Here is a 122,253-nt window from a genome sequence, read left to right as displayed (position 1 = left end):
CACGTGGTGTTAAAAAAAAAAAACCGTCATTTCTCAGCAAACATCAGGAATGGGTTTTTTTTCCCTCTTTTCTTTTCAAAGAAAATAGAAACAATCGCCACCAAGATCTCTCTCTCTCTCACACACACACACACACACACACACACACACAAAGAGGGTGATGATCTCAACCCTCAGCCCGCCCCCCACCCCCACCCCGTGTTCCCTCCAAGAATCAAACCTTCTTTTTAGGGAGAGATTGAATTTGGGTTCGCCCTTGTCAAGAGGCCTGGCGACTCCCGGGCTTGGGCTACGAATTGGACAAAGCCAGCGCTGCTAATTGTCGCCGCTGGATGGGTTGTTTTTGGGGGGACTCTTTGCACACGGCTTCCCTTTCCAAGCGATCGTACAAAAGGAAAGTTTGATTTTGTTCTCAGCAAGGGGTCCCTGAATTTATGTTCGCTTCTCCATGCAAATGATATGCGGTGGGACCCTTCGCAATTACTTTTAAAATGCATCCGAGGCAGACACTCAGCGGAGAGAGACCGCCCTTCTCTCTGCCTGGGTGAAAATTAAACTCTAAAGTACCGGGCTGAAATTTTCAAGTCAGGGGCGCGGGATTGGATCAAATCACATAAACTGCAAAAAAAGCAAGTCTAATGGCGCATAATTGGTTCTGTAATAGCATTACACCAGGATAATAGCCCGTTACGGCCCCCTGCACTATTAAGTGCTTCCCTGGCGGAAAGCCTTTATGATATTAAAGGGGGAATATAATGATATTTTGGTTATTAAATGCGTGTAATTAATTTATGCACCACTGAAAATAAAGTTGGTATTATGGCCCACTCAAGATGCATCAGAAGATGCAAGTCAGACAACTGTTGATAAGTTCTGATGTCTATGTTCCGTCTAGACTGCTGATTTTATTTTGGGACGATGGCTTCTTGGACAGACTGCGTAAATTGAATATTTTATAAACATTCTAATGCTGCGTTCGTTCGGGAGCCTTGGCGAGGCGGTGGGGTCGGGTCTCTGCCCGGCCCGGTTTCTAGCTTCGATCTTAAAGACACAACGCATTGAAAAACAAAAGGCCTGGAGGGCCCACGCGTGGACAACCGCCCCAGGCGAGCAACTGGAGGGCTGAGAGTTGGACACTCCGTGGGGGGAGGGAGAAAAAAACTCCCCGAAGAAAACGAGGCACCGCTCCGGCCCAGGCAAGTTAAGGCTGGTTTCCGTGAAAGGCCCTTCCTGCGCTCAGCCGCCCAAGGGCGCGGGATCGGCCCAGGCCCCAAGCTCCGAAACGGCAGGATGATTCTGAGCCGAGACCCCAGGCATCGGCTCTCCGCCAGGGCCACTGACTGCGCGAGTCCCGCGGCCAGCGCGGGAGAGGAACGCCCGCAGATCCGGGAAGCGGATTTGGTGGCAGGCCACGGCCAGCGGGGCAGCCCCGAGAGCGGGCCCTATTTCTAGTTGAGGGCTGCAACCTGGGGGGCGGACCCCGGCCAAGAGGCGGGCGGGCGGGCGGGCGGGCGCCGTCACTTCTTTCTCCGTCTTGCTCTCGGTTCCAGAGCCCGGAGGTCCCCTTGAGCTCCCGAGTCTACCCTAAGTCCCCTCGGATTCCGTCCTGCCCCAGGCTACAGCTCCCCGCCCGGCCGGCCGGCCCGTGCGCTCCCGAGCCTGGAGTCTGGACAGGGACGGGAGCAGGGTGCGGTGCGGTGCGTGCGGTGCGGTGCGTGCTGGCTCCCACCTCAAGCTCCAGGCACAAACTGGGCATCTCGGTGTGCGGGAACCCCAGGCGCCAGCCGCGCGCGGCACTGGGCGCGGCGTTGGCCCCAGAAACCAATGGAGTCCAAGCCTGGGGCTCGAGTCCCCTCACTGCCATCGATCGATGCACAGAGCTTTTTTTTTCTAGCCCAGGGCCCCAAGATATCTACCCGGGACCCGCCGGGGCTGTCCCGCTCTGCGTCAGCCCTCGTAGCGCGTCCCCCATCAGGACCCTGGACAGCGGCGCCGGCGTCTCCTCCTCCCCCCCCCCCCCCCCCCACACACACACACCCCAGCTCCAGATTGGGGCCGGGAATGAAGCGGGCGCCAGGGCCGGTCTGAGGGTCCCCTCCCGGCCGGATCCCAGGCATTCGCGGTGGGGGGAAGGGGACGACCCCACTCTTCTCCGGATCCAAATCACTGAAGTTGTTTCGAACGCGAGTTCAGGCCTGGCGGCCGGAGCCCCAGTCTCCCGCGCGCCGCGGGGCTCCGCGCCGCCCGGCCCCGGCCCTCCCCGCGTCCCCCGACGCCGGCCCGGCCTCCTCCCTGGCTGGCAAGCCCGCCCAGTGCCAGGAAAGCACCCACCTCTCGAAGGGCTCCCAGCCAGCCCGGGACCCCCCGGCCTCGCCTCTCCCGACGTCTACCTCCCAGAGCCGCTCGTCTGGACTCCTTCCTGCTGGCCAAACAGCGAATACACAAACAACCAAACAAACAGCGAACCAAGAGCAAACTTTGATGACGCGAACTCCTTTGCTCCCGGTGGTCGCTGATGCCTGGGGGTGGGGGGGGTGGGGGCTGGAGAAGGTGAGCTAATTGATATTTGCTAAGTTCGCCCTCCGCCCCTCCCCCCAAAGGGCGTTAGAAACGAAACGGTTCTTTTTCCTTAATTCGTGTGCAGTAAAAATATATTTTGCAATTAACCAAATTCGCCGATCTGTCCCGCTTGGACACTCTGATAATTTACAACCTAAAAGTGTACTTTCTTTATCTAAAGACCAAGGTGACTGCTTTTAATTTTCTCTAACCTTTTTACACTCGGTGTTCACCAGACTCATAACGTTAATTGGCTTCATACACGGATCATCAGTTTAATGAAGAAATAAATCCTGTGTTGCTTTATGTTTTAACAGTGATTGCTTTAATGAGGAATGTGACGTGTTCCAAAATCAAAGCTGCAGGAGACATTAGAAGGGGCTCGGGTGAAGACAGAAAGGCTTATTTAAAGTTAAAATACACTGAGTCATATTTCATCAGATTCTCCTATGGGGAGGGGGGCTCACAGCCCCCCACTCAGGGGGCTTCCGGCCTCTGCACAGAGACTGTGGTCCTGCAGGCTTCCCCTTTCAGTTACTTAATTCCCAGCAGCTATAGAGATGCTTTCCATATAAGCGTTTCCTGGTTACTAAATAGAGTATGCCACCTTACCTCCTGTCCAGCAGGGCAGAGAGAAGCCGGAACAGAAAACTTTCAAGGTGATTGGTGTTTAAAAATAAATAAATAATAACGGAATAAATAGAGTAGCATGTACACTTCAAGACTTGTATGCAAATGTACTGCAAACGCAGCTCCCTTTTCCCCCAGAAACATCCTTAGTGCTGAAAACTGAAACCCTAATTCTTCAAGGGCAGAAACTTGTGCTTAGGTCAAGGGGGTACCCCAGGCCCTGGTCCCTTGCAAATATCTATAGGAGAAATGCTGAGCTCCCACCCAGGTCATGAGGGCCTTACATCTCTGTATCAATTAATTGCAGAGTAAATCTACTTTCTCTAATGGGTGTTTGATTTTTTTTTCTAATTTTAAGCTGTTCTATGAAGAGAGAAAAGTAAAAGAAACTTGTCCTCACAAAAATGCTGAGAACAGCAATAACACACCGGAAATGGGAACAGTCCATGCAAACCTTCCATTGTTCACAGTTGAATTATGAGTCATTTTAAATTGATTCCTAAAAAGAATCCCAAGTCTGTAGAAAATGTAGGGTTTTAAAACTCTCGACCAAAAGTTCTCGCACCACACACAGTATTTTCTTCTTGTTGCTTGCTCTCATTAGGGAATATTGATATTTGCTAAAGGAAAGTATTCTGGAGATACCTGACAGACAGACAGATGATAGTGTATTTTTAAAATTATTTTAAGTAATTGTCCAAAGGGGTTTCAATTCAACATCAGCTTACAAATACAATGCCTCTTGACCCCCATTTTGCTTTTCCTCTCTTCTCTCTCAATTCCACACACCCCCTTAAGTTACCTGGTTGGAGACCTTTTCAGCGCCCCCCCCCCCCCACGAACATATGTAAGACTTGACAACTCATTTGTACTCAGCATGGGTTTTCCTGACTTCTCTTCGAAGACTTTGCTTAGCAAAAGCAATTTCAGTAAGCACGGCTCAAATTTATAACAGTGTGGGTAAAGCAGATAAAATTATTCCATTAACGGAGTGAGGGAGCAAAATAAACCACATTGAATTCCTAATTATGTGTTTTGGAAGGGTGCGAACGTTTTATGGGTGTTTTGTTTTGTTTTGCTGCTGTTTTGATGTTCATTTCTAAATGAGCAGGATTCTCAACTCCAGCTCTTGTGACCACACAACTCTCTTGGGACAAAGCATACACCATGTGCATGTGACATGCTCTCTACTTATTGGCAAATTAGCTAAACATGATGCAATGTTAAAAGACCAAAAATAAAAGTGCAGCCTACTGAAATTCCGGGTGACTAGAAAACAAGTATATACAAAGAGATAGATATGCATTTGATTGTTGGTGGTGATGGTGGTGGTGGTGGTAGTGTGTATGTGTGTGTGTCTGTCTGTCTGTCTTTCTGTGTGTATCTGTCTGTGTGTCTGTCTGTGTTTCTGTCTGTTTGTCTGTCTGTCTGTCTGTGTGTCTGTCTGTATGCTGGTCCTTGGGCTTAAACTCAGGGCCTAGGTACTATCCCTGAACTTTTATACTCAAAGCTGGTGCTCTACTACTTGAGCCACCATTCTACTTCTGTCTTGTTAGTGATTGATTGGAGATAAGAGTTTCTCAGGCTTTTCTGCCTGTGCTGGCTTCAAATGGAAATCCTCAGCTCTCAGCCTCCTGCATAGCTAGGGTGACAGGCATGAGCTACAGACATCTGGTTTGAAATTTATTATGTTGGAATTTCCCTATAATTCACAAGTTTTACTGTTTCGTAAAAGTAACCAGCCAACTTCACCTGCAAGCCAAGTTCCAGTAACTTCACTTTGTCATTGTCTGGTATCCACAGGATAACATGGATTCCATGAGGTTCTCCAGGATCTTGCAGCTCAGCTTGGGCTTTTGGCCTTGTCCTTGCTCAAGCTTATGAGCATCACAAGGAAAGCAAGCAGCATGAAAGGGGATCCACCAGAGCAGGAGCATGGCACTTCCTGTCTCGTGTGCTTCCTGAGTCATTTTGAGAGGGAGCCAAAGTCGATTCCTTTATCAAGTGCTAGTGGGAAGATCAAAAGATCTACAGTATTCTAGCTGTGCACCAGTAGCTCATACCTGTAATCCTAGCTACTCAGGAAGCTGAGCTTTGGGGGTCCCATTTTGAAGTCAACCTGGGCAAGAAAAGACTATGAGACTTCTTTCTCCAATTAACCAGCAAAAAACCAGAAGTGGAGAACCATCTTTGAGAAAAAGAGGAGGGGGAGGAAAAGGAGGAGGACGAGGAGGAGGAGGAGGAGGACGAGGAGGATAAAAGAGACTTTATCCAGACCCCCAGTTCAAGCCCCAGTCATAGCATAAAAAAAAATCTACAATATTCTTAGGGCATTCAAACTATTCTGCATGGTACCATAATGTCAGGTATATATCACTTGATGTTTATGCAAAGAGAGAACTTTAATGTCCACTCTGCAGTCTGAGCAGTAATGATAACACCATGGTAGGTTCATCTATCTTAACAAAGATGGCCAGGTAGGGCTGCATATTGATCGTAGACGGTACTGTGCGTGCATTGATGCTGGGGATGTATGGAAATTCTTTAGTTCTGTGTGATCTTTATTTTTGTATTAAAGTGCTCTAAAAACTAAAGGTTACTAGAAAACAAAGAAAAAACATTTCTAAAAGCCAATGCTAAACAAATGTTCAGCCCTGAACACCATAACATATGATTACATTATTGTTATTATTATTATGATTGCTTTGCTGTTATAGTGCTAACCACTATTATACTTAGAAACCATCATCTGTGTCTCAGTTTCCTCTGGGCTTTCTTGGTGAAATGCTACCTGAGCTCCTTTGGTCTCCTGTTGTTGCCAAAGTGGCCACACCCATGGGATAATTCTCCTCGGGTTCCTCCTACCACCCTTTTGCCTGTCAGGTTATGTTTTCTTTCTTCTCTTTTTCTACTTCTCACACTTAAATGCCTCATTCATTGAGCTTTACTTGGCACAATTATTTGGCTTATAAAAAAAATACAAAGCAAGGGCCTTTGAGCTGGCTTACAGGTATTGTATTTGCCCAGTAGAAATTTGAATCAATTCCCTTTAACCTGGGCATATGGCTATCACTTGGCCCCAGGCCTCAGCATTCCCTGTGACTTTCCTCCAGCACAGCTGGAGGTCGCACTGGGCTGCGAAGCAGCACCATGTGCCCTGGCACACAATCTATGCCAGTTCATCGTAACTCTAGACGTGTCAAATGTTAGGATGGGAAGGGAGTGTGTTGGGGGAGGGTCAACTGAGGAAGAAGAGTGACACCGATTTGAGCTTGTGACTCGAGAAGCCAGTCCCCAGAGGCTCTGATGAGGAAAGAAGACAGGGAATCAGGGAGAAAGGTTGCTGGGATCATTGGAGAAGCACCCAGAAGGTGCCAGAGGCCCTGGGTGGAGACCCTTCTTAAGAACTTCTGGAAGGGCAGTGTTCAGATAAACCCCACCTCAGCTGGAAAGCCTCCAACTTCCTGGACCCCTCTATAATAGCTCCAGATGGAGAAGAGTTCACAAACACCATTTCCCAGTCCTCAAAGTTTGCAGCAGAGCAAAAGAGTTTTTCCAGGACTCAACGCCCACCCTCACTTCCTGCCTTCCTGCTGTGGGCCCAGGGAGACCATCCCAAGCCTGACCACACTGGTCCTGGCTGTGTTCTGCAGGTGCTCAGACAGGGGTCAGCTTCTGACATCCCACCCACCAGAGAAGCTCTGATCGCTCCGCCGGAGCAGAACCTCTTCCTACGCATCGAGTCGCTGAAGTCTTACTGAGTATTATTAAGACATAATAATGACTTGCTAATAGGAAAACAAAATCAATCCAAGGAAATTTCAAATCCAATGCAGCCAAAAATAGATTTTAAGTCTCTACATCTGAATTATCATGCCAATAATCCACCACCCACTCACCCCCCAAAAACCAATAACCTTCAAGGTCAACACCTAGGTGTACAGCATTTCCCCAGAACACCTGGAGAAGGGAGCTGTAGACTGTACAGCACAATGAATGGCTGGAAGATCTGGTGAGCGACAGAAGCGGAGATGGCACCCACCCTTCCAACGCAAACCCTCTCCTCCTCGAAGCTCCTCTCAGTAACCAGACATGTTTTCCCTGAAACAATCATAGTCGATTGCCCACGCTAAGTGCTCAATAAATGTGCAGGATTTAATTGCAATTACGATTGAATGAATGAAATAAGTTTGCTACATGAATGATTAGTAAACACAATAAAGCCTTCCCGTTGCTAATAGACTTGAGTTATGTAAACAGCCACAGTGGCAGGGCAGAGATTCTCAATCAGGAGGACTTGGGGTCAAATCGAGCTTCTTAAGACTCCTCCATTTCTGTATCCAGCACAGAGATGAATGGGGTATTCTCCCAACTGCATAAACTCCTTCCTCTCCGTCCCCACCCTACCCCACCCCACCCCACACCACACACACACACACACACACAGAGTAGGTGCTTTATAATTGTCATTTTTCTGTAATACTCTCACAACCCTGGAATTTCCAACCTTCCCTCTTCCCACCCAATCAGCCACTTCCACCCAACACACACACACACACACACACACACACACACACACACACACACACACACACACACACACACACATTAGGAGTTGTAGGACTGTTATCTTTCTGTAATAGTCTTGCAACTCTGGAATTTCCCACCCTCCCTCTCCCCCCTGATCAGTCACTCCCACTCATGGTGAGGACCCCATTTCCAGGACGCGCTCCACTCCTTACCTGGCACCCCCACACTTCTCTGCTCTGCTGCTTCTGTGTGTTCTGTCTTGCTGACATGACTTACCTCACCTGCCCCATCGTGACCAGCCCAGTGTAGTCCCAGGGGTGGACTCTGCCCCTCCCCCCTCCCAGCAGCCTCAGCCTCACCCACAGCAGCTTCCCAGATTGCAGTTGGAGCCTCAGAGAAGCATGGATGGAATGAGGTTGACTGGTGCCTAGGCCAGGGATGTCCCACTCTTAGCTCTATCCCAGGGGCCCACAGCCCTGACTGGCTCAACATGGCACCGCCTGAGCATGCTTCACCTCCTGTACGGACATTCGTTTCACAGACACCCTGGCCTGTGAACAAACAAAACTCGAAAAATCTTAAGAAGCTGGAATGAGCCACGTGGGCGCTGGTGGCTCACACCTGGAATCCTAGCACTCAGAAGGCTGAGGTGTGAATATTGTGCTTCAAAACCAGCCTGGGCAGACAAATCTGAGAAACTCTAATTTCCAAGTAACCAGCAAAAAGGCCATGTGGAGGTATGGCTCAAGTGGTAGAGCACCAATCTTGAGTGGAAAAGGCCAAATGAGAGAGTGAGGCCCTGAGTTCCAGTTCCAATACCAGGATGCATATAAATGAAAGAAGTTGGCATATTGGAAGGATTTCCCATGGCCATTATATAGAGCTTGCCGGAGCCAGCCTCTCAGAGATGGCAGTGGGTCCCAGAGTGCACACCAGACCGGATGCCATTTATCTAACACTGCCCTGCAGCTTGGCATCCAGGTGGTGCCCGCTGCCAGAGGGCCCCTCTAGTATCTTCTTTCTCTGCCTCCCTGAGTGGGAGATCAGGTCCATCCTGGGACCAACCATCATCTTCACCTCCACCTCTCCTTCTTTTAGTAGATGTTTGCTATGAACCACACTGGTCCCACTGTAGGCTGAGGCAAGAGGACAAAACAGTAAGATAATGAGGACATACTATACGGATGAGATTTGGTTAGTATTAGTGCCCACTTCGATTGTGCGGTCTGTAAAGGTGAGCAGAAGGTCTGCTTGGGCTCAACCATGTACCTGAATATAGTAGGCGTGCAGCAAGCATTTGTAGGTGCATCAATGAAAATGATATGGTCAGCCAGACTGGTGGTTCATGCCTGTCATCTTAGCTACTCAGGAAGCTGAGATCTGAGGATCAAGGGTCAAAGCCATCCTGGGTGGGAAAAGTCCATGAGGCCCTTATCTCCAATCAAGTACCGAAACCAAGCCAGAAGTGGAGCTGTGGCTCAATGGGTAGAGTGCTAGCCTTGAGAAGAAAAAAAAAAAGGCTCAAGGGCAGCACCCAGGCCCCGAGTTAAAGCTCCAGAATTGGCACCAAAAATAAAATAAAATAAAATAAGGTCTGTGGCCAGAAGTCACAGAAGACAGAGGCACCACAGACAGGGAACAAAGTGTCTGCCTGCCATGCCACCCTGTGTCCTTCACTCTCCAGAACAAAAGTCAGCACTAACATCAGCCAGTGTGTTCGAGAGGACAAGCCATTGCCTCTTCCTCCCCGTGTCTCCCCTGTGCCCTGCTGAGCACTTTGCAGGGTTTGCAGAACACGGGGCCACTAGGTCCTTTCTTATAAGAAAGGCATTTCCCTTATCTGCACCCCACTGTGCCCTCAAACAATTCCAGTTGCTCTCCTGTCCGCATCTGTAGCCAAACTGTTAAGAGAGTCTGCTGCCTCTCCAACCCTGCTGTCACCCTTTGGAGCATCATTCTTCCATCTGCAAAGATGAGAAACTAGTCTCAGGTAGGGAGATGTCCTTTATGAAATGGGAAAACACTTTGAGACCACAATGGCCATAAACAAAACCAGGCAGCTGAGGGTGGTGATGAGGACAGCACTTTACTTCTGCATTTCTGTCCTGTCCTTAGTCTAGAAATGCCCCTTCCTCTGTCCTTTCCCTTCCTTCCTCCCTCGCCTCTTCTCTTCCCTCCCTCTCCCTTCTCCTTTTCCTTTTCTCTCTTCTCCTCTTCCCTGCTTCTCTCTCCCTTCCTTTTCCTTTCCCCCTTCTCTTCCCTCCCTCTCTTCCTTTCCCCACCACTCTGCTTCCCTCTCCCTTTTCTCTTCTCTCTGTCTTCTTCCTCTTTCTTCCTCCTCCTCCCCTTCCTCTCTTCCTCTCTTTTTTCACCTCCTCCCCCTCCTCTCCTCTTTTTCTTCCCCTGCCTTTCCATTTTTCTTCTAGGCTAGATTCTGCCACTTGAGCCACATCTGTATTTTTTGCTTTTTGCTGGTTAATTGGGAATAAGAATTTTCGTGGACTTTGAACCACAATCCTTAGATCTTGGCCTCCTGAGTAGCAAAGCTTACAGGTGTGAGCCACCAGCACCTGGTTCACTCATGATTTTTAAAGGAAAAACGGGGGTGATATCACTGCCTGCTTTTGTAAAATTGTTACACATAGCAATACATCATAAATCTCTTTCTGTGTTATTAAATTTCCTTGCTGTGCACCAGCAGCTCATGCCTGTAATCCCAGCTACCCAGGAGGCTGAGATCTAAGGATCATGATTGATTTGAAGTCACTCTGGGCAGGAAAGTCTTGAGATCCCTATCTTCAGCCAACAACCAAAAACCCAGAAGAGGAGTTGTGCCTCAAATGGTGGAGCATTAGCCTTGAGCACAAAGGCTCAAGGACAGTGCCTAGGCCCTGAGTTCGAGCTCCAGAAATGGCACACACACACACACACACACACACAGAGCAAATATTCTTTCTATGAGTAGGCAGGATGTATGCCTGGTAGCGTCTGTTTTAAAGACCTACAAAAATAGCTTAAGTAACATAGTTATTTTCCTCCAAGATGGGTATGCAGAGTTCTGCCACAAGAGGACCCTATGCCACACTTTAATTTGATTTCTCTACCATCTCTAAGGTGCAGCACTTCCCCTCAACATAGTCCAAGAGTCTCCTCCCTCCACTGGCAGACTCCCCCACACCCCCAGATGGAAAGGGGTAGCATAAGGAACACCCATCCTGAAGAGCCATGCCCCTCCAGGACCGGAGGCTGCCTGTTGTGGCCTCTGTTGCTGCCGGCAGCTCTGGCCACACCCAGCTGTTAGGGAGGCTTAGAAGCCAATTTTATCTCGGCATTTCGATGTAGGATATATATACAAAGGGACTTCTATTGTGGAAGAAAACAAAATAGATACTGAAGACAGCTGTCAGCCTCTGCCACAATTGTGTTTTATTTTGGAAACTTACCAGGGACACGGATATATCCATTATTATGTTCACAAATTTTCAGTCAAGGAATGATCTGATCAAAAAAGAAGTATATCTGAGACTCCTCAGAATCACACCACTTCCCACTGATACTGAAAACCTGAAATATCTGGATGAGCTCCATTGTCTTTAGGGTCTCCAAGAGCGACCCCACATGCACAGAGGGAGAAGCAACGGTCATTGGACAGCCTACGGGCCATATCAGTCTCCAGGCCTAATCAGAGTCTTCATGCAGCCTGCAGGAGCTCTCCATGCATCCCTTTATCTCTCTGACTGGATGCCCATGCTGGCAGGCACTTCTGGGGCCCAAATCCATGGTTCTTGTACAAGTCTTCCAGAGGCCAGGGTGTGATGCCCAGGGGCCCACGTGCACAACTGCTCAAGGCCATGATGATGAGATGTCCAGGGGCCCACTCATGGGACTGCCCAGGCCCAAGGTGGTGAGATCTCCAACCACTGGACATCCCAGATGTACCCAGGACTGCTCAGGGCTGTGGGGAGGGGTGCATAGCCCCTATGGGGGGGCCTCTGCCCTGATTGCCCAGCCAGGCTCCTTTACGGCTCTCTTAATCCCTAAGACATCCAGCTGAAAGCCACAGCAAGGTAAATATTTTTCTCTTTGGCTTTCCTTCAGTATCTTTTCTCTCCTCATTCTCTGTGTGTGTGTGTGTGTGTGTGTGTGTGTGTGTGCATGTGTGTGTGTGTGTGTGTGTGTGTGTGCGCGCGCACCAGTCCTTGGCCTTGAACTCAGGGCCTTGGAGCTCTCTCTGAGCTTCTTTTGCTCAAGGCTAGTGCTCTATCACTTGAGCCACAGCTTCACTTCTGGCTTTTTGGTGGTTAATTGAAGATAAGAATCTAGGATTACAGGCTTGACCCACTGGCGCCTGGCTATATCCCCACTCCTTGAACAGGTGTGTGGCCATGGATTGCTAACTGGAGGGCATAACCCTGTCCATCCATTGTAGCACAGCATGGGCCAGGAAGGGACCCAGGGATGGCAGGCAGGTGTCAGATGCTGGTACGGAGGAGTGGGCAGGCCAAATGGCAGCCCCAAGCACCCAGTGCTTGCATCGAGAAGCTGTTTGGGGACAGGAGTCAGAAGCAGGAAACTCAAGGTCAAAAGACTCTAGGCTGGGGGTTAGACAAATGTGGAAAGCCAGGTGCAGGTGGCTCATGCATGTAACCCTAGCTACTCAGGAGGCCAAGATCTGAAGACCACAATGCAAAACCAGCCCCAGGCAGGAAAGCCCTTGAGACTCTTATTTTCAATTAACCTGCACCACCACCCCCCCAAAAAAGGATATGGAAGCAGGCTTGAGGTCAGAGAGAAAGGCAATGTCAAAAGACTCAAGAATCAATGTCAAAAGTCAAAGGTCGGGGCTGGGAAGGTGGCTCAGTGGTAGAGTGCTTGCCTTGCATGCATGAGGCCCTGGGTTCGATTCCTCAGCACCACATAAGCAAAAAGAAAAAAGCCAGAAGTGGTGCTGTGGCTCAAGTGGTAGAGTGCTAGCTTTGAGCTGAAGAGCTGAGGGACAGCGCCCAGGCCCAGAGTTCAGGCCCATGACCGGACCCAAAAAAAAAAAAAAAAGTCAAAGGTCAAAGAAATCAAGCTCCGGACTGACCTCTCCCAGGCAGGGTGCCACACTGGGTCTCCCCAGCACACCCCCAGCCTAAAGGGGCTGTCGCCAGCAGATGAGGTTCTGCCTATAGCGAGATTCTATAATGTCTTTCTGGATCACTAGATAAACTCCATAGCATGTAGAGTCAGAGCAGCAACTAATATGTCAGAGGGAGGACAGGGGACACAGAGGAAGGTAATAATCCAGACGATCCTGTCTCTGGGAAGTGGAGGTAGTGTGGGGGAAGAGAGGGGTCCCTACACCCCCAGGATTTCCCAGGCCCCACGCCTTTCAAATGGGACTGAGGAAAAAGTACCCGGAGCAATTTCCCAACGTCAAGGAATCCCCAAACCTCCAATCAGCCCCTTCCACTCCAGCCACTGCCAAGGACTGCCACCAGGTGGCGCCAAACTGCAAAGGGAGTAAACAGCTCCTTTTCCTCAACTGTGGAGGAGAGATGGGAAGCCAGCCTATGCAACCTTTAGTCTCTACCCCACTCTCTTGCCAGGCTCCTGGTTCCCTTCTAGGCCCCCAAACAGAGCAAGAACTCAGTAGATGTGCATGGGTCTTCCAGTTGGAGAATATGTGCAGGGAGGATGAGTGGGTGAACTGATGAATGGGCAGGTGAATAGGGCTCGCTATTCCTCCCAAGAAAGCGTGGCACCCCTTCTTCTGGTTAGTGTAAATGAGGCTAACGATACACCCTTCAAGAGCAGGCTTCAAAGTCTTTATTGCACAAAGACAGGTGCCAGGACTGTCCTGTCTGCCAGAGTGTGGAGAACAAAGAGGTCACCAAGGTGACTTCACACTGCATCCGGGTCCCTGACGCCATTAGAAAGTCCTTTCTGTGTTCAGTTCTAAACCCTACCTTGCCCACTTTGTTTTTGCTGGTACCTCAGGACCTCACTCTCTTGCTTGGCTATTTTGCTCATGGCTACTGCTCTACCACGTGAGCTACATCCCCCTTCAGCTTTGTTTCACTATGGTATTTTTATTATCTTGGAGTCATTATACAAAGTGCTCACCATAATAACATCAGCTGATGAGTACAATGCATCTTGCTCAAGGTCGCGCCTTTCATCCTTCTCTAGCTTTCCGCTAGATTTTTAGAGACAAGAGTCTCTCAGCTTCATCTGCTTGGGCTGGCTTCAAACCAAGATCCTCAGATCTCTGCCTCCAGAGTAGCCAGGGCTAGAAGCAGGAGCCACTAGCGTCCCACTCCGTGCTGCATGTTTTGCTGGCACATGCTGTGGGTCGCTCTCCCTGCGGGCATGTCAGCCCCACGTACCCCAAGGTCTATGACAGGGCCTGGTGCACATGATAACCCCCACTCCTTCCAACTGGTTTTGCCCCTTGCCAGGCAGGTTCTGGGTCTCTCAGCTGCTGCCAGCTGCGTAAATAAGGTGAGAGGACCATGGAGACCCCAAGGCCACAGTGGCGCTCAGCTCTGCAAAGCCCCCACCCTCCACTCACCGTGGACACTGGGACTGGGCCTGAGCGCATGAAAATTTGGAGGGGCTCGAAAAACAGGGGATTTATAGGGCCCTTGATTTTGGCCAGGGCTTGGGGTGGTTTTTGAATCTCTCTCCCTAGGCCTAAGGGGCCCAGACAAGTCCCCGGGGCTGCCCTGGGCACCTTGGCGGTGAGTGGCTGTGGGATCTCAGGCTGGCTAGGAATCTGTCCTCAGTGTGCACTGCTGCCCACATCAGAGAAGAATTCCTGGCAGCTGTGTGTTCCCTGCAGACTAAGGAGCCTTCTCTGGGGTGAAATGGAAGGTCACTGGTGGCTTGGAGCTGCGGGACCTGCAGGCCAGAGCCTCAGAGGGCCACTTGGCTTTTCAGACCCCCCCAAGCTCCACAGAAGGTGAGTTTGTCAGCCAAACTTATGAATCTGTGGAGGGTCAGAGCTGGGGCGAGGACCAGGCTTCCTGCCCCGTCCCCCGCCCCCCCCAGCCCCGCCTCGCCCAATCACCTAAGGAAACACTGAGGCAGGCTGAATCCACTGCAGGCCCAGGAGTTGTGCCCTTGATGGGAGACAGAATGTCCCAGATAGGACATGTGACTGCTGGGAAGGGACAGCCAAGCCAGGGGAGGGGTGGAGCCCACTCCTACTCTATCAGGACCCAAGAGAGCCTGCGCACAGGACCTGCTCACCCCTGCTGCACCACCCTGTCCCCCGACCCTGGCCCATGGAAAAATTCCCACCCAACCTTCTAGATCAGCCAATCGTATTGCTGTGTACAGTGTTGGCTTAGCAAGCACAGGCCCTCAGACCACACCCACTACCATCACCACAACTTGTACCTACATAATATGTTCATATTCACATGACTGCATAATGTTACAATTGTCACTATGTCAACATGTGCATTTATGTAGTCATTAATATTTCAATGACCATATTAACAAATATAGTAATAAAATTAATATAATTATTATAATGAACATAATTCATATAAAATTAGCAATTTATATATAAATATGTATTCTATATAATATAGAGAGATTTTTAAAAATCTATATTATATGCATGAGTATATATAAACAAATGTGATATAGTTAGTAGATTAACTATTCAATAACTAATATATTAATAACTAATATATTAATAAATATGCAATATGAATTATATACTTATAAGACTTAATACATTAATCACATAATTATGATTGTATTACATTAAAATATATCTATATAATATATAGTATATATTTACATATATATGTAAAAATTTATGTAGTACATTATATATACTATATATACTTACATATTATATATAACATATAGTATACATCATATATTATACATAATGTTTTATTATATAATATATATTGTATATAAGCTTATAGTATATGTTTATATAAATCTTTATATATACCATATATAATATAGCATATTTTCATATACTATATATATGAATAATAAAAGTAATATTCTAATATCATGCACACATACAGAACTAGTCTTCTGAGTATGATTTCCCACTGAAACAGGAGCCCAGTTGGTGAAGGTTCTATAAACATGGAATGACTTTAGAAGAAAGGGCGGAGGGTGGAAGGGACACAGTCCCTAGAGAAATGGCTGACTTCAGCACAGGCAGGTAAGTACTCCCAGAGCCAGGGCCAGCCATAGTGACAGGTCCAAAGCCTGCAAGAGCCGGCTCACCACAGCCCCAGCCAAAGTTGGGTAATATCCGAACCTCAAAATAAAGGATGATACTAATGGATGATAATCCACCAAATACAACAGCATTTTCCAAGCCCCCTGTGCTATAAATAAATAAACAACAGCGCTGGCTCTTGTTTTTCCCGTGAATGCCAATAATACACCGAGAAGGAAAGACGAAGCCAGAAGACCCTTTGGCAGCCATCGTGGCCATAATGCATTCAGGCAAAAAAGAAGAAAAAATAAAACTTATCAATGAAGGTTAAAAGAGCAAGCAGAAGTCAGAGCCAGAGCGAGATGTGTGTGTCATCTCAAATGATTTCCCTAAAAGTCACTCAGTCAGAGGGACACAAGCAGCTGCCGGTAATGGAGCCTAGAGGAGTCTGAAGGAACCAGGGGTGAAGGTGGGCTCAGCAGGGCCACCATGGATGGAGATCCCCTGAGGCACCTAGGAAGAACCAATCCAAGGTGGCCAACACATTCAAACCCAACTGCAAGGTTATACTAGCCAGCCCCAAACAGAGGTGCTCTGAACACTGCGAACTGAAGGCCTGAAGGCGAAGATGGACCACTGGCCACAGGCCCAGGACCCAGGCAGTGTGCGGTTCTGCACCGATGGCAGAGGATGGAACTGCTGCTGCTGACACTGGGGTGCAGCGGTGTCTCCAGTGAACTGTGTCAGTGTGAAGTGTTGGAACTTGGTAACAGCCACAGCTAAGAGGTCATCCTCGTGTCTGAGAAAACCATGCTGAAATATGCATCAACAAAGGGGGGGCGGTGTCTACAACGTATTTCCCAAGATTCAGGGGAAAAAGTGTGTGTGTGTGTGTGTGTGTGTGTGTGTGTGTGTGTGTGTGGACAGAGAGAAAAAGAGGAAAGGGGGAGGGTAAAAGAAAAAACAAGAAGGAAGAAGGAAAAGAGAAGTGGGGAATTGGAGAATTGGAGGGCACAGGAGGAGGAGGGAAAGAGCAGAGAGGGCAGGGGGAGAGGAGGGGACAAAAGTACCTAATTAGTCCATTTTGATCAAGGACACCTCTCTGCAATTCTCATAATGTTGCTTAAGTTTAAGGTTCTTTGAAAATGAAGATGACTTTTAAAAAAAAGGGAGGGGGGCGCTGGGAATGTGGCTTAGTGGTAGAATGCTTGCCTAGCATGCATAAAGCCCTGGTTCGATTCCTTAGTACCACATAAACAAACAAACAAAAAAGCTGGAAGTGGAGCTGTGGCTCAAGTGGGAGAGTGCTAGGCTTGAGCCAAAGAAGCTCAGGGACAGTGCTCAGGCCCTGAGTTCAAGCCCCAAGACTGGGGGGTGGGGGGGATAGTGGCCCGAGAACTGGAACACAGAGCCTGGGTGCTGTCCCTGAGGTTTTTCAATCAAGGTTATCACTCTACCATTTGAGCCACAGATCCACTTTCAGATTTTGGTGATTAATTGAGAGTTAAGAGTCTCATGGACTTTCTTCCATGTAGGATCCTCAGATCTCAGACTCCTGAGTAGCTAGGATTACAGGCATGAGCCACCAGAACCCAGCTTGAAGATAACATTTTTAAATGAGCAGCATTTATATGTACTGGCCCAGATACTTGTTTTGGGCACACCAAGAAGAGTGATAAAAGGTGAGGAGAGACAAGGCCTCTCTTACCTGTGCAGGTATCTGTCCAGCCTGATTGCTCTACCCTGATGGGGGAGCCAGGTAGGCCAGGCTTTGGCCTGTGGGTAGGAGAAGGCACTGCCCAGGACCACTGTCTGACACTATGGTGTGAACCACACTGCTCTCCCCACCCCAACCCACTCTGGCTGGTGTTTGAGTGACATCAAACACCAGCCAATCATCAGTGGTCAGAGGTAGGTCACTACGCAGGAGAATACTCCCTCTGTATGGAAATTTCAGCATTTTTCCTGCCAGGAAAAGGCTGGAAACTGGTGTTGAGAGAATTTGATCTAGGTGTATAGACCACAATATTGTATGATTGCTGGCTCATCAGCAAACCATATACAAACAGTAAAATCTGAGAAATATTCATAGGAAAAAGTCTGAGAGGCAATATGCGTGGGAGGTAACGGCAGCCCTCCAGGCATCTTCATCCATTCTTCAGAGCTTCCACAATTTCCCTGGGTTTTATCCTCACTGCCTAGGGGATACAATCCATGCTGAGCCTCCTATGCTTAGACTGCTGCCACATTCCACCAGGGGCTTCCTTGTTCGTGCTGTTCTCCTTTACAAAGCATCTTCTCTTGGTAACGTTGTGTCTCCCCAGACTAGCCCAGCCCCTCACTGGGACGACACTGGCCTACAGCAAGGGCCCACACAATGGGAAGTGCCATGCTGCACTATGTCCCTACAATCTTACAATCCTGTCAGACCTGCCCCTTGTCTGTCTCAGTCTTTCATTTCTGTCGCTGTCTCTGTCTCTGTATCTCTTTCTCATTTCTCTGTCTCTGTCTCATGCTTGGCTTTTTCACTCAAGGCTGGTACCACCTGAGCCACACCTCCATTTCTATCCTTTTTGGAGGGGGCTGGTAAATTGGAGTTGAGAGTCTCATGGATACGTATGCTTAAGCTAGCTTTGAACCTCAATCCTCAGATCTCAACCTCCTGAGTAGCTAGGCATAAGCCGGTGGCAATGGCCCACACCATCTTTTGAAGGCCTGTTCAGAGCTGTGTTTCCTGCACACCCTGCCACGGGGCGGGGAGGGAGGGGGGAAGGGCTTCATTTGATTCACCCTGAGAGATGGATGAGTCATATGTATCATTGATACCAACAAACACAAATGAAAGAAGAGTGAGGACAAGAGGGGAGCAAGGAAAGGACTCAGGCTTGCTAAACCCAGACAACCTGTTTTTTGCCACTCTTAGGGCCACTTTCAAAAACCCTTGCCACGTCACCATGAGGAACTGGCCCCAGAGCTCAAACAGGCACCCGTCCTGGCTCTATTCCCTCAGGCCAAGACCCTTCCCTCAGCCCAGCCTGGAGGCCGGGGAAAGTGAGGCTCGTGCACTGCAGACGCCTCAAGGGTGGAAGAGCAGGTGGACCCTCACTGCCGGAGGCCAAGATACCCACATCAACTTTTTTGCTAATACTGGTTTTAATTACTTGGTCAAGGAGTAGCTCAATATCTGTATTGTATACTTACAAATTTGCCTTTTTATAATTAATAAGTCATTTGTGGCGGTTACATTGAGACTATATAAATATGCTCCAGACTTAACATCCATTAGTGGTTCTTCCATTTTTACTATGATAGATGCCAAATGGTTTTATTTTTCCCGAACTCCATCATTCTTTCGACATTTATTAGTTGGCATTCTATAGTAGCAAAGAATTTTTCCTTCTCCTCTGTCTATTTATTTCCCATCTACCCACTGGAGAGCCACAAGGATTTTTGTTTTATTTAATAATTATAATCCAAGCCAGGTGTCAGTGGCTTATACCTGTAGTCCTAGCTACTCAGGAGGCTGAGATCTGAGGATCACAGTTCAAAGCCAGCCCAGGCAGGAACATCTGTGAGTCTTATCTCAACAAACCACCAGAAAACTGGAAGTGGTGCTGTGGCTCAAAGGTAGAGCACTTGCCTTGAGCTGACCAGCTCGGGGCAGGCCCAGAGTTCAAGACCCACAACCGACCAAAAAAAAATTATAATCCATTACTGCCATTTTTATTTGGATGTCTAGAGTGTCCCAAATTTGGCCAATGAATGACATTTCAAGTTTATACTTGTATTTATTATGATGTAGCTCTGATAATCTGTTGATATTACTTTCTATCCCTCCCTCCTTCCTTCTTTCTTTCTCTCACTTCTTTCTTCCCTTCTTTCTACCTTGGGGTATAATTTTTGTGTGCATGCTGGTACTGGGGCTTGAAATCAGTTACTCATACTTTTTCTTGACTTGTTTTCTGTACCACTTAAACGACAGCTCCACAGCTTTTTGCTGGTTAATTGGAGATGAGTCTCTTGGACTTTTATGCTGGCTTTGAACTATGATCTTCAGATTTCAGCCTCCAGAGTAGCTTAGGAATACAGCCACTAACCCCTGGTTGGATTTTAAAATATTTTGACTGATTTAATTATGATCCTCTAATTCACATACTCATGGTATAATAACCATATCAGGGTTATTAATCTATCATCTTAAATATTGATCATCTTTTGCTGGTGAGAACATTCAAAATTGCCTATTCTGCTGGGCAGTGATGACTCACACACCTATAACCCTTGTATTCAGGAGGCTGAGATCTGAGGATCATGATTTAAAGCCAGCCTGGGCAGGAAAGTCTGTGAAACTCTTATCTCCAATGAACCAGAATAAACCCAGAAGTGGAGCCCTGGCTCAAGAGGCAGAGCATCAGCCTTGAGTGAAAAAACTAAGAGACAGTGTACATGTCCTGAGTTTAAGTACTAGCACCAAAAAATGGTCTATTCTATTTTGAAATATATGCAATCCACTGTTGTTAACTATATACACCTAACTATGCAATAGAACAGAGCTATTTCATGTCCTACTGTGACATCATATTGATGACTTTAATATGTCAATGTATTGACATCGTGTACATTGATCGACTTCTCTTCATTTTCCTTCCTCCTACCTCCCACAACTTCTGTTAAGCATTCTACCCTCAAACCCTATGAGATACAAACAACTTTCTTTCTGCTTCTAGATTATTTCACTTAATGTAATGATCCTCAGTTCCATCCATATTGTCACATAGGACAGAGTTTCATTCTTTTTCATGGCTGAATAATATTCCATTGTACAGATCACATTTTCTTTACTCATTATCCACTAATACACAGTCTTGGATGCTGTGGATAATACTGCAGTAAACATGGATATGGCTTTAGCATAATAATTTTATTTCATTTGGATATAGACTTGGTAGTGAAATAGCTAGACTATATAATATGAAGGAAGAGCCATACTGTGTTAGTTTATATAACTCATACTTTAACGTATAATTTTATGTGTTCCTTATCCTCTGTCTCACCAGCATTCATTGCTTTTTTTAAAATGTTAAACTTTCTGAAACATCTCACTGTGGCTTTTTTTTCCATTTTATTTTACTTTTATTTTGTGCCCATCCTGGGTCTTGAACTCATAACCTAGGTGCTGTCCTTGAGCTTTTTTTGCTCATGGGGCACCCTACCACTTGAGCCACAGCTACTTCCAGCTTTTTGTTATTATAGTATTCTTTTTTTTTCTTTTTGCTTATGTGGTGCTGAGGAATCGAACCCAGGGCCTCAGGCATGCAAGGCAAGCGCTTTACCACTGAGCCACCTTCCCAGCCCACTTCCAGCTTTTTGGTGGTTAGTTGCAGATAAGCATCTCACGAACGCTCCTGCCAGGATGGCTTTGAACCACAATTCTCAGATCTCAGCCTTCGGAGTAGCTGATTATAGGCATGAGCAACCAGCACCTGGTTTTTTTTTAAAAAAAAAATCTATCTTTTAAGTACTTGTACAAATGGGGTTCAAGTAACATGTCAGTTTACTGTGGTTTTGATTTGTATTTCCTTGAAGATTGATGTTGAGTAGTTCTTCATATATTTATTGGCCATTTATATGTATTCTTTTGAGAAATGTCTATTCAGGTCTTTGACCTACTTTTTGGATTAGAGTATTTGCTTTTTGCTGTTGAATTGTGTGAGTTCTGTCTCTATTCTGGAGAGCAATCTGCAAATGTTTTTTTCTGAGTCACAATGTTGTTTCCCTTGCTTTGCAACACTTTCCAGTTTGATGAAATCCTATTGAATAATTTCTCTATTTCATGCTTGCTCTGTGTGTGTGTGTGTGTGTGTGTACTGGCCCTGAGTTCAAACCCCTGAGCTTGGTTTTGTGTGTGTGTGTGTGTGTGTGTGTGTGTGTGTGTGTTTTCTCAAGACTAGTGCTCTACCACTTGAACCACAGCTTCACTGCTAGGTCTTTCTGGGTAGTTAGAGATAAGTGTCTCATGGACTTTTCTGCTCAGGTTGACCTTGAACTGCAATCCTTAGATTTCAGCCTCCCAAGTAGTTAGGACTACTGGTGTGACCCATCAGTGATTGGCTATTTTGTGCTTCTATTGCCTGCATTTTTAGAGTTTTATCAAGAAAAAAAAAAATCCTTCTCCAGATCATTATCCTGAAACATTTTGTTCTGTTTTCTTCTAATACTTTTGTGGTTTCTAGTCTTGCATTTAGGTCTTGAATCCACTATTGGTTTTGTGCATTGTATGATAGGGGCTTTGGTTTCATGCTTCTATATGCAGATATTAATTTTTCCAGCCCCAAATACTAAAGAAAACCTTTGGTTGGGTGCCAATGGCTAATATTTGTAATCTCAGCTACTCAGGAGGCTAAGCTCTGAGGGAAGGAGGGAGTCAGGGGATGTATGGCTGGGAGAAATAAAAGAATCCCTTAGAACAACAAAGCCATTTTTGTCTTTTTTTTTTGTCTGTTGTGGGGCTTGAACTCTGGGCCTGGGTGCTGTCCCTCAGCTCTTCAGCTCAAAGCTAGCACTCTACCACTTGAGCCACAGAGCCACTTCTGGTTTTCTGGTGGTTAATTGGAGATGAGTCTCACAGAGTTTCCTGCCCAGGCTGCCTTTGAACCGCAGTCCTCAGATCTCAGCCTCCTGAGTAGCTAGGATTACAGGTGTGAGCTACCAGTACCTGGCTTGTCTTCTTAGTTTTTGAGGGGATGCCACTAAGGTTTGAAAACAGGACTTTGCACTTGCTTAGGCTATACCTCCAGCTCCCTCCCATTTTTTGTTCTCCCTCCCTCCCTTCCTTCCTCCCTTCCTCCTTCCTTTCCTTTTTTCTTCAGGAGAAGGGAGGGAGAAAGGTATCTGGTTCCTTTTCTGCATTTGTAGATCATTTTTCAGAGTGTTTGCTAACTTCTCTGGGCTTCAGTAATCATCATTGAACACCAAGACTGCAGTTTGGGCACCCTTAAGATGTCCAGAGCATTTCAGGGGGCTGGCCGGGCCAGGGTCCAGCCCAGCCTCTGGTGGATAGATTCCCTGTACTGCTTAACAGTGAAGCCAAAGGGAGTCTGAGAGGGGAGAGCCTCCTCTCAGGGCCTCCATGTTTATTCTGCTCCTGTAGAGAGAGGCTGGAGTGGAGGCTGGAGGGCCCTGCCCCAGCCCTGGAAGGAAAAAAAGACAGGGGAGGGACTACATCTTAGTTTGGAGGAAAACAAAAAAAAAAAAAAAAATTTCGAGAACACTCATCCCCAGGGCTTTGCTCTCGCACTAATTTGGGTCCAATGACCCTCTAATCTGGCCTTGTTATAGACAAGAGAGAAGTGGTTCTCCAGACAAGGGTCTCACACAGCCACCTGTCACCCACCTGAGAACTACTGAAAACACACATTCCTGCCCTAACCCAGGCCTCAGGACTCAGAACTTTGACATGAGGCTTGTCATTGAAAAGATGTTTGTTTTTTTAATTTATGATGCTAGGAAACTAGCTATCTCTATGTAATTCATGAAGGTCCTTATGAGTGTGTATTGACCTTGCTTCTTAAATAAGGAAACTCAAACATGGACACTAAGTTTATCATATTTAAATGTCTAAGCCAGGCACTAGTGATTCATATTTGTAATCCTAGCTACTTGAAAGCTGCGATCTGAAGATCTCTGCCTGATAGAGCAGAAACGTCTGTGAGACTCTTCTCAGTTAACTACTAAAAAGTCAGAAGTAGAGCTGTGGCTCAAATATTAGAGCACTAGTCTTGAGCAAAAAAATCTCAGGGACTATGCCTAAGTGCTGAGTTCAAGCCCCAAGACTAGTGCAAATTTTTTTTCTAAACTCAAGTGATGTCACAATTTCATGGATGTTCTAATCTTCCCTTATTTATTTATTTGGTAATGGGGCTTGAACTGTGGGCCTGGGCACTGTCCCTGAGCTCTTCAATTCAAGGCAAATGCTCACTTGAGCCACAGGGCCACTTCCGGTTTTCTGGTGGTTAATTAGAGTTAAGAGTCTTACAGACTTTCCTGCCCAGGCTGGTTTTGAACCTCAATCCTCAGATCTCAGCCTCCTGAATAGCTAGGATTATAGGCATGAGTCACTAGCACCCGCTCATCTTCCCATATTTCTTACATACGTTTTTAAAAGGCCGTTAAGCAAAATTAAAAACCTGTAACAAGCCTAGAGCCCAATAGGAAGTGTGTAAGACCTTTATGAACAATGTTATTAAAATTTTACCTGACTATAATGGACTTAAATAAAATGAGGCCTATCATCATACTAATGGGGACAATTTAATTATAAACAAGTCTATTATACTCAAATTAATGGAAAAACTAATGCAACCCTGATCAAAAGAACCATACCATTTTAGTAGAACTTCATAAGCTGCTTCAATTTGTTTGGAACAAAAATATACAAGAATAAGACACAGAAGAGGGGAAGAGAAGGTCAGGGACTATACCACAAACAACACCACACAATGCAAAACCAAATGGCGGAGGGGGTCATAGAAGATGGCGACGGGGCAGTAGGGAAACGCCACAGCTCTCTCCAACCAAAAAGAGAGTTCGAGTTCCAACCTTTAATCTCCCCAAGAGACCGACAACAACAAAAAGACGAACACTCAGAGAAAAACCAGAGGTGGAAAATAACAAAAAAAGAAAGAGAGGAAAAGAAGAATTTCAGAACAGAGAAGAGCGAAGACCCCTCCCCCAACCTTTACTGGCCGCGCGGCAGTGCGCCAAGCCGCCGGCCAGCCGGCCCGGCGGGGGCTGCCGGAGCCACAGAGACACAGGGGGCTGCTTGCAGATCACCAGGTACCGGATTGCAGAACAGCGGATCGCCAGGAACAGAGAAACCTACCAGCCGGGAGTCTCCAGGAGGATCCCACCCCACCCATCACTCTCCACCGGAGCGGAGAGGCTCCATCCTGCCAAAGCCGCCCGGCACCAGCAGCGCCACAAAGGGACCTGTCGCGATCGCAACGACCCGGCGGGGGGCCGCCCAACCCAGCCCGCAACCACCCCAACTGAACTCGGACTGCAACAACAACTGACGGACTGCAACAACAACTGACGACCTACAGGGTGAGTACCCATCAGGGGACAGGGAATCCATCAAGGGAGACCAGAGCTGGAGGGAATCCCCAGACCCTGACCTAGACTCCCTACCCCAACACCCGGACCACAGGACCCACTAAAACTGGGAACTGTTCGAGAGCCCCACCAGCCGGTGGAGCACACTCTGCTGGCCAGGCCAGAGCAAGAGCGCCCCGGGAAGGGAGCTTAAATGCTCAAGCCAGGAACAGTGCCCCTGGGTCAAGACTACCAACAGTAGAAGAAATTTGAACTGTGTCCTCCAGGCTGCATAACCAAGGTGGTATACACATTAGCACAGGCCTAACGAGCGCGCTCCAGGCTGGGGCCGGAACCAGGCCAGGGGACCGGCGCCTGAACAAAGCAAAAAGGGTCAGAAGTGGGGCTGTGGCTCAAATGGTAGGGTGCCAGCCCTGAGCTGAAGAGCTGAGGGACAGCACCCAAACCTAGAGTTCAAGCCCACAACCAGCCCAAAACAAACAAAAACACATCAGGAGCCCATAGCAGACTCCAGTATTTGGGAGAGTGCATCCAGAGCATCTGATCTTCCCAAGAGCACCCGCAGGAGCAAACACAAGCAGTCTAGGCTGCTCAACCCTTCCAAAGGCGGGAATTGCTACAGCAGAGAGCTGAGAATCCTAAGTGAATAGCAGCTGGAAATAGGCTCCCAACAGAATCCAGATCAGACACAGACTCTCTCTACCAATAGAGAATCAGCAACCAAGCAAAGACAGACACACCAAAACAAGATTGAAGAGCAGTCTCCTGAACCCCCATGCGAAAATCACAGAGAAAAATCACAAGGTTTACCACTACCCAGGACAGCAAGCTCACCTCAAAAGCCAGCAGCCACGCAGGGGAGAGCCCCAGTGGGAGCAAAGCAGGAATGGAAGACAAAAACTACATCCAAGGGTTGCTGGAGGCAATGACTCAAGAAATAAAGCGAGAAATGGATCAGAAATTGAAAGAGCACAAGGATGAACTATCAAAAGATATACAGGATATCAAACAAAAATTGGATGCAAAAATAGAAGCTGCACAAACCTCAGTAAGAAGTGAGATAAACGCCAAATTAGAGGTAATGCATACTGATATCACCTCATTGAGAGGTGAGATCAGTACTCTGAGAACCAACATTGAATCCATAAAGGGATCCATTTCCATCATGCAAACCACAATAGAAGCCACGGTCAACAGAGTGAATGAAATGGAAGGTAGAGTGTCAGATACAGAAGACAGAATACACCAACTGGACCAAAAAGTGACAGATATGGAAAAATCACTCAAATTAAACCAAAGGGAAATTCAAGAGCAAGCAGATAATGCTAAAAAATTTAACCTTCGCATAATCGGAGTGGACGAAGGTGAGGAATTCCAGAGCAAGGGAATGCAACACCTATTTAACAAGATAGTCAATGAAAATTTTCCCCACCTCAAAAACGACCATCTTAACTACATCACAAAAGCTTATCGAACACCCAACAAGCAAGATCCCAGGAGAAACACTTCTAGGCACATAATAGTAACAATGATGGATCTGAATAATAAGGAAACAATCCTGCATGCAGCAAAAATGAAGAAGGAGCTATACTACAACGGGAAAAAAATTAGAATCACTGCAGATCTCTCCACACAAACAATGAATGCAAGAAAAGCCTGGGAAAGCACCATACGAGCCCTGAGAGCCAATAACTGCCAACCCAGACTGATATACCCGGCAAAGCTAGCATTCACATTCGATGGAGAACTGAAAACTTTTAATAGCAAAGAAAAACTAAATGAATACATAAACATTAAGCCAGCATTACAAAGAATTCTAAGAGGGGGGACACAACCTGAAGAAAGCAACCAGGAACTGGGACCTGCCCCAAACAGGCATTACTCAAAGTCTAACTGAGCAAGCACAGGAGGAAAGGAAAGAAGAAAAACTTAGGAAAACGGAATGGCAGGGACAACAATGCATCTCTCTATACTTTCTCTTAATATAAATGGGCTGAATTCGCCAATTAAAAGAAAACGAACTGAGGACTGGATCAGAAAACAAGACCCATCCATCTGTTGCCTTCAGGAGACCCACCTCTCAGCCAAACATACAAACAAACTCAGAGTGAAGGGGTGGAAAAGGATCTACCAATCAAATTCCCCCAATAAGAAAGCAGGTGTAGCTATCCTGATATCTGACAAAATAAACTTTTCATTAAAATCAGTACAGAAAGACAAGGACGGACATTACATATTAATAAAGGGAACAATCCAAGAGGAGGATATAACCATCATCAACTTATATGCCCCAAATATCGGTGCACCCAGATATGTTAAACAAATGCTCTCAAACTTACAGAATAAAATAGATCCCAATACGATAATACTAGGAGACTTTAACACGCCACTCTCACCAAAGGACAGGTCTACCAACCAGAGGATTGGCAAAGAAGCTACCGAATTAAGTGAGGCCATACTTCAAGCGGAATTAACTGACATCTACCGAGTATTTCACCCTAAAACAACACAGTACACATTCTTCTCAGCAGCTCATGGAACTTTCTCCAAAATAGACCATATCATAGTTCATTCAAGGAACTTAAGCAAATACAAAGGGATCGACATAATCCCCTGTATCCTATCTGACCACAGTGGAATCAAGCTAGCTCTCAATAACAAAGCATACCGCAGAAATTTCTCTAATACATGGAAATTGAACAGCACACTCCTTAACAAGGCCTGGGTAACAGAAGAGATCAGAGAAGAAATAAAGCATTTCCTAGAACTCAATGAAAATGAAAACACCTCACAAAGAAACTTGTGGGACACAGCAAAAGCAGTCCTGAGGGGCAAATTTATTGCCCTCAGTGCCCACATCAAGAGAATGGAGACAGACCAAGTAAATAATCTCATGTTGCAACTAAAACAGCTAGAAAAACAAGAAAAAATGGGACCTAAAGCTACTAGACGAAGCCAGATAACCAAATTGAGAGCAGAGATTAACCAATTAGAAAATCAGAAAACCATAACCAAAATAAACCAAACAAAAAGCTGGTTCTTTGAAAAAATAAACAAAATTGATGGCCCGTTGGCAAGATTAATTAAAAAAAGAAGAGAGGAAACCCATATTAATAGGATTAGGGATGCCACGGGAAACATCACAACACGTACCCAAGATATCCAAACAATTCTAACAGACTACTTTCAAAAGCTATACTCTCTAAAGGAAGAAAATCTGGCGGAAATGGATGCATTTTTAGAGAAATACAAGTTACCCAAACTGAGCAAAGAAGAAGTTAACCAATTAAATAAGCCAATATCCTATAATGAGATACAGGAAGCTATCAAAAGTCTTCCAACAAAAAAAAGCCCAGGACCAGATGGATTCACAGCAGAATTCTATAAGACCTTTAAAGAAGAACTAATACCCATACTCCTCAAGCTCTTCAGAGAAACAGAGAAGGAGGGAGCTATCCCAAACTCATTCTACGAAGCCAATATCACACTCATCCCCAAACCAGGCAAAGACCCAACCAAAAAGGAGAATTACAGGCCAATCTCCTTGATGAACACAGATGCAAAGATCCTTAACAAGATTCTAGCTAACAGAATCCAGAAACACATAAAAAAAATAATACACTATGATCAGGTAGGCTTCATCCCAGAGACACAGGGATGGTTTAACATACGTAAGTCAATAAATGTAATCCAGCATATCAACAGAGCCAAGGTCAAGAATCACATGATTATCGCCACAGATGCAGAAAAGGCCTTTGATAAAATTCAACATTCATTCATGCTAAAAGCTCTGGAGAAAATAGGAATAGAAGGAACATTTCTAAAAACAATAAAAGCCATTTATGACAGACCAATAGCCAATATTATACTTAATGGGGAAAAGCTACAACCAATCCTCCTAAAAACAGGAACAAGGCAAGGATGTCCACTGTCTCCACTCCTCTTCAACATAGTCCTAGAACCCTTAGCCAGGGCAATAAGGCAAGAAAAAGACATTAAAGGGATCCGCATAGGGAAAGAAGAAGTGAAACTATCCCTTTTTGCAGACGACATGATACTATACCTCCACGATCCCAAAAACTCCATCCCCAAACTTTTAGAAATCATAAGTCACTTCGGCAAAATAGCAGGATACAAAATAAACCCACAAAAATCAGTTGCCTTCCTATACACTGATAACGCACAGGAAGAGAGGGAAATAAAGGGAGCAACCCCATTCACAATAACCTCCCAAAAAATAAAATATTTAGGAATTAACCTAACCAAAGATGTAAAAGAACTATTTAATGAGAACTATAAAAAGTTAAAGAAAGAAATTGCAGAAGACACTAGGAAATGGAAAGACCTCCCATGCTCCTGGATAGGCCGACTTAATATAGTAAAGATGGTGATACTTCCAAAATTAATATACAAATTCAATGCAATTCCTATTAAAATCCCAATGACGTACATCACTGAAATACAGAAAACAGTCCAAAAATTTATATGGAACAACAAAAGACCTAGAATAGCCAAAACAATTCTAGGGGATAAAGACAATATGGGAGGGCTATCCATGCCGAACTTCAAACTCTACTACAGAGCTATAATCACAAAGACAGCATGGTACTGGCACAAAAACAGACCCGAAGACCAATGGAACAGAATAGAAGATCCAGATATAAATCCACAGGCCTACAGCCAGCTGATATTCGACAAAGGAGCCAAAGACATACAATGGAAGAAACACAGCCTCTTCAACCGCTGGTGCTGGGAAAACTGGGCAGCCACATGCAGAAAACTAAAAGTGGACCCCAGCCTATCACCATGCACCAACATCAACTCAAAATGGATTAAAGACCTTAACATTAAACCTGAATCTCTGAAACTACTGCAGGACAGAGTAGGAGAGACACTTGAACTAATAGGCACAGGAAGGAACTTCCTGAACAGAGTCCCAGGGTCACAACAAGTTGGAGAGAGACTCGACAAATGGGACTACCTTAAAATAAAAAGCTTCTGCACAGCTAAATCTATCGCAACTAAGCTAGAAAGACAACCAACTAATTGGGAAAAAATATTTACCAGCAATATATCAGACAAGGGGTTAACATCCTGTATATACAGGGAACTCAAGAAACTAATCCCTCCCAAACCTAACAAACCAATTACTAAATGGGCAAGGGAACTAAAGAGGGACTTCTCAAATGAAGAAATAAAAATGGCAAAGAAACACATGAGGAAATGTTCATCATCCCTGGTGGTGAAGGAAATGCAAATAAAGACAACCCTGAGATACCACCTTACCCCAGTCAGAATGTCCCACATCCACAAATCAGCCAACGACAAATGCTGGAGGGGATGTGGAGAAAGAGGAACCCTATTACACTGCTGGTGGGAATGTACACTTATACAACCATTTGGAAAGCAGTCTGGAGGGTCCTTAGAAAGCTAAAGATTGACCTCCCTTACGACCCAGTCATACCACTTCTAGGCATCTACCCTGAACAACAGGAACCAATATACAAGGACACGTGCACCTCCATGTTTATTGCAGCACTGTTCGCAATAGCTAGGATATGGAAACAACCTAGGTGCCCCACCACAGATGAATGGATCCAAAAATTGTGGTATCTATACACAATGGAATATTATGCAGCCATTAGAAATGACAAAATAATGGCATTTGCAGGGAAATGGATGGAGCTAGAAGGAATCATGTTGAGCGAGGTAAGCCAAGAACGAAGAGACAAACGGTACATGGTCTCCCTCATAAGTGGATGCTAAATCCAAAAGGTTAGTGATACGACAAAACTAACAGGACTTAAGAAACAAAGAACTCCCGCTCATCTGGTTGAACCACTACTAAATATCCTCATGCTGCTGATCACAAATATGGTATATAACATGTGAACACTGTTATATATTACAGACTGTGGTAGACAATTTGCTCCAGGGAAGTTAGAATGAACTTGTGACTTTGAAATTATGTAATCATTTAATCACAATCAAAAAAAAAAAAAAAAAAAAAGAACCTCGGGGAAGGGAGGGAGGGAGGGGATGGTAGGGGGAAAACAATGGAGGGGGTAACAATGTTCAAGAGGAAGTGTACTCATAACCTCACTCATGTAACTGTGACCCTCTGTATAGTAGCTTTACAATAAAAAAAAAAAAAAAAAAAAAAAAAAAAAACCAAATGGCAAACATGCAGTGTCTGAAAAACAGACGCTCGGTCCTATGGCAATCACCCAGCACAGCACAGGGTGAGGTAAAACTTGGATTTCAAGTTGGCAGGGGAAAAAATGGTCTACTGACCAAGAGTGAGAGCATTTCTATCTGGGGGCAGCAAGCCCCAAAAGGAAATACCCCTAAAAAATTAGGCAAGTATGGATATAGAGAAATGTTTGGTTTTGTAAATAGGAAAATTCAAGTTAAAACAAGACCATTTTTTTCACCAGGTTGGTCTGAAAGAACCAATGAAGACCAACAGTACCTGCTGTTGGTCAGTGTGGACAAATGAGTCCCTTAATGGGTTGTGAATTGGAGGAAACAATTTTACTGCCTCCATGAAACCTAGCAATCGGGTGAAAGAAGGAATGCATAAAATGTTAAAGTCAGAGGATGGCATCGTCCTATTTATGTGAATTATATATAAAAAACAAACTTGCAGTTAGAATCATCTCCAAGAGCAAATAGTTTTAGCAAGTCATTAACTTAGTTCCCTTTTAGTAAGAATCAATGGCAGGTGGGTCAAGACCGGCAAGGCAGCCTTCCCCATCCCCAACTTGCGATTTCTAGAACAACCCAGGGCCCACTGAGGCCCCACTGGCATCTGAGCCAGCAAGAACAAGGGGAGAAGCATGAAGGGGAGTGTATAGCCCAAGTTCTTTAAAGCCCAGTCATTGACCAAAATTGTGTCATATGGACACCACTAACTGCCACAGAGGGTGGGAAGTAGTTAGCTGAGCAGCTATGAGTCCAAGTAAAATTCAGGGATTCTACCAAAAGAAAGGATAACAAAATGGATTATGAAAGCTAGGCATCAGAGGCTCACACTAGTAATCCTAGTTACTCAGGAGGCTGAGATCTGAGGATTGACATTTGAGGCCAGCCCAGGCAGGAAAATCCATGAGGTTTGAATCCCAATAATCTACCACAAAGCTGGATGTGGCACAGTGGCTCAACTGGTAGAGCACTAGCCTTGAGCAAAACAAACACATGGACTGAGCCCAGCCTGTGAGTTCAAGACCCAGTACCTGGGGGGGAGGGGGGGGCGGGGGGGGGGGGGTTGGCGGGAGGAAGAGGAGAGAGAAAGAGAGATGGGGGGTAAATAGATTATGGTAATAATCTGTGTTGTATGCTGTGTAAACACCAAGGAAACAGGCTAGAAGAACATGTGCCACACTGAGCCCCAGCTCTGGAACAAGAGCAAGGGCTGGTGGGGGAAATAAAAAGTTAAGAGCATTACTAGAAAAAATTTTAAGTGATAGTATACTAACATAGTAACAAGGGAAATTTAAAAAAAAACTTGACAACATTTTAAAACTATTTTTAATGATATAACATTAAATTATTAAATACAGTGGATCTATTTACACTGAAACGAAGTGTTGAATGTTAAATTAAATTAAATGTTGTCTCTGTGGACAAGGTACTATATATTATAAAACCCTTTTATTTAGAGATCTACATTCTCCGATCTCCACTCTGAGACACACCTGCCCAGGGTCATGGCAGGCCAGTGACATCATAACTTACACTGTAGGTACGTGACCCAAGGGATGCACACTGGTGAACCGTATCAGCACATCACCCTGAGAACAAGGGGAATGTGATGTTCTTACACAAAAACAAAAATCAAGAGCTCCCCAGAAACAAACCAGTCATGACTTTTAACTTCCTTCCAAGCAAAGCCCACACATTTAGGACTTACCTGTTGAAAATCTCTATGATCTTTAGATGATGATGATGATGATGATGGAAAAGTAAAAAAATAATATCACCCCCCATATATATATACTAAAAACAGAGGGAGGGAAGGGAAACCTACAATCCAGAAAATCCTGATGGGAACCATGACTGGGGCAGGATTGCTCTATGGAAGAGAGGAACCCTTGGCTGAAACTATTTAACAAAATCTAAGATCAGAGAAAGCCAAGCCTGTGTCTTCTCTGGTTTGGGTCATAGGAAAGAGCGAATGGTTGATCTGGACACAGATGAAAGGGTTAAGCACAAGCCAGTTGTCACAACTGGGCATAAAAGGGCAGGCAAGCACACCACAGAGAAGTGAGAGGTAAAAATCACAAGCCAGAGCGCACATGTGCAGGAAAAAGACCACCTGTGAAGCCTACAAGAAGATTCTAAGGAAAGCAAGACCCAAGAGATGAGACAATACAACAACTGAGAGAGGGAAACAAGAAAAAGGAGTTTGAGAAAAGTTAACAGGCTCAAGGTCACATCATGACAACAGCACAAATACATGAACTGACTAGTCTGGGAAGCAGAGAAACTAACACAGCTGGGCAGGGGCTCACCCAGGAGGGCCGCATTCCTAAGACAGTCAGCAGTGCCCTTGGCCAAGCACCTCAGCAACCAGACAGCGCTCACCAGGTGAAAGAAACAGGACTTCATGCTGTCACTTCCTGTACTGAGGGCACAGCTAGCTGTTGCGCATGCTGTTTTTGCATGTGTGTGCATACAGCTGCATCCAAATGGGTGTGTGTGTGTGAGATTTTATTGCTTTTTTGTCGGTCATGGGGCTTGAACTCAGCCTGGGCGCTGTCCCTCAGCTCTTCAGGTCAAGGCTAGCACTCTATCATTGGCCCTAACACCACTTCCGGCTTTTTTTTGCTTATGTGGAGCTGAGGAATCAAACCCAGGGCCTCATGCATGCAAGGCAAGCACTCTACCACTGAGCCACCTTCCCAACACTTGCCTGGGTATTTTTATACTAACACATTTTATTCTAAAACCAACTGTTTCTTGGGAAAAATACACTTCACATTAATAAACAAGTATAGTTAAGTACACTGAGGATATTATAACTTGTCACCAATGTACATCTTACAATTTATCAAGCCATTTTGCACTGTCCTAGGAAAAAAGTTTGCCAGCTGGGGGTGTAGTGTGCTTGTATGAATGTACAAGGTCCTAGGTTCCAGACCCAGCACCACAAACAAAACAAAACAATAAATAATCTGCCAATTTAAGAGGACATTAAAAAGATTGTTTAAAGGCAATTCATATGATTTGAGAGAGAACAAATCTTTTTGTATGCATTGCAAATGAAAATAAACATTTAGAAGTTAGGCATCAAAACATTACATTGCTGCTATGAGATACCAATAAACTAATTTAGTGGACAGGCCAGACTAAATCTAAGACATGTTTCTAGCACCAGTACAAAGGACTGTGATTTCTGTCCCAGACTTTGAAGTGAGCAGTAACGTGGTCCCTACAGCATCTTTTGTATAAAGGAAGCAATGTGTTCCAAGAGGTAACTATTAGGTCCCTGATTTCAGAACATAATTCCTAGAGCCAAGAAAAAAAGTCAACCTAATCTTAACTATCTTCTTATTTAGTTAGCATTATTAAAACTTTTCATTTTGGGGGGAAGAGTTTCTTCTTCCTTCAAGTGTTCATTTTGAGGTAGAAGCCATTTAAAGTAAACATCAAGTGCTGAGAACGCCTGTCGTCAAATGTGTGATCACTCATCATGGGATGGATGTCCAGAAACGCCATTTGAGAAGCAAACTACAAGCCGAGGGAGCAGTGTGCTCAGCAGTACTCCGGCTTCAGTTTCCAAATCCCTTCTCCACCAGAAGTTCTATGAAAAGTGCACAGATTTCTCAATAGCTCTCGGAAGACACAAGACTGTGAGGTGGACAGCTTGGATTCGAACTCTTGCAGTATCTCTTGAGTGCTAGCCTGGCCGTCCACATGAGCCTGAAAAGCAATGAAGTTCCTCATCTCTACCAGTAGATCGTCATGTTCTGTGGAAGTGGGCAGTGGGGCAGAAGTCTCTGGAAGGAGTCCACTGTCACTCTCTAAGCGCTCTGGCAGAATCAGATGGTTTCTTGCTCTCATCCTGGCCAAGAGTAAGGAAGAAGCAGGGGCTCTGGAGGAAGACTCTGCCTCTTCTGCTTTGCCACTGAAGTGCTCCAGGGCACCATCTTTTCCCTCCTTCTTCAATGTGCTGTCCTAGAAAAGAAGATCACTGCATTGATAGACTGATTCGATCCCCCAAAGGGAGCAGGAGGTAATATAACCCAGGTGCCCAGCAGGCAGGTCATGCAATGCAGATAGCTGAGTCCAGCCAGGCTGAACGCATCATAAACAAAGAAACAGAAAGGACGGCCAAATAGATGTTCCCTGAAGCCTCCTTTGAGCGTGAGAACAGAGGGAGGCCGAGGGAGGGCTGATCTCTGAAGGCAAGTGGAAAGGACTCAAACTCTGGCTACCAAAAGCACAGAAGATGGGAAATCAGAAAGCTTTGCCACACCTAAGTGTGTTTGGGTCAATTTGAAATTGGAGTTCAGGCCTGAGCTTTTTTAAGTTTTATCATAAACTCATCCTTAATCAGAAAGAGAGAGTGCTAGATGGTGGGAAGGGACAGGGGTCCCAAAGAAGGGCTGGGAGCATGCAGGGAGCTGCAGATCAGGGAGAGACACTGGGCACTCTGCCCTGGCAGCTTGTCCATTATGGACAACATTCATGATTGTTCTCTGGACCTTCCTTCTAGAGGGTGGCTGTCTCTGGAACTGCCAGGTAGACTACGTTCACACTGGCACTCCTGTCCTTATGCCAAGTTTCTAAGAGCACACCGAAACTCCTATAGATTTTGTGCTTTAGGAAGTTAACTAGGCCTTTAGAGTCAAATGAAGGCACATTTAAGTCAGACTTGACAAGAGAAATATGAGTTACCACTATGCCAGCAATAACCATTTTCTTTATATGAAAGATCTAATGTAAGCCAGGTGGTAGTAGCTCATGACTATAACCCTACCTACTTAGGAGGCTGAGCTCTGGGGATCATGGTTTGACTCCAGCCCAAGCAGGAAAGTCTGTGAGACTCTGATCTCTAACAACCAAAAAGCTGAAAGTGGAGCTGTGGCTCAAATGGAAGAATGCTAGCCTTGAGCAAAGAAACTCAGGGATAGCACAGTGGCCAGGCCCTGAATTAAAGCCCCAGGAACGTATACCCCTCCCCCCAACACACACCATGCCACACAAAGATCTAATGAAGTTTCCTGGCTGCTCCACCAGAAAAGCCTCACACATGCAAAACACAATACCTGGCATTTTTGTGTTGGAGATGCTGAAGAAGGAGACTGCACAGTTAACTTAGAGTTCCTTTTCTGACCAAATCTGCTCCTAAGAAAAAGGATCACAATAGATACAATGCTGTGAATCAGAGACCAAAGTCCTCTTTGAACAATTAAACAGTTCCAACTTTGTGGCAAAGCTTTCAGAGCCTCAGGGCCACGGGCTTCTTCTCTATTGCCTTTGCTTGGTCCTCTCTGCTCTCCAGGAAGTAAGGGCCACCACCTCTTGAAGGGAGGCGGCCCACCCACTGCAGTCGCTGAGTCTCTGCCGACTGCTTCAAATGGCTGCTCCTCTTATTGAGTTTGGTCTCTCTCACTGTTTTTAATCACCTCTGACAAAATGGGTACCATTTCCCCTTGCCCCCTCCAAATACTGGGCTCTGGAAAATCGGGATGACAGTCAGGGAGAGGATAAAATAAGAACACTATTTCCTCTCCTCATCCAGTCTGGCCCATTTGATGGCTCTCTGAGGGCTTTTTATTATGACTGACTTTAGGCTAGCTTGGCAAGCTGGGAGGGTTCCCTTACTTTATTCCTGCAGGTGCACCAGAAGTCCCCCTGTGGCCGGTCCAGGTAGGAACACCAGATGCAGCCCCCAGACACCGCTGACGTGAGAGCTTCAGGGCTTTCAGAGCCTCCTGGGCCACTCGGCTGGCTTCCGCCTCCACCAGCACATAGTCTGGGCTGGCCCCATCCACAATGGCATCGTGCTTCACCACGCTGTGCACGCCCACTGCCAAGAACAAGGAAACAGTGACTGTGATGCCTGTTTGTACCCTGGACACTGTTTTCATCTGGCACAGGCCAGTGTCGTGGGAGACAAATCAGGAACATTTTTAGCTGCCATTTTCAGATGGTTGTTATGACCTAGGACCTTCACAAATGCTATATCCATTCAGTGCTGCCCAATGAGGGAAAGCTATTAATTATTCCTGCTTTAAAATCATTTCAGGAAAGTACTTGCGTTCCAATTTCAATATTTAACCTCTTCCCTGCTACCAGGAACAAAGGCAAAGGTCTCCTAAGAAACTCAGTGAAAGGGACTATATAAACCAGAATTACAGAATTTTCAAAAATCAATCACAAAAATGCTATATATAAGAATCACTGGGCTGGTAATGTGGCTTAGTGGTAGAGTGCGTGCCCAGCATGCATGAAGCCCTGGGTTTAATTCCTCAGTACCACATAAACAGAAAAAGCCAGAAGTGTTAGCGTGCTAGCCTTGAGCACAAAGAAGCTCTGGGACAGTGCCAGGCCTTGAGTTCAAACCCCAGGACTGGCAAAAAAAAAAAAAAAAAATCACTAAGATACTTGACACAGGAATCAGTGGAAATTATACATCTTTATACATCATTATAGAAAGAAACAAAATTCCAAAACACCAAAATACATCAAAAAATGCAAGGAATAAAGGAAAAAGGAAAAATTAATGATGTAGAGAATCATGAATCCAATTTAAAAAAACTCTTAGCTTGCTGAAAAAAGATATAATAAATAACTCACTAAGCATAAGAAAGGAAAACAAAAATAAATTTACAGAATTATAAATGTGAAGAATGGAACAATTATCTTGGAACGGAGCAAACTTTAAAAAATCATTATGAGTACTTTGTACACGTGTGAAAATTTGAAAACTAGAAAAAATTGATAATTATCTAGGAAATGATAAAAATTTGTAATAAAATCAATGATAAGCATAATACTAAGAAAACTAGAGACCGATATCATTTATGAACATCAATGAGGTATATATAAGTATGATAATAGCAAATACAATCAAACAGCAATGTAAGAAATCATACATTATAGCTTAGGTAAGAGTAATTCTAGGAATTCAAGGCTGGTTCAATACAAGGAAATCCATTATTTAATAACCCTTACTATATTGATTTCAACATCATCTGCAGATATTTCATAGATGCTGGGAATGTCTCTGACAAAACTCAACATCCAGATCTGATGAAAACACTCAGAATCTTGGGAATTGATCAGTATGAAATAAAATATACAATAAAACATCTTCGCCTTACATCAGGCTAGTGGGCAAACACTAGAGGCTATTTTCACTAAGAAAAAGAAAATTAAGGTGTCTGTTATCTCCAAAACTATTGTTATTTTGCAGAGGTAAGGACTCAACTCAGGGCCTTGCACTTGCCAGGTGCTCTTCCACTGAGCTAAATCTTCAAGTGCTCTTCCACTGAACTATGTCTCCAACCCCTCTAATACTATTTTGAGAGTTGTTTTGTTCTGTTCTGGTGCAAGGGATGGAACCCAGGACCTCATGCATGCTAAGTATGGTCTCTTCCTACTTTTGAGGCTTTTAATGGTCAAACAGCTAGAAAATCCCAGAGAATCAATGATAAAACTTAAAATAATTCAGAAAAGAATAAAGCATAAAATTTACATACAGAAACCTATAACTGGGCACACAAATGGAAGGAAAAAAGGCAAGCAAATCAAGTTATTATAGTCAATGTACATTATGTAAAAGTTGAACTATTTACCTTCAAAAGTAGAGAGGGATGGGGAAAGATGAGAGAGAAGGATAGAGGGTTGACCCTGATCAAGATGTATTATAACCTGCCTTCTGGAAAAGAACCCCTTTGTACAATAATCATCATCACCACCATCACCATCATCTCATCATCATGAAACCTATAACCTTATTCACTAGTCAACTAAAGGATACAGTGGTAGGGAAAACTTCAAATGCAGCAACAAAAATATGAAACACGAAGACATGTCAACGTTCCTGGGAAGGTAAGATATGCTTCCATACAAGTGGAAGGCCTTCATTGCCTTTGACTGGAGGAATTCACTCACCAGTCTCCTTGAGCTAATTTCTACACTTACTGCAATCTCAGTTTTCTTTTCTTGTACAAAGCTACACACTGATACTAAAATCTATATGGGAAAATGAACCTTCATGAACTTCTGGGAAATCCCTGGAAAGGCAGGGGGGCTTTGGTAGGAACAGACTCATCAGAGTTCATCACAAAGTCTATAAATAAGACAGTTACATAGGAAAACGGACTGTTTGGTAGAGGAAGCTTCCCAAGTCACCAGAGAACAGATTTTCGGGAGTTACTTGCTCCAAATGGATCAGAGATCTAAGTGTGGAAAATAATATCACATAAGTGGTACATACAATCATACATGAAACCATGGTAAATTATCAAAGTGTAGGAAAAGCTTTCTAACTATAACTCATGATGAGACTGATATACTTGTTACTATTATTTGTGTGTGTGTGTGAGAAAGTGTGTGTAACACAGTCTTAGGGCATGAACTCAGGGCCTGTGCACTGTTCCTGAGCTTTTTTGCTCAAAGCTATTGCTCTAGCATTTGAACTATAGCTCTACTTCTGGCTTTTTTGGTGGTTAACTGGAAGTAAGAGTCTCAAGGACTTTCCTGCCTGTGCTGGCTTGGAACTGTGATCCTCAGATCTCAACCCCATGAGTTGCAAGAATTATAGGCATGAGTCACTGGTTCCATGGCTTTAATATTTTTAAAATAATCTTTTCATGAAAAAAACAATAAGAACAACAAGACAAACTTTGAGAAAATATTTGAAACATATATATAAAATAAGTACAAAAAATAGGGATAATAACTCTCTAAAAACAAAGGGAAGGCAGGTGTTAGTGCTCCCACCTGTAATCCTAGCTACTCAGGAGATTGAGAGGATTGTGGTTTGACCCAGCCTAGGCAGAAAAGTTCACCAGGCCCTATCATGAAAATAACAACAACAAAAAAAAAACAGTCTGGAGATGTGGCGTAAGTGGTAGAGCCCCAGTGAACAAGCAAAGCCAAGTGAGTGTGAGGCTCTGAGTTCAAACCCCAGTACTGTCAGTAATTATTTATATAAATAAGTAAATAGAAACAAATCTTCAAAACTTACCTGACTTTTTGAAAAGCTTTTGTAAAACATAATCATCGCTGTTTTGTTCTGTGGCCTGACTTTCCTGCTCAGAGTCTTGCTTGTGGTACCGCTTTTTCCTCACCAGATGTGGAATGCGAGTTCCCTCAAATTTGGCATCTCTACGGCACTTTGCCTTCATGGGTTTCCCTGGTGTCTCTTCACCTGCCATATCTTGATGTTTTGTTTTTGACTTGTGCTTATGAAAATGACTTTCCACTCGTCCGTTCTCCCAAAGAGGTTCTGTCTTCAGCCGACAACTCTCTCCTTCACAGGATGGCCCTTCCTTCTCGGAAGTACTTCCCCCACCAGAGGGCCCAGGTGTCCTGCCAACTCTGACAGAATCTGAGCAGTCACCGCTTGCACTGGCCACTGTCAGCCCCTTGGGTCCAGACTCCATGCCTGCCTCTCCACTGTCCCCAGCACTGCTACTGCCACCCAGGTGCAGGGCGCCTTTCAAAAGGCCGCTCTCATTACATGTTACTACTCCTGCGGCCTTAGGCTCCTCCTCAGTCAGTGTGGCCCCCTTGACAGATATGTTAGAATCTGGAAACTTGGTGCATTTTGGAATGGTGTGGTCTGTTCGGAAGGCTGGTGTGGCCTTTCTTTTTAAACAGCGAGAGGGCGTCTTCACATCTGATCCAGTTCCTATGAAGGGGAAAAAACTCAGCTCATGTTACTCTGCATGATTTTTTTTTTTTTTGGTGCCCATTCTGGGGTATGAACTCAGGGCCAGGGTTCTGTCCCAGAACTTTTTTACTCAAGGATAGTGCTCTATTACTTGAGCCATAGCTCTACTTGGGGCTTATTTGGTGGTTAATTGGAGATAAGAGACTTTCCTGTCTAGGCTGGCTTCGAATTGAGATCCTCAGATCTGTCTTCTGAGCAGCTAGGATTTCAGGTGTGAGCCACTGGTGCCTGGCTCCCTGCACATTGTTATATAATCAATTACTCTAAATTAAACAACTTTATGTAATACCTGCAAAAATTGCACTTGTTTCGGTGCTCTGGCTTACATCGGGGCTAGTCAGAGTAAACAGCTCATAAAGATCATTGGATTTGAAAAACCGCCTTTGTTTTGGGTCTTTTAGCACTCGGTTTGTCAGAAATTGCTTGAAGATTTGTCTAAAAAGATAAAAGCAATACTGGTGTGAAACAAAGCCTGGCTGAACCTCAAAATTCCAGTTATGAAACAATATGAGAGTGATGGTCATTCAGCTCTTCAAGTGGCCTTGAAATTTACTATGCAATGCATTATTGGTCATAAGGAATTTAAATTAGGAATCATACATTGTTATTTTTACCCAATGAGCCTTTTTCATTTCCAAGATTCATCATATTTCACATATGTATAGGACTCACTGGCTGAGCAGCCAGGTTCATGCTGCACAGTTAATGGAGGCTTCCTTGCTCTTGCCTGGGTTTTTCAATGCCCTCACTCTGAATGGTGCCTCCAGTTCCACCTGCTGGACCATGCTCTGCTAAAGCCCCACACCATCATCCCTCTTACATGGTATCTCCATGGAAAAATATATCTCTTCCAGCTAAAAGTTTCCTCTCATGGGAGTCAATTCATCCCCAACCTTCTCCAACAGGCCCTTAAAGGACAGATCACTCCAGCAGTGGCCCAGGGCTGATGGAGGAGTTGCACATAGGACAAGCAGGAAGTCAATAGTGAGAAAGAAAAGCTAGCAATGTCTAGACTTAGCTGCTGAAGTTACCATTGCCTGAAATACCTGCACCATGGCAGAGAAAGTCAGTGAAGGAACAAGTATCCTGCGCCACCTTTGCTCTAAGGGGCATCTATCTGAACCATGTGACACCACACTGGGGGACAACTGCCTCATATGTGCAAATGTTAATATGCCAGCTTCAACTTCATCACTTTCCTCCTCCTTTTCTTCCTTCCCCCCTCTCTTTCTCCTTCTCTGTTTATCTTTCTCTCTCTCTCTCAGGTACTGGGTTTGAACTCAGGGTTTCATGCTTGCTCAGCTGGCACACTACCACTTAAGTCACTCCTCCAGCCCACCTCTCTCCTGCTTAATTGGAGATTAAGTCTCTTGGACTTTTCTGCCCAATTGGCATCAAACTGCAATCCTCTTACTCTCAGCCTCCTAGTAGCTGGGATTACAGGTTTAAGATACCAGTGCCTGGTGACTTCACAGTTTTTCTAAAAGGAAGTGGTATGCCATATATGGCAGATAGGAAGAGCTCTCTGAGGTCACAATATGAAGACCTTATTTACCAGGCTGAAAGGCATTTTTGAAAAACTCACTTTAGGCCACCAAAAGCTGATTTTGATAGCAAAGAAAAGAATACAAATTAAAAAAAAAAACTATGTCCCTTAAATTACAGTAACTATTATCCTAAGATGAAAACATTTTAAAAACAACTCCCTGCACCACACTCTGGGTGTGTCATCAGGGCTGGCAGAGTGTGCACTGACCGGTGGTAGATCTTTTCCTCAATGGTTCCGGCCATCAGAAGCCTGTACACAGTCACCTGCTTCTTCTGGCCTATCCTCCACGCTCGCTCCCGGGCCTGCAGTGGAGACAGACTTCTCAACAAGGGCCTGCCCAGAGCAAGGACCCAACAAAAGAAACAGAGTCAGCACCGTCTTTAGCACGCAGAGTGAGAATTCTCGCTAAGGACAATTACACTTAAAGTCTACTAAGGGAAATAAACCAGTTGTCAAAAACAGAATAAAGTATCTTGTTTGCGGGGTGGGGGGGGGGGGTGGGGGGGGGGAGGGTGGGGGGGGGGAAGAGATCCTAACTTTGCATTGCAGGTGCTCCTTTCACCCCACATCTATGAGGAAGATGCTGGATAAACAGCTTGTGACTCTGAAGGTTGTTCTTCATGTGCAAGAACAGGAATGGACCAAAATGGAGACTGTTCTTGGAAGCCAACTAGCACATCCAAGGATGATCATGGTGCCAGGCATAAACTGTATTTCTACTAACGCATTTTTGCTGGGAGGAGATAGACAGACCTGTGTGTCCGTGCTAGGGTTCCAGTCAGGGTCGTAGATGATGACTCTGTTGGCCCCGGTCAGGTTGACTCCCAGGCCACCCACCCTCGTGGTTAGAAGAAACACAAAGATGGATGTATCCTACAGGCAAAATCAGCAACAAGGTGAACAAACCTGCAGCCCACGAAGGCTCCATATCTCTGCCTCTACAGGCCCTACCTATGGCATCTAGTTGCCAACATCCACAACCTAGAGACCTCTAGTGAATCAAGATCCCACCCCACAGCTTTTGTGTGTGGTGTGTGTATATATGTAAGTGAGAGCCTGGGCCTGGGTGCTGTCCCTGAGCTTTTTGGCTCAAGGCTAGTTCTTCACCACTTAAGTCAGATTCCACTTCTGGCTTTTTGGTGGTTCATTGGAGATAAGCGTCTCAGACTTTTCTGCCTGAGCTGGCTTCAACCTGGATCTTCAGATCTCAGCCTCCCTATATAGCTAGGATTACAGGTGTGAGCCACTGGCATCCTGCTACATCTGCTTTTAATATTCATTTTATTAACAACATTTAAAAAGTAGGTTTTTAATGAGGAAAACACACATATATACACATACTCCCTTCAACAAGACCCTCCCCAGTGCAAAGGCTATACTCACACACCTAACAATCCTGAATTGCATAGAAGCTAAATGCAAAAGACGCTATTAACCCCTGCCCAGCCCTAAAGGTTGAGAACACACTCACCCCCCGCCCCCACTGTCAGCAGCATCATTCACCTCTGTTATACTCCCTTGTTACCTCATTATATTTTGCAATCAGAGGCTGCCGTGAAGCTATGGTGGTACTCCCATCCATTTTGAGATAGGAGTAATTCCGGGCTCTCAGGAACACTTCAAGGATGTGTAACATCTGTTGGAAGATGGGGAGAATAGTTCACAAATCAAATCTCCCCTGGTGAGTGCTTATCCACTTGTGTTAATCCCACAAAGACCTATAATGAATGGACTGCCAGCTTTACAGTAGACACAACTGCTGTAAGAGTACATTGGTAAGTTCTTTATAGTTCAGTTCTTATAACTTTTCTAAGTAGCCCGAGATCAGACTCAAGTTCATCTAGACAACAGGTGTGATTAATTTCCAGCCAGGGTACCAGTGGCTTATATCTTTAGCTATCTACTCGGGAGGCTGAGATCTGGAGCATCATGGTTCAAGGCTAGAATGAGTAGAAAATTTCTCTAGACACTGTCTCCAAATCACTACCAAAAACCAGTCCTGGAGGTATCGTTCAAGTTGTAGAGTGTCAGTTGAGCAAGCACAAGGCCTTGAGTTCAAATCCCAGTATTGTCTCCACCCAAAAAAAGCCAACTTTTAGATTACATCTCTAGAAAAGATCCAGTCTCTCAAAGAGACTATCTTTGGAGATATAATTTTGGATTTTGATATAAGACATAACACTGGTATACCTTTTTCTCACTGGTGATCCTAAGTCCTAAGAACCAACTTGGTTTTGCATATGGTTTGCACTCACCTGCCTTGACTGAGAAAACAGCAGCACTCGCTGACCCTGCTTGTGCCATATTTTCAACAAAGACTCAACCACAATCATTTTCCCAGAACGTTTCCAGTATCCAAACTGATTTTCTTCTAGTTCCTCATCTGGATGACCTCTGAGATTCTTGGGACCTCCAGAAAAGAGATCAGGGTGGTTGCAGATTTTTCTTAGGGCTACAAGTCCAGAGAAAATCTGTGGTATAAAGGAATTTAAGTGTGCTCAGGTTACCTCATAGAAAACAGGAAGGGAGGAAGGCTATTCAGTATGTGACAGGATTCAAAAGTCATTCTGCGCCAGCCTCTTAGCTTCTTCTCTAATCCCAGAATTCCTAGGAGCTGTGTTTCAGCTGGTGATCTGGAATAGTCCACAAAGGCTCTTATGTTGAAGGCTTTGTCCTCAACTCAGCAACCTTCAGATGTGGCACTTTGAGGAAGTAACTGGATCATGAGGGCTCAGGTTTTATCAGTGGATGATCCTATCCATTGACAGGTTCATAATTCGATGGGCTACCAGAAGGTCACAGAAGCTTAGGAGGTGGAACCTACTTTAAGCATAGTCCTTGAATGGGTCCTTGTTCTTGGCCCCTCCCTCTTCTTCCTTACTCTCTCTCTCCATGAAGCCAGCAGTTATGCTCTACTATTTGCTTCCTTATCATGTCTGCCTTACCATAGCCCAGAAACAAGAGAATCAAGTGACAGTGACTAAAACTTTTGAAGCCATGAGTCAAAATAAACTTTTCCTCCTTTAAGTTGATTTTGTTACAATGGAAATCTGAGTTAACATAAGCTGTAAAAAACTAAGTTCCACTTATGTTCAGAGTAACTTTTCTGGAAACAACAATTCTTCTAAAAAATATGATATTTTAAGTAGTTGTTCAAAGGGACATCAAGTCAACAATGTCACATTGAACAACAAGTCTATTAGACTGAACACATCTACAAGGGTCCAGTTACTGACCATTCATTTTCCCTCACTAAAAAAAAAAACTGCCATGCAGTTCAGAGCATTTCAAACGTGATATATAAATCTGAACTCTCCTCAAATCAACATATCAAAAAACCAAGCCAATCTAAATTTGGGGATATCAGTCACATGACTTATCAGATGCATCTAAATAGTACATTTGCAAGTACCTCATTACAAGTTTTAAAGCCTAATTGTGCATCAAAGTTCACACTGTTACTGAAGCAGAAAACAAATCTAAACAACCAATGCACAAGTGAGAAAGATGTAAAGATGATCCACAGACATACAGCAGAAAAGCAAAGGAGGCTGGGGTACATGCTCGCTGCTAAACCCACCCAAGGCAACTGCTCCAGACATCAGCTAAATCAAGAATGGGGTTCTCCTCAGCTTCCAGAATGTGACTCAAATCAAACCCAATGACATGTAAGCTCAAATAGAAAGAGAGAATGCATTAACCCAATAATAAAAGGCTAATATGAATTTTAGGGAGTAAACAATAGTCACACAGTAAATGATTAAAAAGACACTGTGAGCCAAGTGCCAGTGGCTCATGCCTGTAATCCTACCTACTCAGGAAACTGAGATCTGAGGATTGCGGTTCAAAGCCAGCCCAGGCAGAAAAGTCCATTGGACTCTTATTCCAATTAACCATGAGAAAACCAGAAGTGGAGCTGTGACTTTACTGGTAGAGTGCTAGACTTGAGCAAAAAGGAGCTCAGGGACAGCACCCAGGCTTGAAGTTCAAGTCCCAGGAACAGAAGAAAAAAAAATCTGAGAAAAATCAGTAACACTAACAAAAGAAGAGCCACCTGTCAACCTGCAGTCCAGCCCAGTAGCAGAGAGCCGCATGAGACTCCTGAGTGCAGGAAGCTCAGGCTGAACTGAGATGCACCGCAAATGCACAATCAAATCCAAAATTAGAGCCAGGCCCCAAAATGGTCAAATACATCAATCATGCTTACATATCAATCAATCAATGATTATATAAAAAAATATTTTAGATATATTAGGCTAAATGTGAAAGCAAGGGACACATTGTCCAAAGAGAAATATACTCTTTACCTGACTCATGTAACTTTAACTCCTCTGTATACCACCTTTATAATAACAATAAAAATTTTAAAAAGCCAAGATCAAAATTAATTTTACTTTTTACTTTTCAAGGTAACCAGGAAAACTCTAAGCTGAGAGAGTGGATTGTATACTCTATCTACTGAACAGTATGAGCCAGACCACCCATCTTACAGAAGTGAAGGAGGGGTTCGGGAGAGCTGAAGAAATTGGCATGATTTAGAATTTTCCTATGGATACGTGGGACATGAAACAAGAAACCAGATGGAAGCACCTGGACCTGAAAGCACAGGATCTGACATCAAGAACACAGTGTGTGTTTGTCTCAAAGTATGGGAGTGGGCTAGGAGCGGCTTGAGCCTACAGTGCACTCAGCTCTTCCTCCAGCAAGACAGGACAAGGACTGTGGCTGCAGACCTCAGTATGGTCTGACACAATGGACTGGACTCCCAAGGCTGGTTTTGACCGCACACATGGAAACAGCTCTGCCCAGAATGCAGGCAAGGAGACTGGGTCTCCCTAGCCTTAGGAATCTTATCAAATCAGTAAGGCACAATTCACAGGGTAAGATACTAATGCACAAAAAAGGTACAAGTTTCACTGAAGGTATAGAGGAGATGCTATTCACAAGCCTATCACATATGCTTATTTAACACAGACGCCAGAGGCTGATTACAGCCCACAACTAACAAAGCTGTTAGAGAACAGTGTGCGGAAACGTTCTTCCTCCATGCACCTGCTCAACCCACTAGGCTGGTGTGTCCCTTTACCAGACCAGTGCTGGATTCAAGTGCACCATTCCACATGGAGACAAAAGAGGAGTGTTCTTAAATTTATTGTGTGTTCTCTAACTTTTGGAAGGAATTCGGGTTCAAGGTTCTCACCAAGTGTTTTCAAGAGGATCACAGGAAACTGTTGACCCAGTGGTAGCATATGTCATTTAAACAAAATCCGGATGCCGAGGTCTGGCACACATTCCTCAACTCATCCACGATGCTCCCACCAGCTGTGTGGTCCCACAGCATGTTCTCATCAAGGCCTGAGGACACTCTACAGTGGAAGGGGCCAATCTCCACCACATTCAGATCAGTTATATGATGGGTTTTCTCTGAGAGGATACTGCTAACCTCCACATTCTAGACAGTAGTAGAAAGAACTTTTGAAGCATTGAAAGGAACAGAATGACATAAGTAAACTATTTTCCCACCTTGGGGAAAAGCAGAATTAGCATCAGAGATATCTGAACTAGAATTATATCCAGCTTCCAATATGACAATGGTCCACCAATATTTATGGGGTACAGGGCTCATCTGAGAAGTAGATGAAACATTCTGAGAGAATGATTATTTTCATCAAAATTTTAGGTAAATCCCAGCAATGCACCTCACACCCACCTATGAGGTAAGACCCTGGGTTCTAGCTCCATAGCTTCAGGTTGCTACCTGAAGCTACCTGAAGCTTCTCTACTCCTAAGGTCTCTACATTGTAGCGAGGACTCCACTTGCACCCCATAGACCATACACAGTTAAACTGAGAAGACATGACAAGGTAGACCTGGAACATCCAAGACATTAACCAGTCTCCTTCCATCTAGTGTCTCCCTTGAGCTATAGGTCATTTCCATACATTCTACTCATTTATAGTTGCAGTTCATCTTCTATTCTTTGGCTGACCTGCATGTCTCCATTGAGAATCCCATAAACTTCTTTGGAGTCAATGAAATTCTGGTAGACTTCATGTTGCTCATCAGTAAGACGGCAAAATAAGACCTATGGGGTGTGGAGGGAGAGACATAATAATCTTTTAACAAATATTAGAATCAAGTAATTAAAAAGCCAGACATAGGTACCTTGTATTAAGACCACATATGATAGGACCTCTTTTTTCCCCTGTTCTGTATCCATCTACCACGTAAGAATCCCCTTGGCTTCCTGCTCAGGACCAAGGTGCAAAGGCCACCTTTCATCTTTTCTTCACTATACAGAACTCAGACTGCCCCTCCTGCTCCACTTGGTGCCTGCACTCTGCTGACACACCTGGCAGGACCTTTCTCACCTGGGACTCCCCCATCTCTGAGTTCACCTATTTACCAGACTGATAGCAACCCATCCCTTCCCAGCCACCTATGCCATTGTGTTCACTGACTTTCTATCTCTCAAACTCCTCTTTCCCCAAGGCCACCCTTGCCAGGCATGCTTTGACTTCTTCCATAGGCAGCCATAGTCCCATAGGATGCTCTTTCAACTATTCCTGTGCCCTTTTCAACCAACTACACCTTTCCAATGAATAACAAACTCAGATCTACATTTCCAACTGCCTTCTCCATTGCATCATGGTCAGTGTCCCATGGCAGCCTGCCCCATCAAAGCCTCCCTGTGCATATCCTGCATAGCATCTTCTGAAAGTGAAAGGAATGCTTTGCCAACATTCTTTGCCCTTCCCAAGACACTTACCCACCAGACAGCTTTGTCTCAGCATCTACTCAACAATGATCAAATAGGGCTGGATACACTAGTTAGCAGTTGCCTTACTGGGTGCCAGTTGTTCACACTAAAATCTTAGTTACTCAGGAGGCTGAGATCTAGAGGATTATGGTTCTGGGCCCAAATTAAAAGAAAAGTCCTTGAGACTCCATCTCAAAATAATCTGCAAAAAAGCAAGCAGCATGGCTCAGGTGGTAGAGTGCTAGCTGAGCAAGTACGCAGAGCAAGCACAAAGCCCTAAATTCTGAAAAAAAAAAAAAAAAAAAAAGGAAAAGAAAACCAAAATAGAAGTTTGAGAATCCATATGATTCTCTAGTCCCTACTACCTGAAATGCCTCTACTGCATCTGAATTTGCTTTATTCTCCAAGGAAGAGAGTTCAGTCAAGGTCAAAGGTCAAAGGCAGCCTTCAACTTCTGCACAGGAGCTGAATGAGCTCTCACCCTTCTCAGGACAGTCCCTCCTTTAGAGGGAGACAGAAGAGGGAACAATCCGTGCCATACTTCCTCACTTGCAGGCACTTCTGAAGCCAAAACCTGGGGCAGGTCTGGGGGGCACACCAGTGATGCCTCTGAAACTGCTCCCAATGTGCTACTATCAACTTTAGAGTTGTCAAACACACTCGATTCTTTCCAGGACGGCCCTGTTATCCTTTGTTTGATGGCCACCGCCTCTGCTTCTCTTACCCCAGCTCTGCCTGTCTATGGAGCCTCTGCCAGTCTTCCCAGATGGCTCCTCTTTCCACTTATTGTTTGTCTCTTTTTGTGCTCCATGTAATCCTCAGGCAAACCCAACCTTCAGAATGTTCCCCAGCTTATAAGTCTTATCGACAAGTCTAAGCTAGAGCCCTCTTTGGGGAGTTAGACCCATCTGTGGCCTTGTGTGCGTGTGGATATGGAATAGGTACTCCCCACACATCCTAAATGAAACCTGACTGCGGTGCTCCAAGCTGGCTGTCCTTTGGAAGCCTCAATGACAGCAGATCCATCCAGTATCTAAAGTAGAAGTGTGGTCATCTCTGAGCCCTGTGGCTCTGTCCTTCCAGCCCCAACCTCATTGTGGTGCAGGCTACAACTTTTCTCTGAGGACTTTATATTATAGAGTACGGCTATCATTCTGCGCCTACTTTCCTTCTCTCCCCAGAACTTTCATATGCAGCCTGAGTAGTCTTTCCAAAATATGAAGCTGAGGGTTTACAATTCTTAATTTAGCAAACTTACATTTTGGTCCTTTAAATACAATAACAACAAAGAAAAGCTTTGCCTCTCAAATGCATGATTAGTTGAAGAAAATTTCACAGATGCTTAGCATCTACCAATCATTGTGGCAGCTGTCATAAAGATATACAAAGTCCAGATAAAATATCAAGCAAGAGTTAAAAGTTAAACCTCAGTACCAAGTATGAGTGTGCATGTACAAGCACATACACAAACACAAACAAAAGAATGAATGAATGTGAGCTCCATGTTAATATGAAACTTCACTTTATTCACTGCTATGTCTCAGTGCCTAGAGTCATGAGTGGCATGAGGCTGGCACCTAATGTGTAGCAGGAATGAATGGGGGGGTTATGGAAAATGAAGACATTTAGGAAGAATAGTTATAGGAATCCATGTGTTAACAGACCAGACCAAAGGCTTCAGATTCCAGGCAAGAGCAGATGCCACAACAAATACACCTGACACATAAAGTGTATAAACAGTGCCAGGACAACTACCATAGGTATGGTTAATCCAGGCAGAAAAATCACCCTGTGCTTGAGAAATGGCTATTTATCTCTTGGATTTACAGACCTGTTCATTTTTATCAGGCAAAGAAAGGCTCATCTTGACATCTGACTTCATTCTCCGCAGCAGGTATGGGTTTATAGTGTCCCGTAAGACACATGCACACTTATAGGCAGTCTTAACCTGTAAGAAAAGAAAAAGGAGGGAACTGGCTCAAGGAATGCATTTGTTTTTACCTCTCCAGTTAAAAAGTAAAAGAAGGACCAAGTGCTGTACAAACGGATTTGAAAATTATTTGGTAGTCAGGTGTTGGTGGCTTACATTTGTAATCCTAGCTATTTGGGAAGCTGAGATTGTTGGAATCATGGCTCAAGGTCAGCCTAGGCAGCAAAAAGTTCTCAATACATCTTTCTAACAGAAAGCTGGATGCAGTAGTGTATGCCAGTGATTCTGGCTACCAATTTAACACAGATAGGCTCAATCAGGAAATGAGGCTTTATCTCAGAAATAAGAGGAAAAATCAGGGCTACAGGCATGGCACAGCAATAAGAGTGCCTGCTTAGCAAGCGTGAGGTCCAGTTCAAGTGCCTAGTACCATCAGAACCAGAAAATGGCTTGGAATGACTCACATAAGTTCTGTACGCTTGGGGACAGCAGCTTTCATACTAACATCATCAGTGAAAAAATTTATCTCATTAACTAAAATGTACAACAGAAGAAAACTCAGTAATTCTGTGCCCCATTCTTTTTATACTTGCTTTAATGATTACACAGTTAGACCCTAAAGTAGAGATTTATTTGGTTTTGACTACCCTTGAGGGGAAAAAAAACACTTTGAAACAAATCTCTCTTCATAATCTTATATTCTCCAAAAGCTACAAAGGACTACAAATCTGCAAGACTGAAGATCAAAAGCCAAGTGTGGGGGAAGCAGCAGCCAGGGGAGCCACCAGCTAATAAGCAGAGATTACTGCCCACTAGAGACTCAGAGAGTAAGTTCAAGAGGAGCCCTATGCTCCTAGAAATGAAAGGCCACTCAGCCTAAAGTGGAGCATATGGCTCCATAATGGACACCACACAGAAGAGGGGTATTAACTGCAAGCAGAAAAACAAAGGAAAAAAACACTCCTCTCACAATTCACTTAAAGCAAACAAAGACTTCAATACATTATTGATAATGCCTTCAATAATCTAAAAGACCTTTAACAACTTAGCAAATTACTGTTTCATAGAACAAGAGAAAAAAATCCAAACAAAATTTAAATGTAAGAAAGTCAACTCTAAAGTGAATGATAAAGCTTAGCTATAAAACAAACAAAATTTCAATAAAAAAATTGACATGTTTGCCAGGCAGAGAAAATCCCAGCTACTTGGGAGGCAGAGACAGGAGGATGATGATTTGAGGCCATCCCAGGCAAAAGTTGGTGAGATCCTATCTCAAAAAAAACTTGGGTGTGCTGGAAAACACCTGTAATCCTAGCCAGACATAAGGTAGAGGTAGGAAAATCATAATTCAACGCTAGCCCAACCAAAAAGCATCAGACAGGAAAAAAGATAAATAACAACAAACTAAATCAAAAGGCTGACAATAGGTCAAATCGTAGATTATTTGCCTAATAAACCTAAGGAGTTCAATCCCTAGTACCATCAGAAAAAAAAAAAAAAAAAAAACACTAGCATGTAAAAAGAACATTATAAAAGAACCTACAATCAAGAGTTTCAGGCTAGATTGGGTTATATATTGAGATCCTGTCTATAAAAACAAAAACATCCTTCAAATCTAATACCTGTATCTGAAGCTGTGTGTGCAGATGTATGATAAGCTAGTATAAACAGCTGGGATGACATAAAAACAACAACTTTCTAGCTGGGCACCAGTGGCTCACGCCTGTAATCCTAGCTACTCAGGAGGCTAAGATCTGAGGATCCCGGTTCAAAGCCAGCCCAGGCAGGAAAGTCCATGAGACTATTATCTCCAATAAATCACTCAGAAAATCAGAAGTGGCCCTGTGGCTCAAGTGGTAAAGCATGTGCCTTGAGCTGAAGAGAGGAGGGACAGCACCCAGGCCCAGAGTTCAAGAACCACTACTGACAAAAACAAACAAACAAAAAACAACTTTCTATTACATTATATGGCCCCTTAAATGTCTTATTTGGACATTGATAAAAATTTCCTTTAAGATGGTGATGAAGTACATACAACTGGTGATGCAGAGACAATTACATTTCACAATTAAACAATACTTTTCGTGTTTCCATCCCCTACCCCCAACTCTGCCCACACCTGTATGCTGCTGGCTAAGGACAATGGTAAACTAAACCAGAGCCAGGCCTGGGGAGTGGCCATCTCCCAGCTCCTGCTCCTTTCAGTGTGGACCCCAAGATGTCCTTATATTTGATTCCTGTCTGGCTCCCAGGTCTTGTCTCTGTTAGTTCAAGCATTAGGCAGGAAACCAATTGTATTTCTCTTACTCACTCCCAATTCCTTCCCTGGTGCTGTGGAACCCAGATTCCTGGCTGTGAGCACCCATGCTTCTTCCTACTCCCAAAGTAGAGGTGGTCATACACCAGCTCTGCCTGTCAGAGAAGAGTGACTACATCCAAGCCATCAAAACACAGGAAGAATCTCAATATTGAGGAGGATTAAGAAATCTTCCTGTATGGTTCTTTTCAAAAGTTCTGAAATCAGAGCCATTACTGTAGGCTGTGCTTCTCTACCTTCATCCTCCTCAGCCCATCAGCTCTGGCTTAGATATCAGATCATGAGGCCTTTCATGAGCCCACAAGTTCTGTTGTGAATACCTCCCCTGGTTACAGTCCTTGTTACTCTATTCTGAAGCCATTCACCAGTTTCCCACTTTCTTGCCCCCTCCCACTGGGCTATGCTTCAAGAAAAGCCTCTACCTGCCAGTTGCCTCCCATCATGTTTGCTATAGACTGACACAATAATGATCTGGGATTCAATAGCATAGGGCCTATATAGCTTAAACATAAGGAAGCAAATAAGAAGAATGCCCTACTCTCAAGACCCTTCTGTCTAGATAAGGAAAAACCTAAGTACAGTGGTCTTCCCTTACCTAGTTTTGCTTTTTGTAGTTTTAGTACTGAGGGTCAACTGCAGTCTAAAGGATTAAATGGAAAGTTATAGAAATAAGCATTCATGAGTTTAAATTATGTGTTGTTATAATGTGATTTTTAAAAAGTTGCACATGGACTGGGATGTAGCTCAGTGGCAAAATACTTGCCTAGCAAGTGCAATGTCCTGGGTTTGATCCCCAGTACCAAAAAAGAAAAGACAAAAAAAAAAGTTAAAAAAACAAAAAGATTCACTGCTCAATTGGTACTAAATTACATGTTGTCCAACAGTGTACTCATAAACTGACATGTTCAAGTCAAGCCCTTTTGTACTACTAAAAAAATTAAAAAAAATAAAAACTCAAATTAAAAAAAATTATATGCTATCCAGAATAGATGTGTTCTTTTCCATGAGACCTTACTGTTCCTGTTAGCACATGATATCATTTTTTAAAAAATCTCTTGCCTGAGAGAAATATCCCAACTAAAACTGTTTCAGTTCTGTCATGCAAAGGGTTTCATTTTAGGGATTCCCACCAAATAAATATTTTGCATAGTATTTTTTTTTTTTTTCAGTCATGGGCTTGAACTCTGGGCCTGGGCGCTATCCCTCAGCTCTTCAGCTCAAGGCTAGCATCTACCACTGGAGCCACTGCCCACTTCCAGTTTTTTGAGTGGTTTATTGGAGATAAGAGTCTCATGGACTTTCTTGCCTGGGTTGGCTTTGAATCGTGAACCTCAGATCTCAGCCTCCTAAGTAGCTAGGATTACAGGTGTGAGCCACCGGTGCCCAGCACGTAGTATTTTTAAAAAAGAGAAAATCACTTTAAAAATACGGAAAAATATGATCTAACAAGCAGAAATAATTTCTTGACTTTTATGAAACTGTAATGTAATATTCTGGCCATTTTATTTATACGCTGAATGAGGATAATGTTCAGTGGGAACATTCTAAATACTGACATACCAAGGCATTACCAGTAACAGCATTACCAGTGACCAAATTACCTGGACAGGAGAAGCATTGGAATATCCTCCCATTGTGATGGGAACAGAGAACTGTTCCATGAACACAGGTAGTGTGCCCAACTTGCCAGGGAAGACAAAGTCAAAGAGCGACCATAGCTCTCGGAGGTTATTCTGCATTGGTGAGCCAGACAGAATGATCCGATGGGGTGTACGGAACTATTTTAGAAAATAAAACATCTTTTAATTCAATTCACCTTTTAACAGATGACCCTCAGACACTCGCCCATGGTACTGTTATCTAACACATTTACTTGTTATTTCAGCTCTCATAGCATTTTGGCCCACTGTAAAACACATACACTTTATGTAATTATAATTCTTTAGATACATCTTGATGGAAACCTGGAGAACTTTTTTTTATTACTATTCTATTAGGGATTAGAGGTAGATTGATTACATTCTTGCAACTTACTCTTACAGGAGACATTAAGTAATTTGAACAGTCAAAATTTTTTAAATAGGATTAAAGGTAAGCATAAAGAAATAAGACACAGTAAGTGTGCTACAAAAAGCAGATAACTGGTTCTAAATTAAACACTATTATACACCTGAAAATGACCCAGTTACCAGAAGTCATACCTGTTTGCAAGCGAGGGTGACAGCAGCATTTGGGTTTCGAATTTTGTGTCCTTCATCTAAGATCACATAGTGCCAGTCATACCTGCTAATGGCATCTTGCATTAGTCGAATGTAGGAGTAAGAAGTGATCAAAATTCCATGGCAATGAGCAATATCTCGAACTAGCTTCTCCTAAAAGCACAAGAAAATAGTAAAGTCAATTTTAAATAAGTAAGCATGATTTAAAAGGACACTATTTCTTTTTTTTTTTTTTTTTGTTCCGGTCGTGGGGCCTGAACTCTGGGCCTGGGCACTGTCCCTCAGCTCTTTAGCTCAAGGCTAGCGCTCTACCACTTTGAGCCACAGCACCACTTCCAGCTTTTCTCCTTTTGCATATGTGGTGCTGAGGAATCGAACCCAGGGCCTCATGCATGCAAGGCAAGCGCTCTACCACTGAGCCACCTTCCCAGCCCTAAAAGGACACTATTTCAATCATGAGAATCTAAAGCACTTAAGAAATGTATGGTTGCAGAGCTAGCTTCTGGGCTTGACAAACAGGCTTCAGACAGGCAAAGGTTCTGAAATAATCTGCTGGAGCTGGCTACAGTGCACCCAGTGCAGATGGGGATTCTGCAGGAGATTCAGGCACTCATCACAGACAGGATGCTAACAGCAAAATTTACACCAAGGACAGCATGACCGCCACTGACCCCTATTTTACACATGGAGATGATGGCCTGGACTTGGTAACAGATATACCAAGCTATGTAGCTGGTGAGAGGTCAAGGGGGGATTTCCCAAGTAGGATAAGCCCAGGGCAAAGCTGAAACTCTGAAGCACAGGCTGTACTGCCTCTTACTATATTACAAAAGAAAACCTTGAAAAGGGACAAGTATGTGTGATGGACACACCATTTTCTTAACCACTAACACATGGTAATGAAGTTAAACACTAAACACTTTTAAGTAGAAGTAAAATTGTTAGGAAAGTGTCTGAAGTATATAAAGGAGATATATTTTCAAGTGTTACTATCTATAATGACTATCTGGCTTAATAGAATTTGGGAGTAAAATCAGAGGATATTAGGAAATTAAGTACTGTTGGATCTTGAATGGTGAGAGCAAATGTGTTACAATACATTTGTAAAACTAAAGCCTGGTTGAGTTACTGATTAATAGCTGCTACTTCTGTGGAGACGCAGAAAAGAAAGGCAGCTATCACATTCTGATAGAGGAAAAGGAAAATGCAAGCTCCATAAAACATGATAAAGTGAAAATAAAGCTGCACACTTTAGACATCAGACACACATCAGACACATGACACTGCAAGAGAAAACGCTGCCTACCAGATAAAGAAGGTAAAAATCTAGATCTGAGTTTAAAAAGACCCAAACCACACTGGCACAGAGGTGAACCAGAGGACTTATCAAAGACACACATCTAGGAAATGCTTTATAACAAAGAGCAGAATAAGCTGGCAATAAGTATCAGAAAAACAAAAATGGATAGGAAGAGTGATACTTTGTATTTTGAAGGAAAGGTATTAGTATGCCACAGCCTTTACCTATACTGTAACAAACACACAGCACAGCTCTAGGAGCTGTCTGGACTAAGAATACCTGGAGACACGGCCAATGCCTCGTTCACAAAGAAAAAGTAAAGTCAACCAAGTTAGGGTTGCATCATGGCTCAGTGGTAGGGAACCTGCCAATGAGCAAAGGTATAAGATACTGACTTTGAGTTCCAGTCTCATATGGGGGGTGGGGGTAGGGGTGGAACAGACAACAAAATTTAAAAAATTAAACAAGTAGGATAGAAGGGACTGAAGTATCAGTGTTAGCTCTTTTCCACAGCTACCTACAGAGCCTTCGGCTGTACAAAAGCAGACTCATTCTGACAAAGAACCACTCAGAAAAGCTCAGATAAAGATATAGTTAACAGGCTAAAAAAAGAAAATGACAGAGTTAATAAGACAAACACAAAAATTAATGAATCACAAAGAAGACAATTGGTAGGATTCATTCAGCAAATGAGTAAGCAAATAAATAACTTTAAAAAAGCAAATGATTATTCTTTAAAAAACTCTAAAAAAAAATCCTAAGACTAAGTTAGCTTTATATACCTCCTCACTGATGGAGAGAATACAAAACCACTAACTAACCCTATGTGACTGAAAATGTGAAAATTTTCACAGAATACAATATAATTAGACAAAGAAATTACCAGCCAGGCACAGGTGGTTCACACCTGTAATCCTAGCTACTCAGGAAGCTTCCATTTGGGGATTGTGGTTCAAAGCCAGACCAGGCATGAAAGTCTTTGAGACTGATCTCCAGTTCACCACCAAAAAAAAACAAAACAAAAATGGAGCTGTAGCTCAAGCAGTAGGGCACTAGCCTTGAGTGAAAAAGTCTAAGTGACTGCACCCAGGCTCTTAATTCAAGTCTTAGTACTAGCATATGCATGTGTCCCAAGAAAAATGACACGTGAAAAAGACAATCATGAAGAACTTAGATGCTACACTCTTAATGCTTCACAGCTACTAAACCCCAAGGATTTCATGACACCACAGAAATAGACCTAGTTAAACTCCCCATACATGGAAGAAAGAGTTCCAGATCACTGTTGTAAGGGGAGCAAAACTGGGTTTTCACAGCTCACAGAGGAGCATGTAACTTCCGAACTAGAACCATTACCTTAAGGAGTCATTACTATATAGATAATACATAGCAATATGTTACTATATAGATAATACTTAGCACTATGTAAATCTAAGGCCTACCATAGGAATATAAGAACAGTTAAATATGAGAAAGCCTACTAACATTATATAATCACAACCACCTGATGTAACTGTACAGAAATTAAAATCTTCAAAAATGATTTGATTAATATCATCTTAAAGAACTAGGATTAAAGTACTTTTTAAAGCCAGGCTTCTGGAAGGGTGAGGCAGGAAGATTTTTAGTTCATGGTCAGCAAGACAAAAGACCTTGTCTCAAAACTGAATATATATATATATATATATACACACATGTACACATACACATTCTAAATATATATATTCGACATAGTATAAGAGAATACAAAGAGGGATGAGATTTTTTTTTTCAATACTTGGGTTTGAACACAGGGCTCTGTGCTTTCTAGGCTGATGCTCTGCCCTTGAGCCACATATCCCTCTCCCCTTCTTGCTACTGTTATTTTTAGGATCCATTCTTACTATTTGGCTGGGCCAGTCTGGATTGCCATCCTATTTACACACCCAGCGTACCCGGGATGACAGGGATGCACCAACACACCACGTTTTTTTTCTGTTGAGCGTCTCTCAAACTCCCCAGTCCCCTGCTAGCAGAGAACTGTGATCCTCCTGATCTCAGCTTCCAATTTAATTGTGATGACAGGTATGCGTTGCCACACCCAGCTATAAACTTTTTGCCCCACTGGCCTCGACACACAGTCCTCCCAATATTCACCTCCTAAGTAGAAAGAATTATCAGAATGAGCTACCAACGCCTAGCTGAGAAAATTTTGGAGAGGAAAATAAAAGGGGAAATTGTCAGGTGTCCCACTACATTTTTACATAAAACTACTTTATAGACTCACTACAATGCTTAGTACTTACTAACTACTCTTTTGCCACCTTCCCACTTACTATCAAATTGAAGGCTACCTAGCTTTCCCTACCTCTTAGCTCTAACTTGAGTACAATGTACCAGTCAATACCTTGGGGTCCTCAGCCTTTCAAACACACCAAGAGACCCCACTCCCCCAACTATACTGCTATGTCCAGAGCTGCTGGAGGAGCAGAGTACTGCTGAAAGAGGCATCTTCCACACCCCAGCTTCTCTCAGGTGTGCCACAACTGTGAGACACACCACAGCTGATTCCACACTTTTCCCACACCTACAGTTCCTATCATGGGCTGGAAGCTAGCTCAAGCATCAAGTCCAGTGTTTGTTCCCCAGTACCAAAAAACAAACAAACAAACAAACAAAAAACCCTTTCAATTTCCCACCTTGATTCTGGGCAATCAGTGCCCTATGGCTGGCTTTCCCAGCAGGAGGGCAGGAGTTGCCAGAAGCCATGACAGAAGGTGGGGCACAAGGCAGCAGCAAACTGAGCCATGGGAATGCTCCATGGCCGAGGCCACTGCACACACAGCTGTGTAGGCTCAGAAAAACAACTACAGCTGTCTAGAGCTTAAAACACAGCAGAAGCAAAATTACCATTCACATTTCTAGAACATTCCCCGTGCACACAAATCCTGCAAGTGTTGGCCCACTGCTCATGAATCTCAGGACTCCCATCTGCTGGATGCAGATTCCACCATGGCCATCCCATGAGCCTCTAAGAGGCACAACCCTGACCAGTACTGGACATCACTTGGTGGAGCCTGAAGCTTTACCACAGTTGAACAAATAAGATGCCAGAATATATGCCACTGAAGCAATGTGTAGCTTCTTTTAATTGTGAAAGAATTAAAGTTATTTAATTTACAGTGTTAGACATAGATTCAAAACTCCTACTATATTCAGAAAGGTGTATTTCAGTTAATAAGAATTAAGTTGCTTTTATAGAAAGAATATGCCAAAAAACAAACTTGTTTTAAAATGTCCCTACTGAAAATATAATCTCTATTTTGCCATAGGGTAAAGACACAGCTAAGACTTTTTATCTGATTCAATCTCCGATTCTATAACTGACTGGGCTAGAGTTGCAATAATGGTGAAATGTTGAATATTATGGACGTCTCTATCCAAACACTTAAGACAAATCATCTCGGGCGGTTTCAAATTAAAAGCTTGTAAAATATGTAACCTCTCCTAGTTTTTGCAATTAATAGGGTACATCTGCAATTAGCCTGACTTACTGAATGCAATGCTGTTGTCATTAAAAGATGTCTGTGGAAGTGCTGCTGTTATTATGGAGGCTCAGGAGACCAATCCCTCCTAGAGGGCAAACAGTGGACTGGTAGAAAACAACAGCCATAAATCACACTGTCAGGCAGCGGGGAGAGCGGGGAAGCACAGGCACATGAAGGCCATTCACTGTAAACACAGCACGGCAGCTTCCCAGGCAGGACTTACTGCACCTGTAATTAATTAAAATTTCCTTCAAGCTAAATCTTTAATAAACAAGGATTTGTGCTGACAATGAAGAAAAAAAGGGGGGCTCCAGCAACATAATTTTACAATATAGCTCCGAGAATAAGCCGGGCATCTATCATTTCTTCTATCAAGTATACACTAACTTTAAAGCTAGCAGGAAATAAAACACTTCACGTGTTACAACTGTGTACTTGGAACAGCTCTCCAATATTTAGACCCTCTTTCCATTTTTTACTTGACTCCATCCCTTTAAAAAGCCAAGTCTTTTGGCCCTAGCAATTCAGAAAGTGGGCATTTTGAAGAATACACAATGGCAATTTCATGTGGTCATGAGCATTACTGATAACCAGAATGTATACCGAATCAATCTACAATGTCTCATTCAGCATCTAGGCCTGTGATATGCTTTGCTCCTAACAAGACAAGAAATAGTGCTATAACCTTTAAATGCCCATGTTACTGTTACAACAAAACTCTTCAGCACACACATTAATCCAATGAACATTCCCCAAATTACTTTTAAATTCCCATTGTCAGGTCATCAAACCAGGCAAAGAGAAGCCCAGACTTATCCAAGGTCCCAAAATTATAAAATGTCAAATCTGAGGCTCCAACTCTAGGTGGTGACTACAAAACCTGTGCTTTTAAAACTGTAGGCAAGGGCTGCTTTCCCCACTCCTATACCATTGAATGACAGGAACTGAATGAGACAAAATGCTTTGAGTTAGCTAAACTATTCTGCAGAATTGATTCTACACAGTAGAAAAAGATGGCAGAGATAAAGTCACAAACACTTCAGAACACAAGCAGTTTACCATTACACATTTCCTAACTAATTGGAAGAAAAAACTTAATCACTAAGAAACTTGACAACACACACTTTGATGCCACTACCCACTGTTACCAAGTGTTACACAACTGCCCTTTTCCATTGAGTTTTGATACATACTTTCTGTCCCTGAAGGTAAAAGTTGGCACTTCAAGATTATAAACATCATATCCATGTTTTAAGAGTCCTAAGAATATCAAGTACCTAAAATATCATGTTATCTAACAAATATTAATCAACTCACATAGAAGTTTTTCCATGCTAGTAAAAAGATGACAAATTATATGAGAAAAAGAAAACCTTAGACCCCCCTATTAAATGAGATTTCACCTAAAAAAATCACAGGAGTTTCAGAAGCCTAAAAACTTTTATAAGAGTTAATCATTTGGCTGAAACTATTCCATACATCTTTTTTTTTTTTTTTTTTTTAGTTACTAGGTATACATTTTACAACTCCCAATTATGCTGCCTATTAAAGAAACTATTAACAAAAATAACTGGGCAAATGGGGAGAGAAGTGGGAAGGTAAAAGGCAATTTGAGGAAGAAGAAAATATGTACACTATTAAGAAATTGTGTGATCATTTGAAATCTACAGAATACCAACAAACAATGGCAATAAAAAAAAAACAAGACAGAAGGGTTTTATACAGTCAAGTCAGGACACTTGCAAGGATTTAATCTGGGCAGAAAAACCACCTATTTCTCAATGTAAAATCACTTTCTAAAAAAAAAAAATCACAGCACTTAACTCTAGCTCATTGATTATCTCAACTCAGTTTGCTTTCCATTTATCCTTTATAATCCTATGCAAGTTCCATTGTTTTTTAACCTTAAAACCTAGTATAAGCAAGACACCTCCGCTTATTTGGGTTACCAAATAATAGATATTCTTGATCCACTTGTACCATAAATTTTTGCTCACACAAGACAATGAGTACATGGAATGTGGAAGAAAGGAAGCAGTGTGGGCCATGGTACAGACATTGGAAATGAGAACCTTCTGAGTATTTCTCTAAGTGAGGTGAGACTTCTGAGGCCCTTACAGATAGCACTGCTTTTCTGGGGTGCAGGGACACTCAGGAGTGTAAAAGACTAAGTGACAAGCTGCCAATTCTTGTCAGTAACATAACCTGAAAACCTATAGTAAAACCATGACTTTTATTTATTCAGCAAATGCCTACACCCTTGGGATGCAAAATGAACTTATGCACATAGTCACAATCAGGATGGCAAGACAGAAGAGAAGGGAAAAAAGAAAACTGAGTATTTCAGATGTGGGATTAGAGATGTTAATCTTGCTATTACTTTGTATCAACATTCCTAAAATTGTAAACCATCAACTTTCCTAAAACTTTCAGTTAACTGTTATGTAAGCCATGTGACTTATGATCCCCTCCACACAATCAGATTACTCCTCATGTCCAGCTGTGCTATGCCAGACAACAAACATGCCTTAATTTATTTGAAAATACAGAAATTATGTCAGTAATTCTAAGTGTATAATTTTAAATGACTAAAGGGAACAGGAACACAGACAGGAGAAATACATGGCTCAAAGGAAAAACTATATTTAAAATGGAGGGCTTTCATACAAAATGAATGAGGAATATTCAAGTACTGTAACATTACCTTTTTGTAAGTGTAGGAGCCGGTTTCATGCAGAATTGCCACTCTGAATGGAGGCCACCACGTGTGGAATTCTTTCACCCATTGATGCATCACTGTTGTTGGACAGACAATTACGGTGGGGCCCAACCCCTCGAACCTGCACCCAAAGGTTCAAGACATAACCATGAAAGACAGCAAAGAATAACCAACTGCCTAAAACAAAAATTTTTAGTAGCTCAAAAAAGAAAATCCAAGCTACAGAAGTTTACTGGTATTTTCTTTAAAGAATAAAAACATCAAAGGGCTGGGCATGGTGGCATATGTCTGTAATCTCAGGTAATAGGGAAGTAAAGGTAGGAAGATGATGGTTTGAAGACAATGCAGGCAAAAAGGTAGCAAGACCCTATTGTAAAAACAAGCTGAGTGTGGTTGTTTATACCTAGAACTCCACCTACTCACAAAAGGAGGATCATAGTCTGAGACTGGCTTAAGCAAAAGTATGAGACTTCATCTGCACAACAAAGTAGAAGTAAAAAGACTAGGGACATGGTTCAAGTGGCAAGCTCAGGCCTTGAGTTCAATCCTTCCTACAGCCAAAAATTAAAAGGATACTGAGGTAATCCATAGTAAGTAAAATCTACATGATTCCAGTCATCAATTTGTGAAGGCAGGAGTTAAGAGAAAACACCAATCCATAAAAGTTACCACCTATAATAAAGGAAAATCTAACAAATCTAACAAAAACACTTTATTGTTTTGTTTGTTTGTTTTTTGTCAGTCATGGGGCTTGAACTTGGGGCCTGGGCGTTGTCCCTCAGCTCTTCAGCTCAAGGTGAGCACTCTACCACTTGAGCCACAGCACTACTTCTGGCTTTTTCTGCTTATGTGGTGCTGAGGAATCGAACCCAAGGCCTTGTGCATGCGAGGCAAGCACACTACCCCTGAGCTACCTTACCAGCCCCTCTTGTACTATTTAAAATTAGTCATGTTCCTACACAATCTACCCTAACTTAGCTAAAGGAATACAGCAGCATCTCGGTATCTCTGAAGCTTCACACTCTGAGTTTTCAGCCCACAGAGCTTCAGTGTATTTCACCATGCTGGGAAGTAAGCAGGGCAGAGATAGTTTAGGGTCTCAGAAGGCTGGGGTACCCATGGTGACATTCACACCAGTAGCATTCTCCCTGGGATGCTACACTGCTGGAGTGGACCACACTGGCTTCACCTTGCTGGCAGTCACACTGACCCAGCCATCCCAACATGCCAGGATGAGCACTGTACTACTGCTTATGGAAATGGTGGATACGACCTGAATGTTCAGTTCAGGGACAAGGGAAGGGCTGAGCAAATCATGTCACTAGCCCAGCACAGGCTCATGGTCAGGAGTACTGCCTGGGTCACAGCCCCAGCTCTGCATGCACTAACTGCATGATGTCAACACACTACTAAACCTCTCCAAGCCTCAGTCTCTCATGTTCAAATGGGAGTAATGACAGTGCTGAGCATAGGTACCAAGTAGATCAAGAAGTGAACATCAGCAAGTACTCAGAATGTTGTCCTATAGTAAATACTGTCAGAGTTTATTGAATAGTCTTGAGGAATACTTAATAGTCCAAGATAATGCTACCAATAATAAAAGTAAAATTATTTATGGAATCATTCCCATCCTTGACACTTAGGTAGCCAAGAGCCGGGTGGAGGTCACTGTGGTGTGACCCTCTCTCTACTTCCTCACAGAAGCCATGTGCAGCAGGCTTGGCTCTCCCCTCCCACCTCCTTATGGGGCCCTGACCACTGGTATAGCCTTGATGAAGGACTCCCATTCCTCTAAAGACTCAGTGCAGAGTATGCCATTATAACCCCTCCTAATCCACCAACATTGACCTGGTAGGACCGACTAATCTAGGAAGAACTTACACTGGAGAAAACAAGCCTCCCTCCTTCCTCATTTTCTCCCGTGGTCCCTCTAGGGCTAGGGGCCAGGTGCTGGCCAGGCTGGGCTGAGGCCTATCATGTAAGCTACAAGGAAGACAGAGATAAGAGACTGTGGTCTAATACCATCTCCAAGTAAAAACTTAAGATCCTAGCCAAAAAATAGCTATAGCAAAAAAAGGGGTAGAGGTATGGCTTAAGTGATGGAGCACCTGCCTAGAAAAACAAGGCCCTGAGTTCACTCCAGGAAAAAAAAAAAAAGGGTAAAATATAAGTTAAACAAACTGCAGCCATGAGAGTGACACCACACTCAATATACAAGCATTCAATGCTGCAGAAGGTGACTGTCAGAGGTCCATGGCCACCTGGCCTGCCTTGCCTCCCTTACTGGGAGCACAGTCACCAACAATGAAACAAAAAGCACACAATCACTCCACAGTTCACACTTCCCACAATTTCACTAATCCCCACTGTTTCAACTCTCCATACCACCAGGGATGCTAACCTGGCTCCAGCCAGATGTCTTTTCTAAGCTCCAAACTGCCCTCCTGGATAACTGCACATGGAGACATCCCCACAGCAACCCCTCCCACCCACCCTCTCGAATCAACACACAGAACTGTCACCTCTTTTCCAGGGGCCCAAATTCAACATCCAGGCTGCATTCCTTGATTAGCCCCCATCTTGACCATGAGCCACCTGCATCAAGTTTTGTGTCACTTCCACCTCCTAAATCATTCTCCCTTTCCAGCTCTAGTCACAAGCACCACTCATCTAGGTTATGGCAGCATCTCGCGTAATTCTGAAAGTAAAATATGAATGTCTCATCCCCTCACATCAAGGCCTCCAACAGCTGTCCACTGTTCTTGGGACAGCCTATACCCCTTGGTCTGGCCTATAAAACCACGAGGATATGGCCTCTGCTCACCCAACTCATCTCTTCTATCTATCTACTGCCACCAGCCTACCCCTGCCACAGGAGCCAGTCAGTACTCCACCAGCCTGAGCTGCACAGGGTGCACATTCTGGCTTCTCAACCTTTGCTTGCTCCTTCTTTCCTTTTTCTCTCTCCCAGCTACCTTCTACTCATCCTTTACCCCAGCTTCTTTGCTAGAGCCTTCCCGGTTCCTTTGTTTCCAGACAAGCTGCCAACTCTTCCTAAGGTATGACTCCACACATACTGTCCCTGTGCAATGTGCCTTCTTCCTAGGCAATGGAAGAAAAAAGCAGGGACATTCTCTTCTTGGAATGATCTCACGACACAACCCACAGCAGGTAAGGAATGAACATGAAAACATTTTTTGGTACTCGTCCTGGGGCTTGAATCCAGAGCCTGGGCACTGTAAATGTTGTTTGAAGCTAGTACTCTACCATTCGAGCCACAGCTCTACTTCAGGTTTGGGGTAGCTAATTGGAGATAAGAGTCTTACAGACTTTTCCTGCCTGGGCTGGCTTTGAACCCTGATCCTCAGGTCTTAACCACCTGAGTAGCTAAGATTACAGACAGCAACTAGTGACTATCAAAAACATCTTTTTAAGTTGATGAAAAATACATCCACACATGAAAGAGTATTTTTTGAGTTGGGGGATCATATGTAATCTTCACTTTTTTTTTTTTTTGGTAAGTGATTCCTAAACTTTTTTTTTTCTTTTTGCTAAATGATTCCTAAGCTTAAAACAATGTTTATAAATGACTCAAAGTAAACCTCATAGTGCTTGAAATGCTAAAACTCAAAATGTACAAAAATAAAAATAGTTGTTCTGCCTAAAAGTGAGTTTTGGTCAAGCCCTACCTAAAAGGATGTTTAAGCCATGAAATGTCTCTGTCACTCATGAGTCCCCCTGACTTCTGTTACACAGTCAATGCCTTTGGCTGGGAAACAAGGGCTGGACCAGCAGTCAGAGGCCACAACAGACTCAACACTTCCTACAAAATTTCCAAGCCATGTTGTTACCAAAGGCAGGGCCCAGACAGGTGTCCCTGAAGCTCTCTGGGGAGAGCAGACTCTGCCCTGGCCCCTGGCCCCTTCCACGATGGCAATCCTTTTTAAAAGGATTAAATGCACCAGCTTCTTTATATCTTCCAAGGGGAATAAAAGAGAGTTATCATCAATATGCACTTAGCAGGGATTAGGGACCAACCAATCAAAAGCTGTGTAAAATATTTAAAACAAGCTCACATCACATAAGCATTAATCCATACATATGCCTTTATAGGCTGTACAGCAGTTTTTCTTTTATAATATACAAACCACAACATTTGGTAGCACACTGTCATTTAATGCTACTATTTTCTTCTGGATGAACATCTATCTGGCAGTATTATGCCCTTTAATTTCTGCCATTCTCCCTCTAGTAGAAGAGTGACAAGGTATTCATGCTCAGAGCCTGTTCCTTCCTGTTCCACAGAAGGGGCAATCAAACCACTAACATTCTTGTCAACTGAATTACCCGTTTCCAACCCAGTACCAGTGAGCTGAGCAAAAGAAATGGCTAAATGTACCAGAGTGATTAAGATCAACCACCAAACAGACTACAGCTCCTTTCATCTTTGCTCAAAATTGATTACATAATGAATTTAGCACATGTCAATAGCTTCGCAGTCAAATAGCTTAACCTACAAGGTGGAAACCTGCTAGTTTTAACCTAGAATTTAGTAGAAATTACAATGTATATTTACCCTTGAAATTTTATTAACTTTTTAGGATACTTACTCTTCAGTATAAAATAAATAATAACTAAGACACTAGACTAGTCATTGAAATTTGAAAGATAAATAATTTACCTCCTTTCCATTATAAAATTCAGGATACCCATCATAAAAGAACACAAAAAAATCAACACCAGTGGCTTATGACTATAATACGAGCTGCTCAGGAAGCTGAGATCTGAGGACCCCAGTTAAAAGGCAGCTCAGGCAGACAAATCCAAGAATCAGCAAAAAGCAAGAAGTGGATACATGCCTCAAGTGGCAGAGAGCCAGCCATGAGTGAAAAAACTAAGCAAGAGTACAAGGCCCAGTTCATATCCCAGAACCCATAGCCCCTGCCACAAAAAAAAATAAAAATAAAAAGAATGACAAAGGGAAAAGACACTGTGTTCATATCCATTATGAACCAGGAATATAACAGTAGATGTACATTTTTATTAACCATGTGTTTTTCAATCTTCTAAAAACCAACAGACATATAACAAGCACTAATCTAAATAACAATAACCAAACTTATTTGCAATGAAGTTATCCAAAGACTTGCAGAGTTCCTTCCAGTGCTCAAGACTTTAACATTGTAACACCAAGATTATCTCAGATTAGGACACCAACTGTAGCCTATGAGGATTCAGAGGAAATACACACAGCCAGTGATGCAATGGCAGCTCAAGGACTATTTTCTTTAGGACAGAACATAGAGAACTCCAAGTCCACCCAGGTAGAGGATGACATGTTACAAAACTTAGGGAAATGGTACCCTATTTACGTAGGCATGTTAAATGGAAGGGAAGCAAGCTCCTCAGTTCACAATTCATAGAGTACTGTTGTTTGGCTTATATATGGCTACATTTCGGGAAACCCTTTTTTCCAACTCTATTTTAATAAAGATGACCTTAGGGGAAACTGGGAGAAAGTGAAGAAAGAGGTGACATTGTCAAAAAAAAAAAAAAAAAAGAAATGCACCCATTACTTGACTTATGAAAAGGTAAACCCTCTGTACAACACCTTAATAATAAAAATGAAATATTAAAAATAAAAAATAAAGACAATCTGGGCACAAGACCAATGTGGCACACTACAGCATTATGGAAAAGAGGATATAGGCATTGATAGTTAATTGATTACAGCTGATGCTCATTATTAGCCCAACGTCTCTCCCAGCAGGATCATTACCATTCCAGAGAGAATACATTTTAATTTTTAGATCAAAACTACCCTGCAGGGATGACTTTAGGTTTCCTAGGCCTAAAGTATTAATCTCTACACAAATTTTCATGATAACAGGTATTGTTTGAAGAGAAACAGTACTGGAAACCATTTGAAAATTCCAGTTATGAAAGCAGCCTAACCTGTGGCCAAACTAACCAAAGAGATGTTACATGAGTAACAATCTTAGGTAATAAAACTTAAAGGAGGTTAACAGGTGAGACATGCCTATAATCCTAGTCAGTCAGGAACTGAGATCTGAGGATCATGATGAGAAGCCAGCCCAGTGGACAAATCCTTGTTTCTTTTCTCCAATTAACCAGCAAAATAAGCCAGAATTGGAGACATGACTCCAGTTGCAAAAAAGCAAGAAGAGAAGAAAAGTGAAGAGGAAAGGAAGAGACCTTACATGCTTATTTTTTCAACTCTCAATTTTCCGTTAGGCTGGATTATGTTCACATTCCCTGGTAAAATGTAATATTTGAGTGGAGGTCATTTTTTTCCCCCAGTCCTGGGGCTTGAACTCAGGGCCTGGGCACTGTCCTTGAGCTGCTTTTGCTGAAGACTAACACTCTACCACTTGAGCCACAGTGCCACTTCCTAAAATGTAATATTTGAAAAAAATCTTCTGCTCCAGTACAACTTCAATATTCAATTTCAATATTTTTATCTAGATTTCCATGAAGCCAATTTATAGCTTAAATAAGGAAATGCTCACAGTTCTTTATTTCAAGATCTAGAATTTTGTGCTATTACAATGAACAGATTATATACTGATTTGTTAAATGCACATTATTTTGTAATATCAAAGCCATGATAAATTAAATTTCTAAGAAAAATAAAGACTAAAATGCAAAGATACTTTTCTATATATTATATATATAATATATTGATATATACAGTGTGTATGTGTGTGTGTGTGTGTGTCTGTGTATGTGTAGTGTAAAGATCAGGAAGGGAACCAAAGTAGAGTGAGCAGATAAATAACTTCATTCAAAAAAAGAGCTATCTATAAATGCTATCTGCACACTGACTGTAAGGGAAATTAGGGGGAATGACTTCTTCAAAGCTCAACTTTCCCCATGAATAGACTTTGTACTTACTGTAATGCTCACCTGGTCGCCTGCCAGAACAAATATTTTAATGTAAAATTTAATAAATGGAATGAAAGGTATTATGTCTACTTTAAAATTCCATATTGTGTAAACTATTGATATTAACATAATTGAGTTTGTAAACAATCCATTTGCAGGAGCTAACCTTAGACATTGTATTGACCCAAAATATCTAGTGGGGCTCATCTGCAAAATGAAGCATCAATGCCTGGAATTCATTAAAAGTGTTACATGTTTAATTTCTCCTGCCCTACAGCTCCACTGTCTCGTAAAATTTTTCCTTTGATGTCCTCCACTAAAAGAATTAAAGGAATATTGTAATTGAAATGTCATCAATAATTCACAAGACCCTCCTCCACAGCAATACATCTGATGAAATATTAATTGAGCTCCACAGACTGACAGTCTGCAGAGGAGCACTTGCCTGTAATTTGAACCACGAGTCCTGATCTTGCTGTAGCTCAGACCTGCCAAGAAGGCAATTATCTGGATGGTCTTGCCCAATCCCATTTCATCTCCCAGAATTCCTCCTGCCTGCTGGCAGTGCAATTCCCACAGCCACCTAACACCTGTCTGCTGGTACCTACAACAACAAACACCAACAAGAAAAAAGAAAATGGCAAGCAGTGGGTAATACACATCATAACAGAAAGTACTCATGAATTAATCATTTGGCTAGGTTCTAGTACCAATCAGAGAAACATGCGGATGTGTGTTTTACATGAGTATTATATTTATAAGGTCATACATTTTTGATCACCTAGGCATAAAATCACAAATTTTTCTTTACAGAATGTTAACACATTTCTAATTAAGCTGATAGATGGGGTAATTAGGGACTATTTCATTTCTTTTCCAACATTACAAAGAGCTGGGTAAACAAGCATAAACTTATTACCTCTTATTTACTCTATTTTTAGGGAAGGAATCCCAAGTATTTCCAGAATATAAATGTACTGAACATATATTTTTCTACAAGGAAAGGTCATTTTTTTTCAATAGTAACATCAACAGAACAGAGAATACCACAATTTATCGTTTATGTTGTTGTAAAGTCACTTGATAATCATTACATTTTTATAGGAAAAATTAAATTAAATTTTAAGTCCATAAACAAGTCTGAATAATAGAGCTGTCCTCAAAATTAGTCCATAACAGATGATTCTGTTGTATTTCTAGCAGATGCAAAAAAGAATAGTTTAAAGACTCAATAATACAAAAGGTCTTTTAATATTTTAAAGCAGAAATTGATTCAGGGATTTTATCATAGGTACAAAAGGATCAGAGCTGTTAAAATTTTAAATAAGGAATACAGGTCAAAAGGAAACAATATATCACTTTCTCCTCTCAAAACAAATAGGAGTTGGTGTTTTCCTTTCTCTACCAATGGCAAATTCAATCTATAAACATAAAGTGGAGTTTTTCTTAAGAAAAAGGAATAATGTAAAAGCATTTTCTGGGAGTAAAAGAATTAATATCATGGAATTGTAGAAAATGCTACCTAATTGGAAAAACCACCTAACTTAAAAAGATAAAAGCCAATGTATTATTTTCACCCAAAGCCAAAAAGCAAAGCTACTGAGGCTACTGAGCTACTCACTATATATACAGTATATATACAGCTATACATACACTATATATACAGGTATACAGCTGCTCTCATATGGCCTTAACATTTACTATTGGGTAAATGGTATGCCTACTTAAAAAAAAAAATCTCATTTTGAGTACTGGTGGCTCCCCTGCAACCTCAAGCTACTGATGAGACTAGAAATCTGAAGTTTGAAGCCAACCTGGGCAGATAAATTAGAGAGACTCTTATGTCCAATTAACCAGCAAAAAGCCACAAGTAGATAGGGCTCAGTTCCCATTCTTGAGCAGAAAAAGTCAAACAAGAACGGAAGACTCTTGAGTTCAAGACTCAGTACCAACTTGCACACACAAAGTCTCACTTTGTACTTTTGTTCATGTTGAGTTGATTTTATTTACTTTCTTCTCAATAAATATGTCGTAATTAACTTTCCCTCAAAATTTTGTAAATCAATTTTAGAAGTTAAGACTCTAGCTGTTGTCATTAGTATCTATAAAATAAAGAAAATTGACGTTTATTGCTTATGAAGTTTGCCAATTATAGTAGATACATTGGATATGCACTTTGGAGAAAAGGATTAAAAAACCAAAACCCAATGAAGTGAGGATATAAGATCATTTAGTTTGGGAAAAAGGACAAATTCCATTAATGTGTGATATGTCATCAGAAAATAATGGCTGCCAAGTGAGGAGCCCATTGCTGGAGAGGCAATCACCCAACCTGCACAACTGTCAACACATTTTATAGGTAGGAACTAAATGCTGAGAATGGCTAAGAAACAGATCACATCGACTTTTTTTTTCTTTTTCTTTTTTTTTTTTTTAAAGAAACCCAGACTGAAATCCAGAATTGTAGGATTCCAAGGTGATTTTCCTTGGGAAATAATCTAGACCAACAGTTCTCAACTTGGGGGATACTTGAGGAACAAATTTGGTGCTATCTGAAGACATTTTTGTTACAATTGGGAAAGTACAACTGGAAAGTACTAGTGGACAGGGGTTGAGGCGCTGTTCAGTATTCTGTAATACACAGGACAGTCCCCACAAATGGCTCCAAATGTCAAGCAGGCTAAGGCAGAGAAAACTCTGAACTGGAACAAAGGTGGCTCATGAACTGGGGTTACCTCAGTTTTTGAGAGAGACAAATTACAAAAGCCCTTTAAAAAACATTGTGTGCCCTCCGTTTCCCAATTCTAACTGACCTCCTCTTACTAAAATGCAAAGAACTGTGGGAGCAGCAACCCTGGGCATGGACCAGAACCTTCCAGTGTTCAACCCAGTTCAACTTATTCCCACATCTCACAGCCTCCATCCAACAGAGGCCAATACCTTTCCTTTCTGAGGCCCAAAGTCAATTAAAATGGGAAAAATCTGGAAAGCTCCGATTGGATAATTATGAAAATAACAGTAGCCAGTATGCAATTCTAGAAGGATCCTGGGATGAGGCTGGAATACTGGATTCTGTGTGAACCCAGAGAGGCAGTAACAGTGTGCCTGCTGGATGTTTCCACATCTCCAAACCTAGGTATGTTTAAAGGAAGATGTGCACGGAGAAAGAACTAGTTAGCAGCCCTGTCCGCTGCATCATCAACAGGTAGGGATTATATAAAGATGGTGCTATGCTACTCTCTACCCATCCACTGCCCAGGAAGTTACTCAAGACTGCAGCTAAAGAAAACTCAAGCACACATGCAGAAGCAGCCACCACCTGCTAAGTAGGGCTGTGTGCTGAGTGAGGAGGGGTCTGGGCTTGAGTTCCAGTGACGCCACTAACTAATTTTGGGTGCACTGTTTCTCATTCCTAATAAGCACCTTCCAAAAGCATTTAAATTTGCTCTTTAGAAACATTAAGGATTCTTATAAATGACTGTACAGCTAGTCTTCTCTGCCATGGGACAAGAGCATCAGAAAATACCACAGAGAATTGGTCTAAGTGTCTTAGCATTCTCACAGTAACCCAAGACTGCATTTTCTTTTTTTTCCGGTTGGTCGTGGGGCTTGAACTCTGGGCTTGGGCGCTGTCCCTGCACTCTTCAGCTCAAGGTGAGCAATCTACCTCTTGAGCCACAGCGCCACTTCCAGTTTTCTAGTGGTTTATTGGCGATAAGAGTCTCATGGACTTTCCTGCCCAGGCTGGCTTTGAATCACAATCCTCAGATCTCAGCCTCCTGAGTAGCTAGGATTACAGGCATGAGCCACTGGCGCCCAGCTCAAGACTGCATTTTCTAGTCTGGCTGAGCAAAAGTAAGGTCAAAAGATTCAAGTTTTGTCACATGACTGCTAAAGTAAACAGATAAATAACTGTCAGGCAAATTTTCAAAATAGAAATTTAGAGGTTAAACATGATGCTGCAGAAAATAGCATTTAATGGAAACTACTTTCTTCTTCCTAGTGTATAGCTATATGCTTGTTAATTCAACTCCCCAGAGTACAGTAAATACAGTAAAAAATATATGTCTACAGATTAAGGTTAAATTGGCCTGGCTAAAACTTAATCATAAAATAAAAATAGAAGACTTTACCCCTCCTCTTAATTTCTTTTCCTACAATAGGAGAAACAGAATGGAAGTTTTATAATACTTATAAAATATTTAAAATCTTGTTTGTATGGATATAGATAAAACAAAATACTTTCCAGGAAAGTATAATTAAGGCTAATTAAAAACACTAGCATGTATTTATATGAACTATAATAAGGTCATAACTATATAACTAACTATAACATAATGGCCAATATACTGACTCCTACAGCACATTCTTAGTAAGTGATGTTTGGTTCTATTAACTGAAATTTCCTTCCTAGAAGATCTGACATTTACACAAAAATAAACATTCAACATGACTCTTGAGGATATTTCCAAATCACTTACTACACATGCAGAAGTATCCTGTCTTTATTAAATCAATTTAATCTATAATTTGGGTATTCTGTTTTGCTAGTACAACGCTGATACTATTTTGATTGTTCTTTAATAAGCAATCATTTTAGAGGAAATGAAAAGAGTTGCCAATAGATGTTGTCATTACTTACCTTTTCATAGTTAATTTTCATTTGGGAGAAGCAATAAACAAAACAGTCACCTCTCCAGGCTATGAAATGACTTCTCTGCAGAAATTACTAGAGATCTTTGGATTTTGCTTTCTATACAGTTCTTCCTCTGTTCACTTACAGCTATTCTACCAAGTCAATTTACACAGTGAGGACTCAAGTGTTGTTATATGCTTAGCAGGATAAAGTAACCGTTCTACCTCTCCAACCCCTCCCAATAGAGAGAAATTAAAACTTTAATATAGAGCTGGGGTTGTGGCTCAGTGGTAAAGCACTAGACGAGACTAGTATGAACAAGGAGGCCCTGGGTTCTGTCCCCAGCACCACAAATGTATATGTTCATGTACATATACGTATCACACACACTCTTAAGTTCCCTGAGAGGAAATATAAGAGCATGCTATTTTTAAAATGTCTTCCGCAAGTTTAGGGCATGTTGAAGGCTGAATCTATAAAGGACATTAAGTTTAATTATCTCACAGAAAGAAGTTTGTATCCTGCTCTGGACTACAAATTGATGATACAAAAGAGAAAGAAGCTATTTAATGGTTTAACTTCCTATAGGCATTTAAGAAGCCTTCCTAAAGCATCTTGTTAAGTAATTCCCAGGAGTGAGGAGACTGAAAATGTTCCTGGGTCTTTACATTCATCATGGGAGACCCGCCCAGCCATATAGACCAAGCATGCATTTATCAGGCAGCATCCGGTGCTTTACAGGTGGAACTTAAGTCAACTTCCAACAGTGACTTAATCCTTGAGGTGCTTGCTGCCTATGGGCTCTCCTTTGATATGAGATGGACATCTACATAAAATATTTAGATACACATTTGGTCAGCTCAAAAGTATTATACCCTTAGGTATGATATAAGACACTTAGAAAATAATCTCAATAGTTTTTTATATCCACATAGAAGGGAAAAAAAACTTCCTCAAGGTTTGATTTTAATAAACAACTCTCATTATTGATTTTAATATACAACTCAACTTCTTAAATTAATCTGACTTAAGAACTTAAAAGTTTGGTCCTTTAAAATTACCATGAACAAAAAAAAATATTTTGATGGTGAGGCTTTTAAATGTATTGCTTTTAGTCTGCTGAGACAGGTCCATATAGATTCATCAGCTTACAAACATACCCAATGCACACTTCAGTCAATTTATTATCATCTAATTTTAATGAACAGCATGTGGCTAAAATTTCATTTGACAGTGTCTGTCTTTGCAATAAATTGCTCCAAGTACCTGAAGGGCCCACAGGTAACTATTGTGTAATTCCTAAAACATTAATTTGAACACATGACTTGGTGACAAATACAAAAGACAGAATACACAGCACATACTTAAAGAGCTTTTTGAACAGAAAACCCGGTACTTTAAAGCCTTCATCAAATTCAGCATCGCTTTCCTCAGAATCATCATCCAGCTTTAGGCATTTCACTTTGTCTTGCAGTCTCAGTTTATTCCACCTCCTACAATGAAAATAAAAATCATGTCCCTGTTACTCTAGTTATAAGATATATAAATATTATTTTGGTTATAAGATATATAAAATAGCATAGTTCTAGATCATACACTGGAGGAAACAGAAAAATAAGGATGGTCTCTCAAGTTTCTGCTGCCAGCATTACCCCAAACACAGACATTCAAAGAAAACCAATTCCTTTCCTGTCTTCTCAAGTCAATTCTTATGTGAGTTATTATAGCCTCTCTAGAAATATTCCAGTTAAGGTCTCATTTCATTATCAAAACTACTTGCTCCTCTTCTGGAATACCCTAAGGAAAAATTTCTCACTAGTTCCTAAGATATATGAACTTGGTTCCAGAAAAAGACTGAGAAAAATTTTAGTTAGCTTCATATCTCCACAATGGTGATACAGTATAATTTTAAGAAGTATTTATCACTATTTCCATTCCATGGTAGTCATTAACATAAAACAACACAGTATCTTGGGCAAAGGATAATTTCTTGGTCAAAAGGACCGTCTCTGATTCCCTTTTCTAATTATTTCACTGAGACAGAGCATTAACAATATCAACATACTAAAATTATGCCACTCAGAAAAAAAGTAGGCTCATTAGGTAAAGTCTAAGCTGTAGAATTAGGAATATTATCCCTTTACATACAAAATAAGATGAACATTTGTATCTCAGGAGCATGATGTCATAATGTTTGACAAAAAAGGCATCAGTCACGTCTGCCCTGAGTCTCAGAGCAGCTCGGATAGGAGAAGGTGCAGCCGTTAGCCAGAATGCACTCACATGAACCCTGGCATCCTGAGACTCCACTCACTTTCAGAAGAAAAGGATGATGTTGTTCAGCATGAGTACAATTCACACTCCAAATGTCACAAAGATAGTATAAATAGAATATCGCTACTGATAAATGCCTTCAAGCTAAAAAGCTCACAGGAAGGGAAGGAAAGCAGCAGCATCCATAGCAAGGCATTTATCTGCCGATGACTAATGCAGGGAAGGGAAGGGAAGGGCAGGAAAGAAAATGAGAGGGGAAGACCATACACTGAGCCCGCTGGAGGGATGGTCCCTTCCCTAGTATCTGTCACAGAAGCAGCAAGGAGACTAAATGCCACCACCTAGGGCACTGCTGGCAAGACCATAAAGCACAACTCTTGACTGGCTGAAAATCTCAATTCTTAAAAGTAACAATGGAATGGCCAGCTGAAATGTACTTGTAATCCAGAAGAAAGCGTAAGCTGGTGATCTAAGATTGCACTGCAGGGTAGTGAGAGAACACAGAAATGAGATCAATGAAGCTCTCTTGGTAATTTCTAGAAGAGCAAATGGAAGAGGCAGTACATGGCCATGTCTTGGGAAATAGTTATCACATAAGAGTGGGGTTTAGTAAGTGATAATCTTTCATATAAAAATTTAATATCCTTTATTTTTTTAAAAAATGCTTAACTTCTAAAGGCAATCTCTTCTTCTCTTTTATTAGCATTTTCCTTCCTTAAAAATTATCTGCACACAACTGGCAAAATGAAGTATCTCTAGGTGGCTTTCACAGTCTTTTACTCTTCTAGGTTTCATGCTAGTTACAAATTTAGTTCATCCCAATGGTGTAGAGGGGTGATTCTCAACAGGCACAGGGCAATCTGACACAGGGACACACTTGGCTGCTACAGATGTGGAGGGAGTGGCATCCTGCAGGAGCTTGGGGATGCCTCTAAGCATCCTACAACACATGGCGCAGCTGCTCCTCCCACTGAAAAAGTTACCTGGTCTCACATGTCAGTAATGTTGACTTGAAGAAACCCTCAGGTTTCTTACCTTATTGTCAGAGCTCCAAAAAAAAAGTATGTATTTTCCTGACACACATAGCTGAATTCTTGCTAACTGCTCTTTAAAACTTAGCCATCAATCAGTTTCAGATAACTGGATAGTCCTTGGTTTCCACACCCTTACTAAGAAGTCAGCACCAAGGGTCTGCTTAACAAAGAACACTTAACTTGTATTAAGTAGATTTGCAGGTGAGTGAAACTCCAAGAATCACAAAAGCTACCAGGGCCACTTAAAAAGAATTCATTTTGCAATTTCTAAAAGATAATTTTACAGGAGAATTAAAAACACCAGAAGATATTCGCTTTAGCAGTTCAGCACAGCAAGATCATAATTTGCCACGCAAGAACATCACACATTAAACTCCACTGGGAGAGGGCAACTGTTTCATCAAGACTCAGCCAGTAGATGTTTGTGGCTGTTAAGCTTCCCAGCACATCATTCTATCCTGACAAGGTCTCCCAATCTCCTCCTACCTCCCTCTCCCTTCTAAAATACACAGGCATCATGTCACCACAGGACACAGTACCTAGGAAACCACATAAGCCACCACAGAAATAATTGCCTCCTAGGGTTTCCGACTCATAAAGACAAACCGGCTGAACATTTATTCTGTTTGGCCAAAGGATGAGTAGAGGTGGTGGCGGGGGAGGGCTCATTATGGTCGACAGGCACCTGAACCATTGTGAAGACAAACTGCCCCAGTAGAATCATATACACGTATTAAAGACAAAAACCTACAACCACACGCACACGTGGCTCCGGCTGAGAAACTGTTATACACCACCATGCTTCCTCGTGAGACTCAGAGCTGACCACCTGAGGGGAACCCACTGAAGCAGCAGGTTCAGGAAGAATCTAGCCAAGAAGGACCACAGAGCCCACAAGAGAGGTGAAATTATCCAAATACAGAAAGAAACAAGAGCTGAACACTGCCACAAATAACAAGGCAAAAAGAGAAACAGTGGCTCTCCTTATGTGCTGACCGAAGTCTCACAAGCACCATCCTCACCTCAGTGATCAGCTTGCCCTGCAGCCTGGCTGAGCAGTATGGCCATCAGGAGATATAATGAGGGAGGCCATGCTATGAATACTCTGGGTTGGATGCAGGCAGAAGCTCAGGCTGACACACAAAAGTCTGGGTGTAGCCTGGCTAGAATCAAATCCAGTTACATTTATTATTAGTACCAACTCTGTATTTAGTCAGCTTTCTAGTACTGTGACAAAACACCTGAGAAAATCAACTTGAAGAAAGAAATGTTTATTTGTGCTCATGGTTTCAGAACTTAGCTCCATCATTGCTGGGCCATGGTGAAACAGAACATGATGACAGGGAGCATGTAGTGGCCAAGAAGCAGAGAGAACAGAAGGGGCTCAGGGCAAAACATAAGAGACTCTTATCTCCAATTAACTCATCAAAAAGCCAGAAGTAGAACAATGGCTCAAGTGGCAGACTGCTGCCCTTGAACAAAAAAACCTCAGAAACAGTGCTCGGGCCCTGGGTTCAAGCCCTAGGACCAACACACACACACACACACACACACACACACACACACACACACACACACACACACACACACACACACACACACACACACACACATACCAACACACACACACACACACACACACACACACACACACACACACACTGACATATTTTATCCAATAGATAGTCAAGTTTTGAAAATCATGCAGTCAACATAGAACCTTTGACCAGACCAACAAAAAAACCTCAGAAACAGTGCTCGGGCCCTGGGTTCAAGCCCTAGAACTAACACACACACACATACTTTGACATATTTTATCCAATAGATAGTCAAGTTTTGAAAATCATGCAGTCAACATAGAACCTTTGACCAGACACCTACTGGAATGCCTTAATTCAAAAACATCTGCCAAGGGGCAGAGCTGGGGCTGTAGCTCAGTCTCACAGTGTTTATTTGCTCAGGTCTCAGGTTCCATTCCAAAGCATCAAAAAAGTAAAAATGTTGCTATAGATTTATAAACAATAAACTTCTGTGGCTACAGAGAACTTTTATGTTACAATAACAATCAGTATATAACAGAATGAGTTGAAATCGACTAGAGGTAGGGATAAGATCTTAACCCAAGTAAGCTAGAATCTAAAAAAAAAAAAGGAAAACAGGCCCAAATTCCAAAATTCTGTCCCTTCAGTATCAGTTAACCAAGAAAAGTGGAAGGGAGCTGTAAACTGTTCAATATTTACCTTTTTAGAAAAGAAATGACTTCCTCATGTTCTCTATCCTCTCATTTTAAAAAATCTACACATGTAATCGTCACAGCTGCAGCCACATAAAATGAAGTGAGCCTGGTGTTCGCTGGCAGGGGTTCTAACTCCTCACATGGCTGCCATGCTCAGCCTGCTGTCGGCTCCACTGGCAGCCACTTAGAAGAGAAGCCAGCAATGAGTTTAAACTTCCAATCCCAATCAGATGTGGGCACAGAAACACCCCCTGGATCCCCACATTTGTGCAGGAGGAGACCTTGGCCCAAGCTGGGGGTCTGGGACTCATTCTGTAACAATGATCTGTCAAAAGCAACGCAGACCTACCATAACTAGTTGAATGACACCAGCACAGTATAAGCTACAGGGGTGCCTTGTCAATGGAACCCTAAGCATACACCTGAGAGCAAGTTGCCACCATTCAAAGTTTATTTTACAAGTTCGAGTATTTCAATATGCACAGATTGTATAAGCAGAAACCCCAGGGAGGTGCCACTATTCCAAATCTTGTTTGTGCCACCTCAGTTCTGTCTACTATCTGTCTCTTCCCTCCTCCCAACATGCACATCCACACACCTGGTGAGGCCTTCAGACCCCTTTCAAGCAATGTCTCCCCTCAGAGGAAGACCCCTGACCCGGGAGTCAGGCACCCTATGCTCCAAGTATCTCCACCTGAGCACACTGGGTCTACTATACCCATCTAGTATTAGCATATTATGAATCCAGGTCTGTCTCCCTCATTAGCATGGGAGGGCAGAGATTAGCATGACAGACATGCAATAAATGCAGAATGAGTGAGTGAAGTTCAGAACTAAGCTAGAGACAAAGCATAGTTTAAAGCTCAAAGTCAGTCATGTAGAAACAGTCACAGAACTTTCTGTGCTGCCTCACTAGAAGCCTACTATCCTGCTTTCTACTCTTTATCTGTTGGACTCCAAGGCTTAATGCATTGCTCTATCCATTAGATAAACACAGCAAAGGTCCATTAACAAAGAATGACCCATATCAGAAAAAAATCTTACTTTATAATCTTTTAACCAAAACACTGAAAAAGTTTATCTGAACAAAAAAAAAATAGACTATTGTAAGTTATTTTCCAGTCTGAGATCCATTTCTCAGGTTCCCCAGTGGGTCCAATTTGGGACATGGGACTAGTTTCTGTAAGCCACCTAATGGAAAGTTGCAAGCCTATTTGCAAGCTTCTCCAGGACCACAGGAAAAGCTGAGCCAAAAGATGTGATAGCATATGCAACAATTCTGATAAGCAAAAAAGGAGTCTAGTCCTAACCTACATTTATATTACATTACTAGGAAGGAAATCATGCCTTTGATGTTCCCATCTTCATGTTTTCCTTTACTCTAGACTTGTAATAGCTCCAGCTGCAACCCAATAAAACAAAGGGAGTACATTATTCCAGGGGAATGAGGAGATTGATTCCTACCTCCTGTGGCCCATCTGACTCCACAGTGACACTAGCACAGAGCTCAATAAGAAACACAGATTGGAGACACCACTGAGAAGGGAAAAGCGGATGCTGGCCTGCAACTTTAGAGAGCATCACTGCCACTACTGCACTTCTGAACCTAACCATAAGATGAGCCAAAAAATGGGTTATTACAAGTACTAAATGAAATAGTACATGTACAATACATTTAGGAAAGTACATAAATATCAGATGCTAGCTTGTAATTATTAACATTTTACAGAATTTTTATTAAAACAATTTTTTAGTTAATTCCAGGTTTAATGTGAAGAAATAATAACAAATGTCAAAACATCTACTTCAACTTTGAACAGGCCTCCAAGCATGTAAGACTGACAGGACTAATGCCATCCTCTGCATCTAGGATAGCCACGAGTCTGGAAATCAAGGTATCTGAGCAGACAGGAGGAATATGACACAACTACTGAGAGCAGAGCTGCAATCAGTGCCATTGAAACCTAGAACAGACTGTAGAGTTCCAACTGACCCTGCACAGAGGCTCACTGCCCCCTAGTGTGGAGAGAAGGAACTTTTCCCCAAACAACTCAATAACCATACTCACTTATACATCTATATATAAATATTTTAGTACTAATTATGACCTACTTACAGTCAACAAAAAAATGTATAAAAGGCACCGAAAAAAATAGTAACATCAACATGAAGTTGCCTGGGTGTGCACACCAGTCCCAAGACTTGAACTCAGCATCTGGGTGCTGTCCTTGAGCTTTTTTGCTCATGGCTGATGCTCTACCATTTTTTACTTTTCAGTGTTTGATTAGAGCTAAGAGTCTTATGTGGACTTTCTTGCCCAGGCTGCCTCAAACTGTAATCCTCAACTCTCAGCTTCCTGAGTAGCTAGGATAATAAGCATGAGCCACTGGTACCCAGCAAAACGTTTTGATCAGCAAATGGATCCATGCATACCAGTATGAACTCTAACTGGCTCTCACCTAGAAAAGATGTCACTTTTTCATATACATCACTGTTTCTAAGCTCTTCTTCACAGTTTCCACAGATCCTTATTTGAAGCATCATCCTCGCGTGATGGAATCTTTTTTCTTCCTTTTCCAGTTAATGGTGGAACACAGGAACAGCTAATAGTTATCAAATGCCTGATTATCACTTCCAGGCATCTTGAAGTGGAGCCAAGTTCAGTCCCCATTTCACAGACAGGAAGACACACAGGATCTCCTGGCCTCCAGGTGAGGCCCTGGCAAGCTCATTCTATCACCTATGAGTTCCAGCCCTGATGCAATTACACTATCTCTTTAAGTGAAGGTGGCTAGCTCTGGACATGTTTTATTTGGAGATTACGCACACATATAAGCTTACGTATGTATCTAGAGTCAGAAAACCAATGGTAATGACTAATAGTTACTGGTGGTCACTGTGTATTGGGCTCAGACTTAAATATTTCACATTTATTGCTCCATTTAAACTTTACAACCCAATGAGGTTAGGGCTATTATTACTCTTTTCTTCACGTCCCCCAAAAAGGCAGACAAAAAAGGCAGACAGGCAAGGAGCCTGTCCAAGATTACCAATGAACTTATGACGAAGATGCCAGCCAGACAATGAGGCTGTCCAATCTTTCCCCCCTGTTGTATGTTTGCTCTTCAAAAGTGTTTTCCAAACTCCCTAGAAAACTCAAGCCAGTAGTAACAACAATAATAATTAACAATAATCAACTCTGTATCTTCCACATCATGAAAACAACTACACAAGGACAAGCCAAAGCCTAAACCTTCAAATTTTGTTTTTTAAAAGCCAGTGGAGTTTAAACTGGAGAGACTTCTTTCGTTTTACAACATGGTGCAACAACACGGTTCATTTCTCTCTTCACCACCCCATGGGGCAAGTCACAGCTACTCTTCTCCAGATACCTGTACTTTCTCTGGTTTGGCAGTTCTGCCTGCAGACTACCAGACCTAAACTATCACAAGACACATTTACACCAGACAAATCAATATACACCACTACTTATACCAAGCCACTAACAAGACAAAATACACCTACTAATGGAAACTGCCAATCATGCAGTGTGGGAGTATGCAGATGTCAAATGAATAGCTCCCTACCCCCAAACTATAAGGAAGTCCCACACTGAAGTGCTTGAAATTCAAAGCTGAACTTACTGCTCTGTCTTAGTACTGTTTTTATGTTGCCAGGGTTGCTGAGCCTGGTACAGTTTTAAATCTTCATTGATTGGAAAGGAAGACGTACACATCAGAGTTAAATCAGTCTTAAAATAAAGTGAAATTTCTACCTCAGGATCATTCTCTACTTATTGAGATCTCCATGAAAGAAACTCTATATCAGCAACACAATGAGTACAATTTGATTTTTAAAAATATATTCAGGCACCAAGCTGGGTATTTAATATAGTTTGCATTTTTGTGGTGCAATAGGTTTTCTATTTCAGACAGCTAAGAATTCCTTACAGATTAGTCTAATTTGCTAAATTGAGACACTCAGTGTTTTACTTTTCTGATCTGCCTTTTTATGGTCTATCTGGGTAGACTTAATTGGCACATCTGAGCGATGAAATACCCTCAGTTAGGAGTCCAGATCTCACAGAGTAAATTAAGACTGATGCAGACAATTATGCCCAGAGCTAAGAATGAAAGGTGTGTGTACAGCAGGAAGCAGAATTAGTCTTCATTTGTGTCTCAGCTTTGTCATTTCAAAGAAGCCAACACACTCTCTAAGAAAATATCCTTAGGGGAGTAACTTTTCTCTTTAAAATATAGATTCCTAGACAAAAACAAAATAAAATAAAAGAGTGACTTATTTTGGAGAAAGAAATGAACTTCAGAAATAAATGATAAGGACAATCTTAAAATCATTGTAGTTAGGCTTCTGGATCAAATCTAGAATTCAGACCTTTCACAGTTACTGCATTCCAGTTATAAATAAACAGGAAAAGGTATATCAAATTGAATGGGTTTTCCTTAAGTACTGCTGACTGCGTCATTTAGTTCAAGCAAAATCTAACTAGAGAACAGATGGGAACAATCCCAGGGTCAATGGGCTAAAAGGGAAAGAAAGGCTCATGAACACAGCACAATGGAGACACAGAAGCTGGGACAGCGCAGTGCTTGGGGCACCGTAGGGCCCAGGAAGGTGTAGAACTGGCTCTAAGCAAAGAGAGAGGCCCATCCCTAAGGGCAGCGCTGGCCTGAGTCCACTGTAGCAGATCAAGCCACCGGAACACTCCCAACTGCCAAAATCACTTTCTCTTTTTCAAGGCTCTTCCACTCACTATACCTCGGCAAAAGGAGTATTTCTATTTCCTAGGAGGCTATGAAGACTAAACCAATCACACAGGTGCCTCAAAGTATCGCCAAGTTGGTAACACATTCAAATTTCAATGCTATCAGCTATGGTGGCTCTTATGTCCCCTTACTCCAGCATTTACACACTTGCTCATGTCACAGAGGCCACCAACCCTCTAAATCTATACAAGTCCAACACTCACCCTATTTGCTTGAACCCTCCCAAGCAGTCTGACCTGTCAGCATGCTAGAACCTGTTCCACTCAGAACTACACATGTATGCAACCAAAATCTAACAAGGAAAGAAAAACAAGGATCAAAACTGAATTAAAAGCAAGTTGCAACAAGAGGCATCATACATGTCTAGTTTACTCCAGGCCACAAGGCAAATTCTACCCCCACCTCCACCATGCTTGGCAGGTCTTTTAGACTCCCTATCTTCATCCCATCACCAAATCCCAAATCCTGGCTCATCTATTTGCTTTGGTAAAGGCAACAATATGTTGGTTGTTAGCACCACCTTGTGGTCATATCTACATATTGCACTTCCTACTAGCATTGACCTTCAAACTTCAGCTCTACTGCTTAGTACTGAGACTATATAGACACTGCTAAACTGGGAAGAGCTATGGGTTTATAACAACCCACTGACCTGCTGTAACTACAGCAATGTAAATATATGTGTGCACAGAATCAAAGACTGGAATAACATAGAAAAAACACTCAAAATATAGGTAATATTTTTTCATTCTAATATTGTTATCCTTTTGCAATTAAAGAAGGTGTAAAAAGGCACAAAAAGGGTAGAAAAGCTCCATAGCAGGCAGATCTCCCAATATAAATGGATTCCAGGGTACCAGACTCTCTGGGAAGACAGGCACCTGTGAAGACGACTTCTCAGATCTCCTGTGTTTTACTGCCTGTGGTGCAGGTAGAGAGGATTATCCCACATGCAATACTACGCTAAGGCAGAGTACAGAAAAAAGTAGTACAACTCAAACCCAACATCCTTACCAACAATTCTCTCCAATAACCTCAAAGGCCTCCTAAATCAGAGCACAATTCTTTTAAACTAGAAATTAGGCTGGATGCTGGTGGCTCAAGCCTGTAATTTTAGCCATTTAGGAGGCTGAGATTTGATCATGGTTCAAAACCAGAATAAGCAGACAAATCCAACAGACTCTGGAAGTGGGATGTGGTTCAAGTGTTACAGTGCTGGCTTTGAGTAAAAAAGCTAAGCAAGAACTTGAGTTCTAGAATTAGCACAAGAAAAAGAGAGAGAGAAAAGAAAAGAAAGGCAGAGAGGAGAAGGGAGGGGAGGAGAGGGGAGGAGAGAGAAGAGGAGAGGAGGGGAGGGGAGGAGAGAAGTAGGCAGGCAGACTGAGCTGAAGACTTGGGCCAAATCAGAGAAAGCAGGGTCCCTACTACCATGGCCCCAGGCAACAGAAGGGATAGGAAACTTCACTGAGTACCCAGTAAAACAGAGATACCTAGTTAGGATGAGACTAGGGCTACTAATAAAAGGCTAACTCTCCAGCTGAGGGAATAAAGAGGATGAGATGTCTAGGAAAGTCATCTGCTCTTACATCTGAGAATTTTTAAAAAACACTATAATTAACAGGCTATAACCAGCATGTATTTGTTAAGTTCTGTAAGGTTCCCAGTCTAGGTATATAGGACTAAGTTCTAAATGCTAAAAGTACAGAAAAATTCATTTTGTATATTTTAACTACAGAGCTTTCTTATGATCACTTGTCATCAAGCTGCTGCTAAGACAGACAATCCTGACGTTCTTCCCTCCATGGGATAGTACTATGATTTCCATCCATCTATAAAGATCAGCAAATACAGAGTGACTGGCAGTTCGTGAATGTTCTTAATATGATTCACAATCCTAAGCATTTTAATTTCTTTTAATATCCCTCAATCCAAAGAGCACCAAAGGAGATGTAATACAAACAGTTCAATGTAGATATATACAGTTTAACATTCTTAATAACTAGCTATAAAATTTTAAGAGCTATCGTATTTTGGTGGCAATTAGACTTATTGATATTTTAGAAATTCATTTGAGAGTCTATTGTAACTTTAGCAAAAAAAACTTGGCTTATATGGCTCTGGAAATAATAAATTGTTTTACAATCTTAACATTATTAAGAAAAACTTACTGCTGTAAAATTAAACTATACCCATATTTAAAATCCAATCAAATAAATTGCTCTTGAACAAAATACTGACATTATTTAAAATATATTTAATATTGACCAAGTTTAATGAGAAGAATATATATTGCTCCATTTATAATCAATATGTTGAGATGAACATTTTATTAATTTTCTACAGTAGTTAAAAAAAAGACAGACACAGCTCACTGTTCAGAAGTATTGAGCAGCAGTCCTTAACTGACAGTACAAATATTAGGTGCATACATTAGTTAAACCTGCAGTAGGACATAAGCCTACTCCACTAGATTATTTCCTAAATTGCTACTGAAGTGAGTGAACGTCTCTCAAGAACTGGATTTAAGTAATCGATCTGTGAAAAAAAAAAAGGTTCTGTGTGTGCTGCTACTGAAGCTTGTACTTGGGGCCTTGCACTTTCATTTAGTTTTCTTGCTTTACCACTTGAGTCATACCTCCAGTCTAACATTTTGCTAGGTAACCAGAGGTAAGAATGCCCAGTCTTGGGCTTTGAATCTCAGCCTTTTGAGTAGCTAAGATTATAGGTGTGAACTATCAGTGCCCAATCTCAAATTATTTTTAAATAACTATTCTGCCTCTGAAAAGTTTATGCAATATGCATTCACACATGGCTCATGAGCAGTTCTAAGCAACAGAAGAAAAACCGCAGATCAAGTAGAAGTAGTTTCAAGAAATTTCTTATGGTCACAAATGTTCATAATATATGATATAAAATTATATTACAAAGTCCAATTATGATTGTAAAAAGACAATATATTGGTCTTAGAAAGGATGGAGAGTATAACTGGTGGAAATAAAATACATAGAGTAACACTTCAAAAACAAAAGACCACAGATTAACATTCACAAAGGCCAGTGGAATGCTACGAAAATTTTTTTAAAACTAGGTATGCCCATACTGAAGATGTAAAAGGAAACCTCTTGAAGACCAGAAAAAAGCCATCCCAATATTCATACTTTAAAAATGCTTTGGTTCCTTTTCCCCCTTGACCTCCTGGGCATTCTTACAGAGCAAATATATGTAATGTGTGCTCACTGGGACATGGTGGAGCCTTGCTGTATGTGGATTGCTTTCTGGCACACAGAAACATGGCCATGGAGATTCTGATTCCATGTCATACACACTCACACCCTTTTCATCTCCCAGCATATAATGACAATGCCATGGAGGCAATAAGCTGTGTATACTGAGACACAATGGTGGTTTACAATTCCACAGATGACGATTTTCTCAAGACAAGGGAGGAGGGAATTATGAAAGCAAGCTTCATAAATTATTCAACTGAGGTGAATTTTATCAAAACACATTATTTACATGTATGTAATGAAACAATGAAACCCATTTATAGAGTTAACATGCACTAATAAAAAGTAAGCTTATTCTTTCATATGCCAACACTAAAGTTTCAAGTGTTTTTTGTTGTTTTTCATTCCTCTAAATTACTATCCTTCTTCAAAAGGGGGAAAAATAACCCTCCACTCAGTTTGTCCTTTTCCTGACACATACATCCCCCAGGCCACACAGCTCACACTTGGTTCCTGCCCTGGGCTTGCTTCAGCCTTTCTCTAAAGCTCTTAATACTAGACTAACGTCTAGAACTCCTGAGGACTGAGACTCCTGGTTCTAGTAGGCTAGAATGCTTACATATGAATAAAGCTGCAGCCCACAGCAAACAACCAGAATCTGCTGACCACCTCTGCGGACTGACCTTAACCGCTGCTTGTAATAATCTTCATCTCCATCATCTCGGCACCTCGCTTCTTTGCGACCTCCTCCTCTTCCTCCTTCCTCCCCTGTGGCTTCAGCTTCTTCCCCCGAACTTGGGAAAAAGTCATCATCAACTTCCTGTGCAAGGACTTTTTTCTGGCGTTTTCGGCCCCTGTGTAGAGGTTTCAGTTCATAATCTGTGCCATCTTCAGAAAGCTCAGCCCCTGTCCTGTCTTCTTCTTCCTCCTCTTCTTCCTCCTCCATCTCCTCTGTGGGGAAGGAGCCAAACTCCTCACCCTCAGAATCTACCTCTGTCTCTGGCCCCCCCTGGGGCTCCAGGGACTTCTTCCCCTTTGGCAACTGCACTTTGCCCTGGAACTGCAGTGCCCTTCTCTGCAGCTTCCTCATGTGCTTCTTCAAGCGTTGGTCTGCTCTTGAGACAACTTTGCTTCCCTGGCTTGGTCTGTTTTCATTTGGTCCTGTGTTAGACTCACAGAGGACCGGGGCTTTTCTGGCTACTTTCTTATTAGTAGCTTGCTTCTTCCTTTCAAAAGACAGTTTTGCTTGATCTGCCAGATATTTTTCAAAGCCCGATGCCTCATTGAGCATTATTTTTCTAGGTTTTTTCTCCTGTTTCTGAGGGACCTGGGTTCCAAATGGTGTCATCTGACCAGTGCGGATGAGCTCATCCCATGCAGTTTCCTGAGCAGGCATGAGCATACTGCCCAAACAGGATGGTCCCGGCTCTAAAAAGGAATTGACAGTACAGATTATTGTAAAACTTTCCAGAGCACATTAGAAAAATTCACTTGTTACAAAAATAGCAATAACTCACATTATAAAAAATCAGAGCACTAAAGCATAAAGTAAAATTGATGATAACATTCATAAGGCCAGATTTGGCACATTTTCTCAGTAACTTTTCTTCTAAATATGGCACTACATAAAAATAATACATATGTACCACAAAATACTATTTTGCCATAAAAGAGAAATTCTTTCACCTGTGGTTGTACTGATAGAACTGGAAATCATTATGCTAAATGAAATACACCAGACATAGAAAGATCTCACTCCCATGAAATCTAGAAAGGTTGATATCATAGAAAGTGAGCTTGGAATGGTGGCTGGCCAAAGGCTGGGAAAAGCAGGGTGAAAGTGGGAAGGGGAAGACTGATCCATGGTACTGCTGCAGTTGGATGGTAACACAAAGTTCTGTTGAACTGTAGGGAAACTAGAGATAACAATAATGTACTGTGTGTTTCGAATAGCTAGAAAAGAAAACTTGAATGTTTTCCATACAGCAATAAGGAGAGGAAAAACATAACATGCCAGCTCTGTACACCCTAGTATGGTAGCTAGCAGTCCCGTGTGGCTTTCTAAAATTTAAGTTACCTAGGTGCCAGTGGCTCGTACCTGTAATCCTAGCTACTCAGGAGGCTAAGACCTAAGGATGGAGGTTCAAAGCCAGCCTGGGCAGGAAAGTCCCTCAGACTCTTATCTTAAACAACAACAGCAACAGCAAAACAAAAACAAAAACAAAAATTTGTCAGTTAAGTTGATGTTAGGGAAATGAACCCTAAGATATGTATTCAAATGTTTTTTTTCTTTCATGCGATTGTTTCTAACACATTTATAAGATTATTTCTTTGTTACTTTGTATGTCCCTCCCCCTCGGTATAACCCCTGCTTTCACTGTATTTGGTGTTGTTATAATTTGTGGAGGGGAAGGGAAAAAACAAATCGTTTAAATAGGGATACAGGTGAACCCGTTGCAACAATGAGATGTACAAGTCGTTATGTCGAAAACGACTATACAACTTTGGTGGTGGTGGTGGGGGGAAATGGATCGGAAGGGGAAACAAAGGAGGAGGCTACAATGCTTGATAAGAAATATACTCATTATCTTGCCCATATAATTGTAACCCCTCTGTATAGTACTTTCACAATAAAAAATAAAAATAAAAAAATAAGTTAAATACTGAAATGTAGTTATTCTTGCCATCCAGTAAATTCTCAATAGCTCCAGGTCCCTAATGGCCACATATAGACAAGAAAGAAATTATGTCTCTCATTGTAAAAAAGGTTCACTGGTCAGTGACTGGAAGAGATGAAAAATTTTAAAGGTTGCTATGAGTATAAAGCCATCCAGAAATTATTCCTCCTTCATTAAAATTAATCCCCAGCAAAATAATTACCACATAATCAGAAAAACCAAAAGATATAAGGCTTAACAGGAAAAATTCATGTGATTCCTTGTGTATATATATATATATATAAAATACCTTCTATTTTATTATGTTTTCTTGAAGTAAAATATACAGTGCCTAAAATGGACATTCTAAATCCACTTTTAAGGGTACAGTCTAGTGCATCAAGTACCTTTGTGGCATTGTGCAGCCATCACTACCCCCCTACTTCCAGGGTTTTCTCATTTCCCCAGAGCTCCCCTCTGCACCTATTAAATAGCTCCTCTCCAACCAACCCCAGGCAGCCATCGCTATGCTCTCTCTGCATATGAGCACCCTCGGTAGCTCCTGGGAGTGGAATCGCTTAACCTAATGCCCTCAGCCTCTACTCACATTGTAGCACGTGTCAGAATTTCCTTCCTTTTCAAAGCTGATTAAATCCATGAAACAACTCTGCCCTGATGGGTTTAGTCCTCTACCAGTTACTCCTGGGCTGCTTCTACCTCTTAACTTATACATCATACTGTTCTCAACATGGGTACACAAGTATCTCTTCTAGTTCCAGCTTTCTGTTCTTTTAGTTCTATACTCAGAAGTAGAATTCCTAGTTCCATGTTTAATTTTTGGGTAAAGTCCCTTAAGAAATCTATTATTCTTGTAGGCCAATGATACTGCAACCAGTTTTTTTTTATTGAAGTTGTATTGAAAATATATCAGAGTACACAAATGGTAAAGCTCAATGAATATTCAGGAAGAAAAGTTTTACTCATTTAACAGCATCCAGATGAAATAACATAATTTTCTAGCATCCCCAGAGCACCCTTCATGCCACCTCCTGGCTTCCAGCTGACCCAGAAATCAGGATCTGACAGGTCTACTTCAATAGATGAGTTGTGCCTGGCTCTGAACTTTGTGTAAATGGGATGTTTTTACTCATGTGTCTGCCTGCTTTGCTCAGCATTATGCTTGTAGGTCCATATTGATTTGCTGAGTGAAGCTGAAGTTTGTTAACTCTCCCTGTTGCTAGCAATCTATATGACAATACTACAATTTTTCCATTTCACTGTTAATGGACATCTGGATGGCTTCCAGGATTTGACCACCAGAAATAATGATGTTACAAATATTCCAGTACACATCCTTTGGTAATAAATGTATATAGTTCTTTAGGTATGTTAAACTTGTTAAACAGATATGTGAAGCAGTATTAGCGATGTAAACTATAAGCATTACCAACGGTATTTGGTCCACATTCTTGCTATTCCATTAAGCTATTCTGATAGGTGTGAGGTACAACACACTTACATTTCTTAATGACTAGTAAACCAGTGTGTCTTTCATAGATCTATTAATCTTTGAACAGCATCTTTAATATAGAAAATGTGAATTCTTCTCCCTATTGTTCTCAGTCCATATGTCCTTAAAAAAGTTAGTTCTTCATTTCTATTTAGAATAGATTCAACAATAAGACATTAGAGAAGTAGTTTTTTTTAGATGAAAACTATTAAACCTTAAAGAAGGAAACTGAAGAAGACACCAGGAAATAGAAAGAACTCCTATGCGCATATTGGCAGAATGAATATTTTGAAGATGGCTATATACTGAAAGCAATCTACAAAGTCAATGCAATCTCACTTCTTATTAGTGAAAATAAACTGAACAGACAATTCTGAAAAGAAGAAAAGCTAAGAGGCAATAACACATGAAGAAATGCTAAACATCCCTACCATAAAGTAAATGCAAATCAAAACATTAACATTCAGACCTCTAATCTGCTTGGAATATACTCTTGTACATAGAGTTTATAGTTTATTTTCATTTGGATTAAGGCAGTATCCATGATGGAAAAGGCTACTTTTCTGTCACAGTTGAACACTTGATTCTGTCCCATGGATGTGTGTGCATCCTTGTGCCAATACCACACTGCCTAAACAGCTTTATAACAGATCTTATGTTGTTTTTTAGGATTTCCTTAGCTATTCTTGGCTTAATGCATCTTTATGCAAATTGTAGATTGAGCTTACTGATACCTCTACCCTCAACTTACATTTTTAACTCATAGCTTTTGCATTAAATACCAACAATAAGACTGTATAATGAAGAAGTGATAAAAACTGAATTACCTTAAAAAAAACCCTAAACTTATACTGGCATTACACTAAAACTACAGCAATGTTTGCAATGCACAGCCACACTGTACTTCCCTATCTACTGGGTCTTCTCTAACTCTCCAGTGACATGTGGTAGTTTTTAAAGTAGTAAATACACTGCAGAAAACTGTGTGGGTTTTTGCTAACACTTATTTCTAAGTATTTGATTTTAATTATAAGTGGCATCTTCATTAAATTTTTTGGTATATGAAAATGATTTTTTAATGCCTAATAATGTCTTCTTTATACCTAAAGATAGCATAAAGAAACCACTGAAATAGGGGTAGAGAGGAAGAAAAAAACAGAACAATAGATATAGGTTAATCTGACTAAATTATATACACATGTGAATTACCATGGTAAAACCCTTTGCACAATATATGCTAAAAAATGAATGGAAAAAATCATAATAAAACAAGCTATGCTAGAAGGTAGGTACCAGTGAGAGCAAATAGGGCAAAGGCAGAGAGTGTAGGAAGGTGAATATGGTTGAAGTACTTTATATGTATGTAAAGAGAATAATGAAACTAGTTGAAATTGTTTTAAGTAGGAAGAAGGGAAATAAGAGGGGCAGAGAGGGAGAGTTTCTCAGGGTACATTGTTTGAATGCACAGAAATATCACAATGAAATCCTTTCTTGTACATTAGTAAAAATCTTCTGTAAAAGAAGATGAATATTTATATCCTGTGTATCATTTAGCAATATTGCTAAATTCATAATAATCTCAATAGATTATTCATCAATTCCGTTGAGGGTTTTTTATTTGCCAGTTCTGGCACTTGAAGTCTAGGCTTGGGCACTGTCTCTGAGCTCCTTTTTGCTCAAGGCTAGCACTCTACACGAGAGCCACAGTGCACTTCTGGCTTTTTTTGTGATTAAATGGAGATAAGAGTCTCACACTTTTCTGCCCCACCTGTCTTCAAACTGTGATCCTCAGATCTCAGCTCCTGAGTAGCTACGATTACAGGCATGAGCCACCTACACCTGGCTCCTTTGAGTTTTCTATACCCATAACCATACTATCTTATGAATGATGGTTTCACTTCTTTTGTTCCATTCTCATGTTTTGTATTCCCTTTCTTCCTACATTGTCCAGTACTATCCTGAATAAGAAGGTAAGTGAGCACCCTCATTGTCTTCTAGATCACAGTGTCCTCATCCTACCTACTATCAGTGAACCTTCACAGCTGCTTATACAGAGCAGGGAAAAGGAAGCCTTGGGGAAGCAAGAGGACTGCTGGGAGGGGTCACCACATTCATGCCTACTACATTCAAGACAAAAAAACCCCACAAAAATCACATCTAATATTTTCTATATTACCTACTGTTATGTTCTTCCTAACAATTCTTGTCTTAGAGATTAAATGTCTGAAGCCAGTTCAAAGTATTCACTTCGAAATTCCAAATATTAGGGAGCTTAACCTATATTTTAAGCAGTGAGAGCGGGACAGCAACCAACAATTTCTAACCCTAAGGGTAATGTGAATAAAATCACGGCCATGGTAAAACCTGCATGTCTTTTCTTTTTAAACAACAGAATGGAAGGTTGGAAAGCCTGCCAAATGTGCTCCTTGAAGATATGTGAAAGCAATACTACAGATGCTGATTGATGATGCTGGGCTTCCAAAATGAAATTCAATCAAGATGCAGATCTCTTTATCAAATTAACTGTATAAGAATGTTTAACATTTCCAATTTATTAAATGTGCATCAGTAGCCTCCAGTGAACCGAGTTAAAAATGTACTTTCATTCTCTAAAAGCCCCACATGACTTAAGAGGTTTGATTCTGCAGGAGGATAAAATTTTCCATTATGACACAGAGGCAAAGAAATATGTAATTCTCAAAGCTCATGATAAAACTAGAGAGACACCTTCCCTTGGATATAGGCGCAGGAAATTAACTCAAGAACACTGAGAGCTGCTCCCATTTCCTTACCTGCATCCTCCTCCAGGCTAGCATGCTCCAACTCCACTTGTACCTCTGCTCCTCTCAGGATGGCCTGGAGACGTTTCTGCTTTGCAGTTATCTTCTTCAGCTGCTGTTCCTTGAAGGGTAAATCCCAAGTATACAACATAACTATGAAGTGACTTATTGTGAGATATAAAATTTTAAAACTGTAATCAAGAATAAAATTAAAAATAAAACAGAACTCACATCTATTACTATCATTATAGAGAACCTTATTTGAGCAACTACCAGGTCAGCTTTGATGTCTTCCTGCCAGGCAGCCAGCTCTGCCCACAAACTCTCCCCCTGCACACATAGCACACACAGCTTTCCAGTCATGTATACTGACTATTGAGGTAGAACTGTCCACTGGAGTCCCCTTGCTAGACTTCATCATTAGACACATCACTAGCCTTCTCATTTCTGATCTTACCAGCCAACAGGCAATGGAGGGCAATGGGACATAGAGCTAAGAATTTGTTTTTAAAGTCAAATAGTTAAAAAACGAAAGTCACTCACATTTGATAAATGTCCATGGTTTTCTTTCCTAATCCTACTCTACCCCTTTGCAATCACAAAAGTTTCAAAGACAAATACATTTTGCTATACCTCTTTATCCTACCTGTCCCAGGCTACTCTTTGCCTTATTTCCCTTGATATTATCAGAACTTAAATATGTGACCTTCCCACAGCCTCTCAATTAATAAAGCCAGTAATACTTGGCTCATCTTCACAGGAAAAATAAAGTGTCAACACCATAGCAATACAACATTGAGGCATGTGTGAGACTCTGGGTTTGGTCCCCAGCATCATGAAAAAAATAAAAAGATACAACTCCAAATATGAGTATAGAGCAAGAAGAATAGTTCCTGAACAAATATAAACAGCATACTACATGAACTTAAAATTTGTCTTTTGCTCAAGACTTTTGCTTAGCAAAATCCTCTTTAAAGCACTTTTACACTGAATAGTTTATCTTTAAACACCAAGGAGTTGCTAAATAAAGACAGGAAAATATAATTGAGACTAGGACCTAAAGTGGTCTAACATTTGGTAATCTCCACTGTTGAAATCTCAGCCTATTAGAAGCCCAAGATGGTCAATGGTATCTCTACATCAATTTACATGCTCCCTAGAGGCCCGATGTTCCCTTCAATTTGGGAAGTCCCCATCTGCAATGAGCTGCTGCTAGCTCTAACCTTTCGGGAAGATAATGGACTAGTGTATAAAAAGCAAAAGGAGAAGCATATGAACTAGTTTGTACCCATTCTCACCTCTCTAACTCAAATCAAAACTATAAGGAGTCCTGAACCAATTGTAAGCACAGTATGTTGCTAGTCATTTTGAATGGCAGAACTGCCATGATCAACACCAGTCATTACCACCTACTGCAGCATATTAATCCAAAACCATGTTTCAAACCTCCTAAAACTATACACAAACCCTAAAACAAAGTTTCAAACCTCACAAAAATAATATCCCAAGTAACAGATTCTCCTTACTCCCAACCTTAAAATTCTTCAACACTAAGTGCAGCTCTAGTCTGGATGGGTATTGACTATAATACCCAAGGCAGGGATAATGGGCCAGCCTCCCAAAAGTGGAAACAGGACGTGCGAGAAGAGACAGTTGTAGCAACAGGACACAAAGGGGCAATGATCAGTGAAAACAAGCCAAAAAGCAAGGTCCCCATGAAACAAGGAGGCTGAGTGAGAGACCAACATGCCCAGGAGAAAGTGACAAAGAGGAAAACGGTGGCAAGAGAGGGGTCTGGAAAAGCACAAGGGTGAGGAGGCCACACTGGAAAAACCACACTATAACTGCTCTCAAATTCAGACATTATGGATGCATTGTGCACAGATCTGTGTGCTCGTGGCTCTATGTGTGGGACTTTATAAAATACTGTGTAATAGAAAATGTAAAGGAGAATCAGTTGACAATATAAACGTTTAATACACAAGCAATTCAAAATTCCTCTGCTGTAATTATAAACACTTGTTTCATAGATTAAACTTTGCAAAACGCTTGCTCTATTATCAAGTGGGCTAAAATGAAACCTTAAATGTAATCCTTAATATGTGATTTTGAATCACCTTATTATACTTCTGCCGTTTTACAGAATCTAGTTTCCTGCTGATGTCTCTGCTGGTGGGAGCCTGAGGGCTAAGTTGTTCAATAATTTTATTGATCTGCCTTAAGGACTTCATACATGACCTGCAAAAGAAGACAAATTTTCAGCTTTCCACACTATGGTAACATTTCTTTTAGCATAATACAAAGAGGAAAAAAAGGCTAAAAAAACATGTCTGTTACTTCTTAGGAACTAAAACTTAAGGAAAACTAAACCAAAATGCACATTTTTTTTTTTTTGGTCGGTCGTGGAGCTTGAACTCTGGGCTTGGGTGTTGTCCCTGCGCTCTTCAGCTCAAGGCGAGTGCTCTACCGTTTCAGCCACAGTGCCACTTCCAGTTTTCTAGTGGTTTACTGGAGATAAGAGTCTGACTTTCCTTGCCCAGGCTGGCTTTGAACTGTGATCCTCAGATCTCAGCCTCCTCAGTAGCTAGGATTACAGGCTTGAGCCACCTGCACCCGGCTAAAATGCACATTTTTTTATTAGCCAAAAAATGGTTAGAAGTTTAAGATAACTACTACTGCTCTTCTCTTCTCTGACTTAGCTCAGACCCACTTGTAAACTGACTCATTCCTTCTACCAGAATATTTTGCATGTGCATGTCAATCCTTGGGCTTGAACTTAGGGCCTGGGCACTATCTCTAGGCTTTTTGCTCAAGACTGGTGCCCTACTTGAACTACAAATTCCACTTCTGGTTTTTTGGTTACTTGGAGACAAGTATTTCATGGAGTCTCATGAGATCCTCTGACCTCAGCCATATGAGTAGCAAGGATTACAGATGTGAGCCACCAGCACCTGGGCCTACCAGCCTTTCTTAAGTGTCTTCTTCACTCAAGACATTCAGCTAGGAAATGGTGTAATAAGTTGTACTTTTACATATGAAGAAATGCATATACACATTTTTTTAAAGCCCATTTGGAAGCCTCCTAAATTTAGAAAAGTCGAAAGTACTTAAACATTTATTTTCTTATTAAAGTATATACTTGTGACATGTTTTTATTTCCCACAACTAGATTTATCTACCGTAACATTACACTTCATGGTATGAGGACAAAAAGATGATTTGCTCCTAAAATAGGTATCACAGAATTATAGTTTCCAGTTTTAAAAACAGAAATTCAATCTTCTGCCTATGTATCTAACTTGCCACTTGAATTCTTTCTGGATTTTAGGATTAACAATGCAAGTTTTTTAGCCATCTAAGACATCACATGTCACCAGCCATGTCATAGCATTCTCCTCTGTCTTGTCACCTCTGTAGGAAGAGGAAGCAGGCACATATCCAAAATCAAATGTAAAAGGTTGTGTCACAACAAGGATCTGAGGCTGCCCTCAACACTGAAGGCCAAGAATATCTGATTTGCTTTTTTTTTTTGGGGGGGGGGGGCGGGGGGGGGTAGAGGTTAGTCATGGGGTTTGAACTCTGGGCCTGAGCACTGTCCCTCAGCTCTTCAGCTCAAGGTTAGTACTCTACCACTTGACCCACAGCACCACTTCCAGTTTTCTGGTGGTTTTGTTGGAGATAGGAGTCTCATAGACTTTACTGCCCAGGCTGGCTTTGAACTGTGATCCTCAGCTCTTAGCCTCCTGAGTAGCTAGGATTACAAGCATGAGCCACCAGCGCCCGGCTGATTTTCAAGAGGTGAAAACCACCAAAACCAGATTAAAAAGAGCCAGGTGCTGTGGCTAACGCCTACAATCCTAGCTACCCAGGAAGCTAAGATTTAAGGACCATGGTTCAAAGCCAGCAGCGGCAGGAAAGTCCATGAGATTCTTATCTCCAATTAACAACCAAATACACCACCAGAAGTGGAGCTGTAGCCCAAGTGGCAGAGTAGTAGCTTTGAGCACAAAAGCTCAGGGACAGCACCCAGGCCCTGAGTTCAAACTCCAAGTCAGGCATGCACACATGAATGCACATATGCACCAAGGAACTGTTAGCAGAAAGCATGTCCTTTAAGCACCAAGTTACCTATACATGGTTCCCAACAGGGTAGCTACCAGCACCATACCTCTCTCCTCTAGCCACCCACAACAACATGCCTTTTCTCTACCCAGTCCAGTCCTCAGGTTCTCTTCTGCCTAACCCTGCCCAAAAGATCACCCAATGGCAATAATGAGGAGGCTCAACTCTCCTTCACCAGCCCAGGCCAGGTCCTCCTCTCCATGAAATACACTGTTCTCTTCTCTATAACAGTTCCTTTCAGAATCAGAGGCAGCACCAAAGAATGGAATGGTAGGGAGTTTTTTCTCATTAGACTTAGAAATGCAGATCTGAAAAACTGCTAAGGGACTAAACACTCCATTTAGGGACAGCAAGCTGGAAATAAACTAGAGCACAGAGAACAATGTGATGAGGAGGCAGGAAGTATCACTAGTATCTCAGGGAGGAGACACTCAAAGTGCAGGTGCACTGTTCCTGGGACCTCAGTGCATGTGCTGGTGAGTGACAGGACATTTATAAAGGATATCCCTTCTCTTCAGTACACAAGGTAGGAGATAGGCCTTTGCCAGCTGAACTGAGCCTCTGCTTAGCATGCATAATACAGTGCTACACCTGAGGGGAAGGACGAGGCTGTCTTTACTAGTCCTGAATAAAAGCTTTCAATGTTGGTGGTGGTGGTGGTGGTTGTTGGTTTTGGTGCCAGTTCTAGGGCCTGAGCTCTGTCCCTGAGCTTCTTTTGCTCAAGGCTAGTGCTCTATCACTTGAGCCACATCTCCACTTTTAGCTTTTTTGGCAGTTTAGTGGAGATAAGAGCCTCATAGAATTTCCTGATTAGGCTGGCTTTGAACCATGATACTCAGATCTCAGCCTCCTGAGTAGCTAGGATTATAGGAGTGAGCCACCAGTGCCAGGCTCAGGATAAGAGGTTTAATAAACCCCCTACACTTCTGGAATGTTACAGTTTTCCATTACATTAATTTCCTTGCCATGATTAAATACAAACTCTGAATCAGTGGACTATACTCACATGAAGTCATCTAGGACCGACCGGTACTCCTTTTCAGCATCAGCAAGCTGGGTGGCACGACTGGCCTCATGCATTGCACTGTCCACCTGCTGAAGCACACCCTGCTCTAACACGGACTGGTCATAGACATCCACTCCCAGGCCCTGCAGCTCCAGGGCCTGCGCACTAGGCTCCACTGCTGGAATCTGATGCCTGTCGATATGCAGCAGGCTAGGCCCTCTCCTCCCAGCCACTGATGCACAGGCCTCAGCTGGGGTGGACAGATCATAGTCAGAGGAAGGAGAGGGAAGGCACTTCTCTGCCTCCCCATTCCCACCATTTTCTGGCTCAGTTGCTGTTTCTTTACTAGCACTGACATGGTAACTTTGAAAGCCATCTTGCTCCTGAGCTTGACTTGAGTGAGGGATTTCCTCATAGGGCATCTTCTACAGGCTATCTGAAAAGACAAGGAAAAAAATTATAAGCTTCTTGGTTACATATAATTATTATATCTTAAATACTTTATAACTAATTCACGATTTCTCAAAGCATCATCAAGTAATAACTACTAATTACATAAATGCAAGTTTCTAAGTGTTAATTTCTAGCTGTTGTTTTTATTCATTACATCTCCTGATAATAAGAAAGGTTAGCCAAAAGAAGAAACAAGTATGCCATGTACAAAGAACATCTGGGTGGCCAGCTGAGGAAGCCAGCAATCCAATCCTTAGGGACACCTACAACAACTGAAGAGGACTGGCTGCTGTCTTCCTTCCAATCAGCATAATCACTGTGCTATGGCATCATTAGTGGATTGGTCAACTGCAATATAGAGGATCAATGAAGAAAAAACTTTATATGAACTCTGAACATCTACCTAGTAAACAAGAACTCTGAACAAGTAATTAATCCAAGAGATTAATTACAATGTTCTCAAAAATAAGCTCATTTCAATGAACAATGCAACTTCTCACCCATCAGGATGGCAAGCAGGACAATATCCACTATACACAAGAAGGAGAGCCCTTCCAGTGCTGCTGGTAAGAATATAAATTATACAGCTCGTTGGGGGACAATTTAGCCATAGAGGTCAAAATATTCAATGCATAGACCTTTGCACAACAACTCTGGTTGTACATACTTATTTCAGAGAGATATGGCACACTGTAGTCTCAGTTATCTGCCCTCAAAACTGTAAAGCTGATGAATGCCACTTGCTGCCAAAGCCAAACACTGTGAGACAGAGAAGATTGGACAGCCATGCTAACCCAAAAAAAGGATAAAATTCAAAGAATGGTTTCTACAGAGGCTGGGCTGCTTTCACAGAAACAATCATATGGACAAAAATATACTACAGATTGTCTCTGATCATACATAACAGAAGAATGCACATTATAGCATGTTTTAATAGTCAATGTAGCCACTAAATTTTTTATAGTAGTAGAACCAGCTATGTTGAGTGAAAATAGTCAAGGGCAAAGTATGAGTGCATTCATACATGTGTATCTATGTATCTGTGTACATGGAATACACACAAACATACTAAACCTGCCACAGTTGGAGAAGGCAGGGACTGAAATGAAGGAAAGTTCTACATTTTATCCATACTCAGGAACAGCCTCAAAGATATCATACTCTATTATCTGTGTAACAATTAACAAATACATTAAAAAGCAACACAGTAACCAAGAAACAGACTTACTTTTTATTTATCTGCAAATAAACAAAAGTTTCTTTTTTAAAAAAGTAATTTCTTTTAGCACTGAAACATTATTTCTATGAAATGAGCACCAGCTCCTCCCCCATCCACCCATACCCAACCTACTCACTCCATACTAAGTAAACAATCCCAGCAACCAAGCATGGGATTCAAAGATGCCAAGAATTTTGTATTATGTGCCTGGAATGGCTCACTGAAGCCACTTTCTCCTGAAGAAGCACATGAGTAAAAACATGGTACAATGAGCTAAGATCTGAACACCAGATCCCCAGGGTACTGGGGAGGAGATATCTGCTGAAGGGAAGCATGGTTCAGAGAACAAGTCAAAATAAACAGTAAACAGTCACCAAGATGAGAGGAAGCAGACAGGCAGCAGGGAGATGGATGAAGAGCTTACAAGTCCAGATACTGGAGCATCACAACACAAATCTGAGCTAGCAAGAGAGGTCTGGGCACAATGTGGTTAACACTAGAATGAGCAGCATTAAGGGTCCTAAGGATCTGACAGGCCGCCAGAGGTCATTTCAAAAGGTTAGAAGAGGCCAAGGCTGAAAATATTAAAAGTGAATAGCAGAAAGAGAAGGTTTCTCTCCTGGGGGGGGGGGGGGGGTCTGATTATCTTCAGAAGAAAGGCCACAGTTGGGCTCTACTTCCCTTTCCCAGGAGTAGGGAGGGAAGGAGGGAATACAGACTTTCTATAAGAGATAGGAGGTCAAAAAAGGCCTCTCTGATAAAGTGTCATCTATCTGAGCCACTATCTGGAGGATGAACAGGATTTTTTTTTTTTAAATGTGAGGGCTGGGGCTTGAATTCAGGGCTTCTTGCTCAGCTCTCTTGCTTATGGCTGACACTCTACTTGAGCCATGTCTCTAGTCTGGCATTTTTACTGGTTAATTAGAAATATTCTCTTGGGACTTTTCTGTCTGAATTGGCTTCTAACTTCACTCTTCAAGATCTCGGCTTGCTAAGCAGCTAGGATTACAGGTTTGAGTCACCTGCCAGCGAGAAATAGGATTTAATCAGACCTAAAGGAAAGCTAATACCTTGCGATAAAATATAGGCAAAGGCTGGAAAGAACTGGTGAGTCTGAAGTGGAAGGCAGCTGAAACTCGGTTAAAGACAACAAGATAAGGGCTCGAGATTCACTGTGTAAACCTTACAAAGTATCTTCTGGGGAAACAGTGTCTTCCTTGTCCCCCCCCCCCCGCCCCCTTGGGTGCTGGGGTTTGTGTCTGGAGACAAACTGGACTGTGGACCGGACACCTGCGCCCATGCACGGATCTAAGGACACACGTTCACTCAGGTGTGGGAGAACATGAACCTGGGATTTTACTCTCAAATGTCCAGTACAGTCACACGATTCGGATCATGTCGGGCTACCGTGTGGGAGAAAGTACTGAGGAGACCCTGGCAGGCCCAGGGCTAGGCACAGCGCGCCGGAGGCGAGGCGGGACGCACCGCGGGGAACCGGCGTCCGCAGACGACCGCTCCGGAGGCCGGAAACCCCGGCCCGAGAAACGCCAGGCCCGAGGCTCTCGACGAGCAGCTCCCCAACGCTCCCTCAAGGGCCTCGCTACGTGAACCGAGACCCGGCAGCGCCCGGCCCTCAAGCTGAGCGGGGGCCGTCCGCCCGCAGCGGGCCAGCGCGCCGCCGCGTCACTTCCGGCCGCAGGTGCGCGGTCCGAGAGCGCCGAGCCGCGACCCACCGGCCGCCGCCACGGCGGCAAGGGCTCCGTCCCGGAGGCCTAGATGCCAGTGCACCGAGCGGCCGCCCGGGGAGCCCCGACATCTCCCGCCTGACATCCAGCCGGGCCGCCGAGCACTCACCCTGAGCTGTGTGGCCACCCAGACGCACGCGGAGACACCACAGACGCCGCCGTCGCCGCCACTGTAAAACGCGATACCACCGGGCCCCGCGCAGGCGCCCTAGGGGCCGCCGTAAACTCCGCCCTTGCATACTCAGCGAGGTCGACTGCGCATGCGCTGGTCTGCCTGGCTGCAAGTATACAATAGGTACTAAAGACTGCTTTTTTAAAAACAAAACAAAACAAAAAAAGCACTGACTTGAGCCCAAAAGTTAGGAAAAGTAGGAGAAAAATGCTGGCATCCTTGCCTCTATTTTATATGTCTTTATGTTGAATCATTCTCTTCTCTCTTGCAATCACTTTATAGTCACATTTGTTCCAAAAAGTACACAACTGATGGATAACATCTTTATAATAAGGGACCGAAACAATCCCCCCCCAAAGAAAAGAACAGCAGAACCTCAAAGGTCAGATTACACTCCTGTACCCCCCAAAAGTGGGAACAATTATCTGTAATGATGAGGCTGTATCCTAGAGTAGGAATAATCATTCCTGGGAACCAGATTGCTCCAGCTAAGGGATGAGAATAACTTCTGGAGAAGTCTCATACCCTGGAAGAACAAACCTGAGATAATGATCACCTGAAACTGTTTATGCATACTTCTCTCCCTCTGTCCCAACTCTTCCTCTATTTTTGTGTCAGTACTAGAGCTTGAACTCAGGGTCTCAAGCACTTGCTTGGCTTTTTCCACTCAAGGATGGTTCTCTATCACTTGGGCCAAAGCTCCACTTCCAGCTTTTTGCTGGCTAATGGAGTCTCACAAACTTTTCTGCCCAAGCTGCCTTCAAACCTAGATCCTCAGTTCTCAGCCTCCTAAGTAGATAGGCATGAGCTCCTAATGCCCATCTTCTTCCTCTGTTTAAACCTAAAACTCATGTAAGTACCTGGAAGATAGGTTGGAATACTTACTTTGTCTTTTCCCATAGCATGTCTACAATAAATCTCTGCCTTGTTATGACTTGTATTCCTTTCTCCCAGTTCATAGGTTGAAGTCCTCACCAGAAGTACTTCTGAATGTATTTGGAGACAGGATCATTTAGGAGGTAATTAAGTTATATGAGATAGAGTAGGCCCTAATCCAATGTTCCCACAGTCTTTATAGGAAAAAAAATAATTTAGACACAGACATGTGCATAGAGTATGTGAAGATGAGACAAGGAAGTTGAGAGAACAAGGAAAGGGAATGTAGAAGCAAGGGAAATGGAAGCTGTTCTACTTCGTTATATTCATTCCTACACATACAGCTCTGACTCCAAAGAGACATTAATACTGCAGATCCTAGCGAGGCACCAGTGGCTCATGTCTGTAATCCTAGCTACTTGGGATGCTGATATCTGAGGATCAGGTTTGAAGCCAGCCCAAGCAATAAGAAAAAAAAAAATTGTATCTCCAATTAGCTATCAAAAAAGCCAAATGAGAACATGAGGGCCTGAGTTCAAGTCTTGGTATCAACACCTTCCCTCCTCCAAAAAAAAAAAAGGGAGACAGGAACATAAAACAGGTTCTGTTTGAGATATGTACTAGCAGGAGGAGGGGGGAAAATATAGAACAAGGAAACATGCTGAAATTATTTAAGAAGTGAAAGGAAGCCAGGCACCAGTGGCTCATACCTATACTCCTAGCTACTCAGGAGGCTGAAGTTCAAAGTCAGACCAGGCAAGAAAGTCTGTGAGGTTTTTTTGTTTTGTTTTGTTTTTTGCTTTTTTGGGTCCAGTCGTGGGGCCTGAACTCTGGGCCTGGGCACTGTTCCTCAGCTCAAGGCTAGCGCTCTACCACTTGAGCCACAGCACTACTTCCAGCTTTTTTCTTTTTGATTATGTGGTGCTGAGGAATCGAACCCAAGGCCTCAAGCATGCAAGGCAAGCGCTCTACCACTGAGCCACCTTCCCAGCCCCAGTCTGTGAGGTTTTTATTTTAGTTAACCACCAAAAAACTGAAAGTGGAGCTGTGGTTCAAGTGATAGAACCCTAGCCTTGAGCACAAAAGCTCAGGGACAGTGACCAGGCACTGCGTTCAACCCCAAGGACCAGCATAAAAAGAGAGAGAGAAAAGAGAAGAGGAGTAGTAGAGGGGATAAGTTTAATTAGAACACAACCTTTGTTTGTATGAAAACATCATAATGAAACTCCTTTGTATACTAATATATGCTAATTAAAATGGGGGGGGGGTGAGCAAGTCTCCAGCTTATACCTGTAATCCTGGCTATTTAGGAGGCAGAGATCTGAAAACTGCATTTTAAAGCCAGCATGGGAAGGAAAGACCCCCAAGACTCTTATCTCCAAATAACCACCAAAAAGCCAGAAGCAGAGTTGTGGTTCAAGTGCTAGAGTACCAGCTTTGAGTGAAAAAAATAAAGGCCAGTGCACAGACCCTGAGTTCAAGCCTTAGGACCAGCACGGGGGGAAAAATGGGGGGAGGGGAAAAAGTGATAGGATTTCTTAAATATGCTTAGAAGTTTGTCAAAAGTTGTCTGACCTTTGCCCACCTGTATCCCATCAGTCCCCAGGTTGCAATGGCATCTCCCCAACTCCTGATAAACCTATCTCCTCCAACCCCTCTATCCAGTTGCCTTGACTATGGCAACCATCCTCCCACCTCCAGGCTGCATCTTCCTATATCTACTCATAATTACAAGAGAGATTTATCTAAGGTACAACTATGATCTGATCCCCTCTCTGCCTCAGACTTGACCCTCCACCCCACCCCTCCCCACACAAGATAGAATCTAAGCTACTTAAGTCACCCACACTCTTCTCCAGCCCTGTGCCATCTAGTATTTTGGCTTCATATCTGCCATTCACTCCTTGGATGCCCATGCTCAAGATTTTGAGAACTGCTTCTCCTGCTAGCAAGTCTGTTATGTGATTGCCTTATCTCTGGTTGCTAAAACAAAATGCTACAGGCCAGGCAAGCTTAATCAGCAGAAATTAGTTCTTATATTTGTGGTAACCTGGAGCCCTAGGACAAGATGTAAACAGCTTCGTTTCCTGGTTAGGGCTATCTTCCTGACTCCTGTTAATTCCATTGGGAGGAGGAATTACACTACACTGTGGTGTCTCTTTCCCTTCTTTTTTTTTTTTTTTGTTGTTGTTGTTGGTCATGGGAGAGTTGGTTGTCGGGGCTGAACTCTGGGCCTGGGCATTGTCCCTCAGCTCTTCAGCTCAAGGCTAGTGCCCTACCACTTGAGCCATAGTGCCATTTCTGGCTTTTTTCTGCTTATGTGGTGCTGAGGAATCGAACCTAGGGCCTCAGGCATGCAAGGCAACACTCTACCACTGAGCCACCTTCCCAGCCCCTCTCTTTCCCTTCTTAAAAGACATCAACCTAATTCAGTACCAGTGACTCACACCTGTAATCCTAGATACTCAGGAGGCTGAGATATGAGGATCCTGATTTGAAACCAACCCAGGCAGAAAAACTCATTTATCTCCAATTAACTGACAAAACAACAACAATCAGTAATAGAGCTTTGGCTCAACTGGAAGAATGCTATCCTTGAGCCAAAAATCTCAGGAATGATGCCCAGGCCCTGAGTTCAAGCCAGGACTAGCACCAAAAAAGAAAGAAAGAAGAGAAAGAAAGGAGAAAGAAGGAAGAAAGAAAGAAAAGAAAGAAAGAAAAGACCAAAGAGATCCTCCTGAATGGAGTGGAAGGAAGGATGGGAAGAAAATGCAGTTATAATATTCAATGCATATCAAAATTGAGGGGGTGGGTAGAGATGGGAAGGATGAGGGGATGACATTGATCAAGGTGCATTGTACTAAAAAACTAACATGTTGAATGGTAACCCCATTGTACAACTACTTATAAATAATAAAAAAAATATATTTCTTAAAAAGACAACCCTATTGGATGAGGGTCCTACCTTTAAGATCTCATTAACCAGAATGACTTCCTAAATGCTCCATCTCCACATACCAGTTAGGGGTTAGGGTTTCAACCTAAAAACTTTAAGATCACAGGATTCACTCCATACTCCACATATTTTTTTTAATGTTCTTACACTGGTAACTTGAAATTTCCCCATGGATTATATCCACGCCATAGAAATAGTCTTGATTACGCGAGGCTTTGTGGGATGTATTGAGACCATTGTTAATGTGTCCAGCATACATCCACTAATTACTCTCAGGTTTCTGTAGCTTTACTTGTGGGTTCCTCTGGCTGGAACTCTACCAGCTACAAACTCAGCCCAAAGTTTCACTTTTTAGTCTGAAGCATTCCCTGATGTTCTAACTAGAATAGTGCCTCACCCATCAGCTCCATATCCACAAACCAATATTATCATCACATCTTTTATTGCATTTATTGTTTATATTTTACTGATCACTTGCTAGATCTTACTCTGTTCTGGACATTGTCTCGAATGCTTTACAAATATTTAAATGAATACTAATGTTCACTCCTTTTGTATGTAGACAAAATTAACCTTGTGCTTTTGTTTTACAAGTAGTGTCCAGTGTAAGAGGCTCCTTGTGCTCCTGCATAGCAGAAGCGCTAAGCTGATTTTCATTTTTCAAAACCATGCTCACGTTTCTAACATTAGCATGAGGGCTTTTCCCCCACAACCTAGTCACCCAACCCTCACTACTGTCACATTGGGTTAACTTTCCAGCACATGTGCAAGCCACTGAAGTGGTACCTGAGCGGGAGCTGGTGTGTGTGTGTGTGTGTGTGTGTGTGTGTGTGTGTGTGTGTGTGTGTGCGCGTGTGTTTGTGTACAGGTCATGGGGCTTTTTTAAAATTTTTATTTATTTTTTATTGTGAAAATACTGTACAGAGGGATTACAATTAGATGGGCAAGATAATGAGTACATTTCTTATCAAGCATTGTAGCCTCCCCCTTTGTTTTCCTTTCCCATCCCTTCCCAGCCTCCCCTTTCCCTCCCACCCAATGCTCCCCCCCCCACCAAAGTTGTAAAGTTCATTTTCTTTTTTTTCTTTTTTTTGGGGGGGGGGGGTCCAGTTGTGGGGCCTGAACTCTGGGCTTGGGCGCTGTCCCTCAGCTCTTCAGCTCAAGGCTAGCGCTCTACCACTTGAGCCACAGCGCCACTTCCGGCTTTTTTCTTTTTGCTTATGTGGTGCTGAGGAATTGAACCCAGGGTCTCAGGCATGCAAGGCAAGCGCTCTACCACTGAGCCACCTTCCCAGCCCCGTAAAGTTCATTTTCGACATGACAACTTGTACTTCTCATTGTTGCAATGGATCCACCTGTATCCTTATTTAAACAACTTGCTTTTCCCCTTCCCCTCCACAAATTATACCGACATCAAATACAGTGAAAGCAGGGGTTATACTGTGGGGGAAGGAGGTCATGGGGCTTTAACTCAGCACATGGGAACTGTCAGTGTTTTTTCTTCAAGGCTAGCATTCTACCACTTGAGCCACAGCTCCAATTCCAGCTTTTTGGTGGTTAATTAGAGATAAGCGTCTCAAAGACTTTTCTGTCCAGGCTGGCTTTGAATCACAATCCTCAGATCTCAGCCTCCTGCATAGCTATGATTACAGGTATGAACTATAGGTATCCATCTTGAGGAACCATTTTGGAATGACAGAAGAGAGCTATAGAAGGGTCAAGTAGGAGGAGAACTTGGACAGGAAACTGTTATAGAGCAAAGCAAGCTATATTTAAAGGCTAACCATTGGTCTTCTGTAACTGAAGCCCAGATACAGAAGGGCAGTCTATAGTTCATCCCTTCTCCTGCATCTAGAGTTCTACAAGCTAGGCATGAAATTTGGATATTATTCTTTAAAACTCCATTGGAAGTTTTAAATAAGAAGTGATATGGTTGAATTTTCATTTTGTAAGCATTTTGTAAGCATTTTGTAAGCATTTAAAATATTTTTCTGGACATAAGGATACACACATACCTATAGTTGATTTTTGTGTGTGCATGTGTGTATATGCCCATCCTGGCTTTGAACCCAGATCCTTGGATCTCAGCCTCCAGAGTAGTAGGATTACAGACATGAGCCAGGAGCACTGGGAAAAAAAAATGACATTTACACGTTGCTGGATTTAAACTCCAGTTTGGTCTATTGCATTCTCTCATTCATTTTTCTCACCTTACTATTGGGACCAACAATGTGCCGAAGTAAATGTCTGAGTCATTGGTCCTGTTCTTACCTCAGGCTGTTAGTCTGCCATACGCCCCAAATCCTGAATGGTTCCAATCAAATTCCATCCCTTCTAGAAAGCTTTCCCAACACCAACCTTCAGGTAGTCTGAGGACTTTTTTTTTCTGTTCATCACTGTCAATGGCTACATCAAGACCTAAACTTACAAATGACTGAGAAGCAGGATCTACTGCCCCCATAACCTCAAGCCTGAGGGGTGTGGTGTTGAGGCCCATCACCTCTCCAGGGGGGAACATAGGGCCCTGCAGACAGTCTCACAAGGAACTAGCCTTGGAAAACTCAGAACCATTGACTGCTTTAAGGTTAAACAATGTGGGGATGTTGCCTGCTTTAAGGTTAAACAATGTGGGGATGTTTGTGTGTATGTGTGTGTGTGTGTGTGTGTGTGTGTGTGTGTGTGTGTGTGTGTTTCTGTCATAGGTCCTGAACTCAGGGCCTGGATGCTGCTGCCCCTGAGCTGGTTTTCCTCAAGGCTTATGCTCTACCACTTGAGCTTCACTCCCCACTTTTTTTGTTATTGTTTCTAGTTTATTGGAGAGAAGAGTCTCAAGGACTTTCCTGAGGAGGCTGACATTGAACCATAATCCTCAGATCTCAGCTTCCTTATAGCTAGGATTATACGTGTGAGTCACCAGTGCCCAGCTAACAACGTGGAAAAGTTTTAGCAGCCTATCTCCTCCAGTCTGGCAAGAGCTTCACCCCTCTCGTTTCTGGAAGGTTTGTGGTTAGACACCCACATTTTCTCAAGGTATATTTTTTAAGACTTCCCCATCTGGGCTGTGATGTAGCTCAGTACTAGCAAGTGCAACATCCTGGGTTTGATCCCCAGTACCAAAAAGGGAAAGACAAAAAAAGACTTCCTGGTCTGTGCTAGCAAATTGTCAATCACTTTGTGGCAGCACAAATAAAATCAAAGGGTTTAATTAAAACTAATGAATGAATGAATGAGCCGAGACCATGCTGGCCCCTGTGCTCAGTAAATGATGAAGGCTTCATACATGGAGTGATGTGTTTTAGCAGAAGCAATGGGCAGCAGAAACAAGGACCGGGGTGGCAGCTCTTCCTGACACAAGTGGAATCCCCATTTTGATGCTTTTTTTTAGTTATTCTAGTTACCAGCTGGCCTAAATTCATCTCGTGCTGCTAGAACAGAATTGCACAGATCTGGTCATTTATAATGAACAAATTTATTTCTTACAGTTCTTGAGGCTGAGAAGTCCAAAATCAAGAGACTGGCCTCTGACAATTGCATTCTTCTTCATTATCCCATAGTAAAAGGGAGAAGGGGCAAAAGAGCATGGGACAGGGGAGGGAGGCAGGAGAGAGAGAGGAAGAGAAAGCCAAATTCACTTCTATAATAAACCCGCTCCCAGGATAACAACAATCCTGACCACCACATGCACACACACACACATACAGTAACAGAGTCAGGACAGATTCTTCATGACCTAACCTTCTAGGGTCATGTATTGAAGGTCCCATCTCTCAACATGATTGCATCTGGGGTTACATTTCTAATGAGTGAACTTGGGGTAAAACATTCAAGCCATATCATGGCCTTTGCCAAACAGGGCAGTGGGTCACACACAAGATGCTGTTCTCTTGCTCAGGAAGGGAAGCAATAGACAGGGAGACCACACCACAGACATTTAGTGAACAAGGATCAGGAATTGCATTGTTTCCAATGTGTACAGATGCAAAGGTAATTGTACCTTATCCCCCTTGAGTTTCTAATGCTTTCCAGACATTTCTGTAGCTCAGAGGCCTGCTTCTCGTGATTTCCACTTAGATTTAAATTCCATGTAAATATAAAGTCCTTTTTACATAGGTTTTGTTTTAAGGCTTTTTTGGTGGTTGGTTCTTGGTGGTGGTAGTGGTATTGAGTTTGAACTCAGAGGCCATGACAGGCAAACACTCTACAACTTAAGACACAATTTCAGCCATTAGTCTTTGGTTTGGTTTTAGTTATTTTTTTTCAAATAGGGACTGTGTTTTTGTCCAGACTCAGCTTCAAACTGCAATCTTCCTACCTACCATGTAGCTGGGATTACAGGGGTAAACTTCCATGCGCAGCTTGTTCTTTGAATAGAGATTCACTAAATTTTTAACCAGGCTGGCCTCAAAAGGCAATCCTCTTACCTCTAGGCATGATTATAGGCACAAGCCACTGTGCCCAGCACTGCACAATTTTAATACATAAAGCATTTTCTAGAAAGGCAGCTTCTGCCTGAAATAAGGTTGAGCTGGGAACTAGGGAGCATTTTTTGGATGGTGTCTTGCTGTGTAGCTCAGGCTGGTCTTGAACTTGTGATCCTTCTGCTTCAGTCTCCTGAGCACTGAGATTATAGACACATACTTCCATATCTGGCTCTTTTGTGATAGAGCTTATCAAACCTCACCATCCTAGAGTAACTCCATTTTCCTTTGGTGACTCCATTTTAGAAGCAAAAGACACTCCCACCTGTGAGACTAGGTCCTTATAGTTTGGCATTTATGCGCCCACTGTTCTGTTTATGTTCTTACATAATGTACATGCTGCCATCACTCAATGATGTGTTTGGCTCCTGTACCTTCCCACTTGGCTTGAGCCTGCAGGGAAGAACCATTAGGAACTTTCCACTCCTGAGCAAACAAGGACGTAAATTTTCTGCTTAAAAGGAGCCCTGAGAACAGGCTCAGTTTGGTGTGTCCCAAAGGCCCAGTGTAGTCAGCTGGCTAATAAAGACTTTTTATTAACTGTACTCTGTGCTGGTGTGTTCACCTCACAAAACTTTGGCATCATTTAAAAACCCATATCCCCATGACAACACCTCTTCTACCACAGCTATTTTTTTATAGCACACCTGCTTCAGTCTGCATAGAGGCTTGTCATTCATCTTGATTCTTCTACAGGTACCAATATTTTACTGTTCATGAGTGCTGGCCTTTCCAAGAACTGCATGTTGAAATGCATATTCTTTTGTCATAAGTTACTTCCCTTTCATCTTAAAGAGCTAGAGCATGAAGCTGACAATAAGAACTGGTATGTGTATAAAGTAAGAAATATTCAGCAAAAAATGCTAGTGGGGATTTTGGGGAAAAGGAAACCTATTGCATTGTTGGTGGGAATGTAAACTACTACAACCACTCTGGAAGGCATGCTGGAAGTTCTTCAAAATACTAAACATAGATCTTCCCTCTGACCCAGCCATACCATTCGTAGGGATCTACCTAAATCATTATAAGTCAGCTGCGGTAAAGATACTTGCACATCCATGTTCTTTGCTACACTATTCACAATGGCCAAGTTATGGAAATAGCCCAGATGTCCTACAACAGATGAGTGGGTCAATGAAATGTGATACCTGTAAGGTCCACCTTTTCCCCTCCAGATCTTGTCAACCCTTATCTGGGATACTTCCACACCCACTATGGCTAGACACCATAGTCCTGTCCTCATTAAACTTAAAGACCCTACCTATTTCCCCAGTACATCCCAATACCCCATTTCCCTTCGACATAGGCATGATTTAAAACCCATCATCCTTTGCCTTCTTAAACAAGGACTTCCAAGACCTGCTAACTCCCCCTTTAACACCCTTATTCTGCCAGTAATTAAATCTGATGGAACCTATTGCCTAGTCCAGGACCTGCATGTTATTAATGCTGCAGTCCTTCCTATTCATCCAGTTGTGCCTAACCCATATAATCTCTTTTTACAGATACCTCCTGGCACCACCCACTTCTCAGTGCTGGATTTCAAAGATGCAGTTAGGTATAACTTCTTTGAACATTTAAAATACTGTTTTTTTTATTGGAGCCTGGGAAGTTGGCTTAGTGGTAGAGTGCCTTGCTTGCGTGAGGCCCTGAGTTCAATTCTTCAACATCACATAAGCAGAAAAAGCTGGAAGTGGTGCTATGGCTCAAGTGGTAGAGCACTAGCCTTGAGCTGGAGAGCTGAGGGACAGCACCCAGGCTCAGAGTTCAGGCCCTACAAGAGACCAAAAAAAAAAAGAATAAATAATGAATTCCAGGAAATGAAAACATGGTTTTTTTGTTGTTGTTATTGGTGGTGGTAGTGTTATTGTTTGTTTTTACTTTGGATTTTGTTCCTTTTAGTGGAGGCAAAAGGGACTGCAGAAAGGGAGGGAGGAAATATGAGCAAATGCAATCATGCTATTCAGTATACACTGTATGGGAAGTAACATATGTTACTTGTGGGTAGGGATGGGAAGGGGAAACTGGAGGAAAGTGAAGAAATGGGGACATTGTCCAAAAAAAAGAAATGTACTCATTGCCTGACTTATGAAATGGTGACCCCCTCTGTACAACACCTTAATAACAATATATATATATATATATATATATATATATATGTATATGTATTTAAACCCAGCATTTTATTCCTCTGGACCTCTTAGCAAGACAGAAGGAGATAATAGTCAACCTGGCCATGCATACAATCTAGGATGTAATGATGCATGTTTCCCTTACTCCCTGCTCCCTGAAGCTAAAATCTGTCTCCCTCACGACTGTGGAAGGTGAACTTCAGTGTGTCTTCCCATGGTCTCCTGTGTAATACATTTCCTTTGCCTGCCTGTCAAAAAAAGAGAAGAAAAGAATATTTATTAGAGAGGCTGAGTGCTGGTGGCTGACATCTGTAATCCTTGCTACTTGGGGGACTGAGATTGGGAGGACCACAGTTCCAGACATGACCTGACAGAAAAGTCCCCAAAGACTTCTATCTCCTCAGGGAAGCTAGACGCAGGGGAATACCTGATGCCAGCAAAGTGGATCATGACTGAGACACATGTCTTGGGGGAAAGTGAGACCCTGCCTCAATAATAGCCAGTGAATCTGGCTATGGGTGGCTCATGGCTGTAATCCTACCTCTCAGGGAGCTGGTATTTGAGGACTGTAGTTCAAAGCCAGCCCAAGCAGACAAATCCAAGAGACATCTATCTCTAATGGACTGCAAAAAACCCAAACTGAGGCATGGTTGAAGTGGTAGATGGTAGCAGTTAGTAAAAACATCAGGCAAGTATGTGAGCTTAAGGTCTACTACTGGCATGCACACACATACACATACATCTGCTGTGTAACTGTATACTCTGACCTACTGATCTTTCTGAAATTTACACCAAAGTTTATACACTCACACCTTGGTCTTTTCTTTCTGCCAGAACTTCTGCAAGCAGTCCCATAATCTGAACTTTTTCCCCCTATCTGGATAGACAGAGTTTTCCAAATGATCAACTCTTTGCTTAATGATCTTCCCTCAATTTATTTCTCTCCTGTTTTATGTTACTATAAACAGCATCAAGCTACACCTTCAATGATTTCCTTGGAATCTCCATGGCTAGATATCCAAACTTAGAACTTACAAATTCTGCTTTTCCCAGACAATTTCTGCTAAATGTTCTGTCATAACACTGTTCATTCCTCTCCAATTTCCATTAAAATATTCCTCACTTCCTTCTGAGTCTTCATTTCCAGCAACCTTAGTGTCCAGGATTCTAAGTCTGCTCAAAGTGACTCTAATTTTCTTTACCAAGATCTTGGGAATTCTTCCCACAATCCCTTCAGACTGCCCCAATCTGGTTCCAGATCATGCCTGCAGAAGTGACACTCTGGGACATCTGTCCCAGTCCTTATTACTGTGCAACAAACAACTACAGATTTAGCTGTGTATTACAATCACCATCTTCAGTCCTATGAACTGGAATCCTACAGACAACATGACTGGACTTGCTCAGAGTCTCCCCAGGTCTACACCAACTTGCTAGTGGAGGCTCCATTCACAGGTGAAGCCCAGGACCCTTTTCCAAGGTCACCTGCAGCTCTTGTCAGCCATAAGGCAGCAGTACCCATTTCTAAGTTCCTAGCAGACACTTTCAATCCTTGCTATTCACTTCCCTTTGCCTTTGAAGCCAGCCACTGAGAATCCTTCTCAATTTTAAATCTTTCAGAAATCAAGAAAAATCAGATCCCTTTTAAGGATATACCCAAAATTTTAAGGTCTCATTCATCCCAAATGACTCCCCCTTGTTAAGATTAATTTATCTGGGACCTTAAAAGATATCTACAAAGCTCCATTTGCCATATAATTAGCATAGTCAGGGAACTGATTTGGTATTCAGAGATTCTGCCCATACTCAATAAAAAGAGATCATCCAGGGAAAAGGATTACTGAGAATCATCTTCAAATCCAGCCTCCTACAAGTCTCTGCCTCATAGATTTGTACACAGACTAAAATACTGAATATACCGATGCTCCATGACTTTCCAGATTAAACCCTCAGAAGTCCATTTTATGTTGAAAATATCAAGAGTTGGACATACACCAGAAACACTGAATCTATCAAAGCTCATAGCTTAACAAGATCATATACTATAGTTTCCTGATCATGTGGCTTGCTAGGAGCCAAAGTTCCCAGGGAACAGAATTATCCTATTGCATATCACTAGCCTAAGTAAAGATCAAAATTCAATATCAGAGACAAGATTTCTACAAAGTACATATTGTTTCTATACCATTGTAAGCTGAAAAATTATGAAATCAAGGACCATCCATTTTACAAAATTCTTAGGATAATGGCGGGTACAGAGTTGGGTTGTCAAGTGTTTGCTGTAATTGTTGCCATTAAACACAGATTCCCAGGCCTCTTTCAGGCCACTGAACCCAGAATCCTCAGGGTTGCCTGGGAGTGGACCACTGTTGCCAGTTCTCTGAATATCTGGTTTCCAGTGATAGGTAGCCAGGATTCAGACCCATATTTATGCTCCTCCCCTCCCTGGGGACACTTCTTCTTCTTGGTTGCTCTTCCTCCCAGTGGATCTCCATATTGGACTGCAGTTATCTTCATTTCCTTTCACTTCCTACTAGTATCGTGGCCTGTCCTACGTCAGAATAACTTGTCAAAGCATGGTCATGCATTCTTCCAAAGCTTCACCTTACTTTACATTTCTCACTGGAGAAACATGATGTTTTCCTTGGAGTGGCTGTTCCAGCCTAGAAGTCAATGTGGGAATGACGGCAGTAAGGAATGGAAGTCTGGGTACAAAAATCAGCCTTATCCGGTGGGGGGGGGGGGGGGACTCAAAGAACCAAACAATATTGAAGGGAAGGGTGAAAACCCTTCTCAATGAAAACTCTGAGATTCTAGTTTCTTCCACTTAAAAATGTAAAATCCTTACTAGGGTAAATCCTGGGGAATCTACTATGTGGCAAAGTGCTACATTTTTGACTAAAAGAGGAATGGAAGCTTTGGGTTCAGCAGCAAAAATGTTGGGCTCAGCAAGTTTCCAGTGTGGAAGCAATATGAAAGTGGGGGTGTGGAGGAGATCAATTCCCTGCCCCAAAGCTTTTAAACAAACTCAAACCCGGGCTTTTTACACAAATGATGAGAAATTAAAGCAAAAATTTCATCAAAGCAAAGGTGTGCTTTCAACATATTAGCCCCTGGGTGCCATTTAAAGGAAATTAATGTAGAGGGTCAAAGAAATGGAGTCGGCAATATGCAATACCCTAGGGAACCTGCCTGGGAATATGTTCCTAGTATAGCAGAAATGAACACTCCCAGCTAAATCTTCAGGGAGAAATAAGACACGTGCATAAGGAAGATTAATCAGTCATGCTGGCGTCAACCTAATGAGTCATCTTTGACATCATCAAACTAGAAAAATACAAGGCTGTGGCCTATCAGGTCTGTGTGTTTTCAGAAGCAGCAAAATGGGGGCCTTCCCAAGTGCACACTGGTGGGAAGTTCTGAGCACGCTGAGCTCAGCAGAGAAGAGGTAACAGACAAATGAAGTGTGCCCTGGGAATTAGTGCCCTAGCATAGGAGGGCACTTAGACTGAGAGAAACAAAATAAAACAGGATTAAGATGAGCTGAGACCTGGTGGCTCAATCTTGTAATCCTAGCTACTCAGAAGGCTGAAATATTAGGATCAAGATTTGAAACCTGCTGGGGCAGGAAGTCCATAACACTCTTATCTCAAATTAGCTATCAAAAAAGCTGGAAATGGAGCTGTGTCTCAAGTGGTAGAGCGCTAACATTGAGCCAAAAAGCTCAGGGACAGCAGTCCTGCTCTGAGTTCAAGCTCCAGGACTGGCACAAAAAAAGAAGAGGGCCTATAAACCACTGTCCTTAGTATCCTTCCTGTTTTGCTCTGGTAAGGCTCCCAAGGGAACTGTTTCCATCCATACAAACCATCCCTTACAACTTCCTAGGAGGCAGTGCTACCTTCCAGGAGGCTGGGGAAGGAGGACCACTGAGGGCTCTCCATGTTTGCCATTAGCCTCAGCTGTAGCTCTAGTATATTCAGAAAATACTTGAGACTGAGCATTGCTATTGGATTTGTTTATAGCACTGGACAACTTTTTGTAATTCTTCATGGCTTGTATTATTCTCACTTTTCAGATGAGTAGGCTGAGTTATCAAGTCAGACAGCAAAGACCAAAGCTGAGGAGCTAAGCCACCACTACCACTATCTCCACCCCAATCTTATATTTCTGCTTTCAGCAGGACACTAAAGGAATAAGATCTTCGGAATATTCTGGCTATCCCTTGCAAAAGTATTGGAGGGGAATTTTGTTCTATGCTCCATTTGTCTCCATATTCTGCAGGCCAGCCCTCCCCTCGAAGTAGCAGGGATTCATTGCCTCAATTATGTACCTGCTTACTCATCTGCCAATAGGAAATTGTCTGCCTCCAAAGCAAAAACTGTACATCTTAGCTGGATGAGCATTTAAACATAGAGCCTGCTCAAATAGTAGATAGATAGATAGATAGATAGATAGATAGATAGATAGATAGATAGATAGATAGATAGATAGATAGATAGATATAGAGATATATCATATATGTATATATATATATATATATATATATATATATATATGATCCCTAAGTTCTTAAACCTAGGCCAAGTGCAAGTAGTAGAACAACTTGAACACACTTAGACATCACTCCTATGTTGTTTTTATGAGAGCAATTCCATGGGGGAGTCAAATCAGTAATTCTAAGGCCATAGCCCACAGGAATATACCTGCCTCTAGAACAAAAATAGTACATCTTAGCTGGATTAATATCAAACACATCAGTATTTTGCTTTTTTTTCAGTATTTTGCTGCTTTCATAAGAAAAGTTTTGTATTGCTTCCTTCACAGCCAATAGTCTGCAATAACCCACAGTGAAACATTCAACTCCAAAGCCAAAAGGGTACATCTTAGCTGGATTAACTTTGAAACAGCGACTTCAATCCAGTGGTAGAGCAACACTAGTATTTGAATCTATGCAGGCTTCATAAAGGTAATCTGGATAAATTTCTAATCAGTCATCTCTTCTCGTATACCCATGGGAAAAACCCACCTCTCAAACCAAATGATGTGACTTTACTCAGTGGCCTATGAAACACAGACTCAATTCATTCTTTTCATAAGAGCAGTTTAGGACAACTTTGGATTCAATCTGTCATTGCTACTGGTTTAGGTGTCAGGGAAGTATCAGCTTCTAAATCCTAAATGGTTAATTTTAGCTGGATAAACTCTTACTCATAGATTAGTTGAAGGAGTTAACCAATCTGAAAGCATTAGAATCTCACTAGGTACTGTTTCCAATTAGAACCATTTGGGATGGCTATGAACTCAATTAGCTAAATACTTTCATTTCAGGCCCCAGAAAATATCAGATTCTAAATCCACTTGATTAATGTCAGCTTGATAAACTCTTATAGATTTAGTTCAAAGAATTGAGCAATGAAAGCATGAAAATCTCACTGGGGGGACAAATCTCACAGAAATGGTAGGACAAAGGATGAACAAATTCAGCAATGATATTCTTTAGATACTATGTTGAAAATGAACTGTACAACTTATGGGGAAGGGGGGTCAGGAAGGAAAAAATGGAGTAAATGAGGGAAGAGGTGATACTTCAAAAAGAAATGTACTCAGTACTGAATTGTGTAACTGTAACCCCTCTGTATATAATCTTTACAATAAGTAAACTTTAAGAAAATAAAAAAGAAAATCTTGCTGTGTTATTCTTAAATAGCATCATTTTTAGATCACTTTGGTCTCAGCCATTCCAACCATTTAGTCTACAGGGAGATATCAGTTTTAAATCCCAAATGTTTAACATTAGCTGGATGAACTATTACATATAGTGGTTGAGTACAGTGGTTGAGTTACATATGAGTGGTTGAGAAATCTGAAAGCACCAGAATCTCACTGGGGTATTGTTTTCATAAGAGCCATTTGAACTAAATCAGGACATATTTCCAGTATAGTTCCCAGAAAAATATCAGCTTCTAAATCTGGAAAAGATCATTTTAGTTAGATGAACCCTTATGCATAGATTTATTTTGAGGAGTTGAGCAATCTGAAAGCACCAGAATCTTGCTAGGTTACTGTTTTCATATAAGCTATTCAGGACCACTCTGAATTCAATAACCCAACACTGCCTATTTAGTCCCCAGGGAAATATTAGTAGAATGAACTTCTACATATAGACTCATTTCAAGAAGTTTAGCAATATAAAAGTACAAGAATCTTGCTTCATTACTTTTTCCCCCCAGAATCATTGGGGCCTCTCTAAACTCACTCAGCAGGAACTGCTAATCTATTCCCCAGGAAATATCAGCTTTTAAATCCTAAAAGATTAATATTAGCTGAGTGAACATTTACACATAGATATTAGTTTGAGTCGTTGACCAATCTGAAAGTACTACAATCTCACTGGATTACTGATTTCATAAGCTATTTGAAATAACTTTGAACTCGATCAGCCAATTACGTTATGGCCTCCAGGAAAATATTAGCTTATAAATCACAGTTAATGAAGGATGGATGGGGACTTACATATAGACTTAGCTCAAGAAGTTGAGCAATCTGAATCTCTCTGGGTTACTTTTGTCATCGGGGTCATGTGAGAGAATTTTGTACCCAAGTAGCTTAGACTTTGGGTTAGGGCACAGGGAAATTTCAGCTTCTATATAACAAATAATTAATTTTAGCTTAGTTCGATGATTAGACCATTTTGAAAGCAACAGAATCTCACTTGATTACTGATCTAAGAACCATCTAAAATTGTTTTGAACACTGTCAGCCAATATTGCCTCTGGGAAAATATCAGCTTCTAAATCCCAAATGGTTAATGTCAACTTGATGAACATTTATGTCTAGAATCAGTTTGAGGAGGTGAGCAACCTGAAAAAACAGAATCTTGCTTGGTTACTGTTTTCATAAGAGCTGTTTAAACCACTCTGAACTAAATCAGCCTCTACTGTTGCTTTGGGCCCCACAGATATATTAATTTCTAAATCCCAAACAGGTTATGTCAGCAGAGTGAACTCTTACCTCTACACTTAGTTCAAGGAATTGGGTAATGAAAGCGACAAAAGTTCATAGGGTTATTTGTTAGAGAACATCATCTCAGGAACAATTTGAACTCAATTTGATACTACTCAGAGGACAGAGTCTCATGGACTTTTCTTCCTCTGGTTGGCTTTAAACTGCAATCCCCAGATCTCAGCCTCCTGATTAGCTAGGATGTTAGGCATGAGCCCCTGGTGCCTGGCTTTACCCACTTTTAACACAAAAGTACTGATATGTTTAAGTACTAAGAAATATAAAGCACTGAAACATTTATATGTGGAAAATAGAAAGTATTAACCAAGCAGGGTGTTGGTGGCTCTTGCCTATAATACTAGATCCTCAGGAGGCTGAGATCTGAGGATTACAGTGTAGGCATACAAATCCTCAAGATCCATATTTCCAATGACCAAGTATAAAGCCAGAAGTGGAGATGTGGGTCAGCCTTAATTGGGGGAAAAAAATCCCAGCTAGAGGGAGGGGTCTTGAGTTAAAGCCCTACTATCAGCTCATACAACAAAATAAGCTGCAAAGTACCTTTCCCTGGAGTAAAGAATGAGGCCTTGAAGCCACCTCAGTAATCAGCAAGACCTGACCAATCTTGGACTCAAAGGTATAGACGTAGAAACTTGCTGCTAAGATTGCCTGGGGAAGCTACCCTGCTTACCCAGGGAACTTACAGAAATGGTTGTTCTAAGAGTCCTTTCCCACCTTGAGTCCTCAAGGCTTTCAGAGTTTGTTCCAGCCATACTTCAGACAGGAAGAGACTCCAGTG

General features: G+C 42.3%; 1 protein-coding gene across 2 annotated transcripts; it reads right to left on the bottom strand.

Moving 5' to 3' along the window:
- Positions 1–34,237: 34,237 nt before the first annotated feature.
- On the bottom strand, positions 34,238–104,020 carry Ercc6 (ERCC excision repair 6, chromatin remodeling factor). Of its 2 annotated transcripts, none has more exons than XM_042696507.1 (21): positions 103,948–104,020; positions 100,422–100,857; positions 97,411–97,531; positions 95,306–95,414; positions 89,030–89,774; positions 76,156–76,284; positions 70,601–70,759; positions 63,235–63,370; positions 55,686–55,856; positions 55,086–55,262; positions 51,069–51,185; positions 48,467–48,562; positions 44,733–44,948; positions 44,003–44,113; positions 43,231–43,350; positions 42,685–42,779; positions 41,218–41,363; positions 40,221–40,886; positions 36,848–37,052; positions 36,289–36,367; positions 34,238–35,194 (listed from the first exon to the last, which is right to left on the bottom strand). In XM_042696507.1, exons 2-21 carry the CDS (start codon positions 100,841–100,843, stop codon positions 34,772–34,774), a joined length of 4,443 nt encoding a protein of 1,480 aa, XP_042552441.1. In that variant the 5' UTR covers positions 100,844–100,857; positions 103,948–104,020; the 3' UTR covers positions 34,238–34,771. The 2 variants fall into 2 exon arrangements, with proteins under 2 accessions (XP_042552441.1, XP_042552442.1); XM_042696508.1 differs by having other exon boundaries at positions 100,422–100,853; positions 103,948–104,004.
- Between the last annotated feature and the right edge of the window lie 18,233 nt (positions 104,021–122,253).

The sequence above is a fragment of the Dipodomys spectabilis genome, unplaced genomic scaffold (assembly GCF_019054845.1).
Source record: "Dipodomys spectabilis isolate Male_0828 unplaced genomic scaffold, ASM1905484v1 ptg000207l, whole genome shotgun sequence".
Classification (NCBI taxonomy): domain Eukaryota; kingdom Metazoa; phylum Chordata; class Mammalia; order Rodentia; family Heteromyidae; genus Dipodomys; species Dipodomys spectabilis.
Note: the sequence above shows the minus strand (reverse complement) of the source record. Positions and strands in the feature narration are given on the sequence as shown.

Excerpts from the sequence above, each read along its gene's own strand:
- Ercc6 (XM_042696507.1), bottom strand. The coding sequence starts at position 100,843 with ATGCCCTATGAGGAAATCCCTCACTCAAGTCAAGCTCAGGAGCAAGAT. Across the intron at positions 41,364-42,684 it reads GAGGAAAAGATCTACCACCG|ACAAATCTTCAAGCAATTTC; the intron begins GTCAGTGCACAC and ends TTATCTTTTTAG. Across the intron at positions 36,368-36,847 it reads GGTGCACCTGCAGGAATAAA|GAGCAGATTTGGTCAGAAAA; the intron begins GTAAGGGAACCC and ends CCTTTTTCTTAG.